Genomic DNA, 140,812 nt, shown 5'->3' with positions numbered 1-140,812 from the left:
GCTCAGGGCTTACAGACAGTAAACATTTGGTAAATAGTAGTTGAATGAATGAGTGAGGTTTGTTGATGTCTATACTAAGAGCTCTCAGCTCCCCGCTCTGCTTTCTACATAGAGAGGGCAGCTGGGGCGCCATAAGGGTGATCCCAGGTGAGTGGTGAGACCAGAGGGCTGGGGCATCTTCTGCTCCAGCCTAAGAGGTAAAATGATGGTAGGAGAACATGCTTCAAGGTAGTAAGCAGGAACAGTTTCAGGGTTGAGACAAAGTTCAGGCTTCTTCTTCCATTATATACAGAGTGAGAAAGCATCCCTGCCTATGTGTGGAGGGGCTTTTGAAAATGTACTGTTCTGGTCTGACCCAACTAAGACGACCTACTTCTCCTGCCCCTCTTTCTGCCCTTTCCTGGTCACGGCAGGAATCTTTTCAGAGCATATGTGTCTTATAAGAACATTCCGGCAAGTTCACGCTTTTGGTCTGCTCTGACTTGAGATCAGAGGCAGCTTGGATTTGGAGTTTGCTTTCAGAATTCACGGAAGGCTCAAAGCTCTATTTTTGAGTAACACCAAAAGCCCCTCCACACTTGGCTGGCTTCCAGCCCAGATCATTCTCCTTCCCTTCATCCCCTGCAGCCAGGCAGATTCAAGCTTGAGAGACAATGGAATTATGGGTAAATTGTTTGCTCACAGTGAGGGGGTCCACCCCGCCCCACCCAACCCAAGCCTCCCTTCAGGCAAGGTCAGTATCAGCAAAAAGCTAGCTGCACTCCCCTCCCGGGAACGCAAAAGAGACAAATTTAATAAAAATCTATCTTATTGACAGCCTGACCTACCAGCATTGATCACATTAGAAATGATGCCCACACACACAATTCCCATCATGCACAAAGGGCCAGGCTCAGTGGAGCTCAAAAAACCAGTTAAATCTGCCCAGTGGCGATTCTTTCCCCAAGGACCCAAAACATCCCCCAAACTAATAACCCCCAGAAAAGCACTGCCGGGGAAAATTCCTTGCGGATTTGAGATTTTCACTCTGTTAATCTCCTAACTCAATAAAGCAAACACTCCCGTAACAAATTAAATACTTTTATTAAAAGGTCCCCTCCCCCAATCTCTTTGATGTGGGTACAAACCTGCAACCCTCTCAGGGCCTGAGTGTCCACATGACGGGTTGTTCCCGCCTCCTATCATTTTCTCCTGTTATTCCAAGAAGGCCCAGAACCCACTAGGATTTGCTGATGCTTGTATTCTGGAAACTTTCGAGACCTCTGCCTTCCCTGAGTAGATGGCACAGCCTGTCAGCTGAGGGAAATTCTTCCCATTTTTTGGTGGGGTGACAGGCCCCAAACAGGCCTGGCCCGGAGCACCTCTACTGATGCAGTTTGCTAGGAGGAGCCCCCAGCACAGCTGTCCAGGCCAAGGAGGACTTGCTCACCGATAACCAAACCCTGTCTCTGACTTCTGCAGAGGCCTACTGCTCAGACCTCCAACAGTGAGCTGCAAACCAGCCGGGGGGAGCTGGAGAGAAGATTAAAGGAGGCTGGGGTGGAGAAAGGAGCTCGAGATAAGGAGGCCTGAGCGGCTCTCCCCCCACTGCTTCCTGCCCCAAAGCTGGCCCTCAAGATGCTCCTTTCTCCATCAACCTGGAATTGGGTTCAGCTGTTTAACTTCTTCCAGCCTCCACTTTCCTCTCGCTATGGGTTTGAGGTCCACTTGGGTTACAGTGGGGCCCTTCCCAGGGCTCCTCAAATGCTGTCCTTGGAAAGCCTGCCTTGTGGGGAAACAACCTGGTTTGCAGATGGTAACCCCAGGCCCCTTTAAATTTTAAAGGAGCCTTCTTCCAGAAACATCATTATCTACAGTTTATCACTTTCATTGCAGGGTCTATAGTGAGCAAGGCTCTATGGATCAACACTCAGAGAGAAACTGGGTATTTCGTCTATGGCAGCAATCATGTCTCTGAGAGCCCTGGGGCCTTCTCAGCAAGGGCTCTGTGGGTGCGTATGATAGGCCCTCATGGAAAGTCTGGTCCTGGCAACTATTACCAGGGATTCTGCATGCACACCTTACCCAGGGTAGGGAGAAGTCACCCTCTCCCTACTGGGCCTTGGAGAAGGCCTTTCTCAACTTTCCTTCTCTCTATATGCCCACCTTGGACAAGAAAGTCATTTGCCCAGGGAGGTACAAGCCCCTCAGAGGCATTAAGCCACAGTAGCACAGACTGGGCCCCGGTCATTTGAAATGTCCTCCCCTCTCTTATCAGCCCTGGATGGATGTCCTGGGCTCTGTGGCTGTCACCGTTTATCTCTCACACCAGTTGAATTCCCTCCAGAATTATGTCCTCCCATGGAAATCAAAACAGAGTCCCTGGAAGTTGAAGGAAGGGGAGAGAAGTGGCTGAGAAATTGGAGAAAACATGACAAAGTTCGTAAGCACTCAAGTTGGAGTCAGATAGCCCTGGGCTAGCTAGCATCCAGACTCAGCTACCTGCAGGCTCTGACCCTTGCATCTATTTGACCCTCTAAACCTCACTATCTTCATCTATAAAACGAGGATGATAATATTTCCTGCCTCCTCAGGATCATCGTGCAGCTTGAATGAGATGAGCCTGCGAGCTGTTTAGCATGTAGTAAGGGCTCATTGAATGGGCTGATAAGAAGAGGCTCCACAGCTTCCAGACAGGGATTGGGCCCAGCCGTGAGGCTAGGAATTCATTCCTTCTGAGGCCTGCAGGAATTTGCTAGTCACTCAATGGGCTTTTTTCTTTTTTACTTTTTCCAGGAGAGATTGGAGGGGGAAGCTTGGGAATGTTAAATCCGCACCTCGTTCTACAGAACAGCTACTGAGGTGAGTGAGGTTGGTAGGTAAGAAAGGGGCCCAGGCTGTGATTGGGGCAGCTGCCAGGTCCTGGGTGTCATGGTGGCCCCCAAGCCAAGCCACCTTGGGCACAGCTTGGCAGTTCGTTCAGGCATTCTCAACGGGGGCAATATCAGCCCCAAGGCGGCAAGAATTGGTTCTTAGGAGAGCAAAAAAGTTTAAGATATTACAATGGTTTGTGGCACTCCAAAGCTCAAGCCTACCTGACAACATTTAATTTCTTAGCATTTCATTCCTCTCATTAGAAATAAATTTAATTCTATTTTAACAAAGTTAATTTAAATTTAAAATTTTGGTGGGGGGGACATTAATCCAAAAAAAGGTTGAGAAACATTGGTATGCTCTGCTTGCAGACTCTCAACTTCTGTCCCAGGGTCCCTCCTCCTCTCACCAGCCCCTCCTGCTGCCCCTACTGTATTTTGCCTTCTCCTTGAGCCCTTGGCAGCATTTGAGGCCGCTGATCAGTCCAGCTCTATTTAGAGGCTGCTATGCCCCGGGCACTGGGTATGGCCAGCGCTACTCCTTACCCTGATTCTCCCTTGGCTCCAGTGACTTCACCGTGTGGTTCTCCTCCAGCCTTTTGGCTCTTCTCTTCCTTCTACTGCCCCTACATACACAGCTCTCTCTGCTCCCCACGTGTGCCTCCAGGGCTACGCTCTGCTTGTCCTGCCCCAGACTCTGCCAAATCCCTTTGCTTCAGTGCTCACTGGAGCTCCCCAAGTAGGTTTTTCCTGGCATGCATTCTTCTTCCTCCAGGAAGCACTCCTGTCTGCCCCAGCCTGCTTGGTGCTTTCCCTTCTACAACATTTAGTTTGAACCACTTGACATGAAAGGATATATGCCCTTGTGTTATTCTCTCATGGTTTCATGGGTATCTGTTCTACTTTCCCACCAGGATTTTCATTTCTCTGAGGATGAGACAAAGCCATAAGTTTCTGTTTGCTCCTTAGCATCCAACCCAGTTCTGGACACCAAGGAAGGCAAGTAGGTGGGTCTTTGGGGCCAGGAAGCGCCCTAGTAGAACTCAAGGTATGAGATGTCACTGGTCAGCTCCACCTGGGCCCGGGCAGACTGCAGTGGAAAGGCCCCTCTACCTGTCTCCGGGGTTCTGCCTCACCTGGCCGACTCCTTCCACTCCATCTGGTCTCCGTCGTGCTGCAGAGTGTCCATCTCTGTGAAGAGGGTGGGGTTGGGAGCCTCATCTTCCTCCCCCAGGATGTCCTGGAGCTGCTCAGCAGCTGGAGACCCTGCAAAAGGAGGGCAGCGGGTGTGCTGAGTGCCCCACGGGAGGTAGAGGCCAGCTGAAATGCAGCAGGAGACAAGTGCAAAGGGCAAAGTATTCCCCGACCCAGGGCTTCCCTGGTGGCGCAGTGGTTGAGAGTCCGCCTGCCGATGCAGGGGACACGGGTTCGTGCCCCGGTCCGGGAAGATCCCACATGCCACGGAGCGGCTGGGCCCATGAGCCATGGCCGCTGAGCCTGCGCGTCCGGAGCCTGCGCTCCGCAACGGGAGAGGCCACAACAGTAAGAGGCCCGCATACCACAAAAAAAAAAAAAGTATTTCCTAATTCAGTAAAACGAAGTCCACCCTCTGGGCAAAGCTAGACTCAAGTTTCTGTGGATTGGATGTAGGTGGGATATTCTTCAAGATAAAAGACATGAAAGGATTTAGTCTGTATTCAGACTCCTGGGTCTTGTAGCTGACACTGAGGAAAGATGGAAAATGGCCAAAGCCAGAGCAGCAGCAAGGACAGGGGAGAAAAACTCTGTCCCAACTTGAGCATAACATGCCCAGAGGGACCCCTTTTCCACTGGACTCCACACACTCAACTCCCAGCATTGGCCTTGAAGGGGCGATCAGACATGTGAAAGGATGTGCCTGTACCAGTGTGGCACGTGGGCCCACTTTCTTCATGCGCAACCTAACAGTCTATCCCTGAGCTCCCAGTCTGCTTTCCAACTGCCCAGGGGATGTCGCCTTCTGGGTGTCTCTCAGGCACCTCAAGTCAGCATTCTGACGCGGAACACATACTCTTCCCCAAACATGCTTCTCCTGCCTTCCCTCCTTGCCTCCCTCCCTCCCCGCCTCCCTTTCTTCCTCCCTCCCTCCTCCCTCCCTCCCTCTCTTCCTTCTTTCTCTCACTCAATATTTAATGAATGCCTACTATGTGCCAGGCATTGGTCTAGGTGTAGGGAAACAAAGCTGTGAAGGAGGTCCATATATTCTTGATCTCTTGAGCCTCTCCAGTGGCAGATACAGACAATAAACAAGTAAACAAATCCATAAAATTCAGTTCAGTGATAAGTAGTAATAAGTGTTCTGAAAAAGAAAAAAAAAAGACCACGGAGCTATATTAGATAGCATAGTCAAGAAAGGCCTCTCTGAGGAGGGCGTATTTGAATTGGAACTTGAAAAATGAGAATGAACCACTTCTGCATATCTGGAAGAAGAGTGCTGCAGGCGTGCCAAAGACCTGAGGTGGGGTGTGCTGGTTAGTGTGTCTAGGGCATGGTGGGCCGGAGAGAGAGAGGTATCACACAACATTGCATGCCTTGGTTAGAGGCATAACTGTCCACCCAACCGCACAGGCTAGACACGCTGGCATCATTCTCACCTCACCTCTTTCTCTCACCTCCACTCCCACATTAAAAGTTTTCGAGAATACTCTCCTTCCTCACCAATCCCATTGCCCCTGCCCTGGTTCAGTCTCTCACTGACTGTCTTTAGGCTTCATCAAGTCTTCCTCTTCCTCCAAGCCTCTCTAACCCCTCAGTTTATCATCCCTTTGGCTTTCACTTATTTCTCCATGGACTCCCAATGGTCAATAATTTCAACTACCCTTCTCATCACAGTCTCCAGTCTCTTACTCCTTGACTTCCCAATAAAACCAGACAGCTGATGCCCAAACAAGAATTCACTGGCCCAATCTCCACCTCTTCAAATGTGTCCTGGGGTGCAGGGAGAGTCAGTGTGGTATGGTGGTACGGTGGATGCAAGGCACACGCTAGGCTTTCAATCCATCTAGATGTGGGTATGAATCTCAGAGTTGCTACTTACTCATGAGTGAATTCAGTCTGAGTGAACAGGGTTATTGTCCCAATAAATCAGGTAAGGAGAATAACACGTGACACAGGGCCTGGAATATAACAGGTGCCAATCCCCCTTGCCACCAAGCTTAGCACTCAGGCTCATGAGTCTCTCTGGTGAAAACCACCCAGCTGTACAAATGGGGGGCTTCCACTGTTAACAGGTCTCAGAAGTACAGCCACTTCCACTCATCCTTGCATGCCCTTTCCCATGTTCCTCGATGCCACCGCTAACTTTTGCTCCTCTCTGCAAGCCTCTTGATCTATCTCTTATCCCACATCACCAAGAAAATAAGACCTCCAGGCATGAAATCCATCAACTTCCTCCTTTCCAGTGCTTCTGTGTCCTTACCACTGCTGGAGTCTATCTCTGAACAAGAGTTCTTCCTCTAGCCTATCTCTGGCCCCATCTATTCCCTTCTACTGGATCCTTATTTCGTCAACCAGTCTTTCCTTACCTGGGTCTTCATCTTCTCTCCCTCCACCCTCTTTCTCTCAACCCATAAACAGCTCTTCCTACCATGAAACACCTTCCCCTGACCCTGCCTGCCTTCTAAGCTCTGCTGCTCTCTTTTTCCCCTTCTCTCTCCTCAACTTATTGAAGGGGAGGTCTACACTCACTGTCTCTACTTCCTCCTTACCTAATCATTTCCCAACCTGCTGCAACTGATTCATCCCCACCACACTAAGGACATTGACTAAGGCAGAGATTTTAAACTGGAAGCTCAAAGATGTGTTTAATTCGGCCCTCACAGAGTATAAAAGTTTTTGAAATTGTTGCTAATATAAAGAATTATGAGATTGCATATAAAAATCTAGATTTCTGACTTTTCTTGAAAATTCAGATACTCTGATGACAGTGCCCATATTCCTACCTGACAACAATTAATTAGAGCTGAGTGATGGATGAGAATATGCATTTCAGTTTTCCACAGTCCCCACTACTCCCTATTATCACCCTGCTAATCTCATTTATGCTAAGCACCCAAGTGTACAACCCTGCTCTCAGATCTCTCTTGTTTTATTCTCAAATCAATAAGTCAATAAAATCAATCAAACCTACAACACTGTGAAGCTATGGTCTGGCTTGTGTCTCTGGGACATGAGTGGTGCTGGCTGCTCCCTCTGAACTGAAATGCTCTTGGTTCTTATAAGATAGCACTTTCTTGATATTTTTTCCTATCTCTTTGAGGACTCCTCCTCCGTGTCCTTCCCTGGCCCTTCTTGCACGTCTCACTTAAATCTTGATCTTCCCCAGGATTCCTCCTTGGCCTTCTTGTCTCCTCTCTTTCTACACCCCGACTGGACCACCTCATGTTCTTTTTGGTGTCACCCTATAGCCGAGGTCACCCGCGTCTCTAGGTCCTGACTTACTGAGCATTTCCGACTGCCAGCTGGACTGCTCCATCTGGGAGTTCTCCAGCCTTCTCGAGTCAATCTCAACATATTCAAAGCAGCCCTGCCTCCCGTCTTCCCACACCCCAACCTTGCCCTCCTCTGTTTTGATTAATAGTGCTCCTGGCTACCCAGCCATCCAGAGGAGAAGTCTTGGGCTCACTCCTGAAGCCTCCTTCTCTCTCATCATCCATGTCCAAATCAGACACTAACGTCTTCCACTCACTTCCTGACTATTTTTTAGCTCTCTCCCTTTTTCCCACCATTGCCACCACCTTTGCTCAGGTTCTCATTATCTCCTATTCCTATCGTCGCAAGAGCTACCTACTGCTCCCACTGCCTCTGCTTGCCCCATCCATCCCATTCCCTGTGTAGCACCAGAGTTTGCTTTAAGACATTTTAAACATGTTCACATGGCAGACTCCTGGGAGTCATGGTGCTCTTCAAGCAACACCATAAAATATTGTGCATATGAGTTAGAAATAATTTTACTAGCAGAAGATACTACCAATTTATCTGTATATAGCTCAATGGACTGCATTTATTTAAATGGATTTTTATTTCCGAATTTTTCTACTACTTTAAACTTAATCCTTTTTATTGATTATTGACACTTGCTAGCAGACGTCAAAGGTTTAAGGAAATTTTATAGAAGAAAATTTAACAATTGAACAAATAACCTTATTTTGTCCTTAAACTGGGAGAAGACTATGACTGCTTGATTCTGAGGGGGCACACCAATTCTCCATGAGATCAGAGTTCAGGAACTACTCTTTTAAAATGTAGATTTGGTCACGTTACTCTCCAGGTGAAAAACATTCAATAGCTCTCTATTACCTAAAGCCTAGGGTCTATGACATGGCTCAAAACATCCCTCATGATCTGGCCCTAACCTGCCCTGGTAGGTTCTGTCATGTTCCTCCTCCAGACACCCCAGACTCCAGCCACCCTGGACCCCGGATACTCTGGACCAAAGTTACCCTGGACCCCAGCCACCCTGGACACCAGCTATCCTTAAGCCCAGACACTGTGGACCCCAGCCACTCCTGACCCCACATGCCCTGGACCCCAGCCACATCAGACCACACACAGTTCTCTGAAGAGGAGAGCACATCATTCCTTGGACCTTTTGTGCCTACCATTCCCTAAATCTGCAATCCCTTTCCGCCTTCAAGGCCAAATAAGAAGGCAAATAAATGGAACAGTCATGAAATGATGAGACCCGACAGGGAGGGCGATGCCTGAACCAGCCCTGTCTGGGGCATTACCTGCTCCCTGGAGTAGCTGAGCGCTGGGGTCTCCGGCTGTGGACACTGCCTCTGGCCCCAGCCTGTTTCTGCTGCTGCCACCCTGGCTGCTGCCTTCACACGTCCTCTTCCCCACCAGCAGAGCACAACAAACTCACTTTTGTTTCCAGTTAAGCACCAGGGGAGGTGTGGGGAGAGGAGAAGAGGGAGAGGGGGAGGGGGTGGGGGGGAGAGAAAAGGAATGTATGAAAGACTGGGGAAGTGGAGAGAGGGTTGTATGTGAGAAGATGTAGTAAGCATGAGAGGAAAAAATATTGAGAGTGAATTAAAGATATTGTGAGTATAAGAGAATTGTGTGTGTGTGTGAGAGAGAGAAAGGCAGAGGGGAGAGTGAGAGAGAGCTCTCGGGTTCTCAGGTGCGGTGGAGAGAGAAGGGCTCTGTGGCGGGGGCAGAACCTCCCGCAGGCAGCCGGGTCTCCACGGCAGCAGGGGGTGGCAGCTGCAGGCTCTGAGAGGACTGGCAGGACTGCCCCTTTCCCCCTCCCCCATGGGCCCTTCCTGCCAAGCCTGGGGGCCCAAGGGGAGCCCAGTCACCTCTCCTCAGGCCCCTTTATGGAGGCAAAGGTAGGATTTTCCTTGAGACTCCCCAGGGCCTCCTAAAGTGCCTTGGCTGCAGGTGTCCTGGCCCTTGGATTCTCTCAGCTACACGGCCCCAGGGTGGAGGTGGAGTTGTAGGGGAGAGGGGCTGGGGGGCCTCATGTTCCACAGCAACCACCCTTGGTCAGTAATATTCCATGCAGCTGGTTTCTCTCCTTCCCCAACCTTAAACCCAAACTCCTGGTCCTTTCCCTCTTAGTCTGCTTCTAAGACAAAATGCCAGCTATCACTCAGTGGGTATTTTCTGAGAGCCCATGGACAGTGGGAACTGGTCACTTCAGGGTGCGTGGTGAACCCTCCTGGGGAATTATTTCGCTCTGCTAAGAAACTCCTAATCTCCTGGGTTTGGTTCAACAAGTGCTTACTGAATACTTACAATGTGCCAAGGTTGATTAGAGGTCATGAGTGGCTGCCGCTCCAAGGAGCTCTGAACCCTGAATTCACTAAGTCTCAGAGCTGGGAGAGAGCTTAGCGATGGATGAGAGGATGAGAAATCTGAGACCTAGTTTACAGCACAGAAGGCCCCACCAGGCCCCAGGTTAGGACAGCAGTCTGCTGACGCCCTCACCCTGCACTGCCCTGCGCTCCCTTACCATGTCTTCATGCCTGAGGCTCAAGGATCAAGTGTGCCCACTTTAAAGCTGAGAACATAGCAGCAGAGGGTCAGGGCTGTGTTTTTAGGTGTGGGGCCCCAGGCAAATGCCACCACCAAGGACTTCCTGCTTTGGTGGGCTCCTTAGCAGGGCAGGGCAGTGAGTAGATGGGCCCCTCTAAAGGTCCCAGGCTCTACAGTTCGTACCGCACTGTGGCTGAAGTCAGCCCATTTCTTCCTGAGCGCCACGGGGCAGACCCTGCATGCTACACCGAGTCAGGGGCTGTGGGTGACCTCAGAATCCCAGAGGAACACCCAGAGAGAGATCACCAAGGACGCCAGAGGATTCTCTTTACTCTTGTGGTGCTGTAAGAGCCCAGACCTAGGTTCAACTCCCGACTCTGGTAACCAGTAGCAGTGAGATTTTGGCAAGGCATTAAGCAATCTTAGCCTTAGTTTCTCCATCTATAAAGTGGGAATAATCACACCTGCTTTACTGGATTGTGGTGGCCATTAAATGAGATGATGTATGTGACGTGGTTGGCACAGTGCTTGGCATATGCCAGTTACCCAGTAAATATCGCTATGATTGATGTTGCCAACAGGTCTGACACTTTCCTCCCTAATAACGGCTCTTTTAAACATTCCAAGGGCTCAATCCTTTTCAGCTTCTAAATACCTGTTCTACCCCTCCCACTCCACCCTGAGGCCACTCCCTTCCCTCAGGCCCACAGAAGCCTAGCTCTGTGAGCTGGGTTCCTGCATCAGGGTACCAGTGCATCTCTAATGCACTGCTGGGCCCTTCACGCAAGTTAATCTGCAAATGAGAAAGGCCACAGATAATAGCCCCTTGATAGCTCACAGCAAGAATCACATAGCGATGGCCCAACTGGAGGTATGGACTCAACCAGCAGTTTGTGGGAGAAACCCAACCTCTGCAGGAGCAAGCTTCAGGAAACACACGAGAAGAAGCAAACAGAATCGTGCTTTTACTGGGGGCAGGGAGGGGGGCACCTGTCCAGTCATTAGTTGAGCAAAGCGCAAAATCACCGTGTGGACTGCAACCTGCAAGTCTTCAACTCCTGGAAGAGCCAGGAGGCATTTAGCACCACCAGGAAGTCAGCGTGAGGACTTGGACCCAGGGTCCTCAGCTCTGAGTCTTCAGAGGTGCTGTCTCTCAGCTCACAGCATGGACTCTACGTATTTGCTAGGTGAATTTCACTGCTTAACACTCATGAGTACAGCAGCTGGGACCAGCCTTAGAGCAAAAAGGAAATGGAGCTGGGTAGGGGACCAAGCTCAAGGCCCCCGAGTACTGCGGAGTGGGAGAGACAGAAACTGAGGGCTCCAAAGTCATGCTTGCAGTCATTTGAGGTGGTCTTCAAGAGGGGACTGGAAGACTCCAAGTCATAGTTTCACGGTCAGTAAGGTTTTTTTTCTAGACAGCAGTCCATAAACTCAACATATGATCTCTGGGGAGGAAGAGGAGTGAATCTGCAGACTTGCAGTGTTTATGGGAATCCATCCTGTCGTCAGTAGCTTTGGGGTTGTCTGCCAGCCCATACAGTCCCCCACCCAAAGGATGACTCTCGGATAGCCTTGTTTGTGGAATGCTTGACCTGTGCCCCTTCGCCATGGTTAATTGGACCAGGAGCAGTTAATCAGACACCTGACTCAAGCCTGGAAATTCCGAATTCGGTTTCTGAGATAGCTGGGCGTTTCCTGACGGTTTCCGAGAGAAGGCGCATGTAAAATGGAAGCTGAGGGCACAGAGAGGCAGAAAAGGCTACACAGAGAGAGGAATAAAGCAGACTTACAGCAGAAGCAGGGGGAAGGCCATGAGTCCCAGAGAGGGTGCTCGACCTCCTGCTGAGCCTGGTTGCTTGTTCTTTGGGGACTGTGAGAAACTCCTTTGCTCTTACAGTATAAACTTTCTCTCTCTCCCCCCACCCCCTCACTCCTTCCTAAACTGAGAAGCAGGAGGTGTGACAGAACTGGCGAGGGGGAGTGGGGGTGAGGTGGGAATTGCCAATATGGTAGGAAGCTGAAACTGCAGAGAAAAGTGGCCAATAGGAAATTTCCTGTGACCAGGGGATTTTAAAGAAAGGGGATATCTAGTATCTCACTTTAAAAATTGTGTATCTCTGCAAGGTAAAACTGCTCCATGGTTCTGAACTTCAAGAAAGCCTGCTGCTCACTTGTAGGTGGTATGTGACCAATCTGGGGGAGACCAAAGGAGGACTGAATCCCATGCCTGAGCTGGTGCTGGAGGTGAGGGCGGAGAACAGGTACAGGAGGTGAGACACATCGAGACTGTGAGCCCGGCAGGCAGGACTTGGAGCTACAGTGATACTGAGACTGGAAGTCGCTGGAAATTCACAGAAATTTAGGCAGAGGTAAGGACGCTAACTCTCAAGGAATAAGGTAAATCCAGGTAACATATATGGGTTATAATAACTTTGTATTTATTAGAACTTTCATTGGTTCACTTGCAAACTGAGCTTTCAACCCTAATTTCCCCTTAGGTCTTAAGGTCACTAACTCAGGATTCCCTTCCAATAGGGGTTTTTGTTTGTGATTTGTTTGTTTGAATGCTATGTTGATAATTCCAGGAAATCCGGGTTTTAAGATGTCAAGGGCAAGAAGAGAGACAGGAGCAAATACAGGCTTCCTTCAGGAATTTTGAATTTGCCTTCCTGTCTGCCCAACCTCCCCCCACTACACACATACCGGGGAGGGGCATGCCTAAAAGGCCTAGGATGGTACTCTTTCCTCCTTTCCTCCCTCCTGTTCCCCTTTGTCTCTGCTCCTCTCTTTACCACTCCTTCCCAGAAACAAGTTGGTAAAGTAGACAGAGGAAACCACCTCATTTTAAAGCTTCGAACTCTAAAAGAAATCCAATTGTCTTTGCTCCTATGTTGCAAACACAGCCTGTCTCAGGAGCTCCTTAGTGGAGCAGATGATTTAGAGGTAAATTTGTCTTCTGTCCCAACGCTTGCTCCTTCCTCATCAGAAATGGGAAAGAGGGACTTCCCTGGTGGCACAGTGGTTAAGAATCCACCTGCCAATGCAGGGGACACGGGTTTGAGCCCTGGTCCGGGAAGATCCCACATGCCGCGGAGCAACTAAGCCCGTGCGCCACAACTACTGAAGCCCGCGTGCCTGGAGCCTGTGCTCCGCAACAAGAGAAGCCACTGCAATGAGAAGTCCGCACACTGCAACGAACAGTAGCTCCCGCTCGCTGCAACTAGAGAAAGACAGTGTGCAGCAGCAAAAACCCAACGCAGCCATAAACAAACAAACAAACAAACAAATAAATAAAAAGAAATGGGAAAGAAAGACCTCATGACATCTAAAGCCTTTGGAACCATATGAGGCTCAAACACCTGGCCAAAAAATAGCCTTCCTCTCCCTTACTGCTCATCCTGGGGTGGTTTTGATCTTTTAGTGACCCTAGAAGTAGAAGAAGACCTTAATACTTTTTCACACCCCTCCCACCAGAAGGATCTCATAAGCTTCTCAGTACCAGTGACAGCAGCCAAACCAGATGTCCACTCGTAAAGGAGTGCTTTTATTTTTTATTTATTTATTTATTATTTTTGGTTGTGTTGGGTCTTCGTTACTGCACACAGGTTTTCTCTAGTTGCGGCGAGCGGGGGCTACTCTTCATTGCGGTACGCAGGCTTCTCATCGTGGTGGCTTCTCTTGTTGCAGAGCACAGGCTCTAGGCGCGCAGGCTTAAGTAGATGTGGTGCGTGGGCTCAGTAGCTGTGGCTCGTGGGCTCTAGAGCGCAGGCTCAGTAGTTGTGGCGCACGGGCTTAGTTGCTCTGCGGCATGTGGGATCTTCCCAGACCAGGGCTCAAACCTGTGTCCCCTGCATTGGCAGGCAGAGTCTTAACCACCGCGCCACCAGGGAAGCCCAAGGAGTGCTTTTAAATTGGGTTAACATAGATCAGTTGAACTAACATACGTCAAGTGCCTGTCATGCACTGTGCACCATGCGAAATACTTCATGTCTGTTTATATTTCATCTAGGAGCTCACAACTTAGTGTGACCCACATCCCAGTTTGCTTCGGACTGACCGCTTTTAGCACTGACAGTCCCATGTCCCATGTCCTGGGAAAGCCCTCCATCCCAGTTAAACTGAAACAGTTGGTCACCCTACAACAATCTTTCACTCTGCAGATGAAGGCGCTGAGACCCTAGTGCCTACACACCAGGTTGGGCTTGGCCGGTCTTGCTCCTCTTAGATCTGGGCTCCGGTTCTTAGCACCAGCAAAGAGATGCCAAAGGGCAGCCATATTTCTACAGCCGCTTTTTACCCTCTTGCTTGTAATAGCTCTCAAGAGGTTCTCAGAGCCAAAAAATGCATTCTTTCCAGGGAAGGAAGCATGGCCCTTGCTGATTCTCACCACAGCTTGATGGTTCTATTCCCTACCTATGCTCTGCTGGAGTCAAAATTGATTGGTTCCAAGTACTGACTTCCTAAATTATATTCATATTGGAGGAAGGGGTGGTCATCCAACAGCTATGGCATATCATATCATGGTGTAACTACTACCTACCTATCCCCGTCATCATAAGGCAATTCGGCTGCTTAAAAGGATACAATTCTCAGCCCGTATCCAACATGGTGACCGACCAGTGATAACTTACAAAGGATAGTAGTGTAGTGGAAGGGGCACACAGAGGTTTCAGAGTCTACAGACTTGTTTTCAAATTCTAGTTTCACTGATTACCGCTGTATCACACTACATCTCTTCAAACCTTGATTTCCCAATCTGAAGATGGGGATAATAATATCTCCTTCTTATTAACAGCATACATTTAGTTAACAAAATTACAATGAAATACCATATCATGGTACAAATTCTTGTCATTGTCTTGTGAGGCAGAAACTAAAGGAGTCACCTGTCAATCCTTCATCTGCACAGCCTGCTTTACTCTCAGGCCTAGCTATGTCTAGCCACCTGCCTGGCCAGCACCCACGCCCTCCATTCTGCATGATTCCCCTCTTCTATAGAGGTAGGTCCCACTTGGATTTTGTGGCCAGCTAGACCACCTGCCTGGGCTGTCTGAATGGATTCATAGAATAGACAGGACACTCAGAGAGGGAAAACACATGTGGTCAGTTGTCCTACAGCAAAGAAAAGTGGCAGATTCAGGCAATTATCTAGATAATGCAGTAAAATTACTTGGGCACTGTTTTGTTTTCCCTTCCTCGGGTCATTGTTACTGACCCTGGGATGTGGTGGAGCAGGGTTTATATTTGCATCATGCACACAATGCCCTGTTTGGTTTGAAAGAAGTGAAGGACTGAGGGGTGAACCTCTAAGAGAATGAACTGAATGTGCAAACGTACCGAAGTATTCTCCATTCCCTCGCCTTTGGTTTCCAGCTAAAACCAGTGTCCCATTAACCAGAAACCACCAAAACAACATAAAATCCACCGTTCGTGACCACTTCTGTGATGTACCATGTTGCATCAGCAAATACCATTTATTAGACCTCCTCCAAACCCTTCGATAAGAGAGCACCAGCTCTAACCCACTTTCCTCTTCCCTGACTCAGGAAGGATCCAGCAGACTCAACTTTGAAAGGGTGACTTCACCTCTGAATGTGGTGGAGTGACAGGAGAATGCCCCAGAGAGTGAGTGGAAGCATCTAGATCCAACATGGGGAGCAGGCCTTCCCACCAGGCTGGCCCTCCTTTGGGTCTCTGGTATGTCTACCCCTGAACATGTATGTGTGCATAAGCCTGTGTGTGCATGTTTGTGTGTATGTGCGCACACGCATATTTTAATCAAAGCTTATCTCTTAAACTAGACACCTCCAAAGGACTCCCCATTAACCCTTCTCCCACATAGGCACATTTACTTTGGAAAAGTCACAGGCCTTGGTAGACTTGGTGCCAATGACAGCAGCTGTTCAGGGCAGTGCAGGGTTGGGGGTGACTCAGATGGCCTTCGCAAGGCCATCTGGAATGTTAAGAGGTTGTTACTGCCTCTGACATTCTTTTGAAGGTTTAGATGGTAAAATAACTCATTTTGCCTTGCTCAAGACAGTGGAACTATATAGCAGAAACCAGTTAGGTACCATTTATTACGCAGATTTGGGGTATGCTGCAGGTGAAATCATGTCCCTAGAAACAGCGAAGGCTCAAAAGGATAAAATGTCACAGTTGTGCTCTAATCTTTTCACTCCTCTTAAGATTGATACTTTTCTTTCCACAGGAAAGAACAAAAGACTGATTTTTAACCAGCCCAGAACTGATTTCCTCAACAGCAGAGGAAGGCCTCAGGGGCTCTGCTGACCTGGGAGAAAGCCTCCAGGACTCTGCAAGCTGAGGAGCAGGGTGCCCAGACAATTCCAGACCATTCCTTCAAGCTCAGGTGAAGAGCCAGGGTGGAGGGTATGCAATAAGGGATTCGGTTTACTGAGCACAACACCTCACGCCAGACACTCATGTTTGTTATTGGCTCTTCGGGCAACGGCTGTGTGGCCCCTAGGAATTTGGAAACAGGAAATAATTCTGAGAATTAAACTGTGAAATCAAGGCAGAATGGATCAGAGCAGAGGTCTCAAAGTCACCAGAGAGGGACAGGGGCTCAGCCTGACTAAAGGTGTCCCTGAGCAGAGAGGCTGGTCTGCCATGGCAGCAGAGCAGAGGGAACTGAGAGGCCTGAGCAACATGGGGCGTTCCTCACATTCTCCAGAGAATCCCTCTGCCCTGCCCTGCCCTGCCCTGCCCTGCCCCATCTGGACCACCCAGCAGATGGCTCCCCAGAATGGTCCCCTCAAGAACTCACGTGTCCTGATGACATGATCCACAGTGCTGCAGGCACTGGCTAGCCCCTGCTGCGGCTTGTCTGGCCGCAAGCCCCAGTGGACCTTTTGCAGGCCTGAAAGATGTCCCTTCGGGTCTCTTTTCCTGTGAGGGTAACTGGGGACTGAAAGCCCAATGTGGATGGAACGACAGTCTGTGGGCACAGAATAAAAGAGAGGGTAGGTAGAGTTACTGAAAATTGGCATTTCTCCTTAATATTTTCCAGTTACAAAGAGCTGAGGCCACTGAAGAAGATCAGAAGGCAAAGAATTCCTGGACGGGGCCACTGGGCTTGATAGAATTCCAGTTCTGAACCAACTCCCCAGTTGCTGGAAGGGAGACCCTTGGCCCTATAGTTAGAATTCTGTCAGAATGAGCAGAACTCCCATCTCCCCATTCTTGCTAGTCCAGAGCAGCAATAAACACATATGGTTTATGACACATGGTCCAGGAGAGAGCCCCTCGGTGGGTCACATATTTAGTTCAAAATGCCAAGCCCCGGCTTCAACTGTTATGGGAAAGCCATATGCATTTCTATCAAGGGCCATTTTTACTAACAACCAAGGACTCTGTGAGCTACTACTCATCAGAGAAGTGAGTTATTAAGGATTTCTCAAAGCTGGTTTTGTAAACTAGAATTTTCAAGAACTAGAGCTACCAAGAACCCTAATTCAGAATTCCACTAAGAAGCCTGGCTGCTATGTAAATCCCCCACTAACTCTGTACACAAAGAGGCAGCTAGAATTCCCTCAGACCTCAGAAAGGACGCTCTGCCACCAGTTTCTCATCCGTATTGTCTTGAGTTGGTCAACAATTTTAAAAATAATTAATAGTCTTTTTAGCACAATTTTAGATGTACAGAATAATTGAGCAGATAATACATGAAGTTCCATGTACCCTACCATGTCACCTCAAGTTTCTCCTATTATTTTTTTAACTTGGGTTGTGATTGACATATAATATTGTATTAATTTAAGGTGTACAACATAATGATTTGATATACGTATATCTGCAAAATGATTACCACAATAAGTTCAGTTAACATCCATCACCACACATAGTTACAAATTTTTTTCTTGTGGTGAGAATTTTCAAGATTTAGTCTCTTAGCAACTTTCAAGCATACAATACACTATTGTTAACTACAGTCACCATACAGTACATCACATCCCCATGACTAATTTATCTTATAACTGAAAGTTTGTGCCTTTTGACCGCCTTCACCCAATTCCTCACGTCCCACCCCCAGCCTCTGGTAACCACCAACCTATTCCCTGTTTCCATGAGTTTGGATTTTTAGATTCCATGTATAAGTGAGATCATACAGTATTTGTCTCTCTGTCTAAGACACTCAGCATAATGTCTTCAAGGTCCATCCATATTGCAAACGACAAGATTTCTTTCTTTTTTATGGCTGAATAATATTCATATGTATATCACATTTTCTTTAACCATTCAACTGCTGATGGACACTTAGGTTGTTTCCATGTCTTGACTATTATAAATAATGCTGCAATGAACATGAGAGTACAGATATATTTTCAAGATAATGATTTCATTTCTTTTGGGTATATACCCAAAAGTGGAATTGCTGGATCATACAGTAGTTCTGTTACTAATTTCTGAGGAATCTCCATACTGTTTTCCACAGTGTCTGCACCAATTTGCATTCCCACCAACAGTGCACAATGGTTTCCTTTTCTCCACATCCTTGCCAACATTTGTTATCCCTTGTCTTAGATGATAGCCATTCTAACAGTTGTGAGGTGATATCTCATTGTGGTTTTAATTTGAATTTCCCTGATGATTTAATGATGTTGAGCACATATTCAAGTACCTGTTAGCCATTTGTATGTTTTCTTTGGAAAAATTTCTATTCAGTTTCTCTTCCATTTTAAAATTGTATTTCTGTTTTGTTTTGTTTTTCTATTGAATTGTATGAATTCTTTATATATTTTGGGTATTAACCTCTTATCGGATATGTGATTTGCAAATATTTTCTCCCATTCTGTAGGTTACCTGTACATTTTGTTGATAATTTCCTTTGCTGTGCAGAAGCTTTTTAGCTTGATGTAGTTTAACTTTGTTTTTTATTTTGTTGCCTTTGCTTTTGATGTCAAATTAAAAAAAAATAATTGCCAAGACTGATGTCAAGGAACTTACCCCTTATGTTTTCTTCTAAGAGTTTCATGGTTTCAGGTCCTAAGTTCAAGTCTTCAATCCGTTTTGAGTTGATTTTTCTGTATGGTGTAAGATAGGGGTCCAGTTTCATTCTTTTGCATGTGGCTGTCAAGTTTTCCCAATATCATTTATTGAAGATGCTATCCTTTCCCCATTGTATATTTTGGCTCCTTTGTTATAAATTAATTGACTATATATGTGTGGGTTTATTTCTGGGCTCTCTATTCTGTTCCATTGATCTATATGTCTGTTTTTATGCCAATACCATACTGTTTTGAATACAGTAGTTTGTAATATAGTTTGAAATCAGGAAGTGTGATCTTCAAGCTGTGTTCTTCTTTCTCAAGATTGCTTTGGTTATTCAGGGTTCTTTGTGGCTTCATATGAATTTCTGGATTGTTTTTTATATTTCTGTGAAAAAAACATCATTGAAATTTTGATTGAGATTCCATTGAGTCTGTAGATTATTTTGGCTAATATGGACATTTTAAGAATATTAATTCTTCCAGTCCATGAACATGGAATATCTTTCCATGCATTTGTGTTGTCTTCAGTGTCTTCCATCAGTGTCTTACAGTTTTCAGTGCACAGCTCTTTTATCTCCTCGGTTAAATTTTTTTCTAGGTATTTTATTCTTTTTGATACAATTGTAAATGGAATTGTTCTCTTAATTTCTCTTTCTGAAAGTTCATTGTTAGTGTATAGAAATGCAACTGATTTTTGTATATTGATGTTGTAACCCGAAATTTTAATTTAAAATAATTTTTTAAATTCTAACAGTTTTTTGGTGGAATTTTTATCATTTTCTATTTATAATATCATGCCATCTGCAAATAGAGACAGTTTTACTTTTCCCTTTCCAATTTAAAAATTTCTTCGTCTTGCCTAATTGCTCTGGCTAGGACTTCCAGTACTATTTTGAATAAAAGTGGCAAGAGTGGGCATCTTTGTTTTGTTACTGATCTTAAAGAAGAGCTTTCAGCTTTTCATCATTGAATATGATGTTAGCTATGGGCTTGTCATATATGGCCTTTATTATATTGAGGAACATTCCCTTTATAGCCAGTTTGTTGAGTGTTTTTTTTTTAAATCATGAATGGATGTTAAATTTTGTCAAATGCTTTTCCTGCATCTATTGAAATGATCATATAATTTTTATTCTTCATTTCATTAATGTGGTGTATCACATTGATTGATTTGTGGTAAAAATTTTCCTGGGCTGGTCAACAGCTATTGATCATTATGACTATTTCTGAAGCCCAAGAATAGCAGCTAAAATTTGAAAGTCTGTGGCAGAGTGGGAAATTGGACTTTGTGTTCTTACATCAAGATCTACACTAACTTTGTGAGGGTTTTTTGGGGGGGGGGTTGTTTTGTTTTTGTTTGTTTGTTTGTTTTTTTCCCTTGGAGGAGAGGGCTGCCTGTTGGCTCAAACTCCTGAAACTGACATACTAGATGCCTGGGCATCACTGACTGCACATATCACACTGAAACCACATGAAGCTGAACCTTGAAGAAGCATGTCTAGGCCTTTTAGAGACATGTTGCATGCCCACTCTGGTGAGCAGATTCTGTGTTAGTCTACGCTGGCTGGTGCATTACTAGGCACTGGAGAGTAAGGTTACATGGATGTCAGTGTCCAAATCTCTTTAGAACCCCAGCTCACCCCCACCTTATCCTACTGCTTGCTCTTCTGGACCCTCAATCTCTCATGGGTGTAATGAGAAATTTGAGGTAGATACATTTATGAAGTGCAGCCTCACTTCCTAGTGAACCAGTATCAGAATGGCTGGTGCATCTCCTTCACTGAGCCTGAGCAAGCTGTAATCTGAGGTAAGCCATGGTCACCAATATTTAGAGATAAGTAGTTCTACTCTAAAGGTTTAGCATATTTGGTTCTTTCAATGATGACTTCCTATTCTCCACCCTTGAGGCCAGGAATGGAAATGAAAAGCAGCAGATGTATCAGAAAGGCCTCTACCAAGAGTTAGCTGCCCTGGGTGCTCCCTGGCTTGGTCTTCACCTGCTGTATGGCCATGCACATCTGCCTCTCGGGGACTCAGTGTTCTCACTGATAGTGCAGGAATAAAAATTCTTTCTCTACTGGCTAGGCATTGTTCTTGAGAAGATAGAATGGAATGGTGAATGGGAACATGATTTTGAGAATTGTGAGGGGTTATACAAACAAAGAGCACCCTTTTTTAAAAAAAATCAGGGGATGGTTGTCAGGGAAATATTTTCTTTCTGCCATGGATCTAACTTGTCTCATTTTCTCCACTATAACCATCAGAGTGTGGCTGTTTAGCTGGTAAACTGTAGGGAATCACTAGCCCACCCCCAGCTTGTTTCTTTGCTCTGCAGGACCTCTCTTCTCACTGTGAACATCTTGTAGTTTGGCTCAGGACAGTGCCAGCTCCTCACTGCATTCTTCTTCATCAACAGCCCCAGAGTGGCTCTACACGTTCCTCAGCTCAGGAAGCATCCAGCTGGACAGGAAGATTACTGTATCCCTCCAAAAGGGCTGGGGTAGTGTCTCTTCATAAACTCTGTGGCTGCTTTTCTGTAGAATGTAGGATACTTAGGGTCTCTGAGTGAGCAATTCTGGAGCAACAAAAATATCCCCACTCAATATCCTCTTTCACTGGTTTAACCTGAGCTGCCATTTTTAGAATCTATAAAAAGTTGATATTTGGCATTTAGTATGATTTGTAGAGTTTGTAAAATAAGTGAGTTTAATTTTGTGTTGGAGAAGCTATGCCGTAATCCTAGTACCAGTTACCTGCCTCCAACCTGACCACGTGGTCCCTTTATGACATGGTTAAGGCTGGTCCCACCTGATCTAGGGGAGACACTGTGGGTGGGTCAGGGAAAGGGACCAACTCTCTAGTTCTCCCAGCTGGAAGGGCTGTTATAAGGATATCCAAGGAATTCCCAGACCCTCCAAGAATTTGCATCAAGTTCTCAAGGTGACCTTACCTTCCTGATCCTGACATCGCCTCCTGTAGTTAGGGGGGTCCAGCTTCCCTACCCCAGCCTTTTCCTCCTCCACCTTCATAACTATAAAGTAAAAGATGAACACAGCCTCAAAATGTAAATGACACAAAAAGGTAAAATTTCAAGGAGAAATGGTCAAATTCATACTCATAGCAGAAGACCTTAGTGCAGATGAAAAAAATTAAGACAAAAGGACATATAAACAAATTGAGGAAGCTCAAATATATATATGTTGGGGAGATATATATATATATATATATATAAGAGAACACATTTCTTTTTCAAGTACAAATGGAACATTTACAAAGAGAGCACATATACTAGGTCTCAGGAAAACCTTAGTAAATTTTAAAGAATTTGTATCATACTTCTACAGTAAAAAAACTAAAAACAAAAAAACCCAAAACTATACAGATTATCTGTGGGTTCTGCATCCATGAATTCCACTAACCATGAATGAAAAATATTTTTTAAAAATATTCCAGAGGGCTTCCCTGGTGGCGCAGTGGTTGAGAGTCCGCCTGCCGATGCAGGGGACACAGGTTCATGCCCCAGTCCGGGAAGATCCCACATGCCGTGGAGCAGCTGGGCCCGTGAGCCATGGCTGCTGAACTTGTGTGTCCGGAGCCTGTGCTCCGCAATGGGAGAGGCCACAGAAGTGAGAGGCCCGTGTACAGCAGAAAAAAAAAAAAAAAATTCCAGAAAGTTCCAAAAAGAAAAACTTGAATCTGCCACACACCAACAACCATTTACATAACATTACATTGTATTTACAACTTCTTACATTGTATTTACATTGTTAGGTATTATAAGTAATCTAGAGATGATTTAAAGCATACAGGAAGAGGTACCTTCGTTTATACACAAATACTATGCCATTTCATATAAGGGACTTAAGCATCACAGATTTTGGTATGGAGTGGGCAGTCCTGGAACAAATCACCCACAGATACCAAGGAATGACTATATATATAAATAAATATATAAATACATATATATATATGTGTATAATAAATATATATACATATATTTGGAAACTAAAAATAATTTTTAATGATGGGCTTAACAGGAAATCACAATGGAACTTATTACATATTTAGACTTGAATTACAACTTGAAACTTGTGGGTTACAATATACTTTGAGAAAAAAGGGAGAAAGGAAAGAAAGAGGAAGGGAGAGAGGAAAGTAGAAGGAAAATAAATGTGATAAGCATTTAACTAAAGAACCTAGAAAAGATGAGAGAGAAAAGAAAGTAGAAGGACATAAATATAAAAGATGAAAGCAACAAATAATGAAATAGAAAACAACTGAGCATAGAGATGGTTAATAAATCTAAAGGCAATTATTTGAAAAGATTATTAAAATAGGCAAACCATGCAAGAGTAATCAATAAGAAAAGAGAATATGCATATGTAAACAACATTTGGAATGAAAAAGGGATGTAACTAAAAATATAGTAGAGAATTTTAAAATTATAAGTGAATGCCATGAAAAACTTCACGCCAATACGTTTTTTTTTTTTTTTTTTTTTTTAAACATCTTTATTGGGGTATAATTGCTTTACAATGGTGTGTTAGTTTCTGCTTTATAACAAAGTGAATCAGCTATACATATACATATGTTCCCATATGTCTTCCCTCTTGCGTCTCCCTCCCTCCCACTCTCCCCATCCCACCCTTCCAGGCTGTCACAAAGCACCGAGCTAATATCCCTGTGCCTTGCGGCTGCTTCCCCCCAGCTATCTACCTTACTACGTTTGTTAGTGTGTATATGTCCATGACTCTCTCTCGCCCTGTCAAAACTCACCCCTCCCCCTCCCCATACCCTCAAGTCCGTTCTCCAGTAGGTCTGCGTCTTTATTCCTATCTTACCCCTAGGTTCTTCATGACATTTTTTTCCCTTAAATTCCATATATATGTGTTAGCATACGGTATTTGTCTTTTTCTTTCTGACTTACTTCACTCTGTATGACAGACTCTAGGTCTATCCATCTCATTACAAATAGCTCAATTTCATTTCTTTTTAAGGCTGAGTAATATTCCATTGTGTATATGTGCCACATCTTCTTTATCCATTCATCCGATGATGACGCCAATACGTTTTAACTTAGATAATAATAACAGCTACTGTTGCAATGTGCCAGGCATTATTTTAAATGCTCTGCTCTGCATGTCTGACTTACTTGAATCTTCACTATAAGTAACATTGTTGTTCCCATTTTACAGATGAGGAAACTGAGGCACAGAAGGCCTAATTGACTGCTCAAAGGGGGGAACAGCAATTCAAACCCAGACTGCCTGTTTCTGGGACTATAGCTCTTAGTCACAAGGCTAATAAACAGATAGTTGATTAGAAAAGTAATAGAAATGATCAAATAACTTAAAAAAATTAGAAACTCCAAATTAACCAATAACTGAAATGGTTACGGGAAAAGCATCACAACCAGTCATATATTGATAATTATTGAAGGAGCTTTGTAGGGACAAAAGAATCATCATATTATTTTTTCTATTTTTATTAAGTTTGAAAATTTTCTGTAATGAAAAGAAAAAGAAACACCAGAAGCATAGAGGGTTATTTTCTAATGTTTTATCTGAACCTTCAAGTATATATAGTCTCTAACTTACACAAAATTGTTCTCAAAAGTAGAGAAAGGGGAGTTGGAGGTAGTCGTTTCACCTGAACACCAGGATAGAGGATGGGGCCGAAAACAGGAGAGTTGGTTGAAAATCTTCATAAGGACTAAGTTAAACCCTCAGATCTCGCTCCTAGGTTCAGTCTCCTAGAATGGCTCCCCTATCCTAGAAGATGGAAAAGTTAACTCAGATGGCCCTTGGATAGTTGAGAGCAAGAAGATGTCATTTCACTGGGGGAAAAAAGGATTTAATTAAAAATAGTGAGCCACTCAGCCCTCTCCTAGAACAGTAATGAAGCTTACACACTCCAGGTAGGAGACTGGAGGACTTAAAGATTCTGACATTTTGGAGATCTTTAACAAAATGGTTAGGACTCCACCCAATTGCCCACCTTGAGTCTATCATTCAAGAAGTCCAGGCTGTCAAACAGCTGTTTAGCAACTCCACTCCAAATTATGATGGCCAGCAGAATCACCAGAATGACACAGACCAAAACAAACAGGAAAAGACAAAGTCCAAGAAAACAGGAGCACTGCAAGCAGCCAAAGAACCACTTAAAAACCGTATAATTAACATCTTCAAGTGGACTAGAAAAAAAACATTGTATCCATGACAAAAAGAAAAGCAGAATGCTATAAACCTGGAACTTTTAAAGAATAAGAAAGAACTCTTGGAAACTCAAGAGATGTTAGAAGAAAAATCTCAATACAAGAGTTGGAACACGAAGTTGAAAAAATACATCAGATAATAGAGCACAAACACAAAGAAAAATTTTAGGAAAAAGACAAGGAAATCAGGGGATCAATCCAGGGGTTCCAAAATCAAAGTAGTAGGAGTTTCTGAAAGAGAAATCAGGAAAAATGGTAGAGAGGAAATTATTATTATTATTACTTTTTTTTTTTTTTTTTTTTTTGCGGTACACGGGCCTCTCACTGTTGTGGCCTCTCCCATTGCGGAGCACAGGCTCCAGACACGCAGGCTCAGCGGCCATGGCTCATGGGCCCAGCCGCTCTGCGGCATGTGGGATCTTCCCGGACCGGGGCACGAACCCGTGTCCCCTGCATCGGCAGGTGGACTCTCAACCACTGCGCCACCAGGGAAGCCCCATAGAGGAAATTATTAAGAAAATGACGTAAGAACAGTTCCCAGAACTGAAGGATTTGACTCTCCTGATTGAAGGGGGCTGCTGAGAGCTCAGAAAAATACTTTTTTTAAAAAAAAATCCACTCCAGGACTTCCCTGGTGGCTCAGTGGTTAAGAATCCTCCTGCCAATGCAGGAGACACAGGTTGGAGCCCTGGTCGGGGAAGATCCCACATGCCATGGAGCAACTAAGCCCGTGAGCCACAACTACTGAGCCTGTGCTCTAGAGCCCATGAGACACAACTACTGAAGTCCACGCGCCTAGAATCTGTGCTCTGCAACAAAGAGAAGCCACCACAATAAGCCCATGCACTGCAATAGAGTAGCCCCCGTTCTCCGCAACTAGAGAAAGCCCATGTGCAGCAACAAAGAAGACCCAACACAGCCAAAAATACATACGTACATACATACATACAAAAAAATCCACTCCAACTCACATCACCATGAAGTTTTAGAATATCACATATAAAGAGAAGACCTTAAAAGCTTCCAGAATAAGAATATAATTCACCTACAGAGAATCCACCATGAAAACTGGCATTGATTTCTGAATAGCCACAGTGGAAGCTATAAGACAAGGGATTCATGCCTTCAAAACTGAGGAAAAATTATTTCCAACCTAGAATTTCAGTCCTAACTAAGCTATCAATCAAATGTGAGAGTAGAATAAGGGCATTTTCAGGCATGAAATGTCTCAAAAATTTTCTCAGGAAGTGATTGAAGCAAGATGAAGGAACATCAAAGAAAGGAATATGGCATCTGGGAAATGGGATTCACCACAAAAGATTGGCACAGGTAGGTCCTAGGAGGGGAGCTGTGCAGCAGTCCAGGGAGCAACAGGTGCATCTTAGATCACGCTCTGGACAGGATGTCTCCAAGGAGAACCTAGAACTGATCAATTATCTGGATGAATTTGACTATTTCGAGAGGGTACCGAGATTCTACCAAGAATAAAGAATTGTAGAAAGGAAAAGTAATCATGGTATACTATGCAAGTCAGCTGTGAGCAAAATTTATACAGTCATAATAAATAAAAATAAATGTTAATTTTATCAAAAATTACGATATAAGCAAAGTTGGTTTTCCAATATGTACCAGTATGGCTTCTGTTTGTGGCTGGTATTCATTCTGATTGGTTAGTGTTGGTGCCATATTGGTTGTGAAATTTTTTTTTTTTTTTTTTTTTTTTGCGGTACGCGGGCCTCTCACCGCTGTGGCCTCTCCCGTTACGGAGCACAGGCTCCGGACGCGCAGGTTCAGTGGCCATGGCTCAGCGGCCCAGCCGCTCCGCGGCATATGGGATCCTCCCGGACCAGGGCACGAACCCGGGTCCCCTGCATCGGCAGGCGGACTCTCAACCACTGCGCCACCAGGGAAGCCCGGTTGTGAAATATTTTGAATGTCCCCACTGGATATAACTATTTGGGGATGATGGGGAAACAGGGTGGGGCTGTGTGCATGGAGGCACATGTGGAGGACACTGCTAGCTACCTGCCTGATGTCTGTCCCCTCTTCTGTTCTTATTTTGTTCGTGGCAGCAATGTGGCCAACTGAAAATAATCATTTCCCCCAGATGCCCTTCAGCAATCCCTCTCTAAAGAGATATAGGTGAAAGAACCTGGAGAAAGATTCCCTTCCTGGATAAAGCCTCTCCAAAAGAAACCCCCTTCATTTTTCCTTCTTCTCCCTCCCTCCCTGAATAGGGTTGCTAGATTTAGCAAACAAAAATACAGTTTCTCCAGGTTAAATATGAACTTCACATACAGAATAAATAATTTTTAGTATAAGTATACCCTATGCTCTATGTTTTTATTTATTAATTTATTTATTTTTGGCTGCGTTGGGTCTTTGTTGCTGCATGCAGGCTTTCTCTAGTTGTGGCAGTCGGGGGCTACTCTTCGTTGCAGTGAGTAGGCTTCTCATTGCGGTGGCTTCTCTTGTCATCGAGCACGGGCTCTAGGCGCGCGGGCTTCAGTAGTTGTGGCGCATGGGCTTAGTTGCTCTGTGGCATGTGGGATCTTCCCCGACCAGGGCTCGAACCCGTGTTCCCTGCATTGGCAGGTGGATTCTTAACCACCGCACCACCAGGGAAGTCCCCCCATGCACTATTTGAGACATACTTATACTAAAAAACTATTCACTGTTCATCTGAAATTCAAATTTAACTGGGCAAACTCTATTTTATCTGGTAAACTATATTATATCTGGCAAATTACGTTTCATCCTTATATCTAGAGCCTGGAACATGATGCCTGGAAGTGCAGCAGCCATCTTGTCATCATGGGAGTGAAGGCCATATGCTAACTATGGATACAGGGGACGAAGGAGCCTGTGTCCTTAACATCTTCAGTGAACTACTCTACCAGCACTGGACAGCCCACACTTGGACTTCTTTTTATGGTGAAAAATTAAACCACTAAATTTATAGTTAACTTTTCTGTTACTCAAAACCACACCTGAATTAAAAGACCCTGGGAAAATAAGATTGGGTTCTGCTAGTAAGGAAAACAGGGAGAATGGGCACTGGGTGCTCATCTAGAAGTGCCTGCTACAATTTCCGACATTCGTTCCTTCCTCTCCTTGCCTGTTTATAGAACCCCATTTTGCTCAGATAGAGACACAGGGCCCTTGATTGCCATACATACCTTCCCCAGCCCCAGACATAAATTGTGACCTGTCTAAACCATTCATTGTAATCTTATGGCCCTTGGCCAGTAAATGATCTTAGGAGTAGTCATGTGACCCTACCCTACCGAGCCAATGAGATTTAATGGAAGTCTACTGGGTAGGGTTTCCAGGAAAACTTTTATCTTCCTAATAAAAAGTGACAGACACAGTTAGAATGCATGTTTTGCCCTTTACCTTCCCTTTTATCCTGCACAGACTCTAGGCATGAGACTTCTAGATGAAGCAGTCATCTTGCAACAATGATGTGACAGGTATGAAAACCAAAGCCACAGGCTAAGGACAAAGCAGAAGGCTAGAATAAACTTGGGCTCCTGATAAAATCACTGAGCTCTAGACTGTTTATCTCTGATCTTCCTGTTATGTGAAAGGAAAAAATCTACCTAGTATATTTAAACTACTAGCCAAGTTTTATGTTACCTTTAGCTGAAGGTCTTCCTAACTGATACATAATATAAAGCTATAGGGAGTTTAAATGAATGAACTAGATCTCTATGTGTCACCTGTAGAAATCTCAGTGACATAATGAATAAAAAAAGCAAGTTGTAAAAAGATACAAACAAAATTCCATTATTTATATAAAACTTTAAAATGCACAAAACACTGCCAATGTTATTTATTGCTACATTTATAAGTAATAGAAGCATAAAATTATGCAGGGGAATGAGACACACTAACTTCAGGTTACTTCTGGGGACAGGTAAGGTTTAATGGTGATGTTTCAGCTGTATCTTTGATATTTTTGATAGATACAGATATGAAGCAAATATGATAAAATGTTAACATCTGCTAATTCTGGACAATGACATATAAGTATCATTCTACAGGTTTGAAATATTTTTTATTAAAATTTTAATTTTTTAAATAAATAAGATAATTCCCCAGCACTATGACATAGTAGTCTCAAATAAAATGGGCCAACTGAGTACTCTACACAAAGAATGATTGGGAAGAAAAATCCTCACACTTTGATATGTCAGTATGAAATTTTAGAATATTAAGTGTGAAGAAAAGAAAAATCCTAAAAACTTTTAAGGAAACAGGAACAGGTCACCTATAAATGAATAAAAATCAGACTATCAGAAGACTGCTCTTTAGGAACTTAGACAAGAGAAGATGCCGGACCAATGCCTTCAAAATTCTGTGGGAGAATAGTTTCCAGCCTAGCATTCTCTATTCAGCCAAACCACCAGTCAAGAGTGAGGGTAGAAGACAGTTTAGGATATGCAAAAAATACTTTCACTTCTCTCTCATATCTTCTTAGGAAGATATGTATGTATAATATATATTACCTCCATTAACAAAGAAGGGGAAGACAATGGGATCCAGGAGAGAGGGGTTGAAACAGAATAATAATGAAGGAAGGTCCCTGGACAACAGCTGTGATATAGCCCTAGAGAGCAGTCAGTCCTCAAAATAGCTAAAAATGAGGTTTCAGAAGGAACCACCAAGGAAAAGATGAAATTCAAGAGACTTAATACACTCCTTGAGTATTTGGAACAACTTAAGGAAGTGACAAAGACAGAAAGTGCAAAGAGGAACTTCCCTGGTGGTGCAGTGGTTAAGAAGCCACCTGCCAATGCAGGGGACACAGGTTTGATCCCTGGTCTGGGAAGATCCCACATGCCACAGAGCAACTAAGCCCGTGTGCCACAACTACTGAGCCTGCACTCTAGAGCCTGCAAGCCACACTACTGAGCCCACATGCCACAACTACTGAAGCCCACATGCCTAGAGCCTGTGCTCCACAACAAGAGAAGCCACCACAATGAGAAGCCCACACACTGCACAAAGAGTAGCCCCCACTCGCCGCAACTATAGAAAGCCTGCACACAGCAATGAAGACCCAAAGCAGCCAAAAAATAAATAAGTAAAATTTAAAAATGAAAAAAAAAAAAAGAAAGAAAGTGCAAAGAAAAAGAAAGGCAATTAGAAACACCAGGGAAAATTAAAACTGTAAGAAATAAAATGTGATTATGGTATATACATAATCATAAGAGCATAAACACTGATTTTTAACTAAAAACAGCAATGATATATCTACATTAGAAGTATAAAGAAGAGGAGATGGGTGTTGTGTATGATAGTTAAATAGTCACCTGTAGTTGACTGATATCTAACTTTGATAACTAGCAGGAGATTTATTATCATTATTATTATTATTATTTTAGAGGGGTGTAGGTAACCAACAAAAAAACCTAAAAGAATTCCAAGTGAGAGATCAAGATGGCAGGCAGGAAGACAGTGGGCTCACGTCCTCCCATGAACACATTAAAACTACAACTAAGAAATAGAGACACAGATATAGAGAACAAACGTATGGACACCAAGGGGGGAAAGTGGCAGGGGGTGGTGGTGGTGTGATGAATTAGGAGATTGGGATTTACATATATACACTATTATGTATAAAATGGATAACTAATAAGAACCTGATGTATAAAAAACTACATAAAATAAAATTTTAAAAAAAGAAATATTTACTAACTTTATGAACCAACAAATGAACTGCCTTCAGAATCTTTATTACATTAAAATTTTTCCTCAGTGGGGGGGAAAAAAAACTACAACTGTATAGGGACTTCCTGATGGTCCAGTGGTTAGACTCCATGCTTCCACTGCAGGAAGCACAGGTTCAATCCCTTGTCGGGGAACTAAGATCCTGCATGCTGCACAGTGCAGCCAAAAACAAAACAAAAAAACCTGCAACTATATATAGAGTGAATCTCACTGAACTTGATCTGCGGACTAGCAAAACAGCTCTTCTACAACCAAGTTGTAAAGAAAGATCCACATGGAATCTGGTAGGAAAGGAGGAGAAGCAATCTGCTCAGGATCTGCACACCTGGAAGGGGTGAAGCTAGCTCCAGGGCAGAGACCACCATTGCTGAGGCACACATCTCTGTGCACACTTGAGAGGGTGCAGGGCCATACCAGTGGTGTGGCACCAAACCCACCAACCCCAACCCAGCCTATAACCAAGGTGTGCACACTGGGGAAAGAATGAAACCAGCACAGAAGTGCAGCCCCAAGCCCTCAGATCCCAGGCATGCCTTCAGTGAAGGCCACCACACATGGGATAAACAACTCCCTCAGGGTTCCTGCTTGAGCATAGGATAAGCCATGGCTTCAACCAGACTCTGGCTCTAGCCCCTCCAACTCCATCCCTACCTCCCACCAAGGCTGTGGTTGCCAGCACACCCTGGGAAGATACTGCCCATGCTTACTTCAGATCCAGCTCTCCCACCAAAACCACTGGGCACACACAGGCTGCACAGGGAGCTCCTACACAAGGACATGCCTTCAAGGCCAGGATAAGTAACTGTTCACTTGATTTCATAAAGACAGAGAAAGATAAACAATATGAGAAGACAGGAGATTATGTTTCAAATGAAAGAATAAGAGAAAAAAACAGGAAAAAACCCTAATGAAATAGAGCTAAATAATTTACTGATAAAGAGTTCAAAACAATAAGAATAAAAATGCTAAATGAACTGGGGATAAAAATAGATGAACACGGTGAGTAATTTAACAAAGAACTAGAAAATATAAAAAAGAACCAGGGAGAGCTGAAGAATGCAATAACTGAAATTAAAAGCTGCTAAAGGGAATTAATAGCAGATTAGGTGATACAGTAAAACACATAAAAGTGATCTGGAAGATAAAATAATGGAAATCACCCAATCAGAGGAGTAAAAAGGAAAACAAATTTTTTAAAATGAGAATAGTTTAAAGGACCTCTGGAACAGCATCAAGCATACTAATATTCACATTATAGGGGTCCCAGAAGAAGAGAAAGAGAAAAAGGTAGAACATGTGTTTCATTAAATTATGACTGAAAATTTCCTGAACCTGAGGAAGGAAACAGATATCCAGGTACAGAAATCACAGACAGTCCCAAAGAAGATAAACCCAAAGAGACCCACACCAAGACATATTATAATTAAAATGGCAAAAATTTAAAGAGAGACTTCTAAAGGCCACAAGAAAAAAAGGAGTCACATACAAGAGAAACCTCAGAAAGCTATCAGCTGATTTTCAGCAGAAACTTTGCAGGCCAGAAGGGAGTGGCATGATATAGTTTAGGTTCTGAAAGGAAAAAAACCCTACAACCTAGGACACTCTACCCAGCAAGGTTATCATTCAGAATTGAAGGAAAAATAAACAGCTTCTCAGACAAGCAAAAACTAAGAGTTCATCAGTACTAAACTGACCTTAAAAGAAATGTTAAAGGGTCTTTTCTAAGTAGAAAAGAAAAGGCTACAACAAGAAATAAATTACAGAAAGGGGAAAATCCCACTGGTAAAGGCAACTATACAGTAAATGCTGAGGCAGCTATACAGTAAAGGCTGAGGATCAATCATTTAAATAACCTACCATGAAGGTTAAAAGACAAAAATTGTAAAACTCAACTATAACCATAATAAACAGTTAAGGCATAGACATGAAGATGTAAAATATGACACCCAAAACACAAAACATGGTGGGGGAGTAGAAAAATGTAGATCTTTTAGAGTGTGTTTAAAGTGAAATGATTACCAGTTTAAAACAAGAAGATATAGTTATAGGTCAACATATATGAACCCTATGGTAACCACAAATCAAAAACCTATAATAGGGCTTCCCTGGTGGTGCAGTGGTTGAGAGTCCACCTGCCGATGCAGGGGACAGGGGTTTGTGCCCCCGGTCCGGGAAGATCCCACATGCCGCAGAGCGGCTGGTCCCATGAGCCATGGCCACTGAGCCTGTGTGTCCAGAGCCTGTGCTCCACAACAGGAGAGGACACAACAGTGAGAGGCCTGCGTACCGCAAAAAAAAAAAAAAAAACCTATAATAGAAAAAAACATATAATAGATAAAAACTAGAGAGAAAGAAACACAAACATAACACTAAAGAAAATCGTTAAACCACAAGGGATAAGACTAAAAGAAGAAGAAAAGAATGGAGAAGAACTACAAAAACAACCAGAAAACAAGTAACAAAATGGCAATAAATACACACCTATTAATAATTACTTTAAATGTCAATGGACTAAAAGCTTCAATCAAAAGACGTAGGGTAGGGCTTCCCTGGTGGTGCAGTGGTTGAGAGTCTGCCTGTTGATGCAGGGGACACGGGTTCATGCACCGGTCCGGGAAGATCCCACCTGCTGCAGAGCAGCTGGGCCCCTGAGCCATGGCCGCTAAGCCTGCGTGTCTGGAGCCTGTGCTCCACAATGGGAGAGGCCACAACAGTGAGAGGCCCATGTACCAAAAAAAAAAAAAAAAGACGTAGGGTAGTTGATTGGATTTAAAAAGAAAGACCCATCTATATGCTGCCTACAAGAGACTCACCTCAAAGCTAAAGACACACACAGACTGAAAGTGAGAGGATGGAAAAAGATATTCCATGCAAACGGTAATGAAAAGAGAGCTGGGGTAGGAATACTTATGTCAGACAAAGTAGACCCTAAAAAAGTCTATGATAAAAGACAAAGAATAGCATAATATAATGATAAAGGGGTCCATACAAGAAGAGGATATAACATTTGTAAATATATGCACCTAATATAGGAGCACTAAATATATAAAGTAAATATGAACAGACATAAAGGGAGAAATTGACAGTGATACAATAATAGTAGGGACTTTAACACACATTACATCAATGAACAGATCATCCAGACAGAAAATCAATAAGGAAACAGTGGCCTTAAATGACACATTAGACCAGTTGGACTTAATAGATATCTACAGGACATTCCATCCCAAAAGAGCAGAATACACATTCTTTTCAAGTGCACATGAAATGTTCTCCTGGATGATTCACATACTAGATCACAAAACAAGTCTCAACAAATTTAAAAGGATAGATTAAAGCACAGAAATCTCTTGCATTCCTATACACTAACAACAAAAGATCAGAAAGAGAAACTAAGGAAACAATCCCATTTACCACTGCAGCAAAAAGAATAAAATACCTAGGAATAAACCTACCTAAGAAGGCAAAAACCTGTACTCAGAAAACTAAAACACTGATGAAAGAAATCAAAGATGACATAAACAGATGACGAGATATACCATGTCCTTGGACTGGAAGATTCAATATTGTGAAAATGACTATTTTACCCAAAGCAATCTACAGATTCAGTACAATCCCTATCAAATTACCAATGGCATTTTTCACAGAATTAGAACAAAAAATTTTACAGTTTGTATGGAAACACAGAAGACCCTGAATAGTCAAAGCAATCTTGAGAAAGAAAAACGGAGCTGGAGGAATCAGGCTCCCTGACTTCAGACTATATTACAAAGCTACAATCATCAAGACAGTATGGTACTGGCACAAAAACAGAAATATAGACCAATGGTTTAGGTTAGAAAGCCCAGAGATAAACCCACACACCTATGGTCACCTAATCTATGACAAAGAAGGCAAGAATATACAATGCAGAAAAGACAGTATCTTCATTAAGTGGTGCTGGGAAAACTAGACAGCTACACATAAAAGAATGAAATTAAAACACTCCTTAACACCATACACAAAAATAAACTCAAAATGGATTAAAGACCTAAATGTAAGACCAGAAGCTATAAAATTCTTAGAGGAAAACATAGGAGAAACACTCTGATATAAATTACAGCAAGATCTTTCTTTTTTTTTTCAGCAAGATCTTTTTTGAACCACCTCCTAGAGTAATGAAAATAAAAACAAAAATAAATGAATGGGACCTAATTAAACTTAAAAGCTTTTGAGCAGCAAAGGAAACCATAAGCAAGATGAAAAGACAACGCTCAGAATGGGAGAAAATATTTTCAAGTGAAGCAAATGACAAAGGATTAATCTCCAAAATATACAAACATCTCATGCAGCTCAACATCAGAAAAACAAACAGTCCAATCAAAAAATGGGTGGAAAGGGCTTCCCTGGTGGCGCAGTGGTTGAGAGTCCACCTGCCGATGCGGGGGACACGGGTTCGTGCCCCAGTCCGGGAGGATCCCACATGCCGCAGAGCGGCTGGGCCCATGAGCCATGGCTGCTGAGCCTGCGTGTCCAGAGCCTGTGCTCCACAACAGGAGAGGCCACGACAGTGAGAGGCCCATGTACCACACACACACAAAACAAACAAACAAACAAACAAACAAAAAAATGGGTGGAAGACCTAAACAGACATTTCTCCAAAGAAGACATACAGATGGCAAACAAACACATGAAAAGATGTTCAGTATCACTAATTATTAGAGAAATGCAAATCAAAACTACAATGAGGTATCACCTCACATCTGTCAGAATGGCCATCATCAAAAAATCTGCAAACAATAAATTCTGGAGAGGATGCGAAGAAAAGGGAACCCTCCTACACTGTTGGTGAGAGTGTAAATTGATACAGCCACTATGGAGAACAGTATGGAGGTTCCTTAAAAAACTAAAAATAGAATTACCATATGACCCAGCAATCCCATTACTGGACATATACCCTGAGAAAGCCATAATTCAAAAAGACACATATACCCCAATGTTCATTGCAGCACTATTTACATTAGCCAGGTCATGGAAGCAACCTAAATGTCCATCAACAGATGAATGGATAAAGAAGATGTGATACATATATACCATGGAATATTACTCATCCATAAAAAGGAATGAAATTGGGTCATTTGTAGAGATGTGGATGGGTCTAGAGTCTGTCATACAGAGTGAAGTAAGTCAGAAAGAGAAAAACAAATATCGTATATTAACACATATATGTGGAATCTAGAAAAATGGTACAGATGAACCTACTTGCAGGGCAGGAATAGAGATGCAGACCTAGAGAATGGACGTGTGGACACAGTGGGGAAGGGGGAGTGGGATGAATTGGGAGATTTAAATTGACAGATATACACTACCATGTGTAAAATAGATAGCTAGTAAGAACCTGCTGTATAGCACAGGGGGCTCAGCTTGGTGCCCTGTGATAACCTAGATGGGTGGGATGAGGGTGGGTGGGAGGGAGGTCCAATATGGAGGGAATATATGTACACATATAGCTGATTCATTTCATTGTACAGCAGAAACTAACACAACATTGTAAAGCAATTATATTCCAATTTAAAATAATAAAAGGATAGAAATTATATGAAGAATCTTTTCTGACCACAACAGTACGAAACTAGAAATCAATTACAGGAAGAAAAATGAGAAAAACACAAACACGTGGAGACTAAACAGCATGCTATTAAAAACCCAATGGATCAACAGAGAAATCAAAGAGGAAATCAGAAAATACCTTGTAATAAATGAAAATAAAAACACAACTTTCTGAAATCTATGGGATGCAGCAAAAGCAGTTCTAAGAGGGAAGCTTATAGTGATACAGGCATACCTCAAGAAACAAGAAAGATCTCAAACAACCTAACCTACCATCAAAAGAGATTAGAAAAAGAAGAACAATCAAAGCCCCAAGTCAGAAGAAGGAAGAAAAAAATAAAGATCAGAAAGAAAATAAATAAGAGACCCCGGGCTTCCCTGGTGGCGCAGTGTTTGAGAGTCCACCTGCTGATGCAGGGGACATGGGTTCATGCCCCGGTCCGGGAAGATCCCACATGCTGCGGAGTGGCTGGGCCCGTGAGCCATGGCCGCTGAGCCTGCGCTTCTGGTGCCTGTGCTCCGCAACGGGAGAGGCCACAACAGTGAGAGGCCCGCATACCACAAAAAATAAAAATAAAAAAAATAAGAGACCCACCCCAAAAGAAGAAAGAAACAAAGAAAGAAAGAATCAATGAAACCAAGAGCTGGTTTTGTGAAAAGATAAACAAAACTGATGAGCCTTTTAGCCAGCCTCATTAAGAGAAAAGAGAGAGAGAAACCAAATAAGAAACGAAAGACAGGAAATTACAACCAATATCACAGAAATACAATCATAAGAGAATACTAGGAACAGTTAAATGCCAACAAACTGGACAACCTAGAAGAAATGAATAAAATACTAGAAACATATAATCTTCCAAGACTAAATCAGGAAGAAATAGATAATCTGAATAGACTGGTTACTAGTATTGAAATGGACTCAGTGGGTATTCCCTGGCAGTCCAGTGGTTAGGGCTCTGTGCTTATGTTACAGGGGACATGGATTCGATCCCTGGTCAGGGAACTAAAATCACACATGCTGCGTGGCATGGCCAAAGAAAAGAAGTGGAATCAGTAATGAAAAACTCCCAAGAGGGCTTCCCTGGTGGCGCAGTGGTTGAGAGTCTGCCTGCCGATGCAGGGGACACAGGTTCGTGCCCCAGTCTGGGAAGATCCCACATGCTGCGGAGCAGCTGTGCCCATGAGCCATGGCCACTGAGCCTGCATGTCTGGAGCCTGTGCTCCACAACGGGAGAGGCCACAACAGTGAGAGGCCCGCGTACTGCAAAAAAAAACCTCCCAAGAAACAAAAGTCCAGGACTGGATGGCTTCACAGGGGAATTCTACCAAACATATAAAGAAGAGTTAATATGTGTCCTTCTCAAACTATTACAAAAAATTGAAGAGGAAGGAACACTCCTAAATTCATTCTGAGGCCAAAATTACCCTGATACCAAAATCAGACAAAAATACTACAAAAAAGCCAATATTCCTAATGAATATAGATTCAAAAATCCTCAACATAATATTAGCAAATTGAATTCAACAATATATAAAAATGATAGTGCACCATGATCAAGTGGGATTAATTGCATGGATATAAGAATGGCTCAACATCCACAAATCAATCAATGTGATACACCACATTAACAAAAGGAATGATAAAAATCGCATGATCATCTCCATAGATGCAGAAAAAGCATTTGATAAAATTCAATACCCATTCGTGACAAAACTCTCAACAAAGGGAATAGATCACAATATAATAAAAACCATTTACGACAAACCCACAGCTAATATCATACTCAATGATGAAAAATCAAAAGCTTTTCCTCTAAAATGAGGAACAAGGCAAGGATGCCCACTTTCACCATCGTTATTTAACATAGTATTAGAAATCCTCGCCACAGCAATCAGGCAAGAAAAAGAAATAAAAGACATCCAAATTGGAAGGGAAGAAGTAAAACTGTCACTATTTGCAGATGACATGATACTATGTACAGAAAAACCTAAAGTCTCCACCAAAAAAACTATTAGAACTAATAAATAAATTCAGTAAAGTTGAAGGATACAAGATTAGTATACAGATCTGTTGTTTTTCGATACACTAATAATATCAGAAAGAGAAAGAAAGAAAATTCCATTTACAATTGCATCAAAAAGAATAAAATACCTAGGAATAAACTTAACCAAGGAGGTGAAAGACCTGTACTCTGAAAACTATAAGACATTGATGAAGGAAATTGAATATGATACAAATAAATGGAAAGATATCCCTGTTCATGGATTGGAAAAATTAATATTGTTAAAATGTCCATACTACCCAAAGCAACCTACAGATTTACTGCAATTCCTATCATAATACTCATGACATTTTTCACAGAACTATAACAACTAATCCTAAAACTTGTATGGAACCACAAAGGACCCCTACTGAATAGGAGAAAATATTTGCAAGTGATATGTCTGATAAGGAGTTAATATCCAAAATATATAAGAGCTCATACAAGTCAATATCAAAAACACAAACCACCCAATTACAGAATGAGCAGAGGATCTGAGTAGATATTTTTCCAAAGAAAATATACAGATGGCTAATAAGTATGTGAAGATGTGCTTAATACCACTAAGCATCAGGAAAATGCAAATCAAAACCAAATGCAAACCTAAATAAATAAATCTATTTTAAAAATTTAAATGGAGTACAATCTTTAGAACTATTGAATCACTATGTGGTACACCTGAAATTAATATAACATTATAAATCAACTCTACCTCAATTTTTAAATTTTTATTTATTTTATTTATCTTTGGCTGCATTGGGTCTTTGTTGCTACACACCAGCTTTCTCTAGTTGCGGTGAGCAGGGGCTACTCTTCATTGTGGTGCTCGGGCTTCTCATTGAGGTGGCTTCTCTTGTTGTGGAGCATGGGCTCTAGGCACGCAGTCTTTAGAAATTGTGACACGCGGGCTCAGTAGTTGTGGCTCGCCGGCTCTAGAGCACAGGCTCAGTAATTGTGCCGCACAGGCTTAGCTGTTCCGCAGCATGTGGGATCTTCCCAAACCAGAACTCGAACCCCTGTCTCCTGCATTGGCAGGCAGATTCTTAACCACTGCGCCACCAAGGAAGTCCTCTACCTCAATTTTAAAAAATAATTCCAGATGCTGGTGGCAGCAGCGCAGAGTGCCAGGCTCTTTTGTTTGGCTGAGGGAAGGGCGGCTGGCCGGCGCCTGCAGAACGCCGCTTCAGTGAGGGGCTTGACCGCGGTCAACCGGATTGTTGCTTTTCTGGTCCCCACTCGTCTGGCCGGCCGGACAAGACGCACAAGTAGCGCGGCACTGATTCCTCTCGGGTTCACGGGCACTGCTCTGAGCAGCGTCACCCTTTATACCAGAAAGCTGGCGGGCACCATGGGGAAAAGACAAAACAAGAAGAAAGTGGAGGAGGTGCTAGAAGAAGAGGAAGAAGATGTGGCGGAAAAAGTTCTCCACCGTCGAGTGGTAAAGGGCAAAGTGGAGTACCCCCTAAAGTGGAAGGGGTTCTCAGATGAGGACAACACATGGGAGCCAGAAGAAAACCTGGATTGCCCCGACCTCATTGCGGAGTTCCTGCAGTCACAGAAAACAGCACATGAGACAGATAAATCAGAGGGAGGCAAGCGCAAAGCTGATTTTGATTCAGAAGATAAGGGGGAGGAGAGCAAATCAAGAAGAAGAAAGAAGAGTCAGAAAAGCCACAAGGCTTTGCTCGGGGTTTGGAACCCGAGTGGATTATTGGAGCTACAGACTCCAGTGGAGAACTCATGTTCCTGATGAAGTGGGAAAACTCTGATGAGGCTGACCTGGTTCCTGCCAAGGAAGCCAATGTCAACATGCCCACAGGTTGTCATATCCTTTTATGAGGAAAGGCTGACGTGGCATTCCTACCCCTCGGAGGATGATGACAAAAAAGATGACAAGAATTAACTCTCCTGAGTACCAGCCGCTGTCACATCTGACTGTGGGTTTCAAGTGGGGAAAGAAAGAGTTCTACTTGTCTTGACACCATAGAGGTGGCTTGAGAAGATGTCCTTTGAAGAGCCAGTATAGTTTCCATGCCCTACAGCAGCCCAAGTGCTTTAAAGCCATTCCATGCTGTATAGTTTGCACACCCATTCCAGTGGAGGGGAAGGAGGGTCAGTGTTTCAAGGCAACCCACTCTGAACTTTGCTGAGAAAAGCAAAGGGCTTTCTATGAAGGACAAAACTTGTAGAATGGGATGTGGGAGAGAAAAAGATACTATAGATCTTCAAAGATCTATAGATCTATAGATCTCCACAACCCACAGCCTTCTTCCCAATAGTGTTAACTCTGCATTTTTACAGCGTAGCATGTATGTAGTTTTTGGCTATTACTGGTGTATTATTTGGGGTGGGAAGGATGGGGTGGGAAAGAAGGGAGATGGGTTAAGATCATTTTTGTTAAAATTTGGGGCCTGATGGGGGAAGTGGTGAAACAAAGGAAAGAACAACTAATGATGATTTGGTTCTGTGTCCAGAATATTTCATCCTTTCAAAAAATGTCATTGGCATCCTAAATGAGGACTGTGAGAGACTGTTTAAAAGCTGTGAATGCCTGAAACTTAGAAGCCAAGGTGTTCCCTGCCTGAGCTTAATGCTGTTCCCAACAAAGGACTAAGCCAGTTAAGAAGTTACCAAAGCTGTCGTCTGTGGGATGGAAACTGGTTGAGGAGGAAAAGTCTTATTGGAGTGTATACGCAGGCAGGTCATTGTGTCTTAGAGGTGATAATTCTTGAAACTGACAAGAAGACCCTTTCTTTTCCAATTATGAAGTTATAAATGTCAGCTTCTCCACCCAAGCCACTGGCTGAAGTATTTGGGGAAGGGCAGAGGGTGGTATAGGAGGTGGGAGAGTAGGGAAAGGCAAGGGCTGGTACTCTTAGGGTGGAAAACTCTTGGAGCCTCTGTTTTTTGAACTTTGAAACCATTGGTGGCAGGGTTCAGTCACTGACAGCACAAGTTCACTGAATCACTTCAAGAGCTGAATAATTTCAGAAGCCCTGGTCTCAGGAGAAGATTAAATTTTCATACTGGGGCAGTGGCTCACTTTAAAACTAAACAAGTTTTTTTAATCCTAAGAATTAACTAAAACCCAAAACTCTGTCTTGAATCATGAGATCCATCAGTTCTAACATCATCTAGACCTGCATCTAGAACTCCATTGTAAAACATTTTTAGGCATGTGTTAGGTTTCTGTGAAAATTTTGTTTAAATGTTAAGCTTCATACCAACACTGTAAGTTTTTGTCTTAATAAAACTATAGATTTATAATCAAAAAAAAATTCCAAGTGACTGTCTTTGGGAATTAGAACTGTGCAGAAAGCTGAGATGGAGTCCTGTTGCTTTTTATTATAAGCTCTTACATGTGTTACTTTATTTTTAAATTATGATTATATATTATTTTTACTTTAAACATTTTAAAACAAAGAATTTAATATGTGCCCTCACTTTATGTGATAGTTGTATTCCCTGAAAATCCATGGTTAAATCTGTTTGTTCAAACTGAATCAAGATATTCGGGAGACCTACAAAAAAAAGAAACTTTAAGACGGTGGTTCTCAAACTTAAGTGGGCATCAGTCATCTGTGGGGCTGCTTAAAACCTGGATTGCTCAGCCCTATCCCAGTGTTTCTAAGTCAGCAGATCCGGGGTGGAGCCTGAGAATCTGCATTTCCAGCAAGCTTTCAGTTGATGCTGCTGCTGATGATCCAGGGACCACACTTTGAGAACCATGATTTTAAGGAAATAGCTCCTAATTTATATTTTCTATTAAATTGAATCACCATACATGGAGTTTGCTTCACATGAGGTTTACATACATAACAATATCACATCTTTTCATTCAAACTGGGCATTGTGAACTGGTAAGCTTAGTGAGAACACACTGCTAGCTCCAATAGGTTGGTGATTTTTTGAAAATCACCTCCTCAGGCATAGCATGAGGAGTAAAGAGAAGCTGAGTAACAAATCCTCTTGCTCACAAAGACCACCTCCAACCACAAAAGGAAAAGGCCATGTGACCTAGGCTGGCCAATAAAACACTCCCTAGTCCCCAGTCAGAGATTGATTCAGAGATGACCCCATGGCCAAAGCTGGACCAATCAGAATTCTTCCCAGGACATTTCCACTTGAACCATGCAAAAACACTGCCTTGTTCTGGCTCTTGCTCTGGTTCTGGCATTGTGAAACTTATAAGCTTGGGGGGCTACTATCTCGCCTGCCCTGTGGAAGGATGCATCCAAAGAAAGTAGAGAAACAGTTCTGATAGCACTGTAACTCCCTGAGTCAGTTAATTCTGACTGGCCTTCTCAGTTGTATTGAGCTGATAAATTCACTTTACTTTTTCCTCACGTTTGAGTTGGGTTTCTGACACTTGGAGTCAATGGTTCCTGAATAACGCAAATGAAGTAAGAGTTTTCCAACATGTTTTAAAAATGTGTTTTTTCATATTTGAAGTTCTATGGATTTTTCAGATTGGGAACCAAGCAAAAATGAATACAAAATGACAATACAGATGTAAATAGAGATGAAAACTCTCCAGGGCTACAGAAGTATGGAGCTATAATGTAGCTCATATTCAGGTAGACACGTAACTTCCAGTTCTGCACTAGCTGAGACCATTCCCTCCTCACCTCCTCTGTGCTGGGTCCCGCATCCTCACAATTTGAGAGGAGCTCCCTTCCAGGAGTATGCAGAAGTAGAAGAACCCAGACTGCCCAGATTCATCTTCAAAGGAAGCCATCCATTTAAAACAACTCAAACAGAGTGTTGACCGTATGGAAAGTGTTTAGATTAATTACTGCTCTGATTGGCAGCTACATGGCCCATCATAAAAATTCCCAATCATGACCTAAACTTTGAAACAGAAGCTCTAGCTCCACAATTTCATATAATATATATTAATTGGCTGTCAAATATTTGTTTTCATAACCTCATTTAATCCTGACTAAAATTCAGTGAGGTGCATAATTTTGATCTCCACGTTACGGATGAGGAAATGGAGATTCAGAAAATTAAGTAATTTTTCCTGAGTCACAGAGCCAGGCATGGTGGAGCCAAGAGTCATATTGGATTCTCTGATTCTGGGACCCAAGGAAGGAAGGAAGACAGGGAGGGAGAGAGGGAGGGACGGAGGAAGAAGAGCAAAGAAACAAGAGATAGAGGAGGTCTGGAAGAAGCCTTCCACTTCTGGATTCCAGACCCTGCCTTAGGTGCCAACCATAAGCCCTCCCAATGGCCTTATACTAAACCCCATTTTCTCTTCACCTAGCTTCAGCTGATTTGAGTTACTTGCATCCAAAGAGTATTAACCAGTACAGCTACCCACCTCAATATGTTGCCAAAGGAATTGTGTTAGAACACAGCAGTCCCAGCATGTAGCAAATGAAGGAACTTGTAACAGCAGTTTTACCCATACCAGCCCCTCCACTGCCCAACTAGCTCACTATTATCCTCCCATCCATCTTTAGATCATAGATTGTCTTGGGGATGAGCATGGCTTTACAGTGAGGGATCAGACCAAATTCTCTTCTGTCCCAAGTCACTTAAGGGCCCCATTCCACTTTACTGCCCCTGCCACCAGTGTGAAATCACATCTGGGAACCCTGCGAATCCAAACCCTACTGACAAAAATCAATGTCTTAAGCCTGTAAGTCTAAGGACCAGAGTGCCACACCAGTGAACACTCAGGGCCCTTGCACAAGTAGCCTTCATGTCCACTGCAGCAAGGAGGTGGTGATACAGCCAGTCTTATGGGCAGACAGTGTGTTTTGACCATCAAAACCCTGGTAGTTGAATCACCTGCCATTTAAACACTCCCCCCACCCCCCCACCCCACCCTCCCTTCCACAAGGGCACATCAGTTCAGTCCAACAAATTCACTTTGTTCCAGATATTTGCACTAGACACTGCAAACAAAGAGAACAAAATAGTTTATTAGGGAAGAACGGCAAAATATGGTAAAAAAAATCCTTCAGGTTAGACATTCATATCTCTGGGAAAAAAACAGAAAAAAAGTTGTGCCACATTCATCAAAAGTCAGCCTTTTGAGAGCTTTTCCTCCCACCCCATCTTTTAAGCCATTTGACCTTATTATACTATCTAAGAACACAGGACTAGCCCAATGTGGTATCCAGTGAACTCCTCTGATAGCCCAAAGTATTTGAGAAAAGGACCTCCCCAAGGGCTCCTCTGAGTTTATTTTGTGAACTGAATTGACAAGAATGACATGGGGTCATACTGGGCTTTAAAAAAACTAAGCTAGAAGCCAGAGAAAGGCCACCTTCACAACCGATAGTTTATCCATTGCCTCTGGGCTTAGCAGACCCCTAACAGGCATGTCCCAGGAGAGGAAAGAAAAACAAGCAAACAAAATATCCCTAAGCAAACTTTCAGTAACAAAATGAGGTACCAATATCCAAAACCTAACAACAGAAATGTCCAATAAAAGGAGGCTAGCCATTATTCAGTTTCAATTCTGAGATGTTACATTAACAGATATAATCTATTTTCCCATAGTTTTCTGGGGAAGAGGCAAGTCTCAGGGGTTTTGCGTACTTCATAAATACTTCAGTCAGTCTTGTAACTTTGGCAAAGACAATAGAAACTTATTTACCTGGAAGAAAGAGTCTCAGTTCCATCAGATGAGGACAAAAATGAACTCACCAGGGTGTCAGAGAGAATGAGTCTCTTGTCATTTCTGTTCATTTGGTGTGAGTTCCAAACCAATGAACTCAAGGCACCAAGATGACACACTATACTTTTTTTAAGGAAAGGCAAATATTCAATGCTCATTTGGAGGATTTACTCAGCTTTCATGCTCTTCTCTGTGTAAAGCTCACTCTTAAATACTCTGTGCTCATACTGTAAAGCACATTTTCCCTTATCTGCATAGCTTTGTCTACTATCTCTGAATCTCCAAGCTGCAAACTTACCTTCAAGCTCTAAGCGTTGGAAACCACAATCCAAATCTCAGGGAGGCCAGAGCCACTCGTTCTGTTGCTCTTGGGTGGTGAGAAGGACACTCTGTGATTTCCAGGCTGAACAGTATTTGGGGCATTGGAGATTGACTTGTGGGCTCAGTGGCGGCCAGCCATGTGACCAGAATGGGGGAAGGGATACTCCTGCAGGGTGAGGGACTGATGCCTGGTTGGCTGACAGACAAGGGTAGTGCAGGGTCTGAACAGAGCTGCCCGGGATCATAGGCAGACATCTTTAAGTTTCTTCTTAGATTTTAACTTGGTGATTTTACATGGCAGTGTTGTTTCAGCCTGGATTTTGAAATGCTGGTTTATCTCCCGCATGGTTTCTATCCCAGATCCTTTTGAATTCTGTCTTAGAGGGCTCTTAGAGGTAGAGGTCTAAGGGACCTTAGAGATGATCCAGTCCTGCCCCAGGGCCACCCATTTTATAGTCAGTTAGCAGCACTTCTAGGAGCTTGCAGAGGCCTGGGTCTGAATGCATACTGGAGTGACCAGGACTGGCTGGCACCAATATTACAGCTCACTTGAATATCTTCAACTGTTAGGTCATTAGAGCTTTGAGGACTGCTGAGATGCCAGTTAAATGGATCTTGTCACACTTCAGGTAGCTAAACCTACAGCTATCAGATTAGGGCATGGCTTAGAAATTACAGCAATTTGTACTTGTGGTCAATGAGTTTTTGTATAGACATGTGTACTTATGTTTATGTATCTCTATCACAATCTTCATGAAATACTCCAAGATGATCTTTTTGAGATCAGGGGATGTCATGAGCTGGGGAGATCTTTGATCTCAAAGATCTTGAAGACTTCTGGAGACCAGAGCTGTATGGGTAACCTTCTAGTTCACATCTGCCACTCCACCCAAATGGTTTGTGCTGGCTGCCTGCTAAAAAAATGGGGGAGGTGGTAATAAGAATGGAGAAATGGTAGAAGTGGAAGTGGTAGGTGGAATGGTAGAAGTGGCAATATGGTAGCTGGACATAAATGGAGGCGGTGGACGTATAGATGGAGGTGGTAGATGTATAGATGGAGGTGGAAAAGATGTAGATGGAGGTGGTGGAGGCAGCGGTGGTGATGGAGGAATGGGTGAGAAGACCTCCTAAATGACGGAGTAGGAGATTATTTTTACTATTATGCTGATGACCCTGGATGAATCTGACTTTCTGCGATTAGAAGTGTGACATGGCGAAGCCTTGGCATTAGGAATCTGGAGAACATTATTCTGTCCCCAAAGCTGTGTGACCTTGAGAAAATACTTCACCTCTTTGGTCTTCAGCATCCTTGCAGCAGAATTGGCACTTAATAAATGGTGGCTTGCTTAGGGTAACTCATCTTTCTCCCTCCAAGCACTTTACTCTTCCCTACAAAGTAGGAGCTTCTGTCCTTTCTGAAGCTTTGAGAAAAGTACTCTCCACTCACCTCTCTTACTTACTCCTGCTTAGTGGATGAGGAGTGGCTCATGTACGTGATGAATTTGGGAGAATAAAATGGGCACGTGCCATGACTCAGATCCTTCTGAGGACTACCTGCACCAGAGAAGGCCCAAGCTGCCCTCCTCTCCTCCTCTCTTCTCAGTAAACTTCCCAGGGCCTGTCACGCAGGTATGGAGTCTTTCAGTGCCGGAAAGATAAGTTTGGTTCTTGGGGAAAGAGTTAGGAAGCCTGATTGTGGTTGTACTTTCTAAACCAAATTCTCCAGTCAGCTTTATCTGTTATGAAGTTATTTTAATCTCTAGTGGTTTGACCCCTGTATCTTATTTCTCATTTGATTCCAAGCATAGAGAGAAAGACTGGGAACAAGGATCACTCTCAAATTCCAATGTTGGTGAATTAATGAGAGAGTCAGCATGGAGTTGATTGGACTAAACGGCCTCTAAGTTTCCTTCAAGCTCTAACATGCTGTGATTCTATGAGTCTATTTCTCTGGGAAAAAAACAAACTCTTAGCAAACAACTTCTTAATCTCTGACTCTCCTCCTTCCTGCTTCTCAATACAAAGAAGACCTCAAATCTTCAAACATCTTCTCCTCTCCTCCCCTCTCCACCAGCCCCTCGTGGCTTCATTTACTCCCTGTTCTGGTCTGGACCCCGTGATGAATCCCTTCACTCCTCCCTCAGTGATACCCATAACCTCTGGCTCCTGCCCTGCCAATCTCTTGTTCTAGATCAGCCCACCCATCAACGTTCTCCTCCAGCACTGAACTCCCTTTCGTCTCTGAAGAAAGCTTGTCTTCAGGGGAGAGAACAAAGCCAATACACAGAGTGGCAGAGGGGTGTGGGGGGGGGTGTGAGAGGGAGAGACAGACAGACAGGATGGGGAGGGGGAGGGAGACCTAGCCCCATCATGCCTGTGGCCAACACTATCCCTGCCCTTCCCCATGATTGAGTTTTGTGAGCCAAAAACTGTTAAGAGAAGATCTGGCCATCCCCTTTCTCTCCTCCCCCTTCCCGCTGGCCTCTCTCCATGTTACTTCCAAGGAGACTGGTTCACCCAGCTGGCTTTAAGCTCTGGGATAAATTGGAGGCTTTCAGTCCTTCTTTATCACCAGAGTGGTAACAGCGGAGATCCACACTTAGGGGAAAGGGAAAAGTTGGACCCAGTGGTTCTCAGTCAGAGGTGTCCCCCACCCAGGGGACATTTGGCAATATCTGGAGACATTTTTGGTTGTCACACTGAGAGGAGAGTATTTCTGGCCTCTAGTAGGTAGAGGCCAGGGATGCTGCTAACATCCTACATAAGACACCCCCCACAACAAAGAATTAGCCGGCCCCAACTGGCGATGTTGCTGAGTTCGAGAAGTCCTGGATCAGACAGCTCAGCCCCCTCTGGTCTAGGCTCTAGGCTGTCTCTAACCCAGGCCAAAAGAGCATTCCACATGGGCCCATCTTGGTCTGGGCTCTACAAGGAAGAAGGAGGGGCAGAGATTCTTAGTAATTCGCAGTTTCTGACCTCTGTGCTTCCATTTCCTTTAGAGACCTGGTGGAGAGAGGTGGCTACTCACAGGGACAGATCCCCTTCCATCTCCTGGCCAGATACCATCTGAACTCCACCTGAGTTTAACATATGGCGGGGTTTAAGCAGGTTTGACACAGGGTCCTGGCATGGAGGGCATAGCATGAAGAGAGAACAAGCCTCCTACCCTGGAGAGGTCTGCAAGGTTCAGGTCCTTGTGTTGGTGAGAATAAGGACACATTTCAAGGCCCCAGCAGGCCTATCTAGAACTTTTATCCATAAGAAATTCTCCATGAGCTGGGCAAGACTCACTCCAGTATGTATATTATTCGGCTCTCAGATTGTTTGTGCCAAGCTTTGGCAGGTGGTACAAGACTGGCTGCCCCAGATTCTTGATAACTTTAGCTGCTTTTGAACTGTATCCAGGGTCAAGGAGGGAACATACTGTGATGGTGTCAAGTCTGCACAGGAGGGCAAAAAAAAAATGGTATCTTAAAGGGAAGCTGAGATACCCAAAATGCCAGGCTCAGGTTAGGCAGTGGCTGGGTCCTGGCCTTGCACATCTCCATCTACCCCCTGATCACTGCTGTGGCTGTGGCCAGCAACATCAGAGACCTTAGCTCACTCTCCACCAGCCACACTGCATGTCCTGCTGTTCCTCTAACACCCCAAGCTCATTCCTACTCGGAACCTTTGCACTTACTGTTTCCCTAACCTTCAGCATGACTTGCTCTCTTGTGTATTCAGCTCTCTGACCAAATGCCATCTACCCAAGAGGGCTCTCCCTGACCAGCCCATCTAAGATGTCCCTCTCTAGTCCTTAATTCTGCCTTCCTTGTCTATATGACGTTCCTACCCCAAATCATATTTTGTGTTTGTTTGTTTATTCATTTATTGTCTGTTCCTTTAATATGGCAGGGATTTTATCTTGTTCACAGATTTATCCCTGATGTCTAGAATAGAGGCTCATAAATGGTTGGGTTCAAATCCTGGTTCCACTAACTGTGGGATCTTGGGCAACTTACCTATCGTTTTTTTCCTTCATATTCCTCAGCTGAAAAATGAGAATAAGAATTATATCTGCCTCAAGGGTTGTTATGAGAACTGATTGAATCAATGTATATAAAATCTTAGGTCAGGGCTTCCCAGGTGGGAAGAATCCGCCTGTCAATGCACGGGACACTGGTTCGAGCCCTGGTCCAGGAAGATCCCACATGCTGCAGAGCAACTAAGCCCGTGCACCCCAACTACTGAGCCTGCACGCTAGAGCCCGCGAGCCACAACTACTGAAGCCTGTGCTCCTAGAGCCCGTGCTTGGCAACAAGAGAAGCCACCACAATGGGAAGCCCGTGCACCGCAACGAAGAGTAGCCCCCACTCACCGCAACAAGAGAAAGCCCGCATGCAGCAAGGAAGACCCAACGCAGGCAAAAATAAATAAATAAAATTAATTTTAAAAAAACTTAGGTCAATGTCTGGGCCACAGGAAATAATTAGTATTAACTATGAATATTATTATATTCCCAGGAAGCTCATGACCTGTGTATTCTGAGGAGTGGGGAGTGGCATTCCTGACAGCTTGCAGGAATGAAGCAGTCATTGTTACTTCTCCAGGAGCCAAGATCCCCCTGCAGGCTCTCAACCAGAGTCCTTTTCTCTCCTCTGCACCTGCTCTCTGTTGCCCTCTGGAGGTCCTGGTTGGACACTGGTGAAAGCCAACTGTGTTAGGGACTCTGCAGATGATGTATTTCCTAGGGAAGAATGAGGCTTTACTGGATGGCAGCCCCCTTACTTAAGTTTGGCCCTTGACAAAACCGCCAGTGGAGCCATGTGGCAAACATGATTGGAAATCATTGAGACCACAGAAGCACTGTGGGTACCTAGGAATTCATCTCTCAGACCCCAAGAGGGACCCAGAGAAAGGCCACCCCTCCCCTCCCCCAGGCTGTACTTCCTGAGCCGGGGCATAATGCTCTGGTCACCTGGGCCAACCTAAGACACCCTGTAAAGCCACTCCTCAGATGAGCCAATGCCTCCTCCAGCCTGGTATTTTCTTTGCCTCCTTTCCTTTCCCCCAAATAACCAGACTATTCCACGTTTTGCCTCAAGGAGCGTGTATGAAAGCAGAAAGCAGAGACAAAATGAGCCTCTTCCCTTAGAGGAAGAGAAAAGACTCCTGGCTAACCCAGACTGAAGTGTAGGAGAGGATGTTCATGAGAAAGATCAAGGCTGTCCCCTACCCCTCATTCAAGGCTGCATGGAAACATGGAGGGGGACTCTGAGCTCCACGATGACCTGCAGGCACCAATGAACAAGGACTATATGGAACAAGAACAAATGACATCAAGTGTAGGGACCTATGTAGGTCCCTAAGAGTTGAGAACGCTGCAGTGCACCCCACTCCGACCCCAAAATGGAAACCACGAGGGACACTCAGAACAGACAGGGATTAAGTGTCAGCACCTTTTAAAAATGAGGGTTCAAAATATAGATGAAGAGTTTTAGAAACTCATGTTTCTTACAACCTTGAGTGCAGGGACCAAAACTGGTATTCCAAAGGATAGATTTTTTTAAGAAAATAGTGTTGGGGAAGTGTACTATTTCAAAAGTTACACTTAGAGGAGAAGTCTGGGCAGCAGACAAAGGCAGAAATCTAATCATTTGTTGGACTCAGCACATTTATCTCTGCTCTGAAATCAAATGTGATTGTCCCTTAATACTGGGGTTGAACTTGCAGCCGAGGTTGCCTTGGACAATCACCAGGTGCCCTCTTGTCTTGGCTTCATTATCAGCAGTGCCCTCTTTCATTCTCAAAAGGGATGCAGTCTGGGCAGTAAGTTATATGGTTACTCTGCTCAAGATTTTTAAATGAGTGATCCCATGGGCTGGCCAACTCTGAGTGAGGTGCTATGAAATAGAAAGTAAGGATTTCCAGGCAAGGGTGGCTGGAGGCTGTGGGACAATGAAGCTCTGGATGGGCTGAGAATCTCACCTGGACAGGAAAGGAAGGGGCACGTGTTACATGATGAGAGGAGTTGTGGTGAGGTTGAAGGTCAGGTGTTGTGTGGAGTTGAGAGGACAGTGGTGGGGGTCAGAGTGGAAAGTTTGAACTTAATATTTCAGACATGGAGTAGCGCAGGGCAATGGCATGGTCTGAGTTATGACCACGGGAGCAGGTAGGAGAAATGGAACCTCATTGCATTTGGGGATAGGAATTGGGCAACTAACAGGAGACATGGAAGCAGGACTGGCTGCTCTATACCTTTTTGCTCCTATTGAATTTTGAATCTTTTTACTATATTATCTTTTCAAAAATACATAAATAAAATTAAAATATAAAGGAATCCAGGCTTCTAGGTCAACAGTGGAATCATTTTATCAAGTTTTTAAAGCCCCACCAGTAAAACAAGTTGCCTTTAAACATTTGAAAAGATGCTCAACCTTATTCACTTATAAAAAAGAAAAATAGGGAAATTAGAGCCACAGTGAAATATCATTTTTCACCTTCAGATTGGCAAATATCAAAAGGTTTCACAACAGCAAGAGTGGAAGGAAATGGGTCCTCTTCCACACAGCAGTTGGACAGACGGCAGATGGGTACAGGCTCTACGGCACCACTTCGGCAATATTCATAACACCTGAAAATGCACATACCTTTGGGTAGCAGCTATTCCTGTGTAGAAAGTTATCTTACAGATACACTCCGACCTGTGGACAAAGACACATATGTGGTTTGAGGCAGTTACTCACCTTCCTGCACTTACGTCAGAGGGTTATCAGGGGAATTAAATGATGTAACACATGGAAAGGAAGTTAAAGAAAGCCTGGCACATAGTAAGTGCTCAGTAAATGCCAGCTGTTATTATTACAGCATTGTTCATGACAGCAAAACACTGGAAACAACATGAATGTCTATCAAGAGGGGACTGATAAAATAAGTTTTGTCTTACATTGAAAAAATCACAAAGATTTTAAATACAATGAGGATATTCTTTAAACAGTGCTATGGAATGATCTTTTTAAAATGTTGTTAAATGGAAAAAAAACAAAGTGTAGAGGAATGTTTGTGATTTGTCACTATTTGTGTGTGGGGTGTGCCTAGAGGTGCACAGTCTCTCCAGGGATGAAGTCACAAGAAACTGGTAACAGTGATGATTCCTGGGAGGGACAGTGAGAGGCAGGAGCTCAAGGGCTACTGCATAACCTCTTGTACCTTTTATATTGTCCATCATAGGGATGTATTCTCTAGTCAAAAACAATTAAACAAATTGGGGTATATGTCCAAAATGTTGAAAGCAGGGACTCAACTAGATACTTGTATGCCATTGTTTGTAGCAGCATTATTCACAATAACCAAAAGGTGGAGACAACCCAAATGTCTATTGATAGGTGAATGTATAAACAAAGTGTGGTTTATCTATACAATGGAATACTGTTCAGCCTTAAAAAGGAAGGAGAGTCTGACACATGCTAAAACATGGATGAAACTTGAAGACATTAAGTGAAATAATCCTGTCACAAAAGGACAAATACTTGTATGATTCCACTTCTATGAGATACTTAGAATAGCCAAATTCATAGAAACAGAAAACAGAATAGTGATTACCTGAGGCTAGAAGGAAGGAGAAATGGGGGGTTAGTGTTTAATGGGTACAGAGTTTCTGCCGGAGATGATGAAAAAGTTCTGGAGATGGATGGTGGTGCTACAAAGTGAATTTACTTAATGCCACTGAATTGTACACTCAAAAATGGTTAAAATGGTAAACTTCATATTATGTACATTTTATCACAAAAAACAATTAAATAATTTTAATAATAAAAATAGTCATTTTTAAAATTTTGATCTGAGTTATGTTAAATGCAGAGGTTAATTATGAGGAGATGTATCGAATGAGCCACAACAAAGAATGGTCCTATCGAAAAAAGGACTCGGTCTCCAAATCCTGGCATTTTTCCATGCCAGTTTCTCCTGTTCCGCTGAATGGCTCTTGGGGGATTCATGGTACAGAGCAGAGGTGACAGGCTGAGCCAGGACCATGGGAGGAGGGCAGCTTCATCCAAGACAGGGAAGAAAATGGAAGGGAAGAGGTGATGGTTGGGGCAGAAGTAGAGGAAATTCCTGCCAGACCACATAGACTTTCTCCATGAGGAATGTTGGGGGTAGATTTTGAGGGGGCTAAAAAAGCTTGGTCTTTGAGGGGAATCACAGCGGGGCCAGACCAGGGATGAGTAAAAGAACCACCACTTTCCTCTGAGGAGCCTGGTGACGCTGTAGATCACAAATGTGTAGAGAGAATTTCCTCTCCTCTCGCCTCTTCTCCCTCCCCAGGCAACAACGTTGAAGGGGTTTCAGACCCCTGGTAGCTAAATAAGTGAGGAAGACCAGACTCCCCATCCAGACCACCAACTACCATAGGCTTCTCTTCTTCAACAACACCAAGCTGGGATTGGGAAGAGGCCTCCGTTTTAAGTTGAAACTGAAGTTTGGGTTATTATTGGGATGGACATGATCATTACTGAAAAAAGACTGAGACCAAGGGTGACCAGAACAATCATGCGACTTGTCTAAATTTCATCCAGTGGCAGAGCAAGATCTAGACCTACAGAATAAATTTTAGAAAGCAACAAGAAGGGCTTCCCTGGTGGCGCAGTGGTTGAGAATCCGCCTGCCATTGCAGGGGACACGGGTTCGATCCCTGGTCTGGGAAGATCCCACATGCCGCGGAGCAATTAAGCCGGTGCGTCACAACTACCGAGCCCGCGTGCCACAACTACTGAAACCCGCGCGCCTAGAGTCCGTGTTCCACAACGAGAGAAGCCTCCGCAATGAGAAGCCCGCGCACTGCAACGAAGAGTAGCCCCCTCTCGCTGCCACTAGAGAAAGCCTGCGCCGCAACGAAGACCCAACGCAGCCAAATATAAATAAATTAATTTTTAAAAAAAGCAACAAGAGGCAGAAATCAAGTTACTTCCTGATTTTATCTGATGAGTCGTGCTTATTCAATGGAACAGTTATACAGTATTATTTTCAGTTGTTAATTGAAATGCATGCATCTCGCATCTCCCCCTAGATTGTAAGTTCCCTGAAGGCAGGTCCCACGTGCTATTTATCCTCATACTGCCCCCACAGCCTAGCAAAGTGCCTTGTGTGTACACAGTGGGCACTGAAATGGCTGCTGACCAAGAGGGCTTACCCCATAGGAAGCAGCACCGGGCCATTAGTGTGCTTACACAGTACCTAGCACAGAGCAGGTGAGCAACAAGACCTGGTTGAGTTGACATGATTCTTCCTAAAGAGAGAGCCTGTGTTCTAGGAAGTATGATAGAAAATGATATTGCTCTCACACCAGTCAGAATGGGCATCATCAAAAAATCTACAAACAACAAATGCTGGAGAGGGTGTGGAGAAAAGGGAACCCTCTGGTACTGTTGGTGGGAATGTAAATTGGTACAGCCACTATGGAGAACAGTATGGAGGTTCCTTAAAAAACTAAAAATAGAACTACCATACGACCCAGCAATCCCACTACTGGGCATATGCCCTGAGAAAACCATAATTCAAAGAGAGTCATGTACCAAAATGTTCATTGCAGCTCTATTTACAATAGCTAGGGCATGGAATCAACCTAAGTGTCCATGGATAGATGAATGGATAAAGAAGATGTGGCACATATATACAATGGAATATTACTCAGCCATAAAAAGAAATGAAATTGAGTTATTTGTAGTGAGGTGGATGGAACTAGAGTCTGTCATACGGAGTGAAGTAAGTCAGAAAGAGAAAAACAAATACCATATGCTAACATATATATATGGAATCTAAAAAACAACAAAAAAATGGTCATGAAGAACCTAGGGGCAAGACGGGAATAAAGATGCAGACCTACTAGAGAATAGACTTGAGGATATGGGGAGGGGGAGGGGTAAGCTGGGACAAAGTGAGAGAGTGGCATGGACATATATATATGCTACCAAACGTAAAATAGATAGCTAGTGGGAAGCAGCCACATAGCACAGGGAGATCAGCTCGGTGCTTTGTGACCACCTAGAAGGGTGGGATAGGGAGGGTGGGAGGGAGGGAGACGCAAGAGGGAAGAGATATGGGAACATATGTGTATGTATAACTGATTCACTTTGTTATAAAGCAGAAACTAACACACCATTGTAAAGCAACTATACTCCAATAAAGATGTTTAAAAAAATAAAATAAAATGATGTTGCAGGTTGCCCAGACTTAAGGTAAAAGAGGCAGAGATGAAGGAGGTATGGATGGTCATTTTCTATTTCTCTGTTAGGGCTGTTCTTGTACTGGATTAAGGAGAAGAAGGCTAAACCACAAGAGGAGGGTGAGTCAGACCTAGTTTACAACCTGTTATACCAGAAGTGAGTATTGCAGTGCCTTATTAGGCCTCAAACCAAGCTGAATTCATTTTTTATTAAGAGAATCTTAAAGGGCTCCTGTCCTCAAGGTTATATAAAATCATCCCAATCATCTACTTTTGAGATAATAAATCAATAGAAGCACAGAGCCCAATTCTTTAGATAGGGAAGTATATCTCAAGTAGCTCAAGGAGCAACCATTTCTACAATGAAGGTCGAGAAAAGGAAACCCGAGACCAGTCGATTCTGGTTTGGGGAGTGATAACATTGGAGAACACACTCTACTGTCTGATTCTTGTCATGACATCACTCATGCTGCAGTTATCTCCTTTGTTGGCATGGCCTCCATCCCTGTTGGGAGGTAAAAGAGATGTTTGAGTGGCTCCATTACTAAGTGTAAGTAGTTGATTACTGCCTCTCTGGGAAAATGAACTTGACTGAAAGGAGAGTGGGCAAGCATTCAGTCAAGCAACAAACCACTTACTGAGTGCCTGCAATTGATGGGGAAAGATGTTCTCTCCTTGGACTGGTCCATCCAAAATAAGTTGGGAGGTGAGAGGGAGAAAGACCATAGTTGGTGGGTCTTTAGGGTACTCCTGAGGTAATCCCTCAGGTCATGAGCTTAGAGCTCAGTTCCAAATTCCAGGATGCCTGCTTAGAGAGACAGTAAAACACACTTTCTCAGGGACAAAAGCCCACAGAGCCAAGGGCTCAGGGTTTCTGAGTCAGAATTTCATCAAGGGCTGGGTGACACTTTCTTTAGAAAGCCATCTGATCTCCAGGGGTCCTGATACACAAGAACTATGCAGCCTGTTCCATCTAGGGAGACAGATGTGGACTCGGCACCCCCTCCCCCGGCCTCTCATGCACCCCTCCCTCTTACTGCCTCAAGAGCCCCAGAAGCGGGTCCTTCCTAAAAGGGTGCGTCCCTCAGGCCTGAAAGCTTAGCTGAAGTGGGGATTTTTGTACAAGTCCCATGTTCCCTGGATTTTTAGGAGCCTCCAAAAAGATGCTATGAATAATCATTACTGAACTGGAAGAAGCGTGAAGTAGGCACAGGACTAACCTCTGTGACTTCCATGGCTGAAAAGCATGGATTTAAGAGGGGTAGTTAGACCTCCATGCAGGGAATATAACTATTCTCAGCCCCTCACTGTAGAAGTCTGACACTGCACAGACGCACACACGCATACATGATTCCTTCTCTGAAGGCAGAGATGGGAGCACAGAAAAGCAACACTACTATAGGACAAACTGGTCATTCTCTTACTTGTCCTTTACCGTGTTCGAATAGTCATAGATTAATTTAAACAATTAGATTGTCTCTTATCTTTGCTCTCTAAGTCTTGCACAGACCGTTAGCAAAAAGCAATAATATTCTCACGTGACCCTCGGTGGGCTGGGGATTCCTGCCTATACTACTAAGTTCTTTCACTCACATCCCCAAACCAAAACATACAACCAAGCTGTAACTCCATATATTTAAAATTCACTCTACTCACCCCCAGTGCAGCGGCCTGTTGCTCCTGGGCCCTTGAATCCAATCTCTTTAAGGCGGGCCTTGCATTTGGAACCCACCCGTCACTCCTTTTTCTACTTTTGCTATTAAGATAGCCCCTCCACTATTGCTTCACCAACCATCTATTTTAGAATCAAAAGGTCTTTGTCTATTCATAGACTCTGTAAAAGTAACATTCATTTTATGTTTTTTAATCTACTGTCTGTGTCTTCCATGATTCTCATTGGCTTATCTAATCAGCATGTTCTAGGGAGGCTTATTATTTGCTGGTTTAGCTTGTCCAAGCACAACAGGGCCAGCCGAGGCATTTACTCAAGGAGAATCAACTTCTTAAAATAGGCAATCCTAGGGAAGGATGTCAGACATTTTGCCTCTTCTCTCCATAAGCCTGAGATTAAGGAGAATGTTCCACATCCCACTGCCACTCCAGCTCTGCAAACCCCAATTCCTGACTTTTCAGAGAAGGATACAGAAAAGGAAAACCAAAGAACAAACCAAACCCTGCCTGCAAGAAAAATGTTGCATACTTTCTGATTTTTCTAGGTTTTATGCTGATTTTTGCCCTCATTTTATTACTTCCTTCTTCGTAAGTAGGAAACATAAGATGAGGGAGCAGTAAGTGGAAAATAGGAAGTTTGGAGAGAGGAGAGAAAGGAGAGACAGTGAATGGGAAGTGAAAAGAAAAAAAGCAAGTGGGAGTGGGAGGCCAGGCACCAGCACAGGGAGGGGGCAGGAAGCATGCTGGGAAGTCTCTGGCAGTTTGGGAACTCCAGGAACCAAGCACTGGGCTTGATACTACACATACTTTCCCTTATTTAACTTCCTCAATGGTTCTGCCAGGACAGCATTTTCATCCCCAACCTTGTAAACATAGAAACTCAGGTTCAGAGAGGAGGGGCTGGAAGCCCATTGAAAAATGAATTCCACTCCTCTTATTCCACAGGCCCTTCTGTGGATTTTCTGTGTCGTCAGACCTGTATTCCAGGGTTTACTTCCCTTTCACATAGGAAATTTATCTCCTGGTTTAAAGTCTTACTTTATTCCTAGATCATGTGGAGTTTTCCCTCAACGGAAAAGCCACACTCTTGGACCTAGTCTTGCCTGCAGGAGACAGTGGAACATGTTCTGGAGGCCATGGCTGAGCCATCGCGTTAACCGTACATCCTAGTTCTCTTCACAATCCAAGGAATGAAAGACTAGCAAGACGACGATGGCCAACTCATCCCAGTTTGCCTGAGACTTTCCTGGTTTAAGCACTGAAAAGTCCAGTGACCAGGGAAACCCCTCAGGCTCAGGCAGACCAGGACAGCCTAAGCCAGAAGACATACAGACTTTTGCCTCAGGGAGTTTCCAGCAGGCCAGAGATTCGACAAATTCACAAGCAGAAGAGTGTGAGGCCCCTAAAGAAGCACATAGGGAGGAAGGCATTCAGTAAAAGAGAAACTATGTGTGTTTGGAGAATTAATTCGTTCCACAAATGGTCATTTCTTGCCTTCTAAGAGCATTTGAGGCAGAGGCAAGGAGCCACATAAATGAAGAACTGCGAGGTGGAAGAACGCAGTATATCCTGGGAATATGGACGTGGTTTCCCTGGCACGGGGCAAATTTGGGGAAAAAAAGGTTTGGGCCTGTAAGATAAGCTGCGCCATTCTAGAGAGAGGAATAAACATCAGCAAATGTGTCTAACTCAAAGGCATGTGGAATGGGACTCTGTACAAGAATGGAGTGATTGGCGTCAGAGTAGACTGTAGCACAGGTGGGAAGACCAATGGGGACATTACTGTCAAGCATTCAAGTGAAACCCTTTGGTTTCTACGCACCCAGGTTTTGTCTAAACCATTTGGATATTTACTTCAGATTATTTTAGCTTCCAATTTTTGTTTTTGTTTTTGACTTCATAGAGGTATTTGAGGGTGAGCTTTATCCTGGATTGGGGAGGGAACAAGAAGATATGGGATAGGTAGCTTTCCCTCCAGGATGCACAAAGGGAACAGGTTTGCAGGCTGAGGATATGTGTGAATTTTAAGGAAGTCAAATTTATCCATATTTTTCTTTAAGGTTTCTAGGTTTGTTGTCAATCTCAGAAATGCTTTAACTATCCCCAAGTTTAGGTACACCTATATTTTCTTCTAGTTCTTTTCTGGTTTTGTTTTTTCTGGACTTTAATTTGGTATATGCTATAAGATAAGGATTTAACTTTATTATTTTTCCCAAGTGTTACATCGCCATTTGTCAAACTTTGTACCCTGTACGCACTGGTTCAAAATACTACCTTTCTCAAATACTAAATGTTTGTATGTGCTGAGTCTGTGCTCAGCCAACCATCCCGATAGCATATTCTATACTCAGTCTCCTTTTCCTACTACCTACTCTCCTCTCAAGCCACTGTGCTCTGACTGCCGTCCCCATAGTGCCACAAACCTTTCTCTAACAAAGCTCATCATCAGACTCCTAATTGCAAAAGCCTGTGGATGCTTTTCAGGTCTTTTCTTGATGGATCTCTCTGTACATTTGACATTGTTGGCAATTCTTTCCTTCTTGAAATCCCTTCTTTTGGGGTGATTTTGTTTGCCTGTTTGTTTTGGTAAATTTGGGGGACTTCTTGGTCATTGGGTATGTGCATCTTCACCTTTGCTAAATAACACCACAGTGTTTTCCAGAGGCGCTGTAGCAGTGTGCCATAGTCTAATTAGATTAAAGACAAAGTTGGTATATCTGGGACACTCTGGGTCTCTGCCCCCTGGCATTTGCTCAGTTCCCCTCTTTTATCTTCTCCCCACAAATTTTCTCCTCTCTCCTGTGAGCTTGCATCCTGCTGCTGGCCTAAGCCAACTCCACCACCATCACCACTCTCCGCTGAAACACAAACCAGTTGAGAGCTTTAAAGACTCACCTTCCTAAAACCTCATTTTTGCATTTTGTTCCCTGTTCCAAAATCAATAGTGGCTTCACAGGAGAGTCAAATAAAGTCTGAACTCCTTGGATTGGCGCCCAAAGCCCTCCCCTGCCTGGCTTCCTCATTTTTTCCAAGACTTATCTCCCCCCACTCCCAAAGGGAGTGCACTTGAATCCAACCCAAGGGCACTCACCCTGCTGGTGAGGGTGTAAACCAATACAGGCACTCTGCAAAAACAATGTGGCAATGTTTAATAAAGATGAAAATACACATACTGAATGACCAAGCAGTTTCACTTGAGTATGTGTGTACCAGGGCACATGAACAAGGATGTTTATGTAGCATTGTTTGTAGGTGCTCAAACATGGAAGCAACCCAAATGTCTATCAAGAGTAGAATGCATAAGTATGTTCCAGTCTCTGCAGCCTTCTTCACTCTGTCCCCCCACTGACCCTAGGTCAGTGGGCATGTTTCTTTTTCAGATGTATCTTCATTTAAAACAGGAGCCCAACTACCTACTTCCAAAATAGAAAGTTAGGATATTTTTCCACTGAAAACTGAATTTCCAATATCATTGTATTAATATGTAGGAAAATTCTCTTTAACAAGCTGTGGTCATGTTTTATCATTCTGTTAACCTAAGTGCTCCTTTTCTTTTTAAATTAACTTTAGGGCTTCCCTGGTGGCGCAGTGGTTAAGAATCCGCCTGCCAATGCAGGGGACATGGGTTCGAGCCCTGGTCTGGGAAGATCCCACATGTTGCGAAGCAACTAAGCCCATGCACCACAACTACTGAGCCTGCACTCTAGAGCCTGCGAGCCACAACTACTGAGCCCACGCACCACAACTACTGAAGCCCGCGTGCCTAGAGCTCATGCTCCACAACAAGGGAAGCCACCGCAATAAGAAGCCCACGCACCGCAACAAAGAGTAGCCCCCAATCGCCCCAACTAGAGAAAGCCCGTGCACAGTAACGAAGACCCAACACAGCCAAAAATAAAATAAATAAAATAGATTTTAAAAATAATAATAGGGCTTCCCTGGTGGCGCAGTGGTTGAGGGTCCGCCTGCCGATACAGGGGACACGGGTTCGAGCCCCGGTCCGGGAGGATCCCACGTGCCGCGGAGCGGCTGGGCCCGTGGGCCATGGCCGCTGAGCCTGTGCATCCGGAGCCTGTGCTCCGCAACACGAGAGGCCACAGCAGTGAGAGGCCCGCGTACCGAAAAAAAAAATAATAATAATAATAATAATAAATTAACTTTTAAAAATGTACACACGTTAAATGGAGTATAATCTATAAAAGTATTGACTCATTATGTTGTACACTTGAAACTAATATTGTAAGTGGACTATACTTCAATAATAAGTAAATAAATAAAATAGCACTTCAATAATAAGTAAATAAATAAAATAGCATATGTTAGAAATAATAAAATAAAATCATATTTATATACAGTAAAATCCATTCTCCTTTGGGGTTCAAGTCTATGAGTGTTTAATGCATACAGCTTATCCTTTGTTTTTTGTTTTTTTTTTTACAAAGGAGTATCAAGATGGGTTTAAAGTAATTTTTCTTAGATACTGTTCACTGGGGCTTTGGAAAACAAAGTTTGACTTCACAACTTAGTAGGTAGGTTGAGTTCATGAAAGTGCAGTTCCACCTATTGGTCCTTCCTCAACTGTTTAAGTAGGTACTGATTGCCTGCCAGGATGGCCAGTCCTGGGCTGACCCTTTCCACTAAGATCAGAAGGATCGCTCCTGACAAAACAGGACTGGCTTTTACTGTCTATAGGAAATTGACAAGCTGTCACTGCAGATGAAGGATCCAGCCAAGGATCTTTCAAAACCAGGTGCTCCTGGCTGCCAAGTACAAAGGTGACCTAAAACTCCAAAGGAGGGTCTGCCATATCTGAGCTACCTTGTCTTCTAGAAAGTGTCAAGATTTGATGGCATAAGCATTGAGGGAGAGTGAATACTTGTCCCCTCACTTCTCCAAGAAAGACAGGGAACATTGAACCAGTAATCATATAGTTTTCAAAGTACATTAAATCAGCTAAATTAACCGTTTAACCATAAGCCCACCATTCCATTCCATTTGCTCTGACATTATGCAAAAAAAAAAAAAATCAAAATTGGCATTGTTAGAAAAAAAGCCTAGAAGTACCTACCTAGTGGTAGACCAGCCACTACCTTGCCCACCCCTTTCACCCCTTCCCACTCCAGCTGTTTTGACCTTTCTACTTCAATGGGTGACTTCACAAAAATGGGATGCTAGGCCTCACCAAGTTGGTGACCTTGATGGCCAGCCTCTCTGGGTGGGTAGGATGTAGCAGCTCCTACAAGTCTCCAGGTGATGCTGATGATGTTGGTCAGGGGACCATACTTGGAGAATCACTGCTCTAAATCTAACTAATAATTTATAGGAAATATGAAAGGTAGAGTAACCTATTAACACCATGAGGACGCATTATAAAAACAGACTCAGAGAAATTGTTCCTTCAACAAATAAATTATAAGGAAAAAGCAAGCAAAAAAGAATCTAGGGATTAAAGGAAACAATAGGCATGGAGAGCAGGGCCAAGACAGTGGCCCAAAGTACAAGCCTTGTCCTGCGCATGAAGCTGGATGTCAATGTCTACCAGATTCTGCCCCAGGCCTCCAATGGTGGCCACAGGCTGGAATTCAGGCCAGTCTGCTTAGACTGTTCACTTTAAAAGGAAAGACTGCTTATATCAACTCAAGTATAAAATATCAGGAGAACTGTTTGCTCAGGCACCAGTAGAACAATATCCTGGCTGAGGAGACAGTGACAGATTCCAGGTTCTATTTTGCAATCTAGCTCCAGGATGACACTGTACATAGTGCTTTCATTGGCATTTGCTTCATAGATCAGGGTGATGTCTTTGACTTTAATATCCCTTTGCAAAAATCACTTCAGGTGGGTAAAGCAGGTATCTGAGATATCCTAAGAATCTCAGGAAATGGCTGCTCATCCCAAGTTGAATCTGGGCTTTAAGGAAGGACAGATCATCAAGTTAAATAATGGGAACATTATGACCAAAAGATGACGTTTCCCAGGACTACAGGGATTGGAGGCCTAAGTTTACTCCCAACCCCACCTAGAAGCAAAGTCACTATTCTCCCTCCATCCTCCAAGACCGACATCAGCAATCATGTCGTCCCACCACCCATCCAAATCTAACCATGGAAGCAGTGATGCAGATTTCCCTTTAGGGTGGGATTCTCCTGCTGCTGTCATGACACCAGCTCCAGTCATTGAGTAATGACTTGGGGAGACCTTGGCACTGCACCCAGCTCTGTTCCAAACCTGGCACCCCAGCCATCCAACTGAGTCTAAGTCTGAAATAGCACTGGCAGGACATCAAGGACATACTTGAAGAATAAAAATGTCCTTGAGAAGATAGGGAAGAAAACCCCACCTTTGAGGAAGAAAATGAAGAAAGAGGAGGAGGTGCGGAAGGTAGACCTGGTAAAAGAAACTTTTTTCTAAAGAATTACAAGAATGATGTATGGGTTTGGGGATGATTAGAATCCTTATACTAAGCCAGTGGATAATCTTGAAGACTTTGTCATAGAGTTCATCACTGAAATGCGTCAAGGAAACATCAATTGGAAGACAAGGTCAAGTACAAATTGAAGATATCTTTTTTTTTTTTAATATTTATTTAGGCTGCTCCTGGTCTTAGTTGAGGCATGTGGGATCTTCGTTGCCACGTGTGCGACCTTTAGTTGTGGCCTGCAGACTCTTAGTTGCAGCATGTGGACTCTTAGTTGTGGCATGCATGCGGGATCTAGTTCCCTGACCAGGGATTGAATCCAGGCCTCCTGCATTGGGAGCAGCAGTCTTACCCACTGGACCACGAGGGAAGTCCCAGATATCTTCTTCATCTGAAAGGATCCCAGGAAGTTTGCTGAGGTTAAAGTCTTGTTTACTATGAATGAAGAACTGAAGCTTCTTTTATAATTTTAAATTTCTGAAGCTTCATTATTTTCTGGGGCAACCATAAATAGTAACAATATTTTCTACAGTAAGGTCCTGACACCTAACCATGTAAATAAAAGAAAAAGAAACACAAGATTTTCATGTCTTTGATTTTTGAGTGATATTTGAGATTTTAATTGCCTGCCTTTATAATACCATACTCAAATTACTTATTGGGTTTTAATGACCACACAAAAGCTAAAGTATCTTGCAAACCATGTAGCTCCTTCTGACTTTTGACTATCTGAATTAAGTATTACGTGTCTTTGTGCCATTGTAGGCTATACTATAACTGTTTAATATGTGAAATATAAATGTCACCTTGGACCCTATAAGTGAAAATGTGTTTCATGTATTCTCATTTCCAGACAACAGCAATTAACAGATTATTAAGGATAGTGAATTAATTTGTGTTTCTCTTTTGTAAGAATGTTTATCTGTCTCAAAAGATAACTTGTTTTAATATTTTCTTCAGATAGCGAGTGATTTTTTTTTGAGAAACTAAGTTTCACATGAATGCTTCAGAGTTGGAAGGCTTTTTTTTATTTAAAAGCTTTGGGGCTTATACATACTATTTGTCAAGTTGGAGGAGAACCCATTTTCCCAGATCAGATTAAAGCTTCTAAAATAAATGCTTTCAGTAGTGGCTGGAATGGCATTGCTTAAAAAGCTGACAGCCCAGGGGCTTCCCTGGTGGTGCAGTGGTAGAAAGTCCGCCTGCCCATGCAGCGGACACAGGTTCGTGCCCCGGTCTGGGAGTATCCCACGTGCCGTGGAGCGGCTGGGCCCGTGAGCCATGGCCGCTGAGCCTGCGCGTCCGGAGCCTGTGCTCCGCAACGGGAGAGGAGAGGCCACAACAGTGAGAGGCCCGCGTACCGCAAAAAAAAAAAAAAAAGTTGACAGCCCAATAAGCATTTGGTATAGTATTTTATTAATATTTGTTAGGACTTGTTCATTGTGGAAAAGTGTCCTTGACTAAAATCAAATATAGCTATGGAAATCAGTTGCTCAACTTACTGCCGTTCAGGATACACAGATTTTGAAATTGCATTTAAAGGGATCAATGAGTGCTATTATTTGTGAAACTGAACATTTTGTGTGCTGCTTATAAACATTATCTATCAATCAGTACTTGGGAAAGTTCTACTTTCTTAACCTATTAATACCAGGAATAAAATATGAAAAATTAAACAGAAAACAAATTACCCTGGGGGCACAAATCTTTGAGAAGTTGGAAATACCTCCCTCCCCCAGAACTAGAATTACTGGGCAATCTTTTTCTTAGCTTCCCCATTTCATGGGGAAGCTGGTTTATGCCATTCCCTTTGTTGTTGTGCAGCCAAGATTAACAAGATGGGAATAGTGGGTCATACCACACTCATGGCTGACTCTGAAGGGCTCAGCAAGCCAGGGAGAAATGACCTCTAACGTCTGTAAAATTCGCCTTTCAAGTTCCACAACTTATTTCAGAGTCATCTCATGACCCTCATGTGCCTCTTTGTAAAGTCCTATTTAGCAATTTCAGGGGACAAAAAAAATCTTGCCACTTCCTTCTCCACTAAGCCAATTCTCTGAAAATGGATAGACTGGCCTCAGTGTTTATAAATCCAGAATTTTCACAGGGATAGGGATGGAGAAAGTCATCTTTTCTGGTCACTGTTCTATACTCTTCCTCACTGCATCCAGTGCTGACTGCAGCTCCATCACTCTCTTGCACGTTTACATGTCTCTTCCTATGATAAAAGGGTTGTCTGTGGCACCTCCACTATTCTGTTTGTTGAAAAGTGCAGCATCTTTGGCCAGTTTGGTGTGGCTTGAAGGAAGTTCAAAGGGCTGTTCTAAGTTACATTCTATGGAAGTGTTTATTTTCTTATAGCTCCATCCAGTTGCTGCATTTGAAGAAAAGCTTTACTTGGTATTTGCCCCATATTTAAAGTCAAAGGGTTTAGAATTTTGAACCTGACCTGTGGAGCAGAGGTTGAAAGCACGTAACTCTTGTTTAATACCCACGTTCCCTTACTGCCTGGGTATCTATCTGACCCCTTTCCACAAACATTTTTTCAATCCTTTCAAATCTTCAGTATAAATTTGTTACATCTACCGTCATTTGTAAAGTTGGAGAGTCACTGCTTCAGCTATTTGACAGACTTCCCAAAGTGAAGGGTTTGATACCCATTACCTAGAGTATCTCAAAAGCAAGTTGCTCTCCCATCACTTTCCTTTCCCACTGCCCAGCCTTTCTATATACAATGCTGGGAGGAAAGTGCTCCTTCTCAGGTGATGGGCACTATATATTTGGTATATTAATGGGTAATCTGAGGCAAAAGCAAGAGGATATAATTTCTTTACTCAACACCAATTTGGATGCTGTTATGGACTGAATGTCTGTGTCCCCCAAAATTCATATGTTGAAATCTAATCCCCAATGTGATGTATTTTTCCAAGTAAAAGCTTTGGGAGGTAATTAGGTCAGAAAGGTGGAGCCCTCACGAATGGGATTAATATCCTCATAAAAGGCCAGAGAACTAGCTTATTCTCTTTCTGCCATGTGAGGATATGAAGAAGTCAGCTGCCTGCAACCAAAAGAGCACTGTCTCCAGAACCTGACCGTGCTGGCACCCTGATCTCAGACTTCCAGCCTCCAGAACTGAGAAATCAATTTTGGTTGTTGCTAAGTGACCCAGTTTATGGTATTTTGTTATAGCAGCCCAAGCTAAGACAGATGCTCACACCCTGAATGAAGGAAATCCTTATATTTCATTTCAAAATATATTCTCTCTCCTTGACTTCCATCTTTTATCTCCTAACAACTCTGGGTCCATTTTTTTTTTCATTGTACTCCCCCTCTGGCCAATCTATTCTTGCAGAGCCATGGCAGGACATCTTTAAATTCATGTTTTTCATAGAAAACACTAAAAGGAAAATCTCTACAATCACTAGTGACTACGTACTGGGAACCTCTGTTCTCAATCTTCCTCCACGTTGTGTTCTTTGTATTCTCGGGATAACATAAGCTGTATTTGAATTGCTGACACACTGAAAATGAAGTTTAAGATATATGCATATAAAGTATATGCTGTATTGGTACACACTAATGGTAATTTAGAATATGGAACTCAAAAGACAACTATTTGTAGCATATATCTTTTTCTTGAACCTTACCCGAATACACATACTATAATACAAAACATTTATAAGACAATCAGGGAAATTTGAACACGGGATATTTGATGAATTTTTTTTTTTAGGTGCAATAATGGTATTGTAGTTTTCTTAAGTGCTCTTTTAGGGATACTAAAATACTTTTGGATGAAATGATGTCTGGGATTTGCTTCAAAATAATCTGGGGGTAGAGGAGAGTGAAGAAGAGCTACACAGAGGAAACAAGATGGATCATGAAACAATGAATATGGGCACATGGAGATTCATTACACTCTACTCTCTTCATTTGTATGTTAAAATTTCCCACAGTAAAAAGTAACAAAACACAGGGTGGCAGACATATATTTACTCTGACACCAGTTATTTGCGCGAGATGAGTCCAGGTCTCACCCCCAAACTCCCCAGCCTTCTGGAGAGAAATGGAGGCCGAACATCCCAGGCTACCCGCCTGAGTACCTCAGCAACAGAGGCTGGCTGTCCCTGGGAGCAGCACTGCCTGTTTCCGTTGTCACATGTGGTAGAGATGAAGGAAGCCTGGGTGAATGGACATGCTTCTCAATATACATAGAGGAGGAGAGGGCTACATGGAGTTTAACATCCACAGGGAGGCAGGAGAGGCTGCTCACCCTCAGATTCCACGTTCTCTAGGTGTTCTGGGCCTACCTGACAGGGTTCAAGGTATTCGGTGCTATGAAGCTTCCCCAGTTGGGCACGTGGGGCTGTAGAGCACACAGGCTCCTGGCTCACTTGCAGCTCCAAGGCTGAGTAGGGCAGAATTGACCCTGGGGCCTTGCACATTTCCTAGGATTAGCCAGCAGAGACTAGGGTCTCTGTATCGCACCCACTCCTGCTTCCCACTCCGCGACAGCACAGAAAATGGGAACCACGAAGGTATATTCAAACTGGGGTGAGGGAGGAGTGCCATGAACATTTGACTCTTCCCCAGCCTTGGCCTGCTAACAGTAGGAGGAAACAGTGCCTAGATGGTAGAAAATAGGATGGTAACCACCCATGAAAACAAGCCAAAAACTGGGGCACTGAGGATTGCCTGTCCTTTGGAGCCCAAAATATGATGATTTGTGTCACAAGTGCATGTCTTGGGAATGTGGCTGCTTGCATTTTATTTCCTTTTCATTTGTTCAATATCATCCTCCCCCCGTACCGTTTCCTATTGAGTACCTGTGTCAAACACGCTTTCTCATTTAACCTTTCCCTGAAGATTACGAGGAAAAAATACCACTTGAGGAAGGTGCTATTAGCCTCATATTACAGATACAGAAACTGAGGTTGAGAAGTTAAGCAACTTCCCTTAAGTTCATACAGCTTACAAGTGTAAGAGCTGGGATATAAGCCTTATACTTACTTCACAAAGTTGTCTCCAGGTTGGGGAAGGTGACGTTGACCCTGGAAATCCGCCGAAGAACCCCAAAAAGAGAGGGGCTCATAGGAGACAAAACTGAGACTGTGTTCTTGTATCACAACTGGCAGTTCTGGGTGTAGATGGATCAAAGAAGACTGTTCCCATGCTAGGCACCATCCTTGGTACACATAGTGCCTCACTAGGCCTCCCTCCCCACCACCACATCCTAACCGTTTCCAGAAATCTCCTGGGCTCCATGAGCAGCTCCCATTATCATCTACAGGCAATGATGCTTGCGTCAGCTATCTGTCATCCCCTGGCCACCCAACTTCCACCACTGAATAACGGGAAATAGTAGTGCACACGTGCTGCTCTCTCCCCTTTCTCGTCACCACAACCCAGTTCCTTTTCCCTCTATTCCACCAATAGAGGGAGCTCTGACCAGCTCACCGGGCCTCTCAGAATCAGACGCCACTTTCTGAACTCAGGCCCATTTGACCACTGAGCAATACAAGAAACTATCAACTACCTCCCCCAAATCTCCCTCTTCCTTGGCCCTGTGACACTTCCTCTGGGGGCCCCTGCTCCAGTGATGATCCCTGGGGCTCTGCTGTGGGTTCTTTAACTCTCAGAACTGCCCAGGGCTCCGCCCTCCTCCTGCCCTATACTCTCTCCTCAGATATCTGCCGCCTCACCTGATTCCCAGGCCTCTGGCTGCTTACTCTGTCTTGACCAAGTCCTATAGGCCAGTGCCCATCTGTTCACCTCACACTTCAGGACTTGTATGATATGCCATGCTGCAGGGTGTGGGATCTGGCTTTTCGGGTGGTCAACTAACACAATCCCAACAAGTGAAAGGGAGCAAACACCCAACAGGGCAAACTTGGAGCAACGAAGGACAGCAGACAGAAGAGAGAGGAGGCGAGTTTGCTCTCTCCATCCTTCCATCGACCCAAACGTAGCATTTCTGAATAGTCTATCCAGGGACATCACACTTGGACAAGTGGCCAGTTATTTGTGAAGCAGTGGCCCACTCATTAAAACAAACCTTGTGTTTTCTTCTCTTTTCCTGCCTAGCTTTCCTCACCCTCACTGCTTGGGGATTGTATCTACCAATAAAGCACTAGGACTGCAGCTTTGCCTCAGGTTCAGTTTTCTAAGTAACCTGAATTAAGACAATACACCTACCTCATCCCAATCATGTCTTCAACCACCACTGACACACTCCCAACCCATTCCCCAAAGTTTATCTCCAATCCAGACTTCTCTGCTGAGCTCTATACGCAGTTGGATCCAACTGCCAATGGACACCTCCACTTGGACACTCTCACAGGCACCTCAAACTCATTTCTAAAATGAAACCCATAGTGCTGCTCCCCAACCGTGTGCCCTTCTCCTGTGTTTTGGGGGAGTCAGAGATGAAAGACACCTTAAAGGAACTCTCAGTCTGGCTGAAGGAGACAGATGGGTGAACTCACAATTACAATGGAAGGAGACACGTACTGGTATAAAGCAATGCCATAGGGGCATGTACTGAAGAAGAGAAGGAAGGCTGCTGTGGGCTAGACTTGCATGCGTTCTCTCATTTAGCCTTTACCACAGCCCTGTAAGGTTTCGTTATTCCTATTTTGCTGTTGAGAAAGCAGACCAGAAATTAGAAACCTCGCCAAGGTCACAAAGCAACTAAATCCAAGCACACCTGAAAAAAAAAGGTTCATATTCTTTGCTGCTCCAGAAGAGGAGCACCTAAGAGGTTACAGGAATTGGAGATTTCCTAAGGTAGCAGTGCCGGAACTGTCTTAATAAATGAACAGGCTGTCAGCTAAGATGGGGTGGGGTGGGGTGGGGGCAGAGAGATAGAAGGGAAGGAAGGAGGTAACTGGCATTCTTGGCAGTGGGAAGAGGCCTGAGCAATCACATGGTGGCAAAGCAACTGCAGGGGTTCACTAAGCCCAGACCATAAGGCACAAGAGAGGCTGGACAGGTGGGCAGGATCCAAATCATGGATGGCCTCGTGCGCCATCCTAGTGAATTTAAATTTTAAATTCTAGACACTTGGAGGAACCATTTCAGGATTTTGTTTAACTTTTAAATTCTACTCGAAAGAACCATTTCAGAATTTAAACAGAGAATGACAGAGCCCAGTGTGCATTTTAGAAAGGTCTCTCGGGCATCCATGAGAATTGGGTGAGAGAGGCAACAGAGGTAGGATGACTACTTCAAAGACTGCTGAAATACCCAGAGCAAGAAATTATACACAAAGTTAGCAGTGGAGGGAGTGGAAAAAAGTGAACAGATGTGAGAGACAGTAATGAAGGAAAAACTGAACAAGACTGGGTAACTAAATTAGCTAAGGAGAGTGGAGAAGCCATCAGATACCCTGGTTTGTGGCTTGTTATATACAGGACATGGAAAAGATGCTTTCCATTTTAGACATGCTGACTTTGAGATAGATACCAGCAGGCAATTGAATAAATAAGTATGGTATTCGGAAAGCAGTAATGGTGAGAAACCACTACCAAGGCAAACGGACAGAACAAGAAAGCCCTGTCCTCTTCTCGTACCCCCGGGAGTTGCCCAGTCTTGGCCCTTGGTATCTTAAACACCAATGGGAAGGGAGGCCAGCAGCTTAGGTAGAAAGGACAGGAACACAATCCAATCCCAGGGAAAGAACAGTGTGGTCTGCAACTTGCTCAGCACTAGAGGAGGCCAATTTGGAGAGGTGAGGTAAAGACCCTCTGATATCAAGACACAGCCACCCTCCTCAACCAATTCTGGAAGAATTAAGCCCGAATACCCTAAGGTATCCCTTAGGTATATGCATCTAGAATGGTATCAGCTATGTGTAATCCTTGAGAGTACTGAGGAAAGTCACACAAATCATTTTCTCTTGGAACCCCAGTTGAAAAAGGCTAAGGTGCAGAGCAGGTATCAAAACACCATAATCCACTGACCTTCCCAAAGGGTACATCAACTGGGAATGCGCCCAGCGCTAACGTGTGCCCTGGGCTCCCAACCTGGAACCTCCTTGTCCTGTTTGCTCCTTTCCCACAAGCAGAGGACCTGACCTAGCTGGAGCTGCTCCTAAGCACTAGGGGTCTCTCCCTCCAATTGGATCAGAGACCTCTGGCAGCCTGCGTAGGATTTCCCCAAGGAGGGAATAAAAGAGAGCATCAAGGGAATTGCCTGGCAGTCCAGTGGTTAGGACGCCACACTTCCACTGCATGGGGGCGCGGGTAAACGACGCAGACCAAAAAAAAAGAGAGAGAGACGGACAGAGACAGTATCAAGGAGTCAGCCAACTGAATTAAACTGGGGTTAAGTTCTAAAATGCCGGGGCACTGCTCATTGGCCTAACGGGCCCCAAATCTAGAAGTGATTTCAGTAGGTCTGGGCCAAGGCCCAGAAATGTGCAAATTTTTTTTCAAAGGAGCTCCCCAGGTGATACTAATTTGTAGTGGGACTTGGGAGCAGCTTTTGCAACTTCTATCCTTTCTTACCGGTCTGTTGCTTTGGTCTTCCCTTGCTTAGTAAATGTTCCCTCTGAGAGACCCCAGATCTTATGGGGAGACTGTGCCAGTGCATCAGAAAGTTGTCTGGGGTGACGATCATACCATTAGCCCAGCTCCAAACACTGGCCTGAAGAGCAGTGGAAGATCCAGAAAGCAGAGGCAGGCCTGCTGGCAGAGACTACATACTCCTGGCCTCCTAACTCCATAAATGAACTCAGGAGCTAAGCCCGTGGTCTAGCCCTTTTCCCCTTGCTCCGAGAAACTTACTGCACACAAATTTGAGGAACGCGGCATTCTACTGGTCACTAGAGGGAGACCTTCAAATATGACCCAGCCAAAGCCTCCTCAGCATCCCTTCTCCTCCACCCCTGCTCTGAGCCAAATGGCCCAAGTCCCACTCCCAGCACCACACAGAGAACACTGAAGCAGAAGTGACTTTAATCAAGGGGTGAAGTCCTCAGTCAGGGAGACCTCACTTTACCTTTGGTGGTGGGGTCTCAGCCTGCCTACCCACCACGGCCCCTGAGTCTCCTCAGGAAGGAGGGAGCAATTGAACAGCAAGTTCCAGCAGAGGTCAGGGAATGGAAATAGGGGAACCAGGTCAAGGGGCAAGGGGCAGGGCACTGACAGGTGGGAGTGAAGCTGAAAGGGGCAGGAACAGCTCTACACAGGCGGTTCTACCTGGGGGCTACCCAGTGGCTATGCATCAGCCAGAGCGGCACCAGGAGGGCTGAGTGTAGAAGAGGACAGTGAGGGAAGGAGCATTTAGGAGATGAGGCGACCATGAAGCTGGTGCAGCTGCTCCTGGGTGAGCACCAGCCGGTGTCGCTGTCCAAGGCCAGCAGCACACGAGAAGGTCACTTTGCCCATGTATACAGTGTCGTCCTGCTGCTCTTCCTTGGCCTGGGAGTTGGGAAGGGGAAGAGGCCTCCAGGTCAGGGGCTCACTTGAGCTGTGTGCCACTGACAGGGTCCCTGAGCACTGAGACCCTGGGTGACTGAGGCTTTGAGGCTGCTAGACTATAATGACCACATTTTCCAAATCAGAACAAGGGAGTTTTGAGCCCCTTCTGATGTCAAAAGTCATAGAAGATGTTTAACTGCTAAAATATTGGAATTTCAGGAAACAATGCAAGCACTCTTAAGATACTTGCAAGTAAGACTTGGCCAGATTTCTCAGGATGTTCAGTTGTTGGACCTGAGACCCTAGAAGCCTCTTCAAATTCTGGAGGAGAGGGGAAGGACCCACCTGAGCCCTCCATACTGCCCATCCCCCTCCCCCGCTCCCTCTTACCCTGAGGAAGGCTGATGAAGGGAAGGTAGCAAAGTCAGTGGGGACCGTGGCTCCAGGGCGCTGAGATACAGTCTCCTTAAGGACCTCATCCTGGCAGAGGGGAAAAGGATTCATTTAGGGGACCCCCACAGGCTAGCCCAGTACCTCCCTGGTTTCACAGGAAGGAACACTAATACCAAAGAAGCAGGGACCAATCCTCTTTATCATCATACTTTTACTCTCAACTCCAATCCCATCCCTACCCAACATCCCTACTTTACAGATACTTACCCTTTTAAGGCTCAACTCAGATTCTATAGCTTCTGGGAAGCCATTTCCAACCATTCTACTCTGCAGTGATATCAGCTCTGACAGAAGTTGTGCCTGAAACCACACACTCTAAAGACGATCCTAGCTCAACCCACTTTGTTGATAAGAATCTGTTTTCTGTTGATGGGCATCTGTTTGGGAGTGAGGGCAGGTTCCCAAGGCAGGAATCCTGCCTCGCCTTCCATCTCCTCCCCAGTGCGTCATCTAGCACAGGGATGGGCCCCCAGGAACCCTGGGAGTCCTTGTGGAAATGAACGTGCTAGGGGCTCCACCACGGAATGCTCTGAAGTGGGCACTGTCGGGTGAGGAAGGGCAGGGTCTAAACTAACCTTGAGCTTCTCAATGGTGTCGCTTAGTGACTTGAGCTGAGCCACCTGCTCCAGGAGCTGGGCCGATGGGCTCTTGGCAGCTGTGGGGATAGAAGGCTAGTGAGGCCCACCAAGGCCCAGGCAGGCAGCTGTACTGGATTAAGGGTCATTAGTGCAGATACTGGACCCACTCATGGAGTAGACACGTAAGAGAGTAGGTGAATCGAGCAAATTCAACACTGAGACCAAAGGGCAGTGCTAGGAAGAGCCTCTCTGGCCTGGGAATTGCCTGGGGCAAGGGGAAGGGGTGTGTTTTCCACCTCAGGATTTGGCTGGTCCATACCAGGGCTGGTGCGGGTGATGTCCACGACATGGGTGTGTGCGCTCAACTGATTCAATGTCTCCAGCAGCTGGTTAGTCTTACGATACAGCACTCCAGCAGCTAGATCACTGCCAGGGCCCTCACGGGGTAGGAGAGAGAGCTTTGCCACGTGCAGAGGGGGCAGGGCTGCTAAGGATGCCTTCATCTGGGCTCCCTGTGGGGGAAGGGGGAAGAAGGGTAGCGGTAATAAGTGAGGGAAGGCCCTGCCATCTATCATCAATGAGGCAGTTACACTCCACCTCTACCCATCCTCCCTGCGACCTCCTCACCTTGAGGATGCTGTTCTCATGCTGGAGCTGGGAGATGTGCAGCCTCATGGCAGAGATCTGCTGAAGCAGCAGTGGTGAGTCCTTCACCAGCCCTGGGCCTGGCACAGATCCCGGAGCCTGCCCAGAGGCACCTCCTATGGGTACCATAACAAATATGAGCTCCATCCCTACTCATCCCCTCTCCTTATCCCCTCCTACCTCCAGTCTTGATTGCTCCCAAGGGGGCAGTCTCACCCTGCTCCCCCAGCCCCAATTCCCACCAGCCCTGTTAACCCCCCACCAGGATGGGTCTCTACCTCGCTGCTGTTCTTCTGTGCTCAGGATAGCCCATTGGGGAGCAGGAAAAGAGGAGAGAGGAATTAGATGATTTGGGAGTGAGGGGGACATATCAGAGGAATCCGGGGCACGCAGGAAGATTTTTTTCCTAATCACCATACCTTCTCTAACAAGACCCTGCCTCTACTTTTGGGGAAAAAGCAAATATGTGTGAAAAGACAGAAAAGGGGAGCCAGGCCACGATACAGGGTGCAACACGTGAGGAAGAGTGGCAGCGGGAGTGTGCGCAGGAGGAGAAGCCCTTGAGGCCATTCTTGCCTCCCTGCCTCAGACTCCAGCTCCCAGAAAGGCAGACGGAACGCTCCTGAAACCCTGATATGTCTGCACCCTTAGTGCTCCCTAGCAGCAAAACTTAAGTGGAGGATGTAGACACATTCCCATGTTCCTCAGGTTCCCCAGTGCTCTGAGACAAAAGTCACCGTTTTTTTGGTGTGAAGTTTCATAAACTAAGAACCAATATTTGTTTAAAGAGCCTATGCTAAAGCAACGCAATGCGGTAATTCTGGAGACTCCCCTCCCAAGGAACATGGAGCCGTCTGCACCACAAGAGTCTAAAGTCAAGAAGACGCTTGGTCACTTTCAGGGTCAAGCGGCACCAGTGACGGGGGCTTTGATGAGGACAAGACCCTTGGTGAGGCCAGCTGACAAGGCAAGCACAGCAGGGGAGATCTAGAGATCCTGAGGGTTTAATTCCATCACAAGGAGTTTGCCTTCTGGAGGTGAGAAGGGTAAGTAAGAAACTGAATAGAGAACAAAAACCAAACTACACGGTAGATGATAACTAACATGGTGGTGGCTGCCTCCTTGGTCAGGAAACTAAGGAGACTAGGCCTGGAAGCCAGAAAAACTCCAGGTAAGGAGCCCTGACCACACTAAGAAACCAGGCAAAGGTCAGAACACAAGCCCCAAGTGAAACTGGGAGAATTCAGCAATGGAAGAGACAACTACTCTATAGGGTGAAGCCACGTCAACTCAGTGGGGAAGAAAAAATGCAGTGCCCAAGCAGAGGAGGAGTCAAGAGCAAGCACCATCCACTGCTGCGGATACCACAGCAGTTAGCCCAGCCTGCTGCAGGCTTGATGACCCTCTGGAACACAGGGCTGGGACAGAAAAGCCAGGCTGTAGACCCAGAAGGGACATCTACTAGACTCCAACTGTCACTGTAATTCTGAGCTTCACCAACAACTTGGTAAGGCCCCACTGCCCCACCTTGGTCAGAACTCTGCACATATCTTCCAGAAGTAAAAACTTGGTGAAAGTTGCCAGAGGGCTTCCCTGGTGGCGCAGTGGTTAAGAATCCACCTGCCAATGCAGGGGACACGGGTTTGAACCCTGGTCCAGGAGGATCCCACATGCCACGGAACAACTAAGCCCCCGCGCCACAACTACTGAGTCTGTGCTCTAGAGCCCACGAGCCACAACTACTGAAGCCCGCACGCCTAGAGCCCATGCTCCACAAGAGAAGCCACCGCAATGAGAAGCCCACGTGCAGCAAGGAAGACCCAGTGCAGCCAAAAATAAATAAATTCATTAAAAAAAAAAAAGTTGCCACGGAGTGAAACTGGGCAAGCATATTCTTGGTTGAATATCCAGGGGTAAAAGAGGGGGACAGAAGTCAAACTGAAGCCAAGGGCAGGAGGGGGGCCGTCCAGTCTCCTCTGGGCTAGTGCTGCCTGTCCCACTGCACTCACCACCAGCAATGCCAGACACCAGGGTAGCAATACCCGAGGGAGGGGGACCCCGGAGCCCCTCGATTGTGCGCTTGGACTGGCTGTTCAATCGCTGCTTTAACTCTGCTTTCTCTGCCTCCAGTTGGTCGATGTCAGCCTGAAGTGCATCCATCGTCTCCTCGAACTCTCTGTGAAAGAATCTGGGCTTGGACAGTGTCCCTTCCCCATGGCCCCACCCGCCCCCCTTCTCAGTCCTAACTGAGTCCTTGGAGTCGCCCTACTGGTGAGGAGCCAGAGGCAGAAGAGGCTCAGATGGGGACGAGATGATGGGGATGTCAGTTGGGAAGGAAGATGGCGTCTGTCCCCCTGGGGAGTCTCACTACAAGAGGCCCTGGGCTAGGCGGAAGGGAGCTGCTGGAAGGAGGGAGGGGTGGAGTGAGCAGGGGCCTGGGAAGGTGCCTGACTTCTCCTTCTTCCGCAGCAGCGCCTGGGTCTCCTCCAGCCGAGTCTGGACTTTCTCGATGCGCTCATCTGCATCCTTGGCTGCACTGTCCAGCTTCTTCTCCAGGAGGCTCAGCCGCACATTGGCCTCACTGAGCTCTTCCCCCTGGACGAGGGCAGAGAGCGTCTAGTTCCCTTACACCCTCCCATGGCCCCCCAGAGACCTGGAATAGACCATGAGATAGAAAGCTTCCTGAGGGCCCACCGATCACAGGTGCCACTTCTCCCCACTCAACCCCCAGCCCCCCTGAGTTATGATCACCAACACTCACTGCTTCCCTGTGCCCCATGCTATTTCCTGGCCCCCCAGATCCAGAGCCTTCCCTATCCTCACCTTGATCTTGAGTGACTTCTTCAACTCCTTAATAACTGTCTCTCGATCTTCAAGCTTCAAGCCCAGGCCTTCAGCATCTGTGATCTCTGCACGAAGGGCTGCAGCCCGCAGCTCAACTGGGGGAGGCTAAGGGTAGGGACAGGAGACAGAGGGCAGGGATAGGGAGAGGAGGTCATCAAGGCACTCCTTTCAGAGATCCAGTCAAAGGGAAAATCTTCTCCTTGCCTCCTAAGCAGGATGGTGCTCCCCAGATTCCTTCCTGCTGCCGCCCAGCCCTCCCTCCCACAATTACCAGCAGCTCTCCAAGTCCTGCTCCTCCAGGCCCCTGGAGCCCCTCCAAGGAGCTACCCCGCCCACCTTGCTAGGGGGCCGCTCTGCATCGTACTCTCCCTCCTGCATGGCGGTGGCCAACTTGTTCATGGTACTGATCAAGATGCTGCATGACTGGCGCAGACACTCATAGGGGCTGCCGGAGGGGGCTCCGTAGATCTGCAGGTGTCAAGGGCAGTAGTGAAAACCCCACACTGGCCACCTGACTGCCCCGTTACCACCTTCTGCCCAGCCTTCCCAGCCCACCTGCTCGCCTGCTTTGAAAGCCAGCTCCTCCAGGGCAGCCACAGGCAGGCCTTCATTCTCTGCCAGCGGGGCAATGAGCTGGGCAGCAGCAGCAGCCACCTCCTGCAGCACAGCCACCACCCACGTCAGGTGTTTCCTGCAGTCTAGGAGTGTGTCGGATACCTGTGCAACAGGCCAGAGTCAGGAGCCCACTCTGGGCCCCGCACCACGGCTCCCAGCTACCTCAGAACCATTCTTGTCCCCTGACCATATCCAGATCTTGACACGCTGGGCCCCTCCTGGTTCTACTTGGCTTCCTTCCCATCCCCCTTCACAGCCCAAACCTGTGGTCCAAAGGCCAGTGCAGCTGGGATCCCAGGAGCATCTGTCCCTGGCATTCGCCTCCGGATCTTCTTGCAGAACTGGCGGATATCACTGCACGAAGTTTCCAGGTCCCGGAGCAGGAGTGCAATATCTGAAGCCTCCTGCCCACCCTACTCAGGGAGCGGGAAACAGATGGAGAGCCAAGTCAGCATGAGGGCTGGGGCGAGGAGGTGGGGACTAAAAGGAAGAGGAGCTCAAATAGACCTAGTTGTGCTCTCACCTGCAAGAAGGCCCGCAGCCGTCCCACCTCCACACTCATGCAGTCCAGGGCACTCTGGGTGAACTGTGAGGACAGAAGCAGGTCGTCGTCAGCCCCCAACAGGAGCCCTTCTGCCCCATCACCATCTCTAAGAAGTCTCCGCCCTCGGCTGGCCCCCATCCATAAGTGGGTCCTCTGGCTTCCCTGATCTGGCCTTAGTGACCCTGTTCCAGTCTTATGCCGACACCCCTTGAGGGTGTGAACTGATGTCTTCCATTTCTGATCTCTATAAGGGGCTCAACCACTGGCCCAGACACCTCACCTTAATGTGGTCAGCCAGCTGTATGGTACTGTCCTCCGGTTGTTCAGAGAGGTGGATGCTGTACAGATGCTGAGGAGGGATGGCAAAGAGACAGACAGTCTTTAGGCCTTGGAAGAATGGAGAATTCTTCCCAAACTGCAATTTGACCCTGTCATCACAGGACTCCAGAGGTATGAGAGCATCCAAAACCCTCAAGGAGCTGCATGCTAAGGTGAGTCCATCTACGAGCCTCAAGCCATCAGCCTGGGACATACAACCTTGGCTACACTGGCCAACAGCCTCCAGCAGAAGAAACCCTCCCTCCCTCCTGTGCCAAGGCTGAATTCTCGCCCCAGACCTGGTAGTACTTGATGGCTTTGGTGAGAGGCTCTACGTTGACAGTCTCGTCCAGCTGATCCTTGTGCAGCAGCTCAATGAGAAAATCCAAGGAGCGTTCGTGGGCACTCATCTCCGGGTAGAGGCTGCCCACCTTCTTATACATGTCCACACTGCACTGAGAGAGGGCACTAGAGACCAGAGAAGGGCCCTGTGAGGCCAGGGTCTACCAGGCAATCTCAGTTCCAGCCAATCTCAGACGCGTGGCCCTGGAGTAGAGGTCAGGGGTTACTTACTGCTCATAACGGTGGAGTGTGGCCTGTAGCAAACTCAGCGAATACACCAGCCCAGCAGCAAAGCTGAGCTGCTCCCCCACAGCTCCTCGAAGTCCTGGCCGCTCTGAACAGTTCTCACTTAGTTCAAATTTCTCCTGGGCCTGCTTCCGGATTAGCTCTGCCTGTGGGAAGAAGCACCAGAGACCTGGGGCTCAGAGCAGAGGATGGAGAACACAGACTCAGGAATATGGAGAGCTGAGCAACTATGTAGGGGGCATGGATACATGGGGGAGAAAGCAGAAACGGCTCTTAGATGGGCAGGGACTATCACACGGGGAAAGTGTAATGATGTGATTACTGGTGGTTATGAAGATTTGGGATGTGGGGATGAAAGGGTGGCAGGACCAGTGGGGCCAAGCTCTTTCCCGCCTTAAAGCTGCTGCTCCTGCTACCTTTCTACCTAGAATGCTATCCTGACAATTACCTCCCCACTAACTCCTAGTGATCTTCTAAGTCTGGCCTCAAATGTCATTCCTTCAGTGACATCCCTCCATCTAAATCGGCTCTCCGACCGTGCTCTCTCAAAAACGCTACCTCCCCTTCACAACAGGCCATCTCCCCTTCACAACACGCCATCTGTGATATACATCCATCTGTGACTTTGTTGACTGTGCTACTCCACTACAGCATAAACTCTGTGAGCAGGAAGAATGACTGTTATCTTCACTCGGCATCCTCTGCCTGGTTCACAGCAAGTTCAACAGAGTCCTGCTGGGCACGTGATTGACAGACCATACCTTGCAAATGAGACGAGGCATGAGCAGCAGCACCAGGACGCAGTCATGGTCCCCACCTGGCCGAAGGAAGCTGTCAGGCATGAAGGCTGTCAGCAGGGACATGTGCCGGTTGGCCTGCGCCACCTCCATCTGCCTCAATTCCATCTCAATTGCCTGTGAGGTGGACAGGGAGGTGGACTCTCAGCCAGGCTGCAGAGAGCCTCATAACCACCATGCCGCGCTCCACCACGTTCTCCGCTTCTAGGCCCAGGCCAGGAGTCTTCCAAACCACCACACAAAGCATCCCCCAATCCAGGAAGCTGAAGCCCAGAACCCCACACCAGATCAGCCCACCGCCACACCCAGGCTGGGGTCCCCAATACTCAGCCCTCTGCGACCCACCCACTTTCCTGACCTTGGCATGGGCCTTAGTCTCAGCAAACTTGATTTTGAAGTCAAAAGTCTCTGGGGGTGGCTGCTGCTGCCTCTCCACAGATGCTTCCTGCTGGTTTGTCAGTTCCCGGTTCACATCCTGGGAACAGGGACAGACAATGAGGCACAGCTGGGTCCTCAGGGAGCCCTGGGGAGATGGTGGGCAGAGAGTAGCGGGTATGCAGGCACCTGCAGGTGGGCAGTCAGCTGGCGATACTTCTTGATGGTTTGCTGATAGTCTGCAACTGTCTCCTGGGCCGCCTCCACACGCTTCTGGGCCTCTCGCACCCGTGCCCCCGCCATATCCAGCTGCTCCCGCAGCTCCAGTTCTGTCTCACGTGCATTCTCCTGCAGCTCATCGTTCATTTCATTCATTGCTTCCTGGGAGGCCACAGGGAAGTTGAGGCAAAGGAAAGTCAGAGTCAGGGTAGCAGGCCAGGGTGGGTTCACTCACCACGCCTCCTACTCAAAGGTCAGGGGTCACATGTCAGCTCTTCTCTCAGCAAGTCACTTCCAACTACCCTCCATCAGGGTCATGAGTCAGAGTCTGCTCTTCTCTTACCAAGTCCCCCACGGTTTCTCTCAGTTCCCGCACTTTCTCTTCCAGATTCAGGTTCCGGTCTGTCAGCATCTCCACCATCTCCTCAGCACCCAGAGCAGCATCCACCTGTGTTACGGAGAGGGAACAAGGAGAAGGGCTGGAAGGTACCTAGAAACAGAAGGTGCCTACAACAGAAGCGAGTCAGTGGAGGTGCTCTGGGCAAGGCGCTGGGCTCCCCAGACCTGCTCCTTGAGCTCATCAATGGTGCTCTCTGCCTGGCTCAGCTCCTCCTGCAGACGCTCCCGCTGTTGCCTCACAACTTCCAGCTCTTGGTTCTTCTTTTCCATGAGCTTCTGGAGTTTCACGTGCTCCTGCTTCTCGGAGGAAGAAAGATCCCGCATTCTGTGGGAAAATGGAGAGAAGAGAGAGCGCGTGTCGGAGTCACCGGGTGGTGAGCGCTCGAACACATTTGGAGACAGGAGAGTGAGCCGCACAGCGAGAGGACCCTACCTCACTAGGGCATCCTTTAGGCGGGCGTTCTGCTCCTCAAGCTGCTTGAGCTGATAACTGGACGCAGCGCCATCTGAGCCTGGGGAAAACCATTAATACTTTCAGACAAAGTTCCAACCCCACCATTTGGCCCCCAGCAGCTCCTGGTCCCTTACCCTTCTCTTCAATCTCAGCCTTGAGGATCTCCAAGTCAGTGGTGAGCTCGTCCACACGCTCCTTCAGCGCCTCCACCTCTTGCTGTAGGGACTCAGCCCGCTCTTCGGCCATCTCCTTATCCAGAGTGGCCATCTCGATGGCATCAGCAGTGTCAGCCATCTCCTCCATGTAGCGTTCCTTTGCCTCTAGGGCCTCCTTGGCTTCCTGAAGAGGAGTGGAGGTTGGTTGGGGTACAAGCACAGAGCTGCCTCATGCACCCTTTCTCACAGGACACTCCAGGCTCCAGTTTCAGCTTCCAGTACACTTCCTTGGGCCCCGTGCCTCCCCAGACACCCTCTTCATCCCAAGTCCCACCTTCCGAGCCTCCTTGAGGCGCCGCTGCAGGTCTGCCTGCTGCTCCTGCATTTTGCTTTTCCATTCCTGCACCTGTTCCAGCTGAATCTTGTGTTTCTCCAGCTCTTTTAGCTTTGCCTTGTCTTCTGCACGTTTCAGTCGCAGGGTCTCCAGTTTCTCCTCCAGGTCCCGCACTTGGGCCCTCAGCCCCTCCTCCTCCTGCAAAGGAGAGACCCTTCAGTCTATGCACAGCCTCCCCCGTTTTCCCCATCAAGACTGAGCTGGAGTGGAAAGGACAGGAATGTGTGCAGACATCATTCCAGGCCCAGGGCCAAAGCAAGTGGCGTACAAACATCTGAGAAGAGCCTGATACATAAGGGGAAAGTGTGGAAGGGCAGAGAGTATAAGAGCTTAGTCAGTGACGGGATACCTCTATGCCGTGTCCCCCAACTAATCCAAGTTCCGGGTCTCCCCCAACCCTGGGAAACTTCGAAGACCCTGCCAGGGGTCATAGGCCCTTTCGTGTCTTGGATCTTCTTCACTCCAACCCCAGACCTTACCTTAGACGGGGAAGGAAGCGGTGGGGCTGCTCCAGGAGAGGTGAGGGCTGGTGTGGGGATGATGGGTGCCGCCAGCGGAGTCTGAGCTGGGGTGCTGGGCTCACTGCTGCTCAGCTCACCTGCTGATGCTGAGCCAGAGGGGCCCAGGGAACTACTGGCCCCAGCTACCCCAGTGCTGGCTGGGCGGGTGGGCTATTCAGACAGGGTAGGGGCAGACCAGAACAAGTGTAGGGGACAGGGGTGGTGAAATCGAGTAAGACAGAATATGAGAATATGGTGAGGGAAGTGACAGAAAAGGAAAAAGACAGAGAGTATCAAAGCACAAAGAGAACACAGAAACAGTGATGAGCAGAATGAAAATGACACAGTCAGAGACAGTGACAAAGGACCGGGGCAGGGTGGGGGTGAGAGGACGGCAGGAGAGGAAGGGATGCAAAAAGACATAAGATTACAATGCTCCTCCCTTGGCACTGACCCCACATTCCTCCAAGCTCTGGCACTAACCCCTTAGAGCAGAATCCCATACTCCCCAGACCATTCCTTCTGTGACCCACTTGTGATCATTCTAGCAATTTCTTAATACTCCCAATCCCATTGTTGCTCTGGGCCTGTGCCCTCCTCCCCCAGATGGAAAAAGTGCCTCAGTGTCATTCCCAGAGAAAAAGAACAGATTGATCTCTAATTTTCATGTTCCCAGAGAAGGCTGGGCTAAAAGTGGGGGTACTAGGCCCCCCAGCTCTTTAAATCAAGCTGATTCTCCTCCCCTTGATCGACTTCAGGGGACCCTGCAGGTAAAAGAGCCAGGGTGAAAGTTGTAATCCTTGGCTCCCCTCTGAAACAAGGTCAGTACAGCCAACCCATCTGTCACCCCCCTCCCTCCAAGACAGAGGGGCTCTAATCAGATGACAGGACCCAGGTCCCTGTGGAGCTGAGGCTCTGGAGCAGACAGGCCTGCCCAGTGCTCCTCCCTGCAGGGCTGAGTCCTGAAGCTCTCCCGATGGGCTGACACTCAGAGGCCACATGCCCAAAGCCTTTCACTGATACGCCCACCTCCTTATCTCCTGACATTTACACTGCCAAGTTTTTTCACCTTTCTTCCAATCCCCACCCTCCCCCCCAACACACACACACACACACACACACACACACACACAGAGCTGGTCTAAATGCCCTTCTTCAAGAAGGCCTACCTTGATTAACTACAACCACTCTCGTTTCTCTTCTGCACTCAAGCTACCGGCTCAGACGCCCTCCTAAGAGCCAGAAATCACTTCCCCGGAGGGGCCTGTCATTAGCCTCAGTCCCCTCACTCCACTTAAGAGAACTCAGGATACACTGTGACCAACTTACACTTGCTCATACACATGCCCACATACATGCACATGCCTAAAATGAGTGTGTGTACACTCAGGAGTAGCTTGTACAGACGCCTGTTTTTCCTCACCTTGGGCCGCCGGGTTGTAGTCTGGACAGGCAACAGGAGCCAGAGGAGAAGTAGTCAGGAAAGAAAGGATAATGGCAGAAAGACAGCAAAAGGGACAGCAATGAGAGCAGAAGCAACAGAAATGAGGCTACGGTTAGTGGTCCCACCACTCCTCCCCCATCCCCATCCCATCCCATCCCCTTCATCCAGGGAATCACCTCGTTCCTATTCCAGGAACTCAGAACTCCTATTTCCCGTTAGTTCCTTCTCCCACTTTTGTCCTACCCTTGCAGACCTCACCCCTTCAGACACCCTGGAAATCCTGGAAGTCCCTGTCTCCTCCTAGGCTGAACCACAGGAGACCAAACACAGCAGCTGGTAGAGAAGACCAGTCCTTCTGCAACAACCTCTCCCACTCTATCCCAGAGCCCCGCCCACCCACCACTCCCAAGGACTTTCCCAGGTCAGCCCCTTCCTTCAAGTGCTAGACTCCACAGAGGACTCCCTAGAAATACCATGTGACAAGAATGATGATATGAGCCCGAAGTGAGCGATATGAACCCAGCAGAGGGAGATCAGGCCCCCAAGGCAGAACAGCGCTACTGTGTACCCCACCCCCACCCCCTTCCCCAGGACCAGTTCCTGCAGCAATTCCCTTCCCCAGGGCAGAGGGCTCAGGTGTCAGGACCATGAATACTGCATGAGCCTGAAGCCCAGAGCTCAGCAAAGTAACCCCACCCAGCTGCCAGAAAAGAGGGGGAGGGTGGGCAGCAGCATAGGGAAACTACTGCCCTAAACCAAATCCAGAAACCCCTCAGGTTACTGCAAAGTGATACTGATGATTAACTCCAACTCCCAAATAAGGTTCCTGATACCCAGGGTCTCATACTTGTGGCAAAGGCAAGATTTGGCCTGGGCCCTGCTTCTAGGTCTCCCAAGGAGACCAACGCCCACCTCTACTACCCTGGGCTAAGCCTCCATAGCTGTGTATCAAAAACTATTCTAGGGAAAGACCCCTGACACAAACCCCAGTGGGGCAGGGATGCTGGTATTACAACCGAGAGTCATTCTAGCAAAGGTTGGGTGAGGTAGGCCTGCTAGAGGCACAAAGACATCTGGACCTGCTTCCCAAGATTCTCTCATAGGAAATGCATCCGGAGCCAGTTTGCTGCAAAAGCTGCCTGAAGCCCAAGCCTGTGAGGCCACTGGGTACAAGGCCCAGAACACAGATTCAAAGCCAAAAGCAGGCAGGCCAGGGAGCAAATGCCCAGGGTGTGGGCCATGGCAGTGACACACACCTCTCCCTGCCCCCCACCTTCATCACCATCCTCTTCCCCCAACCAGGTAGACAGAGGAAGTCAATCAGCCCCCACCCCCACCCCAGCAGCCTGCTGCCACCATCACGCTGGCAACCCAGCAGCAGCAGGACCAGAGCAAGCAAGAGTACCTTTCGGGCTGTCGGTGCCTGTCTCATCATTGCAGAAAACCAAAGAAAGCCAGGATAGGAGAGAAGGAAGGACAGAGGAAGATGGACAAACACAGAGGAAGGACAGACGGATGGAGGGAGGGGGGGGAAGAGACCGAACAGAGGGAAAGGCGGCGGAGACAGGAGATTAGTGCATCAAATCCCAACAATGCAGCCTCAGCTTCCCAGACCAGCAGCTTCCCAGCTGGCAAATGGCTGCAGCTCGGATGCAGAAGCCCCCACGGTGCGCAGTGGGGACAGCCAGGCTCCGGCAGGCACCGGAGAGGTAGCCGGCCTAGTTCGCCAGCTGAGGCTGATGGCAGCCTCAGTGGCCGCAGCAGCAGCTCCACCTGACGTCATGCACCCACCCTCCTCTGCTCCACTAGGGGTGGAGACACTGCTCCTCAGTCACCTAGCAACCACCAGGCTCTGATGGCTCCTCCCCCTCCTCATGATTGGACAAAGTGCTCTGCTGAACCCGCCCTGCTTCCTCCTCCAAGGAACAGGTTCTGGCTCCTCCCTCTCCTTCCCTCTCCCCCGGCCCCAAGAATTTGCTCCAAGAAACTGGGCTAAAGGCCATCTCATCTCAGGGATGACCTCTCTGGGACCAGGGTATCACTGCACAGGGACACAGGGCCTCACTGCTTCATCAGGCCTCTCTCATACTCACACTCCCCTCTGTCCACAACCCCATCAATTCTACTTCTGTCTCATACACATGGACAATAATACCCTTACGGTGGCTCATCAGACTCATGTACCCACGGCACTCCTGCTGCATCAGCTCGGCAGGGCACACGAAGAAACCTGGGGAACATTCCATCTGGGCTGCAGCAGCTCTAATGACAGTGTTTGGCTCCTCTCTCAACTCTACCCTTGCTGTAGTCAGGTTAAAACCTGTCTCTAAAGGGCTTCCAGAAAGGACTGGGCACCTTGCAGAGACATCTGGGTTCTCTCTTCCACCCTCCTCCTCAAAGTTCCTTCTTTTGTTCTGGTGCTAGCTCCCTGTTCCCTGGGTTAAGTGATGTGCTGTGACAGAAGCACTGAAGAGGAAGACCCAGGGGAGTACTTGACTACTTGACTGACACTCTGCATCACGGGCCAAGAAGGTGCTATATCCCAGCACAGGCAGCCTAGGCTAGGCTTTGCCACATTTCTCTAGGCAGCCGCCAAAACCCCAAGATTTGGGCACAGCTCAGGTCCCTTCTCAGGATCAAGTCAGACTGCGGCCAGAACGCCTCCATAGATATCAGACTGCAGGTGCATCCTCTTCTCTATTCAGGGGTCTGGTGTGAGATGGGAACCCCAACCCGGAGCCAATAATCAAGGGAAGAAGCCCAGTGTCTAGGATGGGTCCGGCATCCTTTTGAGAATTATTTTCCTTTTTATATCCCCATTCCCTCCCAAGCCAGGACCCCAAAGCAAGTACCATCATGTTGTCTCTTCCAAGGCAAAACTCCAAAGTGAGGACCCACCACCAACCAGAAGTCAAAAAAAAGATGTTTTACTCTCCCCTCCACTGCCCCAATCTAGTAGCCCTCCATGCAAGGTCAGAAGGGCCTGAAACAGGCTGGTGACAAGGAAATCACAGAATCATACATACAGCACAGCACATACAGGTCTGACAGGCACATGCAGGTCGGAGACAGCTTGGGCATAGCCCCAAGGCATTGGGCTGGTGTGAGGAAGTGGTCATGGCAGCAACTTAAGACTAAAGGAGTTTCAGGGGTGTGGGAGTTGTGGGAGGTGGGCCTCAGGCACACCACCAGAGGAAGGAAGAGGCAGTGAAAGACTGACAGAGCACAGTGAGGGTGGGCATTCACGGCAGCACTCACCCAGAGACAAGAACAACACAGGCTTTTCAACTCAGGACTGTTCTTCCTGTGCTCTGTTCCCTGACCTCCCACCTCCTTACCTAACCACCTCACTTGGTACTCTCCTCACCTCCAGACCCCCAGTCTCTCCTCCCACTGCCCCCAAGCTGAGGCTAAGTGAGAATCCACTGTAACCCAGTAAATGCTCTATTCCATGCTGCTACTGTTTACAGCCAAATGCTTGGAGTCTCTGACTAGACGTCCTGAGGCGATGGGCAGGAACGTGGGAAGGGGTAAGGATCATCCCTAATGAGTACTACCTGAGCCTGATGTCCTTGCACCCCTCAAAGGAACTCTGAAAGCCAAGGCTGCCATTTCCTCTGGCCATCCCAGCCCCAAGGTCACACACACATGCATGCAGCCCAAGGACATGCAGGACAGCTGGGGAGGGGGCTCATGGCCCTCACCCACCCAGGCACAAATAGTAAACACACCACCTTCTTAGGCTTCAGGCCCCGCTGCATGAGGAGTAGGAAAGGGCAGAGTTAGAGAACAGACTTAAACATCACACTGTGCTAGCTGGCCAGATATCTTGGGTGTAGGTATTAAGACCAACTCAGGCATACCCAGGTATGGGGGGAGCCAAGTCACTGTCAAATCCAGGGTAAGTGAGATGAGGGCTCCCTTAAGGATCAGCTTCCAGGAGGTCCACACCCTGACCCAGAGGAGCTGGAGAGTCTGGAGCCCCACCTCGCACATCCTGCACAGAGCAGCGGAGGGAGGCTCCAGCAGGCCCTCTGCATACAGCCTGAAACAGGTGGCAGAGGGTCCAGCTCCTCTCCATTCACTCGTGAAAAAGAAAGCACCCTCTTTCTCCAGTTCTTACCTTACCCCTACCCTACACCCATCAGATGTTGGCAGCCTTGGATACCAAAAGGTAGGAAGTTGGCAACAACACTACTGGGGTCAGACCTGTCCTCCCTTTCACTCCCAGCCTCTGTTCCAATTGATCCAGAACTTCTGGGCCTTAATAGCTTTTTCCCTGATACCACCCTTACACCTAAAGCAGCAACTCATACCCAGAAAGCTTCCTTCTCAGGGAGGATGGAGACTGGAAGGCTAACTCAATTTACTCATCTATTGCTTCTACCTGCCTGGGGCTTCTACCTGCCCTCCTCTCTTTCTCCTTTCCCTCTACTACTCCCACCCCCACCCGTAACCACTTACCAGTTTGCTGGTCTTTGCATTTGAGTCAGTTCCCTCTGTAGAATGCAAACAGAAACAAAGTGTGTGTTTGTGTAGAGGGGTAGAGGCAGAGAACATCATGGCAGGTTAGGCAAGATATAACAAGGGAATATGGTGGTGATGGAAACTCTCAGGATCCACTGTGGCCCCTTGTTCTGGGGAGAAGTCCTGGGGACTCCTGGATGTGAGGAGGCAACTTAAGTGGGTGGTTGTTACCTCTTCTGAGGACCTTTGAGGCAGAAGAATCAGGTGTCTCTGGGGAGGTAGTATCTGCTCCATCTTCAAATACCTGGATCTGAGGACACAGAATAGACTCTATATAGCTAGATCAAGGCTGGATGTAATATGGGCCCCTCCCCAGGCCTTAAGCAAACCTGGGGTACAGGGCAGCTTCCTTAAGGATAGCTCTTAATCTTCCCTCCCCCATTACCTCCCACTCTACCAACCAGAGACTTATGCTCATGCCCAGGAAAAGGGAGCACCAACACACCAGCCGCACATGCAACAGAGCATGTACACACACACACACACACACACACACACACACACACACACACACACACACACACAGGAGGTGAGTACCTGGGATTGGCGCACAAAGATGCCATGCCCTTCGTCACAAGTGAAGTACTTCCTGCCTTGGACAGTTCCATCATTCTTGCCTTTTGCTTCATCCAGGATCACACCTACCCACTTGCCAGTGGCAAATAGCGTGGCTCCAACATAGGCCACAGTGCCACGGTAGCCTTTTCCAATCACCTCCACGCGGGAGCCCACTCGCAGAGGCCGGGCACTTGCCTCCGCACTCATTCTGCTGCCGCTGGGAGTCTGAAAGACACGTGCAAACATACATAGTTAAAAGCCTCAGGTCAACGTTGTCAGCCTAATAAATAAGAAAGGCCCCAATCAGGATCCTGGCCTGAAAAGGGATCAGAAGTCACTTCCCTGAACCCCATTCTCAAGGTAAAGTGTCCCCACCACCACCACCAAATTCCCTTTTGAAAAAATGTCAGTGCTGTGTTCTAAAACTTCTCAAAACGCCTCTGGAATCTGCCAGAATTTTTAAGAGATTGTATTTAAATTTAATAAATCAGAATTCATTGCTAGATCTGTGAATGTCACCCCACACGGCTGCTTTCTCAAGGAGCACTGCCCCCTAGGAGGGGAATGAAGCTCAAACAAATAACTCAGTTTAGACCAGGCTCCCCACAACCCAGTGCCTGACTCAAAAGCCTGAGCTGGGAAGACAGGTGAGTCAGTTAGTGACCCCACTAATCCTGTTCCCTCCCTACTGCTGCCTGTCCTCCCTGAGGGCACACAACTGTGCCTCCTTCCAGCCCTTAAGTCACTACCACTCCTTCCTGACCTGACTTCCCCCGCCCCCACCAGCAACACTCCTAGATGCCTCACCAAGCCCATCCAACGATTTACTCCCTTCTTCCTGGCCTGAGCCCTGTTCTATCAACTCTCTACCCACAAGTTCTGGAGATCCTTCACTCATGCTATGTCACTATAAAAAGAAAAATAAAGGCCAGGTAAATTGGGTACCTCAGATCTGTCCTGCATCTGTCCCCCAGACTCTGCCCAGTGGTTCAAATGGATGGCTTATCACCCTATCCATGGTGATAATGGACAAGGCAAGGGAATAGACTCAACATTGTCCTTGGGAAGCTCTCATCTTCTGACATACCCATGATGACAGGACAACATGAAATTAGGTTCCAAATAGGCCCATGGCTTAGAAGAAAATCACACCTAAGCCATTTTTAGCAATAGCAGCTCTATGAACCAGGGGCCTTGCAACAAACAGAGAAGGAAGCATGAAGAAGTGACAGCATGGCCTTGAAGACTCCACAGGGCCCCCTTCTGATGCCCCCTCTTGGCTTCATAAGAGAGCTCTGCCAGAGCCAGTGACTCCCTAACTCTCTTCCCCAAAGAGCTCATCCAAGAAGGTGAGGATACCTTTCCCAGGGGCTCCGAGAGGCCAAATCATACCTGGGACAGCCAAGTGGCTCTCACGGACCTGACAATAAAAGGAACTGACATCAGGGCTGGCCCCAAACTCAGAGACGCTCTCCAACCTCCTAACCCTAATAAGCCTCTCAGAATCAGGTGGACACAAGAGTGGCTACAGATTCAATCTCAGTCAGAAGAGCAAGAAAGCGAGTGACAAACAACAAAGCAGCTCTAAAGAAAGACTTCACTGAAAGACCATTCCAACCCACCAACCCCATTTGTAATCCCCAAGATAGTCTGGCCCCCTCAGGAACCTCTGGCCTGAGGTCCACTTGGAGTCAAAGGTCAGGCCTCACCAGTACCCAGAGAGGGCCCAACTCTGAGAAGGGAAGCCTGTGCAGTCCCACAGGGTCAGGGCCGCGAGTGGCCCCAGCCTAGCTACCGCCTGTCTCCCCACCCCCCACAGCAATGTCCACAGCCACCCAAGGCCTTCTCCAGAAGCCCTCCCGTGGCCATCCCAGATCAGGACCACTTACCCGACTGTACACGTGCCTCTTGCTCTGGGCCATGTTGCTCACCCGGGCTCTACCCCCTCCCCCAGCTGGCCAAAGACAGAAAGAAAAGGCAGAAACCTAGGCAGGAGGGTCAGGGCTCCAGGCCCTCATGGACAAACACAGAAGCCAGCAAGCGTGGCCCCCCGCTAGTCCATGGACCTCCCTGGGTGGCCTACTGGGGTAGGGGTAGGGACAGAGATGGGGGCTGAGGAGCAAGTCCCCTCTGCTGCTGGAGGATTCCTGAACCCAGAGACACCGAATCCTGCTTGCCAGCTGATGAGTCTCACTCTGCGCTAGTGCTGCTCTAGACTTGTCAGGAATCGAGCTGGCCTCTGGGTCCTAGTGCCCCCTTGCTTCACCTGGGCCAGTCAAGAGGGACAGAGTATAAGGGACTAGGCCCACGCCAAAGACCCTCAACACTCACCTCTAAAGTACACTGTCCTACGGCTGGGAGCACAGCCCTGCTGATCCTCCTAATCTGCACCCCCTCACCGTCACTGCCACCCTTCCCACCCCCAGGATGTGAGGCCTCAGCAGACCCACAAGCATCAAGTGACACATTCACACAGCCAAAATAAGGGTCTCTCGCCCCCCTTTCTGGTGCTCTTCCTCCTCCCTCCCCTTTCTAAACTCTGGAGTCAGGTCCAAACCCACGTGATTAGGGTCTGAATTTCAATCTCACCCTGGGCCAGAGCAGCCAGGCCCCCTGCCCAATACACAGCAAAGGAAGGGCAGCAATGGAGGCAACTTCACACAAACACACACACACACACACACACACACACACACACACACACAAAGCAAGTCAAGTACCCCAGCTCCCTCAACACTGGCAAAGGTTGCCATGGACATTCTTCCTCCCTTCTAGTCGTTATAAAGGACCAGGCTCTGAACCCTAAGAGTATCAGGTTCAAACGGATTAGTAAGGGTGGTGGTCAGAAACAGAGAGTCCCACTTGCCCCCTACAAGTGGGGGCAGTGCCCAGTCCACCTCAGCCACCTGTCCCCTGTACTCTTGGCCTTGCCTCCTAGGCATCTCCTTAAGAGAAACAATGAGATGGTTTGTTTTCTATTTTTCACAAAATTTCTTTAATAACCATATTACTTTTATAATTTAAAACGTTTAATAAGATTATACATTCTAGTGAGAGGTCTCAAGAGGGCTATGTAACCACTTCATTCATTTATCCATCTAATGGGCTAGAAACCAACAGTCCCCGCCCCTAAGTAGCTAACAAGGTTGTCCTGGGGTCTGATCTATGGCTCTACCAGCTACAGTGTGGATGTAGATACCCTGGGCCGAGGGATACCTGTCTTGTCTGCACTGGGCTTCACTGGCTGAACAGGGTCTTCCTCCATTCCACCCTCTTTCTAAGGCAGGCCAGATAGCCTAATAGGAGAATGATAGCCAACAGCCAGATATATGGCCCCCAAACATCTCTCCACATCTCCAATCCTGGCCAGACCCCCTAGGAAACCATTTCTCTCCTCCTCTGCAAAATCTCCATGTTGCCCCCTCCTTTCCCTATTCACCATTACACAGGTGGGCAGGGCCATGCAGGTCCTTGCAGCCTGGACTTCTGCATGTTCAGAACACTTTACAGTCTACAGAACACCTTAAAAAACAATTGTATAGTACCATGGTTAAGAATACCACTTCTAGACTCAGCCTGCTTACATTCAATCCCTGGCTTCACCACTTGGTAGCTACGTAAACTTGGTCCCGTTACTTAACATCTCTGTGCCTCAACTTCCTCATCTATCAATTGGGAACAAAGAACATCTCTGAGAGCTGTTGTGAGGATTAGCTGAGATAATCCATGTAAAACACTTAGGACATTGCCTGGTATTTAGTAAGCACTCAACAAAGTTAGCTAACAACTTAGTTATCATCATATTTGGACATCAAAATAACCCCATAAGAGGCAAGCCGGGAACAATGCTGACAAGGAAACAGGGCTTAGAGAACTGAGCAACTTCCCTGAAGTCACACAGAAGACAAGGAGTGGAGCCGTAACTGGAACCAAAGCCTGAACCAGAACCCTCTGCACTTTTTACTCTCCTCATTGATACCACACATATTTCTAGGCTTCCAAAGCTGTGCTCTTCCTCTGGACCACACTACCTTCAAAGATTCAAAAGAGCGCACATCCAAGAACATCACAGCTCACTAGCCACACAAGTGTATATAGTCACCTAACTTCTTAGATGCTGTTTCTTCTATAAAATGGGACTGTCACCTGCCATATCTACATTAATGCTCAAATAAGATAAAGCACATAAAAGTGCTCTGTAAAAAAATGCAGAAGCTGTATAGGTATTAAAATAAAACGTCTAGACGATAAATATTATAAGGAATTACAGAGAGGAAAAAGGTAAGCTAAAAAGAAAAGGGATACTTGATTATCCCTTGAATCATGAGGTTTTTGTTTGGATATATGGAGAGGAAAAGCCTGCAAACATTGTAATTTGTGAGTACAGTATGAGTAGAGACAGAAATAATTTTGCTTGACTGGGGAAAGTTAAAGATGACTAGCTTGGCTGAATCAGTGAATTCTGATGAGTTCTCCTATCAAACTATAAGCCTTTTAAAGCAGACTCCTCAACTTTTCCTCTTTATGATCCCATCACTCTTAACTCATGAAGTCAAATATTTATTGAATGAATTAACACTGATATTGAGATGTATTACAAAGTAAATATGGATAGTCAGGGAATTTAACATCACGTAGAGATAGATGAATTGGATCCGATAACAACAGGAAGCCAGTCTCTTCCTGAGCAGGAGACTGGCATAATGAAAACTATTTTAGGAAGATCAAACAGGTGGCAGAGAGCAGAATGGAGTGGAGGCAAGAGCAACTTGATAAAGACAGGGAAAACAGCAAGGAGGCTATGGCAGTAATGAGCAAGGGGTGAGGAGGTCTGAGCCAGGCTCATGAGAGAAAAAGAGAGGGAAGAGGAAATGGACCGATTCAGAGACAGTACAAAAAAGCCCCGAGAAGGCCCTATGATAGATCAGACATGGGGAAAGAAGCAGGAGGCCTGTATGGGCTCTGGAGATGGGCAGACCTGGGTACAGCTTTCGTTCTCTTATTTCCTCATGTGTATGACTCTGGGTAAGACAGCTGAGCACAGAATGTGTGTTCAACAAATTGTAGATATTGTCTTCATCATTACCGAGAGGGTACATCAATGACAACTGCACACGGTAGGAACTCAAACCTTGCATCAATAAAGGGATGGATGAATGAATGCATGGATAAGTAAAGGAATGAATAAACTTGGGAGTTTTCAAGCAGGAATAATGGGAGAGTGATGATTGATAACGATAGAATTGGACGGGAAACTGAACATGTTAGGAGAGAGAAAATAAGTCATAGGGCCTTCTCGGAGGCAAATTTAGTGTGACCCCTAACACGTGTACTTCACGATCTCCTTCCAAAACGAACCTGTGATGCAGACAACACGGATTCCACTATTTCCATTCTACAGGTGACAGAATTAAGTCTCAGAAGTCAAACAACTCACCTAAGTCTCATAGCCAGCAGGGCACATGTGAGTAGGAAGGGGGGCACGTTTGACTAGCTGTACAGGTAGGTGATCCTTCAACAGCACCATTGGGCCCCATCCCATGTCACACAGGACAACTCTGAGTTACACGCTACCTCAGCCAGAAGACAGATACTCCCTGGATTTCTAATCCATTTTCCTCCCCAATGATATTAAATACTAATAAAAACTCTAGGAAAATGGAAAGAGAGGAGGGAAAGAAATCTGTTTCTGATAGATTACCAGTGGTCTTGGAGAACATTTCAGAAATGACAGGAAAAGAAGTGGATTATTAGGAATTAAGGAGGAACTAGTAAGGAGGAAAAGCCTCTTTGGCACCCAGCCTGCACCATTTCTACCCTGCTTTTACTGGTACCCCAGCATCCTTTATGTCCCTGACCTCCTCTTGTCTCACCTTACCAAACTTTGATCCTGGGCTAACCCAATTGTTTGCTTTCTCTGATCCCACTTGTAGAGGTCTGAAATCCAGGCAGTCTGACAGCAGGGTCCACACACTTGAACTGAACTGCATTAGGCACGGGGTATTTCGATTTGGTTGCAGAGATAAAATGAAACATAAAGGTAACCAGCAAGATACAGATTTTCTTATAACTAGGGTGAAGTTGTACATCTCTAAAAGCACTAGTAGGAGAGGGATATGTGTGGATATAAGTCCCTCAGGAGTCAGGAAAGGAGAGGGGAATAGAAGCTCAGGTACTGGAAGCTTGGAAGGCCAGATTCCAGATAGGCACAGGAACCCCGAAAGAAGATAAACAGAGCTTTTTATTCCTAGGTCCTACTCCAGTATCTGCCTTGCAGATCTCACACAGATAGGACCTAGACCCTAAATAGACTTTTTTTTTTTACCTCTCCAGCTCTTCCTTATCCCCAGAAATTTCTGTAGCCCACTCTCAAACTGAATACAGGTCTACCCCCTCCCAGGATATCCTCCTCCCCTAGGAATACCCAGTGACTACCAGGCCCACCTCCAAAGGGCCCAGACCTCCAAGAGCCAGGAAGGAAAGCTACACAATATGCCTCACTTATCCTCAATGAAGGCACTTCTGCAGGAAGGCAACAAACACTTGAGTGCAGCCTGGTACTCAAGAATTGTAAGCTGGGACTTCCCTGGTGGCGCAGTGGTTAAGAATCCACCTGCCAACTCAGGGGACACGGGTTTGATCCCTGGTCTGGGAAGATCCCACATGCTGTGGAGCAACTAAGCCCGTTGCCACAATGACTGAAGCCTGCACGCCTAGAGCCTGTGCTCCTCAACAAGAGAAGCCACCGCAATGAGAAGCCCGCACAACGGAACAGGAGCCCCCACTCGCTGCAACTAGAGAAAGCCCACGGGCAGCAAAAAAGACCCAAAGCAGCCAATAAATAAATAAACAAATAAATGTTCTTTGAAAAGAAAAAGAACTGCAACCCTCCCAGAGCTAGCAGCAGTCCTACTTAATAGCCTACTCGAAGTTCCTGCTGCTTTCTCCCCATGATCAACCAGCAAGTCCCTGGCACTAGGACCCTGCAGACAGGGAACCCTGAGCCTGCGCTCTAAAGGGAGAGATGCACCATTTCACAACTTCAGCAAAAGCCAAAGCAGCCAACAAAGCCACAGCCACCTCCGCTGTGCTGGGCTCTGCCTTTTGGGCAGCTCACCGGCCACTCCCCAGAAGCAGAGCATTCTGTTCTTTCTCTTTTTAAATCCACGTCATCATCAGATCATAATGGGAATCAATCTCAAGTCACCACGCAAAGGCGTATCCATGGCAACGTCAAGAGGAAGGACACAGAAATGATGCTCCAGTGGCTGCAGCAGGAAAAGGTAAGTCCATTTCTCTTCCAGCCATGCCATCTCATCATTCTCCCCTTTCACTCAAGTCAGGTGTGCACCTTACCTACAAATTCTATCTATCCCACCAATGGGGAAAACAAAGGTGAGTGTTAATAATCTATGCTATTATGTAAGGTCATAGGTCTGCCTAGTCCCATAACTGGCAGCAAAAATTCTTTTTCTGGCTGACTGAGACAAGATCTCTTTTCTTATTCACCATCTCAATTGACATGGTCTCAGCCTGCAGTACCTAACAAATCATTATCAGTCACTTGTCTTTCTAGTCAGGTTGCTGGGAAATCACACAAGGATTTCAGAATTCTGTATGTAGTTGTAAAAATACAGCAGCAACACTGACTCTACCACCCTGCTCACCCAGGCCACTACCATACCCACAGACTGGCCCTCCTTAGGAGCCCTAAACTCCAGCCCCTCAAGGACCAGAAACTGGGAGTTGGGATGAAATTTCTGCCTTTCTCTGATGCCTCAAGGAAGGAATGCCATTCCTGCAGAGGTAAGAGAGTCATCAGACATAAGTTCTACTAAGTGTAAGTAATACTCCATGCCTCAATTTCTCCTTCTGTAAAAACATAGATACTAACAATACCTTTCTAACAGGGTTGTTGTCAGAATCACGTGAGAATGCCTGAAAAGCACTAAGAAGAGTGTCTGGTATGAAGCACTCAATAAAAGTCAGCCATAATTATTATGAAGAAGAGGAAAGAGAGGCCTACAGTGCAGGATTCAAGTTCGGAGGGTACTCAATGTTCTTGGAGCATATCTCAACTCTGCTCTCTTTCCCTTTCCTCTCTGGACAGTTTCAAGTTTCCCTTACCACTATCAAGTCCCTGTTCCTATCCGAGCCCACACCAGGACCCCCACCCCTCAGCAGATAACCTTGCTGAGAAAGGAAATTGAGCCTATTAGATAAGAATTCCTTTGCAAATTTAGGTGTATCCATCATTGCCTCTTTCTTCCTACATTCTTTTCCTTTCTTCTGTCATTCCTCTTCAAAAGAAATGATGTCTCCTTTTCAGCCACTAACAATGATAGATCTGAGCAAGTACAACCTATGGCAGCTGTCGATCATGTATTATGATTTTCCCAACTATTTTGACTCCTCCCTAACAACTTCTTTTCCTTTGTAATCTCATGTGCATTCAGGCCCAACTCATCAATTCTTCCTCAGTATTGCCTCCTGCATTCTTCCTTTCTCTTCCGTTACCACTGTCATCACTTTGGTCTGCCATGTAACAGCTTTGAGAATTAAGGCAAATCATTTACTCTCTTTGGTGCCTCCTCTATAAAACCGGGTAACAGCTGCTCTGCCCACCTCACAGGAAAGGTTGTCTGTGAAAGGTTCTGTAATCTGTAAAATGTTATACATAAATAGAAGGCATTACTATCATCAACCTAAGCCCTCTTTACCGATATGTGAAGCATATCTGGCTCCCTGCCTCTCTCCTTCTCCATTTCCAACCACATCATACACCACAGTAAGACAACTACACGCTCTAAAACATTGCTTCACCCAAAATCTTTCACTGACACACCATTTCTTACTTGAATCAAAAAATTCTGGATCTGACGTACGCAGTGTCATCTCTGGACCACTGTCAGCTGCTTAGGATGCTTTCCCTAGTTTTGCAAGCCCCACCCATCCTTCAAAGTCCATCTACAGCCCCACTACACTCCACACAGAAGGACTAAATTTATGAGACAGAGATTTGAAACAATGTCATGGAAGAATAAAGGATAATTCAGTTTGGGGAAAACTTGGTAGAAACACTGTCATCTCACACATTAAGAGTCTTTTTTTTTTTTTTTCCACCATGCCACGCAGCTTGTGGGATCTTAGTTCCCTGACCAGGGATTGAACCCAGGGCCTGGCAGTGAAAGCACCAAGTCCTAACCACTGGACCGCCAGGGAATTTCCAAGAGTCATCTTTTAAAGAGGGATTATACTTTTTTTTCTGTTTGATTCTAAGAGATAACCTAGGACCAACAGGATGGAAGTTATAGAGATGTATTTTAGCAATATGAAAAACTTCCTTATTGAGCTATCCCACGATGAAATGGGATGCCTTACATGCAGTAAATTCCCCATTACTAGAAATGTTCAAGCCCAAACTGGCCATAGGGCAAGGATATTTTAGATGTAATTCAATTATCACAAGGGTAACTGGACTAGAATCACAACACTTTAGGTCTGAAGGAAACCTGAGAGATCTTCTAGTCCAGTCTCCTATTTTATACGTCTGGACAGGGGAAGTGATCATTCAAGGCAGCACGGCTTGCTCTGGAGAGCAGGGAACAGAACATGGTCTCTTTCAATCCAGTGAAAACCCTTGCTACTCGAAGTGTGTGTGGTCCATGGACTGGCAGCATCAGCATCATCCGGGAACTTGTTAAAAATACAGAACTAACCAAAATCTGTACTTTAACAGATTTTGTGTATGTAGCATTAAAGTTCAAAAAGCACTGACCTACACTGCCCCTTCCAAACCTTGAGTTTCTAATTCTGGAACTCCATTTCCCAAACTGTTTCGTATGTTAAACAGAGGTAACACCCAAGAAAAAAAGTATTTTCCGTTCAAATCTGGGAAACTCTCCATACTATACTTCCAGTAGGAAATTCGTGATAAAAATATCAGTAGCATACTGAAAGTTCCAAAATATTCTGTAGTAGAGAAAACGTTAACCATGAAGTTTCTGAACATATGTGAGCACAAAATGTCTTTGAAAAAAAAGTTATCCTTAACTACTATCGCTAACATCCCCGGGTCTTGGGCTTCGCCCATACATTAGCTAAAGAACTTCAATCTCCACCTCATAGCTCCTTGACTCTCAGTACATTAAGCATACTGGATTAGTAAGTGGTCAAGACGGGCTTGCTGCTCTCCACACTGTAATAAGTGAGGGTAAGTTTCTAAATCACCGCCTCTTTTTTCTTTTTTTCTTTTTTTTCACCGCCTCTTAAAAATACCGGAGTTTGTCATCTGTGTGATTTAGCTGTGGGGATGAGCTAAGATGACTGCTCAAGGGTGAGCCTGCCAGTTAAGGCGGACGCCAGGAATGGGAGACTGACACACCAAACGCATATCCAAGGCCCCCCCACCTTGAGTCCGCTTTGTTTGTTTGTTTTTCTGTTTGACACAACTTCTCAACCGTGTGCCCCACAGGAAACCTGTAGCTTTGGAGTGGGTTCAGGGGTGCCTTGGATGCTCCCAGGAAAAGAGGGGAACCCTTGCAGTTCTGGAGGAATTCGGAGACGCAATCACTCGACCCCGGAAGCACACCACACCGACAGGATGAAGAGCTCAGGTGGGTCGGACCAGCCCAGACGCAGGGGGCGCCCACCCCCGCCGCGGCCCACCCCTGCCGACCCCCGCCCCGCACACCCGGCTCCCGGCCGCGCCCTAAGCGAGCGCCGAGTCCCCAGAGCACAGCCAGGAGCCTCGCGAACACGGTGGGGGAGGAGGCAGTTTCCAGGGTCGCCGCCTCCGTACCTGTCCTGTCAGGGGCTCCGCGCCCGGCTCCGGGCCCCACCGTAGACCGACGCCCAAGCCCTAGCGGGGGCCCGCCCCGCCCGCATGGGCTGCCCGCCGTGCCGCCCGACCCCTGTAGGCCCGTCCCAGGCCCTCTAGCCGCTGAGGCCCAGAGGCGCTCTGGGTCGGGGGAACACGCTACCCTTCCCCCGAAGACCAGTCCGGGTTAAATACTGCGCGCTGAGCGCGGCCGAGAAGACTTCGATCAGGCACAAAGCTGGACACCTGGAGCGAAATAAGCGCGTGCGCACTGTACACGGGAAGCCGATTAGGACCACAGGAGAGAGGCGAGCGGTGGCCAGCGACCTCTGCAGGCAGAGGGTAGACAGCCCAGAGACGAGCCTGAGGATTCCTTTGCGTTAAGCAAAGGGCTCCCCCAGAGGGTGGCTACGCTTCAGAGTGCTAAGCTGTTAATTAAAACAATACTAGTAAACCATCTTTCGTCAGGTAGCTTAAGGAAAAAATTAAAATTTGCTGCTATTCAGTATTAGCCATCATATGGGGATTCAGGCATTCTCATGCCCTTATGCAAATTTACGTAATGGACTTTGGCATTTTTTTAATTAAAAAAAAAGAAAACATGGGTGGCAGGAGTGGCAGCGGCTGAAGTAGGAGATAGATGGGCCCCTGGGCTGGACAGCTGGTGCTTGTCAAATGGAGCAAAACTGAAGTTTATCCTCAGCCGGACAAGAATGCAAGGCCCATTTCCCTTCCTTCATTGATGTGGAGGGAATGAACTAGCAGTGGGGTATTTGTTGCAGTAAAAATAGAAATGAGACTTTTCTTTTTGGATAAACAAGGAAAATAAGTAAACAATGAACAGGTTGGGGAAACAGCATAACCAGGCCTGAAAGTGTTAAGCAATCTTGGTTATTCTTTAGCTGTTACTACTCATAAACACGTGTAGCTAGACTTGTCCTTAGCAAAGCCAATTACTCTCTGACCCCCATATGAATTACCCTTTGCACCTGGCATTTCTTCTCCTACACACCCTTGCAGCACTCTTCATTTCAGAAAGAAGGTCACAGCTGATAACTTCAGGGACACCAGACCCGGTTGCTCAGCTGCCTGATGCCAGCTTTGGCCGTAAATTTGCAGAAGAAAAGAAATGCAAGACCTTAATTACTTTGAGCCTTATCACCTACCCCAGACCGCGAGCCCCAAGCTATAACAACCTTTCCCAGTGGCGGGGGTGGGGTGGGAGGGGCCACAGTTCTTGAGACTCTAGCCTGCTGTGTTCCCCCTTTTGCCTAGCAAAGAATAAAGCTACTTTTTCTCCTTCAAAACTCCGTCTCCGTATTTCTTTTCGGCATTGGTGCACAGAAAGCCAAGATTTTGGCATCACAGCCAGGCAACCCAGCTTCGTGAAGATTCGCGGCATGCTGTGGCCCGCAGGCACCCAGCACGCGCCCGCCCCGCTGCCATGGTGTCCAAGAGGAAGGTCAGCTCTGCCGAGGGGCGGAGAAGGAGGAGCCCAAGAGGAGACCAGCGATGCTGTTGGCTAAAACAGCTTCTGCAAAAGTGGAAATGAAGCCAAAAAGGTGGAAGGAAAGGATAAATCTTCAGGCAAAAATGTGCAAACAAAGGGGAAAAGGGAGCAAAGGGAAAACAGGCTGAAGTGGCTCACCAAGAGACTAAAGAAGACTTACCTGCAGAAAACGGAGAAAATAAAAATGAGGAGAGGCCAGCCTCTGATGAAGCAGGAAAGAAAGAAGCCAAGTCTGATTAATATCAAACACCCGGTCCTATCAGTGGTCCCTGTCTCCCTTTTTGTACAATCCAGAGGAATATTTTTACCAACTATTGTGTAAATGCAAGTTTTTTAGTAGCTCTAAAAACATTTTTAAAAAGGAGGGAATCCCACTTCATCTCATTTTTTAAGTGTGTGACAGGGAAGAGCTAAATCGGACTCCACGTTGGATCTGTTTCTTTGACTTTAACCTTTGATTTTCGTTGCTTTTGTTATTATAATCATGCATAATGACCTGCCTCAGGAAACCCTGCCCACCTGTGAATGGCTGCAAGAAAAAAGAAACTAACACATCAACTCACTGAGGCTGGTCATTCCAGGAGATGTTTTGCAAGACTAATGGCCCTTTTACTTTACTTCCTCACCGCCTCTCCCTCTCTGATTCTATAAAAGAAACTGGCATCCAGACCCAGATAAGATGGTTTATCGGAGACACTAGTCTGCCATCTTCCCGGTCTGCCGGCTTTCCGAATAAAGTCGTATTCCTTACCTCAACACCTCGTCTTCGATTCATTGGCCTGTCGTGCGGAAAGCAGAGTGAGCTTGGACTCGGCAACAAATTTAGCGAGCCAACCAGGAGCCTTGCTCGTGTCTAGCCAGCCCCGGTCAGGGAATATTGAGGCAAGGCCCTAGCAGCTGCCAGGACCATTTGTCCTGAGGATCTTCCCTTCAAAATTCCCTGAAGCGGCACTGGTTATCCCAGCACTTGGCACTTGAAGCAAGGCACCGACAAACTTCAATTTGGTGCTATGAGTCAATGGACTCGATTCGATTTGGAGGGTAAGTCGCTCCGGCGTGCACGCCAGGAACATATTCCCCCCTCAATCTGGGCTTTTCCTTTACAGGACAAGCCAGTCTGGTTGAGGTACCCTGCTGGAGGGGGGAATTGTTGTTGGACTCTGCCCGATTCTGGGAACTGGTTCCCTGGGAACTAGTTCATTGGTTTTGTAGGGTAAGTCTACCCGATCTGGGAACTAGTTCGTTGGTTTTGTCTTGGTTTTGTGTGCATCGATGCTAGAATATGTGCCTTTTGTGTTGGAATTTGTTGGCGTCTTCTGTGTCTTGGTGTCATCAAACTTTTAAAAATGGAAAATACTCCATCTATCCTAAAGGAGAGCCCTTTGGGGAATATATTATATAAATGGGCAAAACATAGCCATGAGCCTATGACTAAGAAAGACATGATGTACTATTGTAATAGGGTGTGGACCCAATATATGTTAGGATCAGAAGAATGATGGCCCCTGAATGGCTCACTCAATTATTGTACAATCTCGCAGTTAGAAATGTTCTGCAAAAGAGCAGGGAAAAGAGATGAGATTCCATATGTAGGAGCATTTATGCTATTGCATCAGGAGGAAAAGGAGTCAGAGGGCTGCCACCTTATGGTGCAGCAGTCTGAAAGAAAACCCAAGGGAAAACCTGTTCTACAAGGGAAGAGAAAAAAATGAGAGTGGGGACATGTTATTTCAAAACTTAAACCCCCGTCCAGCCTATCCAGCTCCCCCAGTGGCCAAGCAGGATGAACCAGCAGTTGTTCCAACTGCCCCCCCCACCATGCCACCAACATATTCACTGCCTCCTGTTTCCCCTACCCAAGGGGATCAAACAGAAGTTTCTATGGTAACACCCGGGACACAGGAACCTGGTTTAGTATCACCATCTAAGACCCGACAGGGCACCCAATTTGGACTGGGAGCCACTTCTGCAGCAGGGCAATTTCCCTTGTCCCAATATCTTGTAAGAGGCCAGGACACTCCCTCGGACTTGAGGCTTGCAATTCTGATTTCCCCACAGGAGCCCCAGGTAACATTGACAGTGGGGAACAAGTTGATAGATTTTCTAATAAATATGGGTGATCTTAAGAGGCTTGTAAATATTAAACAAAGGGGAAACAAAGTCATCCTAGGAGAAACTTGCCTGTATCTTGCCTGTATGCAAATGTCCTATCTGGTTTTCTCAAAAACCCTTATCTCTGCCATCTTTTTAAAATGCAAATTTTGAAAAAGAGGGTACAGTAATTTAGAACATGACTTGTTTTCCATAAATATTAGTAGAAAGGGTTTAGCCAGCTAGACAAGTGAGCTTGATTTGTTCCGTCTGCCAGAAACCCAGCTTTAATGCAACCTCTTTTGTAAACCGATGGGTTTTACATTGCTGTACCTGACTCAGGGCTGAACTTTTGAAATGAGGACTATGATGCCTCTGTGTGTTTGTGTGTTTGTATGTGTTTTTGTCTTTGGATAACATTGCTGAGGTTAATCTGTAAATGAGCCCTATTTAATTGGCTTAAAGAAAAGTAAGTGCTTACAAACCAAACAATTCTAAATACAAGAGAAATTAAGCTAAATGAGTTTCAGGTTCACGTGAACTGGGAAATATTTAGTATGAAATTAATACCTGGTATTAATGTTTAAGTTTGTTGATGTAATTAATACAGACATGTCTTTAGAGCCATCAGCATTATATATAGTACTTTCACTGCACCTAGGTTTAATAAAAGTTAAATGAAATCTTGTTACATCTGTTGCAAATTTGTCATCAAGAAAAATAACTTGATATGATGAAATTAAAGTAAATATAAATGAAATAAGATCTTTTAGGTAAGCTATAAGAATAATTATGTCTTAAAAATCATCTAAAATAGTTTCTCCAGATTTTAGTAAGTATTACTTGCCTCTTGGCTGTCATTGGAAGTTAAGGTTTTTAAGAGTCAGGGACTCTAATTTAAATATATAATTAAAGCTACTGAAAATAATAAAATATTTCAAAATGGTAGAATGTGTGTTTTCAGTTAAGAAGGTATGAGGAATGGAATTACATTTTACTGAGAAAGTTTTATACATGGCCAGGATTAACTAAATTTCGATTGAAGTTACCCAAGTAAGTGGATTTTGTTAAGTAAGCTAATACAAGACTGGAATTTGATCTCTCTCTCTCTCTGTTAGAAGTGCTCCTTTTGATAACAGATTATATAAGTTTCTGTGCCCTTAGGTGATCCGTATTTGTTTTCTTTTAATCGTTTTGTGACTTTGGTTAAATGAATAAGTACTGTTTCTCAGTGACCTATGATCCTGTTGTGTTTTAAAACCTTTCTGATATTTTTGTGTATCTTTTTTTTTTTTCTTTTTCTTCGCGGTTCACGGGCCTCTCACTGTTGTAGCCTCTCCTGTTGTGGAGCACAGGCTGCAGACACGCAGGCTCAGCGGCCATGGCTCACGGGCCCAGCCGCTCCGCGGCATGTGGGATCTCTGCGGACCGGGGCACGAACCCGTGTCCCCTGCATCGGCAGGCGGACTCTCAACCACTGCACCACCAGGGAAGCCCCCTTTTTTATATTTTTAACAAACTTCCTAAATATCAAAATCTGAATAAAGCTTTTTAGCCTCCAGCTGACTCCGAGATACTTCAAAAGAACATCTCTGAGACATCTCAGAGAGAGATGTCAAACTAATTTTATTTGGTATGTTAAATTACTTCAAAAACATTGTCAAGTGATTGGAGATGAACCTTAGGTTATGGTGTATGCATAAATGTCATTTTTATAGATATTCCAAAATTTATATGGAATCCCTAATATCTGCTATGTCCTGATATGTTATCAATCATAATACTAGTTATTCTAAAATGTTATATCCAAGTTTCCTGCTAATTACATTGTACTCAAATCTTTAACCATGCTATTTTAAGTTTTGTCCTGATGCTTTTACAAAATGAAGATCTTCAAGAAGACTGATAAAAAGGAACTTTTTAAGAAATATAAGTTTTGATAACCTTTAGATAATATCACTGGACTGGGTAACATATGACAAAACTAATGGGAAACCTGATTATTTCATCCAAATCAATGGGAATTAATTACATGAGACTGAAAACATGGCAGATATGATTTATGACTTTGGGAAATATACTGACTTTAATCTTTGTTTTTCAGAAAAACCTTTTCTCTTATGCGATGACCTACAACAGGTTGATAAAGTATGCCTTTGTAAACAAAGACGAAACATTTATCTTTTTCTCTCTACCTGATCCTGCCAGAATTTTTGTCTCCAGCAGGCTGTCCTGTGGACTTGATATTATGTTAATCATTGTTTGAATTTGTTCTTTATTTCCAAATTGTTTGTGCTTTGTGTCTCCCTGCAGCACTGTGTCTTTGTCATTGCTACTAGCTGCATTACTTATATCCTATTTTATAAGATTGTTGTCTCTTGCAGTACCCAGTGTATAACGAGGCCTCAAAACAGAACTTCTGTGGCTAAACATCTTAAGAAAGTAAATCACTTTTATAACATAAAATAATTGTAATAATATGATTCTAGGTATGGGAAGAAACAACAAGGGAAAATGTCTCCTGGATCATAATTAGAGGATCCAGAGAATCTTTAATTATCAATAGGGCCTAATCCAAAAATTAGCACCTGGAGTGGCATATCACGAATCTTTGCCTGACCTGAGATGAGCCTCCCAGCACCGTGGGACAAAATTTGATCGTGAAATGTCTCCCAAATATTGGTCAGATTCCTGACCAAGAGGAGAGGATCAGTCATCGGCGATTGCAGCCTTCCAACTTGAGCTAGTGAACCCTGAGGAAACTCAGGAAGAAGAATACCTGCCATCTAGCAGCCATCAGACTGCAGCCACTCCCTATGGTGAGCCCTGAGGACACTCAGGATGTGAAAATACAGGATACAGGCTAAGATAGGTGTGGTGCATATCAAAGAAATGATTTCAGTGAGCCCAGACTCTTGCATCTTCCCATACATAGGAAAAACGCTAAATTCCTTAACTGGTTATTTGGGGAAAGGTGAGGGGAAAATGGAATTTGAAATGTACCAACATCGAAGGTATGTCCCAGTTCACTTTATTTATTTATTTATTTATGGCTGGGTTGAGTCTTCGTTGCTGTGCGCGGGCTTTCTCTAGTTGCGGTGAGTGGGGGCTACACTTTGTTGCGGTGCGCGGGCTTACTCATTGCGGTGGCTTCTTTTGTTGCGGAGCACAGGCTCTAGGCGTGTGGGCTTCAGTAGTTGCAGCGCGTGGGCTCAGTAGTTGTGGCTCGCGGGCTCTAGAGCACAGGCTGAGTAGTTGTGGCGCACGGGCTTAGTTGCTCCGCAGCATGTGGGATCCTCCCGGACCAGGGCTCGAACCTCTGTCCCCTGCATTGGCAGGAGGATTCTTAACCACTGCGCCACCAGGGAAGCCCATACACCTGAAACATTTTAAATCAACTGTACTTCTATTGAAGTTTACAAACAATGAAGGTACAATAAAGACATTTCAAACAACACTGAAGAAGTTTGCTATCACTAAATCCTGTATTAGTAGTCTACTGCCGCATAACAAATTATTACAAACTCATTGGCTTAAAAGAAAACATGTATTATCTCACAGTTTCTAATGAGTCTGGGTACAGGTTAGCTGGGTCCTCTGCTCAGGATCTCACCAGGCCGAAATCAAGGTGTCATCCAGGGCTGCAATCTCATCTGAGCTCCAGGTCCTCTTCTAAGCTCACTGGTTATTGGCAAAATTCAGCTCCTTGCAACCGTAGAACCGAAGACTCAACTACTAGAATCCATGTGGCCTTCTCCACAATGTGGCAGTTTGCTTCTTCATGATAAACGGGAGAATCTCTCTGACTTCTAACTGAACCCTTTTAAAGGGCTCGCCTGATTAGGCCAGATCCACCCAAAATAACCTCCCCTTTGATTATCTCAAAGCCAATTGGTTACTTGAGTCTTTAACTCACCAACCTATCTAAAATTTCAAACTGGGCCCCTCATCATGGCACTCCTTTCCTTTCTTGCTTCACTTGTGTCCATAGCACTCATATGAGTGCTATGTAATTTTACCATATATTTTTATTATCTCTCTTACTCCACTAGAATATACACTTCTTGAATTCATGGATGTTTATCTGTTTTGCTCATTACTGTAGAAAAATGCCTGGATCAGTTGATACTCCATTAATTTATTCATTTAATAAATTAAGTTCATTAAATGTAAGATCATTTAATGAATAAATTAATGAATGACACAGACCGTGGAAAGCTTTGAGGAACTCAAATGTAGAAAGATGTAATTTAAAGATCTGAAGAAAAGTATGGTAGACGAATAAATATTGTTCAGTCACACACATACAAAGCCAAATGGTTATAGACTTTAATTACATCAGCAAATCCCATTAACCCAATATATAACATAATCACAGAAGTAAAATTCTATCATGTTCATGAGATCTCCTCACACCCAGGGGGAAGAGATTATAGAGAATGTGTACACAAGTGGGTAGGGATCTTGGGAGCCATCTTAGAATTCTGTCTACCACAAATCCTCATGAAAGGAACTTCTAAAGGATGTACTTCAGGGTAGAAGGAAAATAATCCCAGATGGAAGATCTGAGACGCAAGAAAGAAGAGTGAGCAAAGAAAATACTAAACGTATGGGTAAATCCATACAAATATCAACTATTTAAAATAACAAAATATCTGATTTGTGAAATTAATGAAATAACAATATAATTAGAATATTGGGTTACAAAATCATATGAATTCAAAGAGAATGATTAATGTTAAAGAACTCTAAGCTCTATGTATTGTTTGAAAGAAGAATAAAGATATTGATTAAAGCTTTTAAATAAATATGCAGGGACTACCCTGGTGGTCCAGTTGTTAAGACCCCAGGCTCCCACATGTGGCACGGCCAATAAAATAAAATAAAATAAATAAATATGCAGGTTAAGGGACTTCCCTGGTAGTCCAGTGGTTAAGAATCCGCTTTCCAATGCAGGAGACACGGGTTCGATCCCTGGTTGGGGAACTAAGATCCCACATGCCACAGGGCAACTAAGCCCGCACTCTGCAACCACAGAGTCTGTGCTCTACAACTAGAGAAGCCCATGTGCTGCAACAAAAACCCCTCACAGCCCAAAAAAAAAAAAAAATGCAGGTTAAAATTTTTAGAACAGAAGTAGATTGTATATTAGAGAGGGAGTTTAACAATGGAAAAATCGGGACTTCCCTGTGTCCAGTGGTTAAGACTCCATGCTTCCACTGTAGGGGCTGCAGGTTTGATTCCTGGTTGGAGAAGTAAGATCCTGTGCACAGCGCAGCCAAAAAAAGGAAAAATCATCCCACTGCACTCTAAGATGCTCCCAACCAACCTTCTCTCCTTTATTCAGGGTCAGACTTGTATCAGTCTGGTGGGTCTCCCTGCTTCTTCCCCACTTTCTCTCACAGCCATTTGTACAAGTTTCTTGTACCTTTAATCCTCAATTAATTGGCATCTGTTTCTCATATAATGTCCCTAGACTAACACAAATTCCCAATTTGTTTTATAAGATGAATCTATCCATGACAGCAAAACCAGACAATAGCAATATAAGTAAGGAAAAGTACAGTACAGGCCAATCTCATTTATGAATAAACAGTTCCAAGCAAAAACGTGAGTATACTAAATTTAGCCATGTATACAAAATTAACACTCTGACAAAGTTGGTTTAAATGCAAGTTTGGTTTAATACTAGAAAATCAATTAAGGTCTAGGAAAAGAAATAAAATTTATAATAGTTGAAAGAGAAGAAATAAATGTTATTATTCCCAGATGGTGTGATTTTCTATGTGGAAAAACCAAAAGTCTACAGATAACTTGTCAGAATTAGATAACTTAATAAAGTTGCTTGATGTATGATTAATACACAAATTTTAAAATACCATTTGCAATAGCATAAAAAGTAAGGTATCTGGAATTAAATATAATAAAACTTGTGCAAGAGCTTTATGGGTAAAATTATTCAAAATTTTATAAAGATATTCAGAAGATTTAAATAGACAAAAGCACACTTTGCTCACGTTTAGAACTCATTACCATGAAAACTTCAATCCTCCCAAGTAGATGTAGTGCAATCCCAACAAGGTTTGTGTATGTGAAAGTTGAAAAGCTGATTCCAAGCTTTATGTAGATTTAAAAGAAGCAATGCGCTCTCACGCTCAGAATTCACTGACCTTATTGCATGACTCAGCACCCAGGAGCAGCTGGTTGATAGAAAGGTGGAATGGTTACCTGTAGGCTCAGTTACAGTACCAGCTGGGAGACAACACCCTATGAAGTTGGGATGCTGTCCTACAGGATGTGGCGTATGCCTTAATCCAGAGGACACTATGTGGTACCGTCTCCCCCAAGGCCAGGAACCAAGAGGCACAGGTAGAAGTTTCCCCTCTTACTGGTACATCTAATACCCGCCAAAAGGGGTCTTACTCCCCATCACCACAACATGGGACTCGGTAGGTTTGGAGATCCTAGTGCCCAAGACATGAACACTTCTATCAAAGTACTAGCAGTAAGTAGAAGCTGAAACTGTCCCCTGGCTGATCTGAGCTCTCACGCCCCTGAACCAACAGGAAGAGGAAGTGGTCACTATACTGGACAAAGAGATTGATCCTTGGAGCCAGCAAACAGAAGGCATAATCAGAGTAAGGGCTGGGAGTCAAGGAGAGGGTGGCTAGTTAGGGCGGGGGTCACAGAAGATCAGTCCACCTTGTCTAGGTTTGTTAGTCGGACTGAGGTATTCCAGAGGCTTTGGGCCACATGACAATCCCGAGCAGCTTCAGGGGGAAGAGTTATCACACAGGAACTGTTAAAATGTTTTCCAGAAATGCCATCCAGCTCCTTTGCCAAGCACAGGTAGAGGACTGGGATTGCACCTTGTTTGCTATCCTGTAGAGACACGGGGGAAGAAGAGGAGTAAAGGACACTCAGCAGCAGAGCCCTGCCCCACCCTCCACTACCCACCTTAAAGAAGAAGCTGAGGAGCCAGAAGAGGAAGTGATATGGCCAAGAGAAATGCCTCATTATCTTCGTGTATACAACACCCGGGTCCACAGAGTTCACAGTCACACCTGAGAGGGTGAGACACATGTAGTACAAAGTGAAGTGAGAGGAGGATGTTGGGAAGAAAGGGTTAAGTGTGGTTCCGCAATGTGCAATGAGGGGAGGAGGATCCTTTCAGATCTGTCGGGTAGAGGTGACAAGAGACCTGGGGGTGGTGCCAGGGAAGTCAGTGTTTAGTAACTTACATGAACGGTGATATCTGAGCCAGTAAGGAGACATAAGTATTGGAAAGTGTTGGGTGATCTTGAGGGGGAACATGTTGGATGATGTTGGAGGAGAGGGAAGTTGTAGGTGATGAGAGAGTTGGAAAAGGACGAAGGGAGATATGAAGATGGGGTTGAGAGAAACATAGGGTGCACAGATGATAAATGGAGGATATTAACAGCTGGCTTGGGGATATTGGGAGTATTATATGGCCAGAATATATTGGAATGAGATGGGAAGTGTTGGGAGGTAGTGTTGGGAGTGGAGGAGTAGGGGGTGTCAGAGGCAGTTACCTGTCCCTTGCAGTCTCTGGGCAAGCTTCCCAGTGAATGAGGCCAAAAGAAGTTTGCTGCAGTCATAGTTCTGGTTGAAGGTCAAAGGTCTACCAGCCCCTATCAGATGTTCCTCATCAATGTACCCATGTGCTTGCCGGAAGGAAGACACATTCACTACCCGGGCTGACCCTGCCCGCTGAAGGGCCCCTGGGTAGAGAGAGGACCACACACCTTCAATCCAAGTACTAGAGTAAATTCCCATGCCCACTCCCCAACCTGCTTCTCCATGAGACTCCAGGAGGACACGGACCATCCCAGGCTTTCAGGAGAGAGTCAGTGGGTCCCCAGGCAGGCGCCCAGGAGAGGCACAGCATAATGTGAACTGAGACTTCATTTTTATTAGCTGTTTTCCTAATGCTCTTCCTCTTGTTTTATTTTAGTGGATTGTTTTTTTTTTTTTTTTGCCTAAAGTAAAAGTGGAGTTTTGCTTTTTCTTTCACTTGCCAGCTGGAGCTAATTTAATTAATCCTTGTTTATATTTTTATCTTGCTGATGGCTAAGAAGGGGAAGGAGAGGCTCGAAATGCTGTGAAAACTGTCTTTCACACATTCATACATTCATTCTTTTACTTATTCATTCCACAGTTATTCACTAGGACCCTGTATTATGGCAGACACCACGCTAGGTGCTAAGGACATATGGGTGCTAGGTTTAGGGGGAAAAGAAATGTGTGCAGAAATATTTGGGAAGGTGTGGGGTTTTTTTTAATTTTAACTATCTTCCAAAAGAGTGAAAGTAAAATTACTATCAATAGAACAGGTACAAGTAAATTTTAAAAAAAAGAGTTCCTAACTATACAAAAAAAGTCTGGATTATATAAAGTATCAAAAGTTGTAGGACTTCCCTGGTGGTGAAGTGGTTAAGAATCCACCTGCCAATGCAGAGGACATGGGTTTGAGCCCTGGTCCAGGAAGAGCCCACATGCTGCGGAGCAACTAAGCCCATGCGCCACAACTACTGAGCCTACGCCCTAGAGCCCGTGAGCCACAACTACTGAGCCTGTGTGCCACAACTACTGAAGCCCGTGCACCTAGAGCCAGTGCTCCGCAACAAAGAGAAGCCACCGCACTGAGAGGACCATGCATTGCAACGAAGAGTAGCCCCCTCTCACCACAACTACAGAAGGCCTGTGCATAGCAACGAAGACCCAACACAACCAAAATAAATAAATAAATAAAATTATTTTTTAAAAAATTGTAGTTGTCACATATGAGTTTACTTATTGTTTCAAAATGCTAAAACGATTTTGATCCCCCCATTTAAATGAAGAATCACAAATGAAAACTAGAGCAGGAGGTATTTAGCCAAACTTTGTTGGAGAGAAGATTATTCTTAAAGAGGACAGTGAACTCCAAACTTGCAGACATAGTGACATGAAGACCAAAGGGGCTCACAACCTAGCTGGAGACTGATCTTCATGCAGTGCAGGAACAGAGATGTGTACAGGGACTAAGGGAGTCCTGTAAATGGGGACGGCTGGGGGAGGCAGAGGTGTCAGGGCAGGATCCACAGCACGAGTGATATCTGTGCTGAGTGTTGGCAGCTGAATTAAGTTAGACAGGCTAAAGAGATGGGAAAGCGTATTCCAGATAGAGGGAAATACATGTGCAAAAGCACAGCCAGAATTAAAAAACAGAGTGTGGCCCAAGAGATACAGATTGTCTGGCTGGAGACAAGGGTGTGGGTTTGGGAAAGGCAGAGGTGAGACTCTCAGCCTGCAGAGGGTCTTTTAAGGAGAGAGAAGCAGTTTAGTTTATTATATAAAGCACAGAGTTCCTTCAAAGGATTTGAAGCAAGAAAGTGATATGATGAAAGGTGATTTCTTAGAAGTGGCAGAAGGGAGAATAGATTAGAGAAGGCAAGATGGGAGAGAAGGCAGTTTAAGAAACTATTACTAAGCAAGGTACAGACAGGGTATTGTAGCATGTTATAATTTTTGGAAAGGGGGGGAAATATTTATACTTACAAATGCATAGGGTTTGGCCTTGCTCTTTGTTCACTTTCCAGTTGGGGCTAGTTTAATCACCCACTAAAGGGTACATGAGACCTGGCAACAGTAGTTGCCTCCCAGGAGGGGAATGGGTAGCTGATTTTCCAAGAGAAGAGGAGACTTTTTCTTTCTGTCTGTCTTTCTTTTTTTCTACTGCATACCCTTTTGTACTTTGGACATGTAATACCTGACCAAAAAATTAATTTTCTTTTAAAGAGGCTATTAGACAAGCCAAAGAAAATGTTAGAGAGAATGTGCCTGTCACCCAATCCCTCCCCTCCCTGGGAAGAATACAAACCTCCTTAATTCTAGTAGCCTAATACCACCGTCAAGAAGCTTTTGTTGAGATGACTGACTACTAGTCTGGCTAGAACTCAGAGCTGGGGGAAAGAGAGGTGGGATGTAGATCTTACATCCTCTTGCTGGTTGTATTTGGGGCTGACTGATTCCATTACCGGCCTCCTAATCCTGACTGTTGCCAGGTGGGTTCCCTGCTGTGTACACCCAGATGCTTGCTGGGTCATTGCTCAGCAAGCATCTGGGTGCCAAGGGAAAGGAGATGACCACGGGAGACAGTAAGCACAAAAATGCCGGGGGAATGGAAAAGTGGGGGTGGCACAGAAGGTAAGCACCCATCCTTCCTTACCTTGGAGCAGATTTGTGAGCAGAAACGGCCCAGTGTAGTTGGTGGCAAAGGTGAGATCAAGGCCCTCTGGGGTAAGTGTAGTGGGGAATCCTGGGAGGAGATGAAAACATAGGTGGTGGGTGATGGAGTGAGGACCCTGAGGGAGACAAAGTCTGGGGAGGACGTATTGGGTTCAGTAGAAATGCCACAGGAGCATGGATGTGTTGAGATGGGGGCAATGAAGTTTGAGGCTATAACTTAAGGTAGGCTTTTTAGGGTAGTGTCTGAATTACAGTGTTTCCATGGTCTGTACAGGTTAGGCTTGGAGGATGCCTGTTTTGGGGTCCCTGAGCTAGAAAGGAGGTTCCTGAAATGTGCTTAGGGGAAGGAATCAAGGCACATACCACAGACGGCAGCATTGTTAACCAGTAGATGTATCTCATGGTACTCCTGCAGAAGCCACTGAGCGAAGCTTCGGATGGAGTTCATAGAGCTCAGGTCCACCTCACCAAGCAGGAGGCGGTTGCTCTTTGACGCTGCTTGTATCTCGGCCAGGGCTCGCTGTCCACGCACCCGGCTACGGCAGGCCAGGATCACACGTGCCCCGCGGCGGGCCAGCTCCTGGGACACAGCCTTCCCGATGCCTGTGGGAGGGCAGCTTCAAAGTATGCTAGTCTGGGGAGTGACTAAAGGGCAATGTGGTGGGGGGGGGGCGGGTTCGGGGGGAGACAAATGTTCTGACAGTGGGTGCTGGTCCTCCTCCCTGCCCTCCCTGTTGGGGCTGTTGGAGGCTGAGGCCCTTAGTGAAGTGACAGGGCAGGAGGAGCACTCACCACTGTTGGCCCCAGTCACCACTGCTATCTTCCCAGTCAAATCCGTGGAGCAGCATTGGAGGTCCCAAAGATACAACTTATGCCAGACCTGCACACTTAGTCTAAGTAGGAGGACCAGAATGAGGAGGACAGAGCCAGGACCCCAGACTGGGGTGTTGAGTAGAGACCACAGGGACATAGCAGAGAAGTCTGGTCTGCCACTGGAAGTGCTGCCCATGGGAGGGTGGGGACGGACTAGTCAAAGCTGAGTAGGACTAGGCAAGAGGTTGGTGTGGAGCATAAGGCACAAAATTTAAGGAGGCACTCACTCGTGGGTGTGCTTGAGCATCCCGTTTGAAACTGAGAGTGAATTCCTCCTTAAATTGTTTTCCCTAGCTATCTGATTGCCTCACTCCATTGCTGGTCCAAGTCAAAGATCAAGAGAGTCCAGGTTTCCCTAAACCCTGCATAGGCTCAAATGTGTCTCCAAGTGAAAGTTGGGTTTGCACTCTAAGATGAACTGACAGAGCTCCTCATGTCTCAAATCACTCTGTGCTTAAGTGGGGCCATCCCCTTCTTCCCCTACTGGAAGGAGACTCATAAATTCTCCAAACTGAGGCAGACCCCACTTGGAACCCTTATGTCTGCTCCTTTGTGGGGATGGGGATGGTTCTCCAGAATGCCTCTGCTGGGGAGCCACCTTGGCCCTAAAGCAGGGTCTCCTAAGGGTGTAATGGAATTATTCCCTGGAGTCAGTGTTCTATATTCTTCTAGACCACTCCAGTTCACGAGAGCACACACTTGGAAGAAACTGACAAACATCAGGCCAATACTTAAGGCAACTCAGGTGTTTATTTCTGGCAAGCAGACAGAAGGAAGGTAGGTTTCACACTGCCTGAGGTTCAGGGCTCAGAATGGGGCAGGCGCTTGGAGGGGAGTGACCACATTTTGGGGGCTGAGCTCTTCATTAGCTGTGCCACGGTCACCTGGGGCTCTGGGGCGCCTGTGTGGGTGGAGGAGAGGTGCCACCTTCTTTGTCCTCCTTTTGAGGTTCAGCAGAGCTTAGCAGCACCTGGGTGGCTGGGTTCCACACGCTCACACCAGGAGCCAGCTTCAGTGCTTCCGGCAGCAACATGGGCTTCCACATCACCTGGCACTTGGCCTCGAGAACTCGGGGCACGGGATGAAGCCACTTGTGAGGATCCTGGTTCTCCCCGTCCCCAGGGTCCAGGCCCTGCAGAGAGGTACGCGGGTGCGGCCAGCCCATAGCTCTCCCAGCAACTCGCCCTCCCCCTCCCAGCCGCTGGGCCACTTGGCACCCGGCCATAGTCTGGGGCTGGAGCTGCGGGCCACGTCGGGGCGCGCCGGGTGTGTGGCGAGAAAACGGAGCCCGGGACTAGCGAAGGGCAGCTTTGAACCAAAACCTGGCGACGGTAGGCCTAAACTTAAAGTAGGGAATTGGAGGCTGGGGCCGGGTCCCAAGGCTCGGAAAGGAACGCCAGGTGCGATAGGAAAGAACACTGACGGGGAGACGCGGACGCTGGGGTCGGAGGCTTGCGGTCCGGCTGGGGCCTCGGTCTTCTCGCCCCGCTGGCGCCCGCGGTAGGCTTCCAGGGGGGCACGTCTCGGAGTCTGGGACCAGAACCTCCGCCAGCGGGCGCACCCAGTGGCGCGACAGCCGCGCTGGGTCCAGGCGCGCCATCGCCGCCTTGCGGCCCATTCTGTAGTGCAGCGCGCTGGGCCGCGCATCGGCGCGCCCGGGCTGCTGCGGCTGGAACCCCCCGGAGGGGCTGAGCGTGGTGGGGCCGCCCGCAGAGGGGCCGGGCACCGACACGACCGAGGGGATGCGGGGCACCTTCTCCTCCTTGAGCTCCGGCCGGTCTCCAGCCGCGTACGGCTGCGGCTGGGAATAGTAGAGGTCCTCGAGCGAGAACTGAGAGCTGAGGGGCTGTGCCCTCTCGACAGAGGCCTGAGGGCTGGCTACCAAGGACAGCTCCAGAGAACGGTGGGGACTGCCGGCGGGCGCCATCTCTTCCGACGGTTGGCTGCTCGCGTTCAAGGATCCGACTGCAAACAGGTGGCCCCTCGCCTGGTCGTCCAGTTTCTCTAAAGGACCCCTGGGCCCTGTCTCCTGAAACAGGACCGGGGTGGGTAGGGGGCCCGGGGTGACTCTCAGTTCAGGAGGACGCTCCCAAGATTCCATCCGCTCCTGAGAGCCTGTATCCATCCACGATCTTCCTAAAGGGATCTGGTCCACGTTCTCTTGGTTCTGGGGAAATGCACCAGGGTGGACGTGAGGGGTGAGTGGTGAGACGTCAGAAAGGGTAGAGAGGAGGTTGGAGCAGTCCAGTGAGGCCCTGAGGAGATCGAAGACGCGGCCGGGGCGGCGGTGACAGCTGGGAGGTAGCTGGGGGCTGAGCTTACTTCGCCTTGGAAGGTCTCCTCCAGCCCCACCGAGGTCAGCGCGTGTAGCACGGGCACGGATCCCTGAGCCCAGGCGTCCGTCGTGCAAGACAAGGGTTCCTCGTCCTCGCCCCATGTGGGGTCCTCTGCCACTGCAGATTCTCCCTCGTCCCTGGCCAGGAAGCGCCACTCGGTGATCTGCAGCATGGCTTCCCGGGCCTGGCTGATGGTGAATGGAATGCACTGCAGAGGCGAGAAAGGGTCTCAGCCCAGCAGGGAGGGGTCAGGGAGAGGGGAGATGGGTCTGGAGAACAAGGATCCAGGCCCACCTGTTGAGTCAGGTAGACTTGAAAGGCAGAGTCCATGACTCGGGCCAGCAGATCAGCCAAGATGTCCCCCACCACTTCCTCGCCCTCTTCGAGAGCCGTGAGCGCCATCCACTCAGCCTCAGTGAGCCGCCCAGGCACTATGTCCACCTGCGGCACCGGAACCGTAGGCGGCCGCGCCTTTTCCACCTTGGATCGGGTCACCCCGCGGTCTCGGACCTGCCTCTGTGGGAAAGGAACAAGGCAATCAGGGCGGGAAACTAAGGAGTGGAGAAGCAGTTATGGGCTAGGAGGAAGCTTCCTCAAGTGGTCTAGTAGGAAAGAAAGCGTTTAGAGAGGGATAATTTACTAAGAGACTACCATGTGACAGATGCTTTTCAGGTGTGTGACCTAGCTAATTTAATTTTCATAACAGCTCACTAAGCCCATTTTACAGACAAAGAAACTGAAACCTGACAGCAGTTTACCTCCACTTGCTTGGGATTACACAGTGAACCCAGGCTAGATATAGCTCTAACTGCACAGTCCTTGCTATTTGCACTAGTTCAAAGTGTTCAAAACTCTTGCAAGTTCAAGAACTTGAGAAAGAAAAGTCAATAGGACTTCCCTGGTGGTGCAGTGGTTAAGAATCCACCTGCCAATACAGGGGACATGGGTTCCATCCCTGGTCTGGGAATATCCCACATGCTGAGGAGCAACTAATCCCACGAGCCACAACTAGAGCCCATGCACTGCAACTACTGAGCCCATGTGCTGCAACTACTGAGGTCCATACGCCTAGAGCCCATGCTCTGCAACAAGAGAAGCCACCGCAATGAGAAGCCCACGCACCACAACGAAGAGTAGCCCCTGCTCGCTGCAACTGGAGAAAAGCCCGCATGCAGCAGTGAAGAACCAACACAGCCAAAAATAAATAAAGTTAATTTTAAAACGTAGGGGGAAATAGTTTAAATTGTCATATAATCTCTGGGTGAGAAACAGCATAAAAGTAATGTAAGAAATACTAAAGAAATGGATAGATAAGTATATATATATATATATATGTCAAATTTTCCTCTGCTTATTTTAAAAAAAATTCCTAATTAGAAGGTGATAATAGTAGTTTTCATTTACTGGCACTTAAAGTATATCAGTCACATACATGGATTCAATTCCTATATTTTTTAGACTACATACTATTTTTATCCCCATTTTACAGAATTTGCCCAGGACAACAGAGCAAGGAAGTAGTGGGGTCATATTTCATATGCCAGTCTGTCTGACTCCAGAGTTTGACTTTATCCTGCTTCCTAAACAAAAAGTATGAGCAACAAATTTTAAAAAAGGATAAATATCCCCCAATACATTAAAAATGCATAAAATTTTTTAAAATCATAAGACCTCCAAGGATAATAAGCAAAGGACATAATATTTCACAAAAGTGGAACTGTTGATGACTAATAAACTTTTGAAAAGCTGTCCAACCTTCAAAAGTACCAATTCCAGTTTTATGAACACACACAAAGGCATATTCTGAAATGAAAATAAAAATATATTCTCTAAAATAGTCCCTGTGATGTCATTTATAATAGCAGAATATTGAAAACATACATCTAAAAAAAAGAGAATAGGTGGCTAATTGTGTGCTACCTATATGATGGACTATTATGCAATGATTAAAGGCAGTCTTTAAGGAAGAATTTACAATAGCATAGGTGAATACTTATGATGTAATGTTAACTGAAAGAAGCAGGATACAAAATTACATATCAAGTATGATCTCAGATATGTAAACCAATGTGTTGAAGAAAAGGAAAGCACAAAAATTGTAATAGTGGATATGTTTCTTTCCTACACTCTTCTCCATTTTATAAGTTCTCTACAGTGACTTTGTATCCTTTTATAATCAAGAAAAATCCACTGAAAAAGAAAAATCTAGTCCCCCCAAAATCCATATTAAGGACATAGGAATTTAGTAGCAGATTCTTGGGAGCTTTCTCATTTCCCCACAACAGTCTCCCTGAACCTGATTCCTTCTAAAATTTACCTCCCAACGTAATCTTCCCAAACCTTTGCCTCCCCATCCCCACCCTTATTGCCTCATACATGGTGTTCCCCAAAATTCATTCTCCCCCAGCTCTGGTGTTTCCTAAACCTCACGCTGAACTCAAAATCCCTTAAGCCTCATTTCCTCCCTCTGCTAGAGAGAACAGTCCTCTTGGCAAGCCCAGGGAATGGCCCACGGCCCAGTCCAGGCTTGGCCAGAGCAGGTAGGGAGAGTTGGTTCCTTAGACTTCCCCACCCAGCGTCTCATGTGACACCCGTGATAACGGCTTTAAACAATTGACTTTCAAGTGCAGCCTCAGAATTGTTGTTTAATCCATTTCTTCCTCCTGAAATTCTCGAAATGTATCATATCTAGCAACACCTCTCCCCAATGCCTAATTCTGGTTTATCCATTCAAATGGGCACCTCAGTATAAGAAACATTATTATACATGCATTAACTGTTTCCAAAGTCACTTCTTGTTCTTGAGCTCTGCACCACCCATTTAACCCCTTTCCCTCAGGTTCCAAGTGTGACAATGCTTATGAGTGGGCGTGGTGCAGGTGTAGATTTTCTGCCCTAGTGCACCGACATGGCTTCCTTGGTCATCTTGAACGCCCGCATGGAGGGCGGGCGCCGGGTGGCACAGAGCTGGCCCACGGTTCAGGACACCGATCTTAACGGTCTATCCCCGCTCTGGGGCACCCTCAGCTGAGCTAAAGCTCACCGGGCCTTCGTGCGCCATCGCCGCAGCTGTAGCTCCAGCCCCGGGGATCAGCTGCTTTCCTGTCCCGCCGCCGCTGCTGCTGCCGCCTATCGGTCGCCTCGGCAACCACGCCGCAGGCGGGCTCGCCCCGCCTACAGTTGACCTGGCAGCAGCGCTGCGCGCTGCACGTTTGGGTTGCTCGCCCCACCCAACGGCCGTGCGTACGTGCGTCGTCTCTATGATGGCGGCGGATTCGGAGGGACGGAACTCTTCTCGTGTCCGGCAAGCTGCTGGTGTGAACTCTGACCTGGTCCGGGGGCTTCGGGGAGCCAGGGCGAGGGAGGAAGGGCCTGGGGGCTACCCTGCTTCATCCCGCCTTGCCTCGGGCTCTTGGGGCCACTGAGTCCTGGGCCACCGCAATTCCTCCTCTGGGAACCCCTGTCGCCTCATGACTCAGCCCTAGGGTTCCCCTTGCCTACTCCACAATACCCTTCCCACGCCATGTGATCCCCCATCACCATCCTCGAGGCCCTCATTCACATCACTACCCAATCTCAGGGGTCTCTCCCAGTGCCTCGTGACAGCACCCACTCCCACCTCCCAGCCCCCACAGGAACCTCCGCTGTCGTCTGTCTTCCGCGCGCCTGTGATTCGGACGTCTCTCCCCAAGGATGTTCCGCCGGGAGCGCTCCATCCCCCTTCGAGGCTCAGCCGCCGCCCTGTGCAACAACCTCAGTGTGCTGCAGCTGCCCGTCCGCAGCCTCACACATTTTGGAGTAGTCCATGGACCCAGCGCCCAGCTTCTCAGCGCTGCTCCTGAGGGTGTGCCCTTGGCCCAGCGCCAACTCCAAGCTAAGGAGGGCGCTGGAGTAAGCCCCCCACTTATCACCCAGGTGAGGCGTGGAGTTAGGAGTGGTGTTACTGAACCCAACCCTAAACCAGCCCTTCCTCTCCAAACCTCAAGGAATAGGCCTTCCCTAACCATCTGAATTTCCACACTTTTGAGTCCTCAATCCCCTGCCCTGACCACTTCTTCCTACTCTGATTCATCTCCCTCTAGGTCCACTGGTGTGTCCTCCCTTTCCGAGTATTGCTGGTACTCACCTCACATCGAGGAATACAAGTAAGAAGAGGACCTTCCTGCCCTCCCCCACTAGGGTCTTCTCAACTTCTCTCCAAGGCCCCTAGACCTTGCCCCATTTATTTCTAAACATTTCCAAGCTGTTCAAATGCTTAGCTCCCTCTTCCTTATTTCTCATCTTCATGCCTTCCTTGTTTTCCAGTTCTCAAGTGCCATCTCCAGTATCTGCCCTTTTATAAGTTGTATGACCTTGGGCAATTCAGTTAACTTCTCAGAGCCCCAGTGTCCTCCTCTGTTAAATGGAGATAGAAGTAGTGCCTACTTCCCAGGGTGGTTTTGAGGATTAGATGGGCTAAGGCTAACATGAGTATGTGGAGTCACCAGCACAGAGCTCAGCGAAGGTCAGCTGCGTCATGACCCCCTCCTTGCCTTGGTCTTGCAGATGTATGAGTCTGATGGCTCCGTCATGGTCTATTGGCATGCACTGGATGCTGGCGATGCCTCTCTAGGTACGTGCAGGACTGAGTGGGTTGGGGGTAGGGAGTGTTTGCTGGGGCTAGGGGAGACGCTACTTCTAATCATTTTCCCCTCTCAGTGCAGGCTGTGTTTGCCCGAGGGATTGCTGCCAGTGGCCACTTCATCTGTGTGGGTGAGGGGGCCAAGGGCAGGGCATTGGGGGGGTGCTGAGGTATAGGGGTATAGTCTTTGGCCTGGAGGATGCCAAAGGTCTGAGGAAATTGTGGAGTGTTAGAGGGAAGGGTGGGAGTGAAGGGGGATCTGAGAGACTCCAAAAAGCCATGGCGGGGTTCATAGGGGCAGGGTGGGATAGGAAAAGGGTAGTGAATGTAGGGGTGGGGCTGTTGGAGCAGTGAGAGGTGGGTTTGTTACTAAGGTTTCTGGGATGGAGGGAGTGCTGAGTGTGGTGGCTGGAGACCTGGGAGGATCAGGAAGCCATCAGTGGAGCACTGGTTCTGCAGGAATGTGGTCGGGCCGGGTACTGGTTTTTGACATCCCAGCCAAGGGTCCCAACATTGTACTGAGTGAAGAGCTGGCTGGGCACCAGACACCGGTCACAGACATTGCCACCGAGCCTGCCCAGGGACAGGTGAGTGGATTCCCCCTACTGTTCCAGTGAATCTGGGGGCCTCCCCACCTCGGGAGGCACGGGACCTGGGTTCCAGCCGTGGCTCTGCCACTAAGCAGCTGGATGACTTTGGGCAAATTGCCACACTTTCCTAGGCTTTAGCAACCTCAGTTCCAGTGATGAAGCCTGAGATACTTTACATTTACGTGGCATTTAATAGTTCACTCACACTTTACAATACTGGTGTGAACGGAAGAGTTGGGACAGATGGTTTCTGAGATACTTTCCAGCTCTGACATGTGTGGCTTCCTTCTCTGAACTTGGGTAAGTTCAGGCCCACCTCCAGTGCTGTCCTCTCCAGGAAGCCTTCCCCCTATTCCAGCTCCCGCTGATCTCCCTTAGCTGAACCCTGAATTGATACTGCCCTCAGACAACTCTTGTCTCCCCAGTTGGATTGTAAACCTCTTGAAAACAGGGTATGTATCATCTAATTCCTATGTTACACTGCACCTGGCACAGAGCTGGGCCCATGGGGTATGTTGGCTGCCTGGGTTTAGGGGTTGCCAAGAGGCCCAGAGTCTAGTCATGACTGTGGCTGGCTCACTGCAAGACCTCCAGAAGGTCCTAACACTATGGCCTCAGTTTCATCATCCATCCAATGAGGACAATTATATACCCTAACACATGGTGTGTGTGTTGGGGTCAGGGTAGGGAGTAAGACTATAAAGAATACAAGGAAAGCATCTTATGCCTCCAGGGGACCCCTCCAGCCAGTGATGGCTTCACATCTTGCCCTTTCCCTGGAGAGGCAAAGATGCAAATACTGCTTCCCTTCCCCTGCTGCCCTGTATACAGGACCCAGCAGGGGAGAAAGGGAAGGGCTGATCCTGCCTTTCCCCTCAGGACTGCGTGGCTGACATGGTGACAGCAGATGACTCAGGCTTGCTGTGTGTCTGGCAGTCAGGGCCCGAATTCAAATTATTGACCCGAATTCCAGGATTCGGGTAGGTGAGGCGGAATGGGGCTGAGGCCTTCCTGAGGTAGCTTCCGGGTGGGGAGTAGGCTTGGGTCTGGGAAATCAAAGTAGGGTATCGCTCTTGCAGGGTCCCGTGCCCTTCTGTACAGCTGTGGCAGGGGACCATAGCAGCAGGCTATGGGAACGGGCAAGTGCGTCTGTATGAAGCCAGTACAGGAACTCTACATGTCCAGATCGACGCCCACGCCCGGGCCATCTGTGCCCTGGATCTGGCTCCTGAGGTGGGCAAGGTCAGTCTCCTCCTCTGTCCCTACATACCCTTGTTCCTGGTGCTGGGATGTTGAGAGGAACTCCACAGGCTTATCTCTGCCACTCAGCGTCGGCCCCTCCTCAGGCACCTGGACTGGGCTCTACAGCCTATACCAGCCTATACGAGCCTATACCAGCCTATACAGCCTCCTCAGGCACCTGGACTGGGCTCTACGTCTGCCTCCCACTGGTCCTCCCTGCCTTTTTTTTTATAGCTACTCTCTGCGGCTGAGGACACCTTTGTACACATCTGGAAGCTATGCAGAAGGCCAGAGGGAGGCTACATTGAGGTGTGTCTTGTGGAATGGGAAGGGGAGTGGAATGAGGGCCCAAGCATGAGGCAGCAGGCCCCGAGCATCTCTCTTCTCCCCCAGGTGGAGCACTGTCATGGAGAGTGTGTACCCGACACCCAGGTGTGTGGTGCCCGATTCTGTGATCCTTCAGGCAGCTCCTTTGCTGTGACTGGCTATGACCTCGCTGAGATCCTGAGATTCAGCAGCATGTGAGAGAAAAGCAGCCCTCCGTCTCCCCTGTGGTATTTATAAAGTACCCGCCTCCACCCAGCCCTTGTCTGATTACTCAGTGTCATAGTCATACTTCACAACTAGTGAACTAAGCTCCAGGGATGAGGGGATGTGGCAGGTCCAGACCAAGCCAAGAAGCAACCTGTCCTCAAGAACCAGGTGAAGGCTGATGTTAAATAACTTTAATGGTCAATGTGGGAGTCACAGGGGAGGTGCGTTCCCTCCCAGGGCTCTTCAGTGCCATCCTCAAAGCTGGTTAGTGCAGGGAGGTAAGGCAGGGTTGGTTCCAGTTTTCTCCCAGGAAGGGTTTAGGGGGGGTCCCAGCCAGCCCTGGGAATGAGTCCCTCAGCACCATGGCAACCACAGCTTAAAAGGGGCTTCTGCTCCCCCTCCCCAGCCTATCCCCAGTCCAGCAGAGGAAAGGGAGGCCAAGCTGGCCAACCTGCTACAAAGAGCGCTGAATCCAGAGCCCAACTGCACACAGCTCATGTCCTCTTCTGACCAGATCCTGTTGCCAGCACACCATCTCACACTGTGGACTGGAGCCAAGTGTCGGGTGGGCCTTTGCTGTAGAGGCCTCTGGACTGTGGGGACCGCTTCGGGGGTAGAGGGGCAACCGCGTGAGAAGCCCCAGGGGAGTGGTCTGGGGGGACAGCATCCAGGGAGAACGTTCGGGGTCTCCCCCAGGGCAGGGAATGGGTCTGGGCTGGGGTTGGGGCCACTGAAGCAGGCGAGCAGGGGCCAGGCAGGGCAGGCTGGTCTGTAAACACTGCTAGCCAGGGTGGGGGCGTCTCCAGCCTCGTGCCCTCCCGCTGGGCCAGGATGTCTGTCACCGCTGCGATGTCATCCAGTGGCTCAATAGCTGCGGCACCGGGAAGGGATTGAGGGGAGGGGGCTAGTCAGAGCTTAGGCCCCAGACCTACTCAGCCCTGAGTATCACCTGTCACTGTAGGAGGAAAGCAAAGCCTGGATCTCAGCTGAGATTGCATTATCCTGCAGGAGCAGCCCCTCACTTGGGCCCCCTGGAGTCACAGGTTCTGATAAGACTGGGATATGGAATGACAGGGTGGACAGAGAGAGGAGGGTGGGCAGAAGTAGGTGAAGAAGCCAAGAAAGAGGAGGAAAATGAAAGCAGTGCCAGGCAAGTGAAGGGTCAGAGGAAGAGACAGGAATCCGCATGCAGAAAGGGAGACAGAAAAGAAGAAATTACGGGGAAAAAATCCATGAAATGCATCTGGTTCTGTGGGTTTTTGTTGTGAACTTCGGTGGAGGTGGTTTTAAGAAGAGTTGGGGAAGGGAAAGGAATGCTGGGTGGGACTTGGGTCCCCAGAGCTCTGCCTTAGCCCAAAGTGTGCTTTCTCTCTGTCTCCATTATCTGGCTTCCCTTGAAGCCCCCAACCCAAATTCCCATCGGGATCCCAGAGTGCACTTTCACTCACCCATCTCATGGTACAAGGACCCCTGCTTGGCCAGTACTTGGGGTGGTTTCCGAGGAGCAGGGGTTTCAATGTTCATTATTTCATCGCAACACTGTTTCCACTGGCCTGCAGGGAGGGCATTGATTGGGGTGGGTAGGGGGAGGACTGTGAGAGGGCCAGGCTACTCCCTCCCCTGCTACATTCCTTTCCACACATTCTTGGAATAGAGGCCTTTGGTAAAAGTGACGATCCACAGTCCCTCCCGAAGGTTCAATCCAGCCCCCTCCTCTTACTCATGTCAAAGAAAAGCTGCCACAGAGCTTCCATCCAGCTCTGCAGGGCTCCCCGACTCTCTGCCTGAAGGGTGTGTGTCACCTCATCCTCCGCATACTGGTTACTGATGCTCAGGGTGAAGGGCCGGCCCACTGCCTGGTCCAGCTCCCCTGCCCGGACTCGAGTCTCCTGTAGGAGAAAGACAGGATCTGCTTCCACCACCTTCACCTTGGTCGCAGAAGTCAGCAGTGACATCAGGCAGGCTTGGTCATCCCCGCCTTAGAAGGAGGAGCTTGTGGGGCTTTCTGGAAGCCCTCTCATTTGCCTCCTACTGACCAGAGTGGAAAGAAATACCAGGAAAGGAAGGGGACGAGACAGGTCGTCCTTAGGAAAAGAGGAGCAGACGGAGACAGGGAAGGAGGGGTTGAGCGAGGCAGGGAAGGCAAGGAGGCAGGCAGGAACAGGAATGCCGAGGCCTGAGGTCCCTCAGTACTTTTATAAAAGTCGGCAGGAATGCTAGCAAAAGGGCTAGGAAACAAAGAGGGTCCTTGGACTTGGGTTGGGAGAGAAAACCAGGAAACGGTGAGGGAGATGCACGTTGAATCTGAGGGGAAAGATGGAAGGAGGATGAAAAGTCCTAAACTGGCTATAGTACCCTCTCTGAGACTTGGCAGGGCCTAAGGTTGGTGAGTAGAAGGGACGATCATTTTCCAGTGATGCTGGTTGGGGAGAATATGGTCCCAACAACCCTGGCCCTGAAGCTGGGTGTGGTGCTGTTTGGAACAGGAGGCTAGCTTTGATCCCTTTGAGGTCTGTGCCCACCCTCCTGGGGCCTGATGGAGAGGCTCCCGAACCCTGCCTCCTGGGTGGCTTCACCACCAGGGATTCATCACCTTGTTGATCGCAATAGTAAACAGCGGCTCCTCCCCAGTGTCCGTGTCTTCAGGTTGCCGGTAACAGAAGAGGTTTGTGCCTTTCAAGACTCCATGCACTCGCACCCAGTCCTGCAGCTCCCCAGTTTGCTGCATAAATGACTCAAGGTTTCCTAGGGGAATCACACCCCCAACACCCTTCTTCCCAGCCCCCCACAGAGAAACTGCTCCTTTCTGCCCACCCTCCTGTCTGATCCTCCTCTCGTCTTGCCATGCTCCTCCTTCCTCCACCCAGATCTTGCTTTTTCAATAGTTCTTTGATTCCTGGGTCATCTGGCTTTCCTCTGCCTTCTCCCTGTTCCCTTCCACTCCTCAGGGCCCCTCACCTGCACCCTGAGGATACCACTTGCAGTAGGCTGAGTCATGCAGAAAGGCTGAGCCACCAGACGGCAACACACGCTACCATAAAGGGGCAGCCAGGCGGGGTTCTCCTCTGGGGGAGGAGGAAGTGCAGGGTGAGGGTGGGGAATGTGAAGGGGACCATCCAACGGCCCCTCTTCTCACCATCCAGCAACCCCCACACACACACATACTCACCATGACTGGCGAGGGTCAGGTCGTGTGTGCGGAACCCGTCTTGCACTGCTGCCAGGGTGAGTGTGGTGTGAGCCAAGAGGTGGTAACGAGGACCGCTGCAGGACAGAGAAGTGGGCAGCAGCCTAACGAGGGGCATCTTGGATGGCAGGAGCTATAAGCTGAGCAGGGCTGCCCCACAGAAAACTCGCTTGCCTCCTCCACAGGGGTTGGAGCATTTACTGCACTCGTGCTAAGTGCCGGGGCCTGCGCTTTAAATACGTTATCCCACTGTGTTCCCACAACAGCCCTGAGGCAGCTTGAGGCTTAAAGAGGTTAAGATATCTGCCCATAAATATAGCTTAGAGTTGGAATTGGAATCTATATCTGTCTCCAAAATAAGCGTTCTCTTCATTACCTGGAAGGTTTTCAAACTGCTGCTCAGAGACCCAGTGGTTCCACTAGGTGCCTCCAGGTTCCTGTAGGCAGCACCACACGACCCAGGCTACCCTGCTTCAACCAGGGACACTCTGTTCTATCCACATGAGATGTATTTGCTGCTGCCAAAAAGTGAGGACCCCATAGCCTAGCTCTTCCTGCATTCCTATTGGTCTTCTCAGTTGGCCTGGGGTATAAGCCCTGAGGTACAAGCCAGAGTGCCTCCCAGCTATGTGACCGCTGCTTATTCATATTTGTCTGCATGTCCTGGCAGCAGTGCAGAATGAGTTCTGCATGCTCAACACAGAGGTCACCTGTGGCCACCTGAGGGCAGCGGGGGAATACAGGGCCTTCCTTACCCAACAGCCGGGGTGGGGAGCAAGATGGGACTGCTCCCTGAGCCCCCAGCTGTCTCCAGCGATGCCCGCACACGCCTCCCCGAGGAGCGGCCCAGCGAGCTGCTGAGTTTGGTGGCAAGCCTCTTGGGGGCTCCAGCCAGGGCCCCCTCCTCTTCCACGCAGGCCCCATACAGCTCCAGCCGCAGTTCAAAGTCTGGCCCTGCCTCGGCACTGTAGGAATATGGGAGGAAGAGAGGACAGGAGGATGGTCTGGGGAAGTCCAGGGAGCGGCACTGTGGTGGAGGATGGATGTCATGCAAGTACAGGACAGCTCCACAGGGAAGGCCCATCTCCCTTCCTCCCTCTCCTCTCCCTCCCCTCCCCTGTGGCTACCTCATCCAAGGATTCGAGCAGAGTAGAGAAAGGTGGGAGCCATAGGGATGAGGTACTCATACTCACAAGAGCACGTTGTTCTGAAAGGAGATGTCCGTGAGGGTCCTGTCCACCAGGATCATCTCCGTGTCCTGAATGTGTTCCCCTATCTGCAGCAGCAAGAACACAGCCCAACGGTGCAGGTCTGGGGACAGAGAGCAAAACTGGTAAAGATGTGCCCCACAAGGACCTCCAATCTCAGGGTCACTCCCTTAAATTTGTCCCACGTGTGTGTGGAACTCACCGCCTTTGTTCTTGAAATATTCTGTGTCCTTCCACATGAGTGGAATCCGGAGATCTAAGGGGCAGACGGGTAGGAATAGATGTTGAGATGGGGCAGGAGATCTTATCATTGGGCAAAGAATGCCAACAGCTGGGGCAGTTGTGCTTCTTACCAGAAATGCAGACCTGGCCACGGCAGGGGGAGCGCTCAGCGGGCGGCCCACTGTCAGAAGGCCTGTGGGCAAATCACAACGTCCTAGCCTGGCCTCTTGACACTATTCCCCCTGGCTCTGGTTCCCAAGGGCTCTAGGACACCCCTGGCCCAGGACCCAGCTGCCAGGTCCCAGCCAGGCTGACATGGCAGGGCTGAAGGACTGTTAGGGAGAGTTGTCAGTTGAACCCAGGAGGTTGCTGGGCTTGGGAATGTTAGAGGCTCTTAGCTCACACACACAGTACAAGCTCAGGCCGCCCCCCCCGGCACAAGCACTCTTCCTGACCACCTCCCCAGACTCCTGCCAGGGAGAAGTGGAGCTTGAGGACACAGGTGCCCACAGAGAGAGACTCCCTTTTAAGGACTCTTCTCCATTAACCCCCAGGCTTGGAGGAGTTTGCAGGCTGTTTTTAACAACAAAGGAGGCTGCTTGTCTCTACCATCTCATCACTTCAATAAAGGAGGGTACTGGATCAGTCAGAAAATCAGGAACCCAAGTAGGGAACATTTGTGTTCCATTTACTGCAAATCTCTCTCCATCCTCCCCCTCAGCTTTGATTTCTCCTCTACCCTTCTGGCTAGATGGGCCGAACCTTCCCAGTGCCCCAAGTTCCCCAGTCCCCCCACTGCAGGGGGGACATCCGGCCTTCCTCCCCTCCCCGCCCATCATTAGGACTCACCGAGCACGTGTCCCTCTCCTAAGGTGATGGCCAGCTTATCCATACTAATTTATAATTCATTATAATGAAATCAGTGACTTAGCCTTACACTAAATGATGTGGCATTGATAGCAATGTGTTTAGCTGCCAGGGACTTGGGGTGCACCTCAGATCACACTGTATGGGCTGTGTGGGGACTTGGGCAGGGCAGAGCCTGTCAATGGCTGCCTCTTAAGAGACCGCAAACTCACAGTAGAAGGTGTCCCCATGCCTGCTTGCTCTTCGTTTAACTTTATGGAGCAGCCTTCCCCTGGTGTCTTCATGGGTGAACTCTGGAGGCCTCCTGGCAACCTCTCCTTGTGTCAGCCTTCATGGATGAGCTGGGATGACACTATGTCGGTGAGGGGCCTGGACCTTCTCCCCACTCAGCCTTGTGGGATCAAGCAGGTTACTTTGCCAGAAGCCAGTTTTCCAAATGACCAGTTCACCAAAAATGGTCAGTTCTCAGAACGATCAATTTGCCAAATATTTTTTCCTGCATTTTAGTTTTACCAGAGCATCGCCTCAACCATTTCACTACAGATTTGTGAGATCAGCAGAGTCTAATGCCAGTGTAGGTTGTGTTTCACATCCAAGAGTTGAGTCCTTTTAGTGCACAATCTAATTTATGTGAATGGGTCGGCTTTCCCTCAAGTTTTTTTTTTATTATTATCTCTTTTCCCAATCCCTGACTCTAATGCGGCAAACCCCAGGTACAATGAACTATTGTCAGTTACAGTAAATTGGTCATTTAGCAAATTGGCCATTTGGTGAACCAGCTATGAGAAAATTAGCTTTCCAGAAGCCAGCCAGCCAGCCAGACTCATCAGATCACAGGCAGGGCTTAGCAAATTAGCACTTTTGCATTACTACTCCTCAGGCCGCCAGCCTTTCACCGGATACACTGGCTTTCCTGAGCCAGTGTCCTGCAACTCACTAATGCACCTCTGGGTGGCACACTGTGGTGGTAAAACACCAAGGTGTCTTCTAGGACCCTGGTGAGTCTTCACCAGGAAGTCATCTTCAGGGTGCTCCGTACTCCATACTCCATAAACACACACACTGCGCCACTACTCCCATACAGCCTCGCTTCCCCCTTGCTCACCGCCGGCCTGTCTTCCTCAGCACCTGCGCCTCCTTGCGCCGCTGCAGCTCGCCCATGTAGCTAAGGATGCGGCTGTTGCACACTAGCAGGCTCTTGGTGGCTTCCAGAGCCTGCTCTCGCTGGGAGCAGGCCGCCAGCAGCTTGCAGGCACCTTCCCTCATCCGGATCTCATGGTCTAGCTTTCTTTGCAACTCTGTGTCCTAGCCGGAGTGGGGGTAAGGATGAGAAGGAAATGTCAATTGGGGGACAGGTTGAAGCACCCTTCATTCCCAAGTGGACTGTGGTCCACAAGAAACTGACAAGAAACTTATGTTTCAGGCAACTAAAGGTCAAGGGTTGAATCTCAACCTCAGCAGCCCACAAATAACCAGAGAGACTTTGTTAAAATTTATACTCCCTCTGGGAGTATAAATTTTTTTTTAGCCTCTTTTGAGCGCAATTTGGAAAAATCTGTAAAAACTACAAATTCACAAATCCTTTGATCCAGCTATCCAACATCTAGGAGTTTATCCTACAGATATAGTTACACTTGTGGGCAGAGCCATATTCATTGCAGCAGCATTTTAAAACACCAATATTAAAAGTCCTTCAATAGGGCATTGGTTAAATAAGTTATAGCACATCTATACCATGAAATATGGACTATTGCAGACATTAAAGAGTAAGATAGACATGTGTGCAAAAATGAAGCAATCTTCAAAATATATGAAGTGAGAAAAGAAAGAACAGTATTACAGCATGCTACCATTTGTACACGATATATATATATATATATATGCATATACATATCGATAGACATGCATAAAATAGTAGTGGCTGTGGGGCTGGGAGCCAGGAATGGAAAATCAATTTATGATACTTTATATGTATGCTCCTTTACTACTGTACTATTGGAAATTGTGTTACCTTTTAAAAAATTAAATCTTCTGAGTTAAAAAAAATAATAAATCACGAGACCCCACCTCAGAGTAGCAGAATAAGAATCTCTACGAGTGGGGCATGTGCATTTTTTGGAAAATTCCCCAAGTGACTCTGAGGTGCAGCCCAGGCTGAGAACTACCACCTAAAGGGAATGGCCACAGATAGTAAAGGCCATCCTGGCTTACCCCAAAGACTCAAGTGATGAGAGAGGACATTTAGGTGGCAAGGGGTCAGTGGGGAAGGAGCATACCGCCTACAGTGTTCATCCATGCTGCACGGAATGCAGTATGCACCCCAAATTTGGGAACCTGCCATCTGCTGGCCCTCTGAGTCTGGGAGGTAAGGACAGAGGCAAGGAATGGGGATGGGAAAACAGGTAAAGCAAGTTAGGAGTGAGTAGGCACTTAGCACCATGCCCAATGCACAGCATATGGTATGCATGGGGGCGGGGTGCTTATTTTAACGATGCTACTTCAGCCCAGCAGCATTCACCCAATAACACTGGAGCATCCCCGTGCTGTCCAAAGCTCCAGATTTGAAATCCAGCTGGGAGGTGAGAGATGCAGACATTAATGGCTGCTCCATAAGTGCCATGTCATGGCACAAACACGCTCACAGGAAACAGACCCTATTTGTTTCTGGCTGAGGTGATGGGGAAGTCTTCAGAGAAGAGGTGGAAGACTAACCGTATTACAGTCTACAAATCAGAAGGCAAGCCAAGTGGAGTCACAGGGTTGGAAGAGGAGGATGAATGTGACTGCACAAAACCAAAACCTGTCTTCCCCCTCACACCAGCTCTTTTCCACACTATGTGCCCTTGCTCCTTTCCTGATGACTCCAGCCTTCAAGTCTCCAAGACCTCAACACCCTAAATTCCTGCTTCCGGGAATTGCCTTGTCCAGCCTCCCTGCTGATTCTTCCTTCCCTACTTGAGCTGGGCCAGACTTTCATCACGGCTCACCTCATCCCATCACCCTCACTATCCACATTTCCCTTCCTGACCCTTCAGAAATTGGCCAACCGGGTACCTACGCCGCCTCCACCAGGAAGCCCTCTCAGACTACACAGCTGCCCCCACCCCCACCATGACTGCCTGCACCAGGGTCCCACCTCTGCTACGGTTTGCTGCTTGCCAACCCCCATCCCATTCTGCATCTAGCTTCTACCACAAACACCCCCAAACAGGTGAGGGGGGTGGGGCCGAGCAGCGTCCGCAAGCCACCTCCTCACTAGCCTTTTGGTCCCGGCCCCAGCACTCACGAATTCTTCCCTAGCTAGCCCTGTCCATTGCACGTGCGGCGCAACGCAGGCATTGTCCCTGGTCCGGGGAGCCGCACCGCCCGCAGCGAGAGCCGATGACATCATCTACCAACTGCCGCGAGAGCGGCCGAGGGGCTCCGGGACGCAGGCGGTCCCTCAGTCCCTCTGTGCGATTGGTCCGGTTAGGCTCCAGGTGGTGCTAACCACAGAGACCTAGTCGCGGAGGAAGGGTACCTCCGGGAGCACCGGCCTCACTCTAGAAAGGGCTCCAGGCTCCGGAGCTGCCGCAGGCCAGGGGGCCCCCTCCGGGTTGCAGTTGCCCTCCAAGATGACTCCTGGCCCGGGTGCATGCGGGAGGGGGATAGTGTATACATGGGAATAACTGGGGCTGCAGAGAAGTCGCTGTATCTAGCCTGGATGAGTCGGACTGGGGGTGCAGACACCCTGGCTACCACTCTCCCCCCACGCACTCGGGTCCGAATCCATTCTCCCACGGCCCTCGGTGGACAGTGCCATAGAAATCTCCCACCCTTTAGGCAGAGCATCTCGGGAATCCTGACGCAGGCTCTGGATCCCGGAGCTTCACCCCCATCTCCGTACTTCTGGTATAGCTCCATGTCACCCCCTCCCCACCCACATACCCTCTCTTCCCAAGCCGGCAGTACTTTCACCAGACTCCCCTGGGAAAGAGCCCTAAGCTGGACTCCGCTCAGGGCCCAAGGGGCCGAAGGAGGATGAGTCATGGGCAGAAGCCCCAGCACACATTAGGACCTCTCTGGACATCCTTTCCAGTTCCTCCCACTCCCTTCTATCTCTGACTTCCCTCTCTGCTTCTCATCACCTTATGTTCCCTTTAGAATCTCCACCAGGGCTAAGTTCAAATCCTGGCTTAGGAACTTGACTAGCCATGAGAACTTAACCTCTGGAGCCTCTGTTTGTAAACTGGGGGTGGGAGGGCGTGGTAATTCCACCTCCTACTGTTTGAGGATTAAATGGGAAAGTCTAACCCCTACCTGGGCCCAGCACTCCCACCTTCCCTTTAATTGCAGCTTAAGTTGCCTCCTCCAGAAAGTCTTCTTGAATTTACACTTCCACGACTACCTCTCTTGCTAATCCCTGAAACATCAATGGGATGGGGGTTGGGGAACTGCTGAGCTTCCTGGAGAAAGAACACAGCACCCTCAACCAACCCAAGACTGAATGAGAGATGATCAAAGTGAAATCTAAGCCCCCTCCTCTTCCCCAGAACTTGGGCAGAGCTTCTATGAAGAAAAATTACATGGAGGGGGAGGCATGCAGAATTCGAACATTTAAATACCTAGACCAGCCATGGCCAATAAGATCTTCTGCAATGATGGAAATGTTCAGTAGCCATCTAGCACATGAAATGTGGCTAGAGTAATTAAGGAACTAAATTTTTTATTTTATTTCATTTTAATTAACTAAATTTTAAAGTTAATAGCCACATGTAACTAGTAACATGGACAGTGCAGAGGACTAGGGATGGCAAATAGGTTTTATCTCATATGCCAACACAGGACAATATGTAGTGTCAGAGTCCCAATGGGATCCTTGGGCACCTTTCTCCATTTTAGAAAAAGATGATCCTCTCCAGGCAAACAAATTAGATAAAGGTGTCCCCTCCTCACACCACCTGAAACCAGACCAGGACTCCTGCCACTATGCAGTGCCCTTATGAAGGACACAACCTGCATAATTTATGCCAAGGTTGAGCTGAGAAGGATTGTGAGGCCATGCGTGGATTTGTTGGTGAAGACTGCCATGATTGACTCGTAATGTCTATCATGATCTAGGGAATGGGGACCCGGTTGAGGGTACAAATACATGTGCAATAAATTCCCCTTCTGAGCTGGACTCTCTACTGTCCTGCCTCTGACCTCCCTTAGCAGCAACACCCTGCCTGGTTCAGGCAGTCACTTCCTCAGCTTCCTCTCTCTTCCCCATCTCAGTAAATGACCACATCGCCCAGTTGCTTAGCCACACACCAGAGAATCATCCTGGAGCCCTCTCTTGGCCGCACCCACATGTCCAGTACGTCAGCAAGCCCTGTCAGATCTACCACCATCATCTGAAATCCACCCCCTTCTCCCTGTCTCCACCAAGAGCATTTAATCCATACCACTAGATTCACTCCCCTAAGGCTATAACGACCTCCTAGCTGGTGGTCTTCTGCTATTCGTCTGGCCAACCCTTCTCCCTCCCACCCCCCACCCCTGCCTAGCCTATTCCTTTCAAACACAACAGCCATCATTTTAAAACATTAGATAAGTTGTCCCCCTGCTTAAAACCCTTCCATGAGCCAACATCACACTTAGAGTAAAATCTAAATGCCTTGTCACGGACTACAAAGCCCTGCATAATCTGGCTCGCACCCATCAGCTCGACCCCAGCTATTATGTTCCAGCCCCACTGGCTCTCCTTCTTCCACAAACATATCACCATCATCCTCATTTAAGAGCCTTTTGCCCTTACTATGCCCTCTGTCTGGAAAGCCCTTCCTCCCATCTTTACATATCTTCATATCCTTCTGGTCACAGCTCAAAGAGCTCACAGAGGACTTCCCTGACTCCTACATCTAATGCTGCCCCCCCACCCGATTTTTATTACACTCCCCCGTTTTCATCATAATTTCACTATGTGACATTATTAGTTTGCATGCTTCTTGTCTGTTCCCCCAGTAGAATGGACCTTTCCTGTTTTGTTCACTGAGGTATCCCAAGATCTAGAAAGAAGCTGACATATAGTAGATGTTCAATAAATGTGATTAAGAATAAATAAATGAGGGACATCCCCAGCAGTCCAGTGTGGGTTCGATCCCTGGTCAGGGAACTAAGATCGCACATGCTGTGGCGTGCGACCAAAAACTAAAAAAAAAAAAACAGGGCTTCCCAGTTGGCGCAGTAGTTAAGAATCCGCCTGCCAATGCAGGGGACAGGGGTTCTAACCCCTGGTCTGGGAAGATCCCACATGCCGCAGAGCAACTAAGCCCGTGTGCCACAACTACTGAGCCTGTGCTCTGGAGCCTGCGTGCCACAGCTACTGAAGCCTGCGTGCCTAGAGCCCACGCTCCGCAACAAGAGAAGCCACAGCAATGAGAAAAGCCTGTGCACTGCAATGATGAGTAACCCCCCGCTCGCCGCAACTAGAGAAAGCCAGTGAGCAGCAACAAAGACCCAATGCAGCCAAAAATTAATTAATTAGCTAACTAATTTTAAAAAAATAAAATAAATCTATTTAAAAATAAGAATAAACAGCTCCCTGCCATCTTCAGGGCCACAGAATCCTGCCCTAGAGTCCTCTTCCCCTTCTCTGGTAAGACCATCTCCTTCCTGCAAACCTCTCACATTGAACTCCCCTCTTCTTCCCATACCTGAAAGGAGCCCTCAGCCCCAGAACACACATCCACACCAAACCACAGAGCTTCCAGAAATAGGTGTGAAGACCCTGTTGCCAACACAGTACTCTAATTGGCAGAACTGAACCTGGGTCCACACGGAGCACCCAACGAAGGGCTTACAGAACCACCTATCCCTCTCCTCACTTGGAGCAGACTCTGCTCTCCCTGCTCAGCCCCAGCAGGAAAGGGCAGAGCAGAGATGGGCTGGGATGCTGTGGAGGAGGTGCACTCCAGGGGTGGGGGCGTTACCTCCAGGCTGAGCGCCATCTGCCGGATGTAGAGCATATTCAGGTCCTCCAGGATGTGCAATCTGTCCTGCATCTCTGTGCCCCCCAGGTGCCCCTTCCCTTGTTGACCCCTCAGAAGGGTGGGGCGAGCAAGCACCACGCTGCCCCACAATTCCTCCCGCTGCTCCCCTGGTCTTGAAAGAGGTGGGCAGTTCTTGGACAGAGGGCAGAGGCAGCCCCTGTCCCTCTTGCACTCCCGTTAGACCCCTCTGGCTGCTGTGACAAACTTTCCTTGCCTACCGCTGTTCCAGGGCCCTGATGGGAGCCAGGCATGGAGGGAAAGGAAAGCGAGGTGAGGATGAGCAGGGTCCCCGGAGAGGAGGCCAGCTGCAGAGGGGACTCTGGGCACAGAGTGTCCAGTCTTGCTTTGGTGGCAGCTGTTCTCCCAGCTGTGGAAGAAAAAGGCTCTTTCATTCCGACTCTGGCCCCTCCCCAGCCCCCGCCCACATCCCTGGCCTGGTGGACAGAGAATCTGTGTGCGGTAGGGTGTGAGGGGCAGGCACAACTGGAAGGGGGCAGGGAGGGGACACTTCATGCAGGTTCTACAGAGTCGTGGGGTTTGTCAGGAGGTTGCTTTCTGAAAGGGGTTCTGGCTTAGTTTGAGGAAGAAGAAGGATAACGGTGAGGACCTTATTGAGTGAGCCCAGGGAGTGGGACAGAGGGGTAAATGCGGCTCAACCCCCAGGGCCACCTCTTCCAACTTGGGGCCCCCATCCAGCCCGCCCCACCCTGGGTTCACAATTACCTCGCTTTTCCAGCAGAAGGGAGGAGACGGAGGGAGAAAGGCAGGGGTGTGCCTAGCTGCTGCTGCCCCCGCTCCCCTCTGCGGGCCCCTTCCCTTCCAGACAGGAAACCAGCCCCGATTCCCAGCCAGCTGCAGCTTTGCCACCCCCCTCCACCCCAGGCCCACGGAGTCACATACCGCTCCGCCGGGTCCCAGCGGCTCCGCCCCGGCTCCTCCGCTACGGCCCCCAAAAGGCCGGGCTTATCCCCGGCTCCTCCGCTACGGCCCCCAAAAGGCTGGGCTTATCCCGGGGGCGGCCCCAGCTCACAGGCCCCTCCTCCGGGTCCCTGGGCTTGCCCCTCACTCCCCCACACTGGCCCCACGCGGCGTTGCTTATGCTGGACCCGACAGAGGTCCTCTCCCCGAGGCCCACTAGGAAGGCCCGGGACACTGGGACACCGGTGTGAAAGAGCCTTTGTTCTGGGCAGGGTGTAGGGTAAAGTGCAGAAGCCAGGCCTGGAATCCCGGCAGGGAGGGGTGAGGAAGGCCCTCTCACTTAACCCTTTCCAGGCCAAGCAGGAAAGGAGAGCTGACCTTGGGGATAGCCTCTGCTGTAGCTACTCTCAGTCCTAGCTCAGCCCCACATCTTTCAGACCCACCTGAGTCTCTTTAGGGAGTTACAGGTAAGGCTCAGACCCGAGCAACGTGTAGAGTGGTGGGCCGAGGAGGCAGTTGTAGAGGCTGGACTCCTCTTAGGCCCCAGGAAAGGAGGCTGAAAGTTTGAGTGCGGGAAGTAATCCCAAATCTTTAATAAGGAACCCCCTCACTCCCGATTCTCCCAGCCACAGAGGAGCAGCTGCGGAGGGTTTCAGCGAAGGGGGCAGACCTGGCGGAGAAGTCAGGATTGATGATGGAGGCTGTCCCAGACGGTTGAGACAGGTTGTGGGTTGCGGCTGGAGCCCAGGGAAGGAGCGGGCGCCCAGGCCAGGAATCTGTTAGAGCCCGCCTGGTTGCACACCGCCCTTTGCTCCGGGATGCCGGGAAGGACCGGGGTAAGGCACATTTTGGGAATCGAGCCGAGGGCCCCTTAAATTGAAGCCAACCCGAGGTTTTTCCAGGCGGAGGCAAATCATCCCAACTGGGCCAGGTAATGTCTGGGGTGGCACGGTCCCATTAACGTGCAGACGGTCCGCGCCTGACTTTTTAAGTCAACAACTACTAGTTTGTACCAGACCCGCGGCGTCTCCGCCCCTCGGCGGGCGCGGGCGGGGCAGGAGGCCCAGGCGGCCCGGGCTGCGGGAGCCCGGGGAGGGGAAGGCAGGGACGCGGGTCTCTCACCTCCGGTGGGTCGCAGAAGAGGCTGAGTCGGAAGCGGCCGCGTTTGAACTCCATCTCCAGGGCAGAGCCCCTGGCCACGGTGACCCGGCTCCGGTGGTTTCGGGAGAACATGCTGGCGGTCCCACGCCTTTGCCTGCCCTCTGCACTCCCCGCGCCGCCCGGCCCTGCCTTGTCTCGTAGGCTTCTGTCCCTCGACTACCGCCAGCTAGTCCGGCCGGGAATCTCCCACGGCCCGGTTCCCAAACTCCGCCCCCGGAGACGACACCTGGGCCGGGCAGGGCGCGGCACGCTCTCCCTCCACTCCAACCCCCCGCCCCCGCCAAAGGCCCTGCCCGCCGGGCCAGTCCCGGGCCCCAAGCAGGCCTGACCCGACAGCCGGGGCACCCTACACCTCGCGAGCACTGAGGCGGCGCGTCGTCCCTTCCTGCCCGGGTAGCCAGCGCCTCACCTGGGCAAGGGGCGGGCCCAGAGAAGCCCCGCCCCCCTGCCGCCCCCACTCGGCTAGCCAGACTCCCTGCGCGCGGAAAGTCCCGGGGCCCAGGGATCGCCGAGAGGCACACAGCCCGGCCTTGGGATGGCGCCCAATCTCACCTCTAAGCAGCTTCCGAGGCGACTGTTTCAACTTCCTACAGTCCCAAATGTCCTTTCTTCGTCCCCCTACCCACTAAAGCTCCCCTCCGTCCCTAGTGGCCGCAGTTCATGTGTCTGGTAACCCTGTTCTGTTACTTACTAACCGTGGATCCTTGGCTCTGTCACTGAACTTTCTGAGCTTCAGTTTTCTTACTTGTGCAATGGGGATACACTAATTACCTCCACTCCTCAGGTCGCTATGAGGATTACATATGAGAATGAGTGTAAAATGCCCAGCATAGTTCCTGGCACAAGACAAGCACCCCGTAAGTGCAGCTATGAAGAAAAACGACCAGGTAAAGCACCTTTGTGCCCTTGGATGGGGCACCAGCGACCTCAGCTCCCTGGACCCAGACTTTAAGTGCCTTAAGAGGGTGAGGATATCTGTGACCTCACATGGGCTCTCAGCTGTTTTGCTGGGTGGCTGAGACAGGGTTAGGATTCACAGCTTCTGCAGAAAAAGGGGCCACCCCCAGCCTCCTGGGACAGAAGGAAATGGCAGAGGATTAGCTTGCTGACCACACGTGAGGAGTTTTCTGGGGACTTATGAACTTACTGGGGAGAACTCGAGAGAGAGTGGGGGTCCTTCACAGCGAGAGCCGGAGAAATACCAGCTTATAGCTTTAGAGAGCCCAGGTTGGAACTGCTCTGCTATGACAAATTACTCAACATTCTTTTAGAAAACCTGACTTAAAATTACTTTGGCAAAAGGGGAAATATATGGCTTAAGGAACAATAATATCCAGGGGTCAGGCTTTAGTTGTGGCTTGACCCAGGCATTCAGCATCACAAGGATTCCATCCCTCTCCTTCATCTGGCTCTACTTTCCTCCATGTTAGCTTCACTCTCCACAGCATAGCAAGATTGTTGCCAAAAATTCTGGGTCTATAATATTTTCAGACTTAAATTCAGCAGAAAAGGGAACATCTGTTTCCTGAAGCTCCTACACATGTCTGGGATTCACTATGGGCCATTTGGGATGATTTATCCGTCTCAAACCAATCACTGTAGGCAGAGGGGTGGCCAGACCTGAACCAATCACTGTGGCTGAGGAGGATTCTATTTGCCAGTTGGCCAGGCCTAGGTCACTTCCCACTCCTGGAAACCAAATGGAACCCAGTGAGCTGGGAGAGAGATGGGGGAGGGAGATATGGTTTCTGAAAGACTGTTCCAGATACTACTACCAGAAGGTGAGGGAATGGATGCTGGACAGGAAAAACAACAAACATCCTTGACATAC

General features: G+C 47.2%; 6 protein-coding genes and 2 pseudogenes across 15 annotated transcripts in view; 3 read left to right on the top strand and 5 right to left on the bottom strand.

The window, feature by feature from the left end:
• The window catches only part of SLC4A5 (solute carrier family 4 member 5), an 88,683-nt gene extending 66,771 nt beyond the window's left edge, over positions 1-21,912 (bottom strand). The window contains exons 1-3 of the mRNA XM_065890723.1: positions 21,834-21,912; positions 16,660-16,830; positions 3,989-4,118 (exon numbers count right to left, since the gene is read on the bottom strand). Coding sequence (XP_065746795.1) covers positions 3,989-4,118; positions 16,660-16,830; positions 21,834-21,912 — 380 coding nt within the window. The remainder of the gene's footprint in view (positions 1-3,988; positions 4,119-16,659; positions 16,831-21,833) is intronic.
• Positions 21,913-39,812: 17,900 nt separating this feature from the next.
• Positions 39,813-40,367, top strand: LOC136133965 (chromobox protein homolog 1 pseudogene; annotated as a pseudogene).
• A 22,388-nt stretch (positions 40,368-62,755) lies between these two features.
• Positions 62,756-63,543, top strand: LOC136133534 (adaptin ear-binding coat-associated protein 1 pseudogene; annotated as a pseudogene).
• Positions 63,544-72,649: 9,106 nt separating this feature from the next.
• DCTN1 (dynactin subunit 1) lies at positions 72,650-100,617 on the bottom strand. Of its 6 annotated transcripts, XM_065891031.1 has the most exons (32): positions 91,428-91,460; positions 89,518-89,763; positions 89,152-89,230; positions 88,918-88,952; positions 88,188-88,208; positions 85,859-85,876; positions 84,433-84,453; positions 82,989-83,180; positions 82,450-82,647; positions 82,095-82,299; positions 81,940-82,018; positions 81,672-81,831; positions 81,451-81,555; positions 81,078-81,269; positions 80,872-80,988; positions 80,478-80,630; positions 79,702-79,862; positions 79,428-79,596; positions 79,091-79,159; positions 78,790-78,852; positions 78,530-78,679; positions 78,207-78,368; positions 77,988-78,119; positions 77,631-77,756; positions 77,260-77,402; positions 76,817-76,983; positions 75,086-75,100; positions 74,790-74,923; positions 74,482-74,674; positions 74,160-74,239; positions 73,522-73,611; positions 72,650-73,131 (listed from the first exon to the last, which is right to left on the bottom strand). In XM_065891031.1, the coding sequence occupies exons 1-32, from the start codon at positions 91,458-91,460 to the stop codon at positions 72,994-72,996; spliced, it is 3,846 nt and encodes a 1,281-aa protein (XP_065747103.1). In that variant the 3' UTR covers positions 72,650-72,993. The 6 variants fall into 6 exon arrangements, with proteins under 6 accessions (XP_065747103.1, XP_065747104.1, XP_065747105.1 ...); XM_065891032.1 differs by lacking the exon at positions 88,188-88,208; XM_065891033.1 differs by lacking the exons at positions 85,859-85,876; positions 91,428-91,460 and having other exon boundaries at positions 89,518-89,745.
• Positions 100,618-109,627: 9,010 nt separating this feature from the next.
• LOC136134120 (retinol dehydrogenase 12-like) lies at positions 109,628-115,186 on the bottom strand. Its single transcript, XM_065891586.1, has 6 exons — positions 115,002-115,186; positions 114,573-114,812; positions 114,190-114,279; positions 111,512-111,700; positions 110,916-111,022; positions 109,628-110,840 (listed from the first exon to the last, which is right to left on the bottom strand). Exons 1-6 carry the CDS (start codon positions 115,177-115,179, stop codon positions 110,652-110,654), a joined length of 993 nt encoding a protein of 330 aa, XP_065747658.1. The 5' UTR covers positions 115,180-115,186; the 3' UTR covers positions 109,628-110,651.
• A 626-nt stretch (positions 115,187-115,812) lies between these two features.
• Positions 115,813-117,605, bottom strand: C14H2orf81 (chromosome 14 C2orf81 homolog). Its single transcript, XM_065891412.1, is given in 5 exon segments — positions 115,813-115,992; positions 115,995-116,220; positions 116,223-116,603; positions 116,605-117,249; positions 117,405-117,605. Coding segments are annotated over 5 exon segments (1,548 nt in total). The 5' UTR covers positions 117,591-117,605; the 3' UTR covers positions 115,813-115,882.
• A 3,058-nt stretch (positions 117,606-120,663) lies between these two features.
• On the top strand, positions 120,664-124,453 carry WDR54 (WD repeat domain 54). Of its 2 annotated transcripts, none has more exons than XM_065891265.1 (10): positions 120,664-120,722; positions 121,111-121,333; positions 121,501-121,563; positions 121,964-122,030; positions 122,117-122,170; positions 122,499-122,626; positions 123,509-123,609; positions 123,709-123,871; positions 124,106-124,180; positions 124,265-124,453. In XM_065891265.1, exons 1-10 carry the CDS (start codon positions 120,679-120,681, stop codon positions 124,394-124,396), a joined length of 1,050 nt encoding a protein of 349 aa, XP_065747337.1. In that variant the 5' UTR covers positions 120,664-120,678; the 3' UTR covers positions 124,397-124,453. The 2 variants fall into 2 exon arrangements, with proteins under 2 accessions (XP_065747337.1, XP_065747338.1); XM_065891266.1 differs by having other exon boundaries at positions 120,666-120,733; positions 121,045-121,333; positions 123,709-123,862.
• Positions 124,454-124,574: 121 nt separating this feature from the next.
• On the bottom strand, positions 124,575-139,130 carry RTKN (rhotekin). Of its 4 annotated transcripts, none has more exons than XM_065891152.1 (12): positions 138,943-139,130; positions 130,995-131,194; positions 129,154-129,215; positions 129,003-129,056; positions 128,786-128,903; positions 128,348-128,557; positions 127,575-127,669; positions 127,364-127,470; positions 126,999-127,127; positions 126,126-126,294; positions 125,854-125,958; positions 124,575-125,276 (listed from the first exon to the last, which is right to left on the bottom strand). In XM_065891152.1, the coding sequence occupies exons 1-12, from the start codon at positions 139,051-139,053 to the stop codon at positions 124,942-124,944; spliced, it is 1,695 nt and encodes a 564-aa protein (XP_065747224.1). In that variant the 5' UTR covers positions 139,054-139,130; the 3' UTR covers positions 124,575-124,941. The 4 variants fall into 4 exon arrangements, with proteins under 4 accessions (XP_065747224.1, XP_065747227.1, XP_065747225.1 ...); XM_065891155.1 differs by lacking the exon at positions 138,943-139,130 and adding an exon at positions 137,626-137,740 and having other exon boundaries at positions 124,942-125,276; XM_065891153.1 differs by lacking the exon at positions 138,943-139,130 and adding an exon at positions 136,843-136,914 and having other exon boundaries at positions 124,942-125,276.
• Between the last annotated feature and the right edge of the window lie 1,682 nt (positions 139,131-140,812).

Source organism: Phocoena phocoena, chromosome 14, assembly GCF_963924675.1.
Source record: "Phocoena phocoena chromosome 14, mPhoPho1.1, whole genome shotgun sequence".
NCBI classification, from domain to species: domain Eukaryota; kingdom Metazoa; phylum Chordata; class Mammalia; order Artiodactyla; family Phocoenidae; genus Phocoena; species Phocoena phocoena.
This window is presented reverse-complemented; position numbering and strand designations above follow the sequence as displayed.

Bases quoted from the DNA above. Each gene is read 5' to 3' on its own strand.
- RTKN (XM_065891152.1), bottom strand. From the start codon at position 139,053: ATGTTCTCCCGAAACCACCGGAGCCGGGTCACCGTGGCCAGGGGCTCT. The intron at 131,195-138,942 runs GTGAGAGACCCG...CACTCCGGCTAG, and splicing joins TCTTCTGCGACCCACCGGAG to GACACAGAGTTGCAAAGAAA. The intron at 127,128-127,363 runs GTGAGGGGCCCT...TCATTTATGCAG, and splicing joins GTGGTATCCTCAGGGTGCAG to CAAACTGGGGAGCTGCAGGA.
- DCTN1 (XM_065891031.1), bottom strand. From the start codon at position 91,460: ATGGCCCAGAGCAAGAGGCACGTGTACAGTCGG. The intron at 77,757-77,987 runs GTGGGCGGGGTA...CCCTACCCTTAG, and splicing joins CAGAGCGGCCCCCTAGCAAG to CCTCCCCCAGTTGAGCTGCG. The intron at 74,675-74,789 runs GTGAGGAGGTCG...CTTCCCCCACAG, and splicing joins ATGAGAACAGCATCCTCAAG to GGAGCCCAGATGAAGGCATC.
- WDR54 (XM_065891265.1), top strand. From the start codon at position 120,679: ATGATGGCGGCGGATTCGGAGGGACGGAACTCTTCTCGTGTCCG. The intron at 123,872-124,105 runs GTCAGTCTCCTC...TTTTTTTTATAG, and splicing joins TGGCTCCTGAGGTGGGCAAG to CTACTCTCTGCGGCTGAGGA. The intron at 124,181-124,264 runs GTGTGTCTTGTG...CTTCTCCCCCAG, and splicing joins CAGAGGGAGGCTACATTGAG to GTGGAGCACTGTCATGGAGA.
- LOC136134120 (XM_065891586.1), bottom strand. From the start codon at position 115,179: ATGTCCCTGTGGTCTCTACTCAACACCCCAGTCTGGGGTCCTGGCTCT. The intron at 114,813-115,001 runs GTGAGTGCTCCT...GCCCTCCCACAG, and splicing joins GGTGACTGGGGCCAACAGTG to GCATCGGGAAGGCTGTGTCC. The intron at 110,841-110,915 runs GTGGGTAGTGGA...GTGTCTCTACAG, and splicing joins TCCTCAGCTTCTTCTTTAAG to GATAGCAAACAAGGTGCAAT.